The sequence below is a fragment of the Balaenoptera physalus genome, assembly GCF_965194825.1.
Source record: "Balaenoptera physalus genome assembly, chromosome: 2".
NCBI classification, from domain to species: Eukaryota; Metazoa; Chordata; class Mammalia; order Artiodactyla; family Balaenopteridae; genus Balaenoptera; species Balaenoptera physalus.
In genome coordinates this window covers 19,583,541-19,727,719 of record NC_138883.1, presented here as the reverse complement: position 1 = coordinate 19,727,719, position 144,179 = coordinate 19,583,541, and the positions used below count along the sequence as shown (strand labels likewise).

At 36.3% G+C, this 144,179-nt stretch overlaps 1 long non-coding RNA gene and 1 pseudogene across 2 annotated transcripts; both read right to left on the bottom strand.

Moving 5' to 3' along the window:
- Positions 1 to 33,575: 33,575 nt before the first annotated feature.
- On the bottom strand, positions 33,576 to 70,906 carry LOC309655805. The gene is made up of 2 exons (XR_014261010.1): positions 36,135 to 70,906; positions 33,576 to 35,000 (listed from the first exon to the last, which is right to left on the bottom strand). It is a non-coding gene; the product is annotated as an uncharacterized lncRNA (long non-coding RNA).
- Positions 70,907 to 112,137: 41,231 nt separating this feature from the next.
- Positions 112,138 to 113,569, bottom strand: LOC309655759 (acireductone dioxygenase pseudogene; annotated as a pseudogene). Its single transcript has one exon. The product of its transcript is annotated as an acireductone dioxygenase pseudogene (transcript).
- Positions 113,570 to 144,179: the final 30,610 nt, after the last annotated feature.

The following is a 144,179-nucleotide window of genomic DNA, read 5'->3' as shown; positions in this document are numbered from 1 at the left end:
TTAAGCCTTTGCTCAAATCAGACTAAAGTATAAAATATTCTTGCTATGCTTTCTTCTTATAGTATTCTCACTTCACCTGTTAAAATAAAATTCAGGGTCCTCCTCCAGAAATAAGATTTTTCTTACACTCCAAAAAAATGGCACCACATAATCCCAATTTCCAGCTTCTAGGCCCTTATGTTTACCACTGATATACAAAAGATTTATGCCTAGAAACTTGTGGACTGTGGACAAATCTCTTCCTCACTCTCTGAGTCAACCTGCACTAAACCCAAATTTGACCCTGATTGTTTGTAAGTGTTTCAATGGTGGAAACGTTGTATAATATCAATATGCCCTAAAGTCAGTGGTCACATAGTGGTCACATAGATATTTCATATTTGCCTTTTCCTTGCTCATCTAAAGATACTGGCTTAAAGTTTTAAAATATGTAGAAACAGATTTCTTTTTATTACTCAATTTCCTTTGTATTAATTCCATTTGTGCCTTGAGGAAGAAACTTGTATTAGTTAGCTATTGTCATAATCATCGTGTGCATATCCATTGTGCATTGGCTGCATCTGCTTTGCTCCAAGCTGCAGGGCTGCAGGTTGGTGTGTGGCTCTGCTTTATGGGTCTTTGGACCCAGACTGGTGCTGTAGTTCCTGTGTGGGTTATGTTCTTCTCATAATAGGCACAGAAGCACAAGAGGGCAATTCAACTACTTCCCATCACGTCCTAACATCCCATTGAACAAAGCATGTCATGAGGCTACAGCCAAAATCGAGTATATAGAACATACACAGAATGAAGGATATAGAGAAGAATAATTTGTCTACCATGAGGCCACGGAAATTGTATGGATGTATCATTCTATAATAGGGAGTGAAAAATTGAGACCAATAATTTAATCTACTGCAGAGCTCATTTCCTGCTTACATTGTGCTGCTAAAAGAAAATATTGGTTCTGCTGAGCATGTGGATTTTTAGATTATCTCTTATAGAAAAGAGACACATTGTGAGCCAACATATTTCCTCGGTTAAGACAGAAAGCTTTTCTTCATTGCCAGAAAACTGGATGTACATTCAGAATCCAAGTACAGTGGTATAATCTTTTCATCTCAGAAAACTGGGAGTTCCTAAATCTGCTTTTTTTTTTTTTTAATAGAGGAGCTCTATTTTATTCCTACTTGTCTGGTTCTGAATAGTACTTTAAATTACAAGCTCTTTAAAGTCCTCTTGGAGGTAGGCAAGCCTTTTGAAACAAATTCTTGTGTGTGAGTGAAATAAATTATTGAGTACTTTAAGATATAGGAAAGTGGCAAACCAAATATATATATCAGCTTCCAACAGTTCTTACAGGCAAATATTAGAGTGAGACAGTGACATACATGTGAATCTTCATGGAGAACTAGAAAAATATGTATTTTTATCTTAATGTAATGCAATATATTCCTTCACATACTCCTGAATGTGTCATCCAGAGTTCCCTTAGATTTTGTGAAGATGGGAGGAGAAAGAGATAGGTTGCTTGATTCTCTATTCACCCTTCCTAGAGATGGTTTGGCTTTCCAGGGCTGAGGAGCCAGTTTGAACCTATTAATATTATTAAGAAGAGACTACTGTTATACTGTCCCTAGTAAGTGTTGGATTGGCCAAAAAGTTCGTTCGGGTTTTCCCATAAGATCGCATGGGAAAACCCGAACAAACTTTTTGGCCAACTCAAATAGAAATAATAAGAGTGACCCTGAATCATAGCTACACCGTAACAAAGCAGTCTGGTGTAAATTCTAGTGGCTTTCCAAAATTAAATAATAATGATGAATTGTTTTCCTTCTCTCTCAATGTAAAATTCATCAGGGAGAAGTAAAAAGGATAATATATTCAGATATACAGGTTAACTTTTTAGCAAATTCTCCTCTTGATGGGATACCTGAAGTTGAGTACTAGAATTTTTAATAGATTTATTCATTTGTCAGACATGTATTGAGAGCCTGTTACATGTCAGACACTGTTTTGGGAGCTGACATAAGGAATTAAACAAAACATATAAAGCCCCTACTCTCATTGGTTGAGGCATACAAATATATAATTTCCTAAGTGATAAGAAAACTCTGCAGGAATCAGTGTCTGGTTAGGAAAACCTGAAATATAACGGAGGAATCGCTAGAGACTCACTGTGGACAGTTTGAGAGTTAAAAACTCTAAGGGGATTCTGTCATAGGGGGACTGCCATGCTTTCGTAATTTTTACCTCTAGGAGGTTAACCATGTTCTCACAGTAAATAAAGAAGAAAAATCCCTGGGGATTCTGGCAGTGGAAGTTAAAGGAATCATTTTGAAACACAGTCATCCCTCAGTATCCACTAGGGATTGGTGCCAGGACCCCCACAGATACCCAAAAATCTTAGGATGCTCAAGTCCCTTATGGTGTAGTATTTGCAGATAACTTATACACATCCTCCCATGTACTTTAAGTCATTTTTAGTTTACTTATAAAATCTAATACATTGTAAATGCTATATAAATAGTTGCCAATCCACAGCAAATACAAGTTTTGCATTTTGGAAGTTTCTGGAATTAAAAGAAAACTATTTTTGATCTGCAGTTGGTTGAATATGCCCATGTGGAAACCTCAGATATGGAAGGCTGACTGTATACAGAGGAACTTTGTCCTTAACAAGTCTGACCGCGGGAGAAACTATGTAAATAGAGCCTAAACTGTAGGGATTTTATCAGAGCTAACTGAACTGGGGGGAGGGAATTACCCAACTTCAGCCCACTCTAGCCATCCTGTCCCACCTAAGTGGGGAGAAAAAAAACTAAAAACACTTGTGAAGTTCACAGCCCAGAGGTACAGATTCACTAAAAAGAATGACTCCTTATTATAGGACTATATGATGACTCCCTTCCCTCAACACCTCACCACCACATTATTAAAATCCTATTTACAGCACTTTCTTGAATCTGGTACATCATGTCTAGATATCAAGTAAAAATTAAAAGGCACACCCAAATGCAAAAAACACAGTTTGAAGAGACAGAGCAAGAATCAGAACCAGACTTGGCAGTGCTGTTGGAATGATCAGACTGGGGATTTAAAGCAATTATGATTAATATGCTAAGGGCTTTAATGGCTAAAGTAGATAGTATGTAAGAACAGATGGATAATATAAGCAGAAAGATAGAAGAACTAGAGATAAACACTGTAACAGAAATAAAGTATGCCTTTGATGGGCTTATTAGTAGACTGGACATAGCTGAAGAAAGAATCTCTGAGCTTGAGAGTATGTCAATAAAACCTTCAAAACTGAAAAGCAAAGAAAACAAAGACTGAAGAAAAAAAAAAGAAAGACTATCCAAGAACTGTGGGACAATTACCAAAAACATAGCTTACACATAATAGGAATACCAGCAGGAGAAGAAAAAGAAACAGAAGAAATATTTGAAATAATAATGACTAAGAATGTCCCCAAATTAACATCAGACTTAACCACAATCCAGGAAACTCAGAGAACGCCAAGCAGAATGAATGTTAAAAACACCATGCTTAGGCATATTATTTTCAAACTACAGAAAATTAAAGAGAAAGAAAAAAGCTTGAAAGAAACCAAAGGAAAAGAAAAACCTTACCTATAGATGGGGAAACATAAGAATTACATCTGACTTCTCCTCAGAAACCATACAAAGAAGAAGAGAGTGGAGTGAAATATTTAGAGTGCTGAGACAAAAAAGCCACCAACTGTATTCTGTACCCTATGACACCAGCTTGCAAAGGGTAAGAAGAAATAAAGACTTCCACAAACAAAGAAAAACTGAGGAAATGTGTCACCAGTAGACCTGGCTTTCAAGAAATGTTAAAAGAAGTTCATAGAGAGATGGAAATGGTATGGTCAGAAATTCAGTTCTTGATATAGAGAAAGGAAAAGCATAGAGGAAGGAATTAATAAGGGTAATTTTTTTTAACTTATTCTTAATAGATCTAACAGATAATGGCTTGTTCAAAATAATAATAACAATAATGTATGTGATTATATATATGTAAGTGAAATGAACTATAGCAATGATATAAGGGGTAAGAGGGAAAAAATAGGATTATTTTGTTATTATAAGGTATTCACACTACCTGTGAAACAGAATAATGTTATTTGAAAATGAACTTGGATTAGCTGGAAATGTTTATTGCCCTAGAGTTCAGTGCAGCAACTAAAAAACTTAAAAAAAAAAAGTATCTGCTATGATAAGAAAGGAAAGGAAATGTAATCATACACAATGCTCAATTAAAACCACAGAAGGTAGTCTCTACCAAAATAACTATTAGAACTGATAAATGAATTCAGTAAAGTTGCAGATACTAGATTAACATACAGAAATCTGTTGCTTTTCTATACACTAATAATGAACTATCAGAAAGAGACAGTAAAAGTAAACAATCCTGTTTAAAATTTCATCAAAAAGAATAAAATACCTAGGAATAAACTTAACCAAGGAGACGAAAGACCTATACTTTGAAACCTATAAAACATTGATGAAGGAAATTGAAGATAATCCAAAGAAATAGAAAGATATCCCATGCTCTTGGAATGGAAGCGTTAATCATGTTAAAATGGCCATACTACTCAAAGCAATCTACAGATTCAATACAAACTTCATCAAAATTCCAATGACATTTTTCACATTACTAGAACAAATAATCCTAAAATTTATATGGAACCACAAGACCCAGAATTGCCAAAGCAATCTTGAGAGAAAAGAACAAAGCTGGAGGTATCACCCTCTCACTTCAGACTATACTACAAAATCACAGTAATCAAAACAGCATGGTACTGGCACAAAAACAAACACATAGATCAATGGAACAGAATAGAGAGCCCAGAAATAAACCCACACACCTATGGTCAATTAATCTATAACAAAGGAGGCAAGAATATATAACGGAGAAAAGACAGTCTCTTCAATAAGTGGTGCTGGGAAAACTGGGCAGCTATATATGAACGAATGAGATTAGAATATGTCCTCACACCATATAGAAAGACAAACTCAAAATGGACTAAAGACCTAAATGTAAGGCCTGAAACTATAAAACTCCTAGAAGAGAAAATAGGCAGAATACTCTTTGAGACAAACTGTAGCAATTTTCTCTTTTGGATCAGTTTCCTAAGACAAAATAAATAAAAACAAAAATAAACAAATGTAACTTAATTAAACAAGGGAAACCATCAACAAATCAAAAAGACAACATATGGAATGGGAGAAAATATTTACAAATTATATGACTGACAAGAGGTTATACCCAGAATATATAAATGGCTCACACAACCTAGTATCAACAAAAAATGGAATCTAATCAAAAAACGAGGAGAAGACCTGAATAGACATTTTTCTAAAGAAGATATAGAAATGGCTAACAGGCACATGAAAAAACACTTAACAATGCTAATTGTCAGAGAAATGCAAATCAAAACCACAATGAGATATCACCTCACATCTGTCAAAACGGCTGTCATCAAAAAAGTCTATAAATAACAAATGTTGGCAAAAACGTGGAGAAAAGGGAACTCTTGTACACTGTTGGCAGAAATGTAAATTGGTGCTGCCACTATGGAAAACAGTATGGAAGTTCCTCAAAAAAATAAAAATAGAACTACCATATGATCCAGCAATTCCACTCCTGGGTATATATTTGGAAAAAACAAAACATTAATATGAAAAGATACATGCACCCCATTGTTCATAGCAGCATTATTCACAATAGCCAAGACATGGAAGCAGCCTAAGTGTCTATCAACAGATGAACAGATAAAGAAGATGTGGTAGATAGATAGATAGATAGATAGATAGATAGATAGATAGATATAGGATGGAATGCTAGTCATAAAAAAGAATGAAATTCTGCAATTTACAGCAACGTGGATGGACCTTACACATTAGTGAAAGAAAATACTACACTTAGTGAAATAAGGCAGACAAAAACAAATATTGTTTGATATTACTTATATGTGGAATCTAAAACAAACAAACAAATGTACATAGTAAAAACTCACAAATATAGAAAACAAACTAGTGTTTGCCAGTGGGGAGAAGGAAAGGGGGAGGACCAGGGTAAGGGTATGGAATTAAGAGATACAAACTACTATATATAAAATAGATAAGCAACAAGGACATATTGTACAGCACAGAGAATTATAGCCATTATCTTAGAATAACTTTTAATAAAGTATAATCTATAAAAGTACTGAATCACTATGCTGTACACCTGAAATTAATATTGTAAATCAACTATACTTCAATTTAAAAAAGATTAAAAATGCAGAAAGCAGAAAAAGAGTGAAAGACATAATTAGGAACAAAGAACAGGGGTTACAATTAGAAACGAGTAACAGACATGGTAGATATTAATCTAATTATATCAATAATTGCTTTGAATGTCAATAATCTAAATGCATCAATTAAAAGATAAAGATTGACAGAATGGGTCAAAAAATGTGACCCAACTATATGTTGCCTACAAGAAACCCACTGTAAATATAAGAAGATAAAGGAATGGAGAACGATATACCATGCTAATTCTAATAAAAGAAAATTGGAATGACTATATTAATTTCACAGAGAGCAGACTTCAAAGCAAGGAATGTTATCAGGAATAAAAAGGAGCATTATATAATGATAAAGGGTTCAATTATGCAATAAGACATAACAATCCTTAATGTGTATGTGCCTAATAAGAAAGTATCAAAATATGTGAGGCAAAAACTAAAAGAATTGCAAAGAGAAATAGATGAATCCACTATTATAATTGGAGGCTTCAACACTCCTCTATTAGAAATGGACAGATCCATCAGGCAGAAAATCAGTAAGGCCATAATTGAAATCAACAACACTGTCAATCAACTGGCTATAATTGACATCTATAGTCTAATTAATCCAACAGCAGGAGAATATACATTCATCTCAAGCTCACATGAAAGTTCATAAAGATACACCACATTCTGGGTCAAAAAAAATACCTTGACAAATTTAAAAGAATACAGTGTCTGCTTTCAGACCTATGAGATTAAACAAGAAATGAATAACAGAAAGATAACTGGAAAAATCCCCATATGCAAGTATATTAAACAGCGCAGTTTTAAATAACACATAGGTCAAAGGAAAAATCAAGAGAAATTTTAAAATATTTTTAAGTAAATGAAAATAAAGATACAGCTTACCAAAATTTGTGGAATGAAGCAAAAACATGACTAGAGGAAATTTTAAAGTATTGAAAGCATATATTAGAAAAGAAGAAAAATTAAAAATCAATCATCTAAGCTTTCACCTTAGGATTCTAGAAGAAGAACAAATTAAGTCCAAAGTAAGCAGATGAAAAAAAAATTATAAGAATTTGAGTAGAAATCAATGAAATTGTGAACAGGAAATCAATTTAAAAATTACCTGAAGCAAAAGTTGGTTCTTAGTAAAGATCAGTAAAATTGATAAGCCATTAGCCAAACTAAGTAGGGGGAAATATGGACACACATTACTAATACCAGAAATATAAGATGAGACATCACTATAGATTTCATGGACATTAAAAGGATAACAGGGGCAGAGTCAAGATGGCGTACTAGGAGGACGCAGAATTCGTGTCTTCTCACAACTAGGACACCTAACAGGCTCCGGTTGGGACCACAGACACCTAAGGGGACGGGAGGAAACCCCAGTGACTGAGTAGGATGTGGGACGTGGGGGGAGTGAAGGGGGAGGAGAAGTGGAAGCGGGATGGGACTGGCACCCCTCAGGGGCAGCTGGGGGAGGGGAAGGGATCCCACGCCCAAAGTGGGAAATTGGGGAACCATTGGGAGGGCAGAGGATCAAAAGGGAGCGTGGCCAGGTTTCTCCTGCCCAGTTGGACCCCCAGGAACCTGTTGAGATCCCAGTCCTGATCCTCTGCCCACCTAGGCCTCCTCCAGCCGTGTGGGTCCTGAGGGAGCTGGGGGGAGGGAAGGGGGAGCAAAAGTAAAGGCCGGACCTCTGGGACAGCACCCCTGAGGGGTGGTTGGGGGAGGGAAGTAGTTTCTACACACAGTAGGACCCACCCATGGTTAGGGGTCCAGCAGTGACAGGAGAGACACTGGGGGAGATGTTGGGGGAAGGGCGTGAAGGAACGGAAGGGAACAGGGACAGTGCTTTCTCTCTCCACTTAAGCGTCGGGAAGTCTGTTAGGCTCCTGGGCCTAATCCTCTGCCCTCGGAGCCTCCCTCCTGCCCCACAGAACCCAAGCCCCACCCCTACACCCCCATCCAGGGCCCAACCTCTCCACTCGGCACTCGGAGACCCCCTCCAATGAGCTGGGCCTAAACCCCACCCACACACCCTCACTCAGGGCCCTACCTCCAAACTCCGGAACTTCACACTCCGGAAGCCCTCCTTTCCACATGCTGCCTCTACCCTTCTTTGCAGGTCCTAAGCAGAGGTCCCACCCCATGCTTGAATGGCACCCCGCCTAGGCCCCGCCCCATGCTCAAACGTCACCCCCCCCACGTGCATAGGTCCCGCCTCACCCTAAACCTCACCCATGTCTAAGTTCCACCCAATACCTAAACCCTGCTCCATAGCCAAGGTTTTGTTTTGTTTTCTTTTCTTTTTTCCTCTTTTAGATTGGGGTTCTGTTTTAACTTGTTGATTCATTGTTGTTATTTCTTTTATAATTTTATTTTTCTTAATAAATCTTTTATTTTTCTAATTTTATTTTATTCTTTATACTTTGTTAGTGATCGCTCCTTTTAGTTTGTTGCCTCCCCGCCCCATTTCTTTGGTTTCTTTTTTTCTATTTTCAGCTGTGGTTTTATTTTACCTTCTTGCAATTGTTTCAGTTATAGTTTTATTTTTCCTAATATATTTTTTATCTTTCTAATTTTATTTTGTTTTTTATTTTTTGATATTGTAGTGTTCCTTTGTTTTTCTTTCTACCATGCCACGAAGCTTGCAGGATCTTTGTTCCCAGGCTGGAGGTCGGGCCCGAGCTCCTGTGGTGGAAGCTCCAAATCCAAACTGCTGGACTAAGAGAGAACCTCAGAACCCAGGGTCTATCAATCAGACTGAGGCCTCCCGGAGGTCCTCTTCTCAGCACAAAGACCCAGCTCTATTTAACTGCCTGTAAAATCCTGTGCTGGACGTCTCAGGTCAAACAACCAGTAAGACAGGAATACAGCACCACCCATCAGAAAAAAAAAAAAATTAAACGAAAATATATATGTTACAGAAGAAGGAGCAAGGTTAAAACCTACCAGACCAAATAAATGAAGATGAAATAGACAACATACCTGAAAAAGAATTCAGAGTAATGACAGTAAAGATGATCCACAATGTGGGAAACAGAATGGAGAAAATATAAGAAACATTTAACAAGGATCTAGAAGAACCAAAGAGCAAACAAACAGTGATGAACAACACAATTACTGAAATTAAAAATACTCTAGAAGAAATCAATAACAGAATAACTGAGGCAGAAGAACGGATAAGTGAGCTGGAAGATAAAATGTTGGAAATAACTGCCAAGGAGCAGAATATAGAAAAAAGAATGAAAAGAATTGAGGACAGTATCAGAGACCTCTGGGACAACATTAAACGTACCAACATTCAAATTATAGGGGTCCCAGAAGAAGACAAAAAGAAAGGGTCTGAGAAAATATTTGAAGAGATTATATTTGTAAACTTCCCTAATATGGGGAAGGGATTAGTCAATCAAGTCCAGGAAGCACAGAGAGTCCCATACAGGATAAACCCAAAGAGAAACATGCCGAGACACATATTACTCAAACTATCAAAAATTAAATACAAAGAAAAAATATTAAAAACAGCAAGGGAAAAGCAACAAATAACATACAATGGAATCCCCACATGGTTAACAGCTGATTTTTCAGCAGAAACTCTGCAAGCCAGAAGGGAGTGGCAGGACATTTTAAGTGATGGAAGGGAAAACTCTACAACCAAGATTACTCTACCCAGCAAGGATCTCATTCAGATTCGATGGAGAAATTAAAAACTTTACTGAGAAGCAAAAGTTAAGAGAATCTAGCACCAGCAAACCAGCTTTACAACAAATGCTAAAGGAACTTCTCTAGGCAGGAAACACAAGAGAAGGAAAACACCTACAATAACAAACCTAAAACAATTGAGAAAATGGTAATAGGAACATACATATCAATAATTACCTTACATGTAAATGGATTAAATGCTCCAACCAAAAGACATAGACTGGCTGAACAGATACAAAAACAAGACCCATATATATGCTGTCTACAAGAGACCCACTCCAGACCTATGGACACATACAGACTGAAACTGAGGGGACGGAAAAAGTTAGTCCATGCAAATGGAAATCAAAAGAAAGCTGGAGTAACAATTCTCATATCACACAAAATAGATTTGAAAATAAAGACTTTTACAAGAGACAAGCAAGAACACAACATAATGATCAAGGGATCAATCCAAGAAAAAGATATAACAATTGTAAATATTTATGCACCCAACATAGGAGCACCTCAGTACATAAGGCAAATGTTAACAGCCATAAAAGGGGAAATCAACAGTAACGCAATAATAGTAGGGAACTTTAACACCCCACTTTCACCAATGGAGAGATCATGCAAAATAAAATAAATAAGGATATACAAGCTTTAAATGACACATTAGATAAGATGGAGTTAATTGATATTTATAGGACATTCCACCCAAAAACAGCAGAATACACCTTCTTCTCAAGTATTCATGGAACATTCTCCAGGATAGATCATATCTTGAGTCATGAAAATATATGTGGCACATATATACAATGGAATATTACTCAGCCATAAAAAGAAACGAAATTGCGTTATTTGTAGTGAGGTGGATGGACCTAGAGTCTGTCGTACAGAGTGAAGTAAGTCAGAAAGAGAAAAACAAATACTGTATGCTAATACATATATATGGAATCTAAAAAAAAAATGGTTCTGATGAACCTAGGAGCAGGACAGGAATAAAGACACATACAAAGAGAATGGACTTGAAGACACGAGGAGGAGGAAGGGTAAGCTGGGACGAAGTGAGAGAGTAGCACTGACATATATACGCTACCAAATGTAAAATAGATAGTGGGAAGCAGCTGCATGGCACAGGGAGATCAGCTCAGTGCTTTGTGACCACCTAGAGAGGTGGGATAAGGAGGGTGGGAGAGAGATGCAAGAGGAAAGGGATATGGGGATATATGTATGCCTATAGCTGATTCACTTTGTTATACAGCAGAAACTAACACAACTTTTTAAAGCAATTATGCTCCAATAAAGATGTTAAAAAAAAAAGGATAACAAAGAAAAACTGTGAACAACTCTATGCCTACAAATTTGATAACCTTGATGAAACCGACCAATTCTTTGAAAGACATAATCTCCCAAACTCACACATAGGAAATAGACAATCTGAATAGGCTTATATATATATTAAAGAAATTTAATCAATAATTAATAACCTTCCAAAAAAAGAAAGAAAGCACCAATCTCAGATTGGTGAACTCTATCAAACATTTAAGGAAAAATTATACCACCTTTGTACAACCTCCTTCCAAAGATAGCATCAGAAATAATCCTTCCCAGCTCATTCTGTGAAGCCAACATCACCCTTATAGCAACACTGGAGAAAGACATTACAAGAAAAGAAAATTCTGGACCAAACTCTCTCATAAAGATAGGTGTAAAAATTCTCAACAAAACATTAGCAAACCAGATCCTCCAACAATGTGTAAAAAGAATTATCCATCACAACCAAGTAGTATTTATCCTAAGTATGCAAAGCTGGTTCAACATTTGAAAAGCAATTGATGTAATCCATTGCATCAACAGTCTAAATATCATATTAATAGATGCAGAAAAATTACTTGACAAAAACCAACACCCATTCATGATAAAATCTCTCAGAAAACTAGGACTAGAAGGGAACTTCCTCAAGTTGATACAGAATAGCTACAAAAAGTCTACAGCCAACATCATTCTTAATGGTGAGAAACTAGAAGCTTTCCCACTACGATCAGGAACAAAGCAAGATGTCTCCTCTCACCACTGCTTTTTAACACCGTTCTGGGAGTTCTAGTTAATGCAATAAGACCAGAAAAGGAAATAAAATGTATGCAGATTGAGAAGGAAGACGTACAACTGTCTTTGTTTGTAGATGACATGATTGACTATGTAGAAAGTCTGACAGAATCAACAAAAAACTCCTGGAACTAATAATTGATTATAGCAAGTTTGTGAGATACAAGGTTAATACATGAAAGTCAATAGATTTTTGTATATTACAGCAATGACTATGTGGTATTGGAAATTGAAAACAATGCCATTTACATTATTACCCACAAAATGAAATATCTAGGTAAAAATCGAACAAGATCTATATGAGAAAAAATACAAAACTCTAATGAACAAAATCAAAGAAGAACCAAATCAATGGAGAGATATTCTTGTTCATTTATAGGAACACTGTGTAATGTTAAGATATCAGTTCTTCCCAACCTGACCTATAGATTAAAGAGAATAACATAGTTGGAGACTTATAATACCTGACCTCAAGACTTACTCTAAAGCTACAGTAATTAAGACAGTGTTGTATTGGTGAAAAAATAGATGAAAAGTTTAATGTAAAAGAATGGAGAGCCCAAAAAATAGACTAAAAATAGAGTGAACCATTATTTGACAAAAGAGCAAAGGCAGCACAATGGAGTAAGATAGTCTTTACAACAAATGGTGCTAGAACAACAGACAACGACATGCAAATAAATAAATAAATAAATCTGGACACAGATCTTACATTCTTCACAATTATTAAGTCAAAATGGATCACAGATCTAAGTGTAAAATGTAAAACTATAAAAACTCCTAGAAGATAATGTAGGAGAAAATCTAGATGACCTTGAGTTTGATGATAACTTCTTAGATACAACAGCAAAGGCACAACCCATGAAAAACAGAATTGATAGGCTGGACTTGATTAAATTTTTAAATTTCTATTCTGCAAAAGACAATTGCAAGAGAATGAGGAGAAAAGCCAGAGACTAGTAAAACATATTTGCAAAAGTCACATCTGATGAAGAACTGTTATACAACTATACAAAGAACTCTTAAAGCTCAACAATAAGGAAACAAACAACCTGATTATACATTGTGCCGAAGACCTTAACAGACACTTCATCAAGGAGATACACAAATGACAAACATATGAAAAGATGCTCCACATAATATGTCGGGGAAATGCAAATTAAAATGACGACAAGATATTACTACACACTTATTAGAATGACCAAAATCCAGAATACTGTTGACAACATCAAATACTAGCAAGGATGAAGAGCAACAGGAACTCTCATTCGTTGCTGGCAAGAATGCAAAATTGTAGAGCTCACTTTGGAAGATAGTTCAGTGGCTTCTTAAAAAACTTAACACACTCTTACCATATGACCCAGCAATTGTGCTTTTTGGTATTTAACCAAAGGAGTTGAAAACTTATATTCATACAAAAACTTGCACATGGATGTTTATAGCAGCTCATAATTGTCAAAACCTGGAGGCAATTAACAAGTCCTTCAGTTGGTGAGTGAATAAACAGTGGTACATCTAGGCAATGGAATATTATTCAGCACTAAAAAGAAATGAGTTATCAAGAAATGAAAAGACATGAAAGAACGTCAAATGCATATTACTCAATAAAAAAACCCAATCAGAAAAGGCTACATAATATATGATTCCAACTATGTGACATTTTTGAAAAGACAAAAGTACAGAGATAATAAAAAGATCAGTGGTTTCGAGGCGTCATGGGTGATTAATTGATGAATAGGCAGAGTATAGAGAATTTTTAGGGCAGTGAAAATGTTCTATGATACCGTAATGATAGATTCATGTCATTATACATTTGTCCAAAACCATACAACTTACAACACGAAGAGTGAATCATAATGTAAACTATGGATTTTGGGTGGTTATGATGTTTCAATGTAGTTTCATCAATTGTGACAAATGTGCTACTCTGGTAGGGGATGTTGATAACGGCGGAGGCTATGTATGTATGGGGGCAGGAGGTAAATTGGGAATCTCTGTGTCTTCCTCTCAATTTTGCTCTGAACCTAAAACTGCTCTAAATAAATAAAGTCTTTTCTAAAAAGTAAATATTCTGAAGCAAAAATTTATACATTTCATACTAAATAATGCAGATAAGCATTAAGGGAGGGAACTGATCTAAAGAGTAGTATTATCTTAGGTTGAATATAGAGATTATATTCTCACTGTATTGTCCTCTTTAATTTATTCCTAATGCTACAGAACCTTCTCTTACTCAGCTAAGGGTATACACTAAATATATTGTAAATATCAAAATTAATATTTTTATTCATAAAATCCATTCTAGATATTCATAATAGTGTCTAATCTAGTGCAATAATTATCAATTTTCCTGAAAGTTATTACTACTTATTTCTTTTCATGAGAGTTCAAAGTATACTTTGGTGAATCAGGTTATTGTTGATCAAAGCTTGGCTGAATACTAGCAATATGTTATCGTTAAGAGTTGCTAGATTATAGTTTACCCTTCCCAAGGAGATAAAGAAAAAACTAATTTTCAAGTTAATCCTATCTCTGTTGCAGTTAAACTATAAAGCAAATGGATTTTCTTGTACGTGGACATATAAAACGAGAGGCAGGATCTTGCTGTAAGAGGTCATTGGTCAGCTACTTTTGAGCCCATTTGTGCTGGATCCATTTCTCTGCCTCTCCTTATGCTGTTTTGTCTTGTAGAAAAACTAAATTCTGCAGGCCTGCTCTGTTCCCACTGTGCTCCTGTGTCAGCTTGTTTAAGTCTGGGTTTGACAGGTCCTGGTGAAGGTTGGAATATAGGAGAAAGGGAGAAATCTGGTATTTCCTTCCCTTCCTTCAAGGTTTTCCAGGAACACTGGCAACACTTCCATGGCTCCAGCTCCTTCCAGGTGACCCAAGGCCCTGGACTCCATCAGCATGGGCTCCTTTCTTTGTTTCTCCAACACGCTCTTGCTGATTTGTAGGTTGTCTGCTGTGGGGAGTTGGTTCTATTTATTTTTCCTGCTATAAATACACAGAATCATTGCTGTTTGCCTGTTTGGACCCTGACAGATATATCAATACTTTAGTTTGTTTGGCTTGCTTCTCTCTCTCTGTCTCTTTCTTCTCCACTGTCTCTCCACTCCCATCGCCCCCTGTAATGTCAGGGATGCTGTATGTTCACAATGTAACATACAGTTACATTTTGCACCATCTCATTAGGGAATATGTGAAAGATATAAATATTAATCCGGTGCCATGTAAAATAAGGTTGTACTTCCTCTGATTGTGTTGCCATCTTACTGGGAAGAATAGAAATGTCTGATATAGTTTAAATTTATGCCTGGATTTTTTCAAATATATAACCAAAAAGATGCAAAGCTTATCAGATCATAGAAAATAGAATTTTCATCTTTCCCTAAAATGATGACTACTCATGGTAGGAACTCAACTTAAATTGATGTTGGATGAATCTAGTTTTGCAAATTTCATACATAGTACCTTAACTCTTTAGCCCGTTCATTCATTTACCTCAGATTTCTTCAGCCCATACTAGAGGCTGAGGACATAATGGTGATTAAAAGCAGATGATCTTCATTTCCTGAGGCCTGCAGTCTAGTTAAGAGATCAATCAATAATATAACTGCCTGATAAATGTACACTGACAATTCATCAAAGTGCTAGAAAGAAGAGTGTATGACAACATGCCAGTATAAGAGGGAAATTCAACTTTTTGAGGGTTCAATTGAACAAAATCTCTTTCCTGAGGTTCTAACCCTGAGCTGTGATTTGAAGAATGGACAAAGGCTAAGCATACGAAGAGGTCAAGAGAATATTCCAATCAGAACAAACAAACATATTTGTGGCTAAGAGAAGAATGTCAGAAGGAAAACTGGAGTGACTCTGGTAGAGAGAGTGAGGCTAAGTGAGGCTGTAGGGGCTGATTGTTCTAATCGTAGGTCACTGTGTTAGTTTTCTCTTGCAACTAACAAACCGACACAAATGTGGGAACTTTCAACAACAACCATTTATGAACTCACAGTTTCGTAGGTCAGGAGCCTGGTGGGCTCAGCTGGATACTCTGCTCAGAGTCTCACTAAGGAGAAATCAATGTGGGATAGCCTGCCTTCCTTACTGGGGCCCTGGAAGAGAATCTGCTTCTAAGATCATTCACATCATTAGCAGAATTCAGCTCCTTGCAGCTGTAGGATGGAGGTCCTGTTTCCTTGTTGGCCGTCAGGTGGATGCTGGTCTTTGCTCCTGGAGACCACCTGCATCTCTTCTCATTTTTCTCAAATACCATTTTCCAGGAACCATGGGTCAAGGCTCTGTCATGCTTTGCAACTTTCTCACTTACCCTGCAGCTGCATCTCTCTGACTGACCCTTCTGCTTTCCTCTTCAACTTTTAAGGGCGCCTGTGATTGCATTGGGCCCACCTGGATAATCCATGCCAATATCCCTATTTTAAAGTCAGCTGATGCGTAACATTAATTACATCGGCAAAGTCCTTTTACAGCAGTACTTAGTTAGTGTTTAATTGAAGAACCAGAACAGTCATTAAGGAATGTTTACTTATTTCTAAGATGTTTGTTATGCCACTGAAGGATTTTAAAAGTAATGGTGGAGGTAGTGGTGATGATGTAAGCCTTAGTAGTATGTCACTGAAATATTTTCAGCTACTAGTAAAAGAATAAAGTAAAATAGCATTTCTATCAGGAACTGTGGAAGAGAAACAATGTGTGTGAACAATCAAGAAATGTTTGAGAAATTCAAGCAGTGGATCCAGCCTGGGCCTTAAATCCAAATAGAAAACATTTAAAAGGAAACAAGTATTCTCACCCCAGGGAAATTAGTTATTATCAGAGAAACTTGAATAAGCAAGCAAAATAAAATAGAGAGGGTAAGTTGAACCAATATATATTGCCAAAACTATTTACTAAGGAGATGAAAGATATTCTGGGAATGAAAGTGATCAAAGAATTAGAAAGTTAAGGTGTGGGGACCATGAAATTCACGTCTCTTTCTAAATATATATTACAGTAGATTTGTTTTAAATTAAGATTGTTTTTAATGTAGGGAGTTGTGGAATTAGCATCCTACTAGGCGCTGAACCTATCTGTAACTCCTGAAAGCAGGTCAAAAATCAAGTACAGGGAAATGTATTATGTAACAGCTCTGCAGGAGACACATTGTAGATGGCTATCCCAAAGAGACATAGTGTCTGGAAATCTACCTGTTAAACTCACATCATGACAGTATGTGATGCAGAGGAGGGGTTGACATCCTTCTACTTTCTGTGCATGGATTGATAGCAAAGGTAATCAATGAGAATTTCCTCTGACTTTTTTGTGTGTGTGTGTATGAGGAAATAAATAGAACTCCAGTAAGAGCTGAGATTAGAAATCAGTACTCATAATAAATACTCACATAATACATTTTACTTTTCTATAAATGCTAGATACTTGGAATAACTGTCCCTGGTCTTGACCAGTTTTCTTGTAGAATAAGACAAACACAAGTTCAAGGAAGATTCACAAGAAAATGTGGGAGTATATGTAAGCTGGGAGTACATTTTTAATTCTGGAAAGCCCTATTTGGTCGTTATTAGATTAATAATGATACATTTTATTTCTAATTGTGGTCAAACCATTTTTAAGCCTTTCCAAACCAAAGACAGTTTTATCAGGAACATCCAGATTAATCTCTAATACAAGATCACAGTATAATTCAAACGTACTCTCCCACCCACACCAAGGTACAGAAATTTCCAGCTCCCAAGAGGTTTCCGTCTTGCTCTTTCCTAGTCAATATCCCTGCCTAAGAATTGATCACTGTTCTTAGTCCTACACTAGAATAATTTGCCTGCTCTTAAACTTCATATGAAAAGTAATCATACAATATATACATTTTGTATCTGACTCATTTCATTGTATCAGTATGACAGTATCTCAAATAGCTACTGATTCTTTGTCTATAGACTATTTTTATAATAGCTTTATTAACATGATAGTATAGAGTTTCTGTATAATCCCATACCTTGTTTTCCTCCCTATTAATATGTTACATTAGCATGTTATTACTAATTTGTTACAATTTATAAACCAATACTGATACAGTATTTTAAACTAATGTCAATAGTGTATTCAGATTCCCTCAGTCTATACCTAATGTCCTTTTCTGTTCCAGTATCCATGATACTACATTACATTAGTTGTCAGGTCTCCTTAGGATCGTCTTGGTTATAAAAGTTTCTCACACTTGCCTTATTTGTGATGATCCTGATAGTTTTGAGGAGTGTTGATCAGTTGTATTGCAGTTGTATCAGGTATATTCTCTGTTGGAAATTTTATGTTTTTCCCATGATTAGACTGGTGCTTTGGGTTTGGGGGTGGAAGATCACAGAAGTAACATGTAATTTTCATGAAATCTTATCAAAGGTACATAATAACAACATGATTTATGACTTGGTGTTGCCCTTGCTCCCCTGGCTAATGTAATTTTTGTCATATTTCTCAATAATAGAGTACTTCCCTGCCCCTTTCATACTGTATAGTCTTTGGAAGGAAGTCACTACGCATAGGCCAGACTTAAAAGGTAAAAAATTATTTTCTCCCTCTTTTAATTTGTTTGTAACTCTTTTGCATGGGAGATATGTCTCTTCTCCCTCACATATTAATCTATTCAATCCTTTATTTACATGATATGGAATCATGATATATATTTTATACTTGGGGTTTTAATCTGATACTAATTTATGTTTTTGTTTTTGTTTTTTTTGCTCAAATTGCTCCAGTTTTGGTCATAGAAACCTCTTTTTTTTTTTTTTTTGAAAGTTCATAATAATGCAATTGACAAGGAAATTTAGTTATTTCTGAAATATACATTTTAAAGTAATAACTAGAATTATGACTTATAACATTATACCAGAACATATAAGATTTTTAGAAATTTCGTGTAATGTCTGAAACATTTATATTAACATATTTCCGTGCAAATAACCCAAAGTAGAAAGCTCTTTTAATTGGCTCCTGTACTCATGTGACATAGCCTCATTTATGTGTATGTTTGTGTATGTTTATTTGTGTATGTGTATATGTATGTTTTGAGCACTGCCTTGCTTTCTGGCACTGGGTCATTTTGCGTATTTCATACATAGTCCTATGACCAACCATTTCTTGAATGGAGTAAAAACAATAGGTAAATATATTAATAGTTTAATAGCTCCTCTCAAAACTATAAATATATGGTTCCTTTTATTGGAAAATGGATTGAAGAACTGGGTGCTGGCCATAATTGTTATTACTGGGATGTCATTTCTATTAGGTCCCCTTAGCTGATAGAATAAAGAAATATATGTGTGCATACTGACCTATGTATATACCTATATCTATAAATATTTCTATCCGTAAGCATTTATGTTTATATTAAGTTAAACATGAATTGTTACTGATGTCTCCAACGCTAATCCATTAGCATATGGCTCATTCAGCCCCCTCTCCTTGCTGATCTCTAAATTTCATCCCCAACAGTTAGAAACCTGGCTTTCACTTCCTACCATCCATTTACTTAATTGCTCCATTCCAGTATACATATGTATCTATGTCAGAATTGTTAACCTGTATCCCCATAGGGAACAAGTTTATTGACCTTACTATAGTACTTACGTGCAGTTCCTTTTGCCTTTAGACTTACACGATCAATTCATTTCCAAAGTTACTTATGTCAGCAGCTTTCCTGTCACCCCCTTCAATGAGGCTCTTTGGCGCACTTTTAATACCTATAGTTTCTCTTATCACAATCTCTCTTGTCACATTCTTTCTGTGAAGCCGCTGGCTTCCTAAATAATTAAAAAATTTTTACACATTAAGGTTGACTGTGTTATAAAGTTCCATAAGTTTTGACAAATGTGTAAAGTCATGTGTCCACATCACAGTAACATAGAGTTGTTTCACCATCCTAAAAATCTCTGCGATTCACTTATTCATTGCTTCCTCTCAGCTATTAATCCCTGCTAACTACTCCATTTTACTTGCTGTAGAGTCTGCCTTTTCTAGAAATGTTATAAAACTAGATTCATACTATATCACCTTTTCAGACTGACTTCTTTCACTTAGCAATATGCATTGAAGACTCCTCCATGTCTTTTCTTAGCTTGATAACTCATTTCTTTTTATGGATGAATAATATAGCATTACATCATATTAATTATCAAAGTTTGTTCATTCATTAACTTATTGAAGGCCAACATGTTTGCTACTGCTTCTTCTCCTTCTCCTTCTTCTTTTGCCATAAATATTCATGTGCAGATCTCTATGTGGACATAAGTTTGCAGCTCAAATGGTTAAATATCTGACAGCATGATTACTGGATCGAATGACAAGACTTTAAAAAAAAAATCTTTGTAAGAAAATACCAAAGTTTCTACTGTACCATTTGCATTCTCATCAGAAATGAATGAGAGTTCGTGCTACTCCACATCCTTGCCAGCATTTGGTATTGTCAGTATTTTGATTTCAGGCAATTTAATAGATATGTAATGGTATATATTTGATTTTTTAAAAAAAATTTTATTTGAAATTTCCTAATTATGTGAATCTTTTCATATCTCTATATCACATATATATATAGCGAGAGAAAGAGATGATATAGATGTATTTATCTATCATCTTTGGTCGGGTGTCTGTTTAGATCTTTTGTCCATTTTCTAATTGAGTTTTTTTATCTTCTTATTTTTGAGTTTTAAAAGTTATTTGTATACAGAGAACAAACTGGTAGTTACCAGACAGGAGGAGTTAGGGAGAGGGACAAGATAGGTAAAGGAGATTAAGAGTACAAACTACTAGGTATAAAATAAATAAATTGCAAGGATGTAATGTGCAGCACAGGGAATATATAGTCAGTATCTTATAATAACTTTGTATGGAGGGTAATCTATAAAAATTTCAAATTACTATGTAGTACACCTGAAACTATTATAATAATGTAAGTCAACTCTACTTCAATTTTAGAAAAATTCCAAGAAAAAACTTATTTGTATATTTTGGATACAAGTCCTTTATCAGACATAAGTTTAGCACATATTTTCTCCCATTCTTTAGCTTGTCTTTTCATTCTCTTAACAGTATCTTTCACAGAGTAAAAGTCTTCAATTTTAGTACAGCCAAACAGCCATTTTTCTATCATTGATCATGTGTTTTGTGCTGTATCCAAATACTCATAACCATAGATTTTCTTCTATGTTATCTTAAAAGAGTTTTATGGTTTTGCATTTTACCTTTAGGTACAGGATTTGTTTTGAGTTAATTTTTGTGAAAGGTAAAAAAATCTGTGCCTAGATTCTTTTCTTTTTTTTTTTTTGTTTAATATATGGACATCTAATTGCTCAGCATCATTCGTTGGAAAAACCTATCCTTTCCTTATTGACTTTCCTTTGCTCTTCTGAAAAAGATATTTTTGCTTTATTTGTATTGACATATTTCTGGGCTCTATATTCTGTTCAACTAATGAATTTGTATGTTCTTTCATCAAGATCACATTGTCTTGATCACTGTAGCTTTATAATAAGTCTTGAAGACAGGTTAGTGTCAATCCTCCAACTTTGTTCTTCTCATTCAGTATCTTTTGGCTATCCTGGGTTTTTTGCCTTTCCATGTAAATTTTACAATCAATTTGTCAATATCTTTAAAATGGCTTGCTGGTTTTAATTAGAATTGTAATGAATCTATAGATCATTTGGGAAAAATTCACATTTTAACAGTTTGAGTCTTCCAATTCATGAACATGGCATATCTTTGCATTTGTGTTGATCTTCTCTCATCAGAGTTTTGTTTTTCATATAGATTCTATATGTATTTTGTTAAACTTAGACCTAAGTATTTCATTTTTATACTAATGTAAATGGAATTGTGTTTACATTTCAAATTCCAGCTGTTCATTGCTAGTATACTAAAAACAGCAGTTCACTTTTGTATATTAATCTTGTATCCTCTGACCTTGCTATAATCACTATTGAGTTTAAGTAATTTTCTTTCAATTCTTCGAGATTGAAAATTTTGTCAATTCTTTGTCTCTACATACAATCATTTCTTCTATCAGCAAAGATAGTTTTATCACCCCAACATACATATGGTCTATTTCTTTTAAAAAAAAAATCTTATTGCAGCTATATTTCTCTCTGCAGTTTGTCTATTTCTCCTTGCAGTTCTACCAGTTTTTGTTCCATGTATATAACTTGGTTGTTAGGTAGATACACATTAAAAATTATTATGTCTTCTTAAATAATTGAACGTTTTATTTATATAAACTAGGTTTTCAGAGACACCATATAATTTCACCTTGGTTTTTTTTTTTAAATTTATTTATTTATTTATGGCTGTGTTGGGTCTTCGTTTCTGTGCGAGGGCTTTCTCTAGTTGCGGCAAGCGGGGGCCACTCTTCATCGCGGTGCGCGGGCCTCTCACTATCGCGGCCTCTCTTGTTGCGGAGCACAGGCTCCAGACACGCAGGCTCAGTAGTTGTGGCTCATGAGCTTAGTTGCTCCGCAGCATGTGGGATCTTCCCAGACCAGGGCTCTAACCCGTGTCCCCTGCGTTGGCAGGCAGATTCTCAACCACTGTGCCACCAGGGAAGCCCCCTCACCTTGTTTTTTACCACACTGAGAGTCTGTCTTTTAATTGGTTTATTGAGACCACAGACATATAAAGTGACTATATGGAAAAATGTAATGATTGACAGCCCTTTTTTAAAGGACAAAAGGGAGAAACTGGAAATACTTCATTATAAGATTTTTGCTGTGAAGTGGTCTGGTATTATTTGAAGGTGGACTTCAATTACTTGTAAATGTATGTTGCAAATTCTACAGCAACCGTTTATATTTTCTTAAAAAGAAGTGCAATTGATATGCTAATTAAGGAGAGAAAATGGAATCCTAAAGGCTCAGTTAAATTCAGAGAAGGCAAAAATGAGGGACAAATTAAAAAGACACAAAAGACAAATGAAATAAATATGAAACAATTGCAAACATGGTGGATATTAATCCAACTATATCAATAATCATTTCCAATTCCATTGGGTCCTCTTCTGTAAATCCCATGCTGCTTTGACCAAGCTGTATGTGCCAAGGGTGTTTTCTTCTTTGTGAAAGCCTTTGCCTTTACTTACACATTTGCTTTAAGTAGCTTTGTTTGTATTTTGTTTGTTTGTTTTTTTCCTTTCTTCTAATATGCTTTGCAAGAAGTTGGCTGTAGCTGTGTGATGCTGAGTCTCTCAATCTTTTTAACATGAATACTCAGTCTGCGTTTTCTCTTTAACACTGCATTTTCCTTTGGAACTGAGATTTTCTGCTATGGAGAATTTCACCCTTGATCTATCATTTTTTTACTGAAGGGAGTTCCATATTGTGTTCTCTGACTCTTTCTCTTAACCACAAAAGATCTGTTTTTTTCTCCCTTAGTTTTCTGCACCGTTCCAGGTCATATTAAAAGCAAGAAAATGTTTGGAACCCTATAGTAGACACGATTGTGTAAAACCAGACAATGGGGTAATGTTTATTATCTACTCCCAGTGAGCAGTCACAAAAGAGGGAAAAAGCCAGAGTTATGCTCTCTTGTTCCAGCCTGTGTAATTATGCAAAGTCTGACTTTCTTGAAGATGGAGTCTGGATTAAAGTCAAGATTATACTTCCCTCTCCCCAAAATGACAGGATGAATAATGTATGATTATCCGCTCCCATGGTACACTCGAGATTTCCCTCTGAGGATTAGGCTTTTTTGAAAAGGAACAAAGGCTTGGATCAAACTAATGGATGCACCTAGGTCAGTACTGACAGAGTATTCACTCTCTCTTTCATTTTCTAAGACAAGAAATGAGATTACCGGTAACATTTTTTCAGCGATTGCCCAAATGTCACAAATGTCCTCATATTTCTAGCCATCTTTTTAGCATCTAGAAGCAGAGATAGGTCATATGAAAGGAGAAAAGTTTATTCTCTCTAAATTCAGCCTTATCTGTGAGCTGAAGTCATGGAAGTGCCAACTTTATGCCGGTGTGAGGTATCTTCTCTACAGCATTGCTTAAAACGGTTGACCCACATTTTCAGAAGATCAAAGTAAGAAAACTGTTGTCTGTATTAGCAACTGTCTTGTCTCAACTCATCCCTGCAAAATGAAGCTACATTTATTTAAGTTCTTTTTTCCTAACTGTAAATGTATCTGTTCTTCATATTATAATAGGCTGAATTTCTAGAGTTACTGGTTGAATGAAAATATATTGTTTTGATTAGTGATGTTTTGTATTTGGGCTAAAAACCCAAAGGCTTTTCTTCCCCACCCCTAGCTCTCTGAGCATCTACATGTATTTGCCTTCCTTTTCTACACTGTAAACTTATGCTGGTCCAGGGTAGGCAGCAAACCACACCTCTTGCAATATTACTCTTTCTTTAAGTGACATTGTTCCTGAAATTCTACCAATGGAGATGAAAGCCTTTTGTTTGAAGTACCAAAGTCTAATCAATCTTATATAAATTAAACCTCTGTCTAGAAGCAGAAGTTGATGAAACTCATACCATTTATATTTTGTTATGATATGTTATGAAATACATGAAAACATTCATATAATATGAAAAGTATATTATTGTGAAATAATACATATTATTTATTCTTTATGAAATGTTATAAAATTAACTATAAACATGGGACTAAAGAGAAGAGAACTCATGAAAGCTAATAAAACTATAGAAACCCCTTGTGAGAGGGAAGAGGTCAGCTATCTAAATCATGGTATTACCAGGGTTAAAGCCACATGAGTCTGAGCTGGTGGGTGGGCTTAATGTGATAGCTTGTATCCAAAGATGAGCCTCAGAATCAGGTATATGGTTTCTATTGTTCTTCATATGAGAACATATTTCAACACAATTCATATTCATATTTCACCAAATCTAAACAACTAACTAAAACTCCTACAGTTAAATGGGGCTGGAAAGAGCAGAAACCCTTCCTCAAGTAAACGGTGCTTTTTGGTAAAGTTATTATGACCGCAGACAACTAAACTAGAATTTAAAATAAAGCTTCATTCTTAAGGAAAAAAAAAGATTATAATTCATAGGAACAAAGGAGAAAACCAGGAACATGGGTATAGAAGAGGGAGTAGGGGAAGGAAGGAATGAAAAGTGTGTGAGGTCTCACGTCCCAATTTAGACAACACACATGCAGGCTTAGGTTACTCAGATTCATTTCAGATATACCCCCGACCTATCATAACCCCCAAATCAAGACTAGAGTACCTAGTACAACACTGGTTTATGCAGAATAGGTTGGGAGCTGGCTGGCACTGAGTCTGCCACTGAGCACCGGGACCGATGGCTGAGTGAGGCTGGGAAAGGCAGAGGCTGTGACTCCTGAGACCCAGGTCTCAGGGCACAAAGCAAATGGGGACAAGAAGGGAAGGCCATGGTTTGGGGAAAACCAAGCCTGGGGAGCCAAACCTGAGGAAAACCAGGGAGAGGGAGAGGAAAAGAAAACAAAAAATAGAAAGCCTCCTGTACCTTCCCCTTTCCCTAGCTCCCTGACCCAAATAAAGCAGAAGATATATTTCTCAGTTTTGCTAAAAGTTGGTACTGCTTATAATACAGAATATAAAATTTTGTAGTTTGTCTTGACCACCGAAAATTAGACATCATTTGATCTAACACGTGCATCAGTGAATGAGAAAATGCAAACTCAGAGAGATCAAGTGACACGCAGCATTTCATAAAGTGTGGATGAACTGCCTTCACTTGTCCCCTGGTTTCCCCTCTTCTGCCACAGGTTGGGTCCCGAGCCAGGCAGACTCAGACAGAGTGCACAGGGAGTTTATTAGGGAGGACCCTTGAGAAAAACAGCTAGGAAGTGAAGGGAAGAAAGCAAGGGTAAGCAAAGGGAGAAGTTGACTGCAATGCTATCTCAGCGGAAGCCTCAGCAAACTCTAGAGGGGATTCAGAAGATGAAATGATCCTTGATAGCTGTCCCAAGTGAGAGAGCCAGGCCTTAATACTCCTGCATTGATCAGTCCTTGAATGCCATGGCTCTGTAAAGGTGGAGTGACCGTGGGCAAGGGGTACTATTCAGCTGAGGCATCCCTGAACAGGTATAAATGATAGGGGCAGTCTGCCCATAGAGATTTATGTTTCTGGGGTAATAAGTTCTTCATTCCTGATGGGGTAGGTATCTGGGTAGCACATCACAGCTTGCACCACATAGGCCTTCTTTTATTTTATGACTCAGGAAGAATGAGATTGTCACAGAGGCAGAGAAAGACATTTGGCTGGACCCACAGAATCAAAAGAGACAATAGCTGGAGAACCATTTCAAAATGGTTCTGATTCCAAGGGAAAAGAATGTGTTGCTGTGCAGTGGACACCTCTATACTTGGAAGGCAGCAGCTTTCATGTTGTGTGAACATCACTGCCGCAGGCTCCTGGGTCACCATTGACTGAGACCCACTTTTCTCTAGCTGGGCTCTTAGAAAGAGCACTGATCTTGGAGTCTGGAGACCAGAGTTCTCCCCTGTCTCTGGTATGACCTGATTGAATCGGTATCTCAGCCTGCAGTCCATTTCCTCATCTACAATAGAGCATTCAAATCTCTGTCTCAGACCCCCAACAAAGCTATGAGAATAAAATAAATATTTATGTAAAAATGCTTCATAACCTGAAGGTTACATTGATGTTTCCATGAAAATCTGGGGATAATGTAGGTTGGATTGGTCTCACGCTGAGACCTTATTTAGGATTTCTACTTTACTGCTTTGTACGCATTCACTAGATAGATTTTCAGTCATCAATAATCGAAGTATTAATTGTTGGTAGAATTCACTGACTTTTTAAAACATATGCAATTATTTGTAGCAATACAAATATCTTTCTTATCCATTGCGTCTGGAAAAACTAAAAGTAACTAAAATGCAATGTTTTGTTTTGTCTATCTCTCTTCTACAGAACAGTTTCTCTTTGCTCTTACAAAAGGAGAATATAGTTTCTACTTTATTAGATCATTAATTCTAAGCCTGAGAGAAGTTATTGTGCCCTGATAAAACCTTCTATTGTCATAAATACCAGAAAAATAGAACTTGGCTTCATGTATCTAACTTTTAATTTTATAACCTCCAAAGAACTTTAGGCCTCTTTTGTACCTCAATTTGACTCTTTCTAAAATAGGAATTAAAAAAAATTATCATGTTAAGATTCATAGGTGAAGTATAATTAGTGATAAAAATGATGAATAATAGAAATGTCTTTTCATTAATTTTAACCATAATGATAATAGTACAGTACTTGTAGAAATGTCTTTCACAGAAATCAAAAGACAAATTTCCTTGCTGTAGTCAAGGGACAAATGAGGCTTCATTTCTGGATATGATTTTTCAAACTTTTCAAATATTCCCTAACCTGATGTTTTCAAATCCTGTTAAACAACATCTTTTAATGGTGGCTTAAGTTCCCACTATTATTTCTTTGACTTAGGGTTTTCCAGGTCACTTACAAAGCAAAATACCTATCTGAAGAAATTATCTCTATGAAAATTTCAAGATTTATTCAATGATGTAGTTGGCTAGTGATTTACTTCCCAAAAGAATAAAGAATAAGACAATGGCTTTTATTGCAAGAAACTGGGAAGGTCAGACTTGGGACCATCACCTTGAGCAGATTTGAGGCCATTATTTTGAGACAGAAAAGGGATTAAAAAACTTCAAAAGAATACTGAAGACTTAAGCAATTCAAAATTTTGTTTAGAATCGTTACTCTATTTTGAATATATGGACATTTAAAATGATTGTTTTCCAAAAATTTGGCTGGATTAGACAAGCAAGCCGGTGATCAAATTAGGAAATCTGCATATCTCTGACATCTTCATATGCTCTTGTTATACTTTTAAAATCAGCAATAAGCCAGGAAGGCTATAAAAAGAGACTGTATAATTGTTGTGAGTTAGACTGACCTTTTATCTGAGCTATGAGCTGCTTTGCATAATCAACCAGGACCGCTATCTACCCAGCTTCAAATGGTCTATTGCTCTGCAGCCATGCTGACAAATGTATTAGAACTGAGAACTTGGTTCCATAAAGAGCAAAATGACAAGTTGCTAAAGTGACCAGAGATTCCGATTGGACTCATCTATTGATAATATTAATACATTTCTCACTCATTAACCTGAGAGTTCCTTTAGGGCAAGAGATGTGTCTTTAAATTCTAGCAGTGTTAATTAGCCTCTGTCAGGGGCAAGTCTTAAAATCATCCAGTTTCCTTTAGTCAATGGAGGGTATATTATCAGAATAGATGGAGAAGTGAAAAGATTAGGAAGAAATGTGTCCTGAACTCAAGGAAAACTTCCCTGGACTTCATCTCAGTATACAAAGGAGTTCTGGGAGACAAACGTGCATCTCACCTCCCCACTCCTTCCCTGCTTCTTTTTCTACCTGTGTTTCCTTTCTATTCACAATTAACTATCATTCGTATCATTTCCTTTTTTTTTTTTTTCTTTTTTTCACCCTCATGGTTTCTGTTTTTTTTCTTGGCTTCATTACTTTTTTACTTACCTCCATCCCATCCCATGTTGGCTTACCACCTTCTCTTTTTATAGCTCCACATGTAGGGTCCCTCTCTTTTCTGTATCTGTGTTCAGCCTTTTCAACAGTGAGGATCTGATTGATCATCAGCCTCATTCAAAAACAGAGCATCTCTTTTTGGAAGAGCACTCACTTCAGGCTAACCACAGGCTCCCTAGCAGGCACATAGGTTATTGTTGTGGGACCAAGTGTCTTACTTTTGCTTCTATCAATCACCCATTGCCAGCATGGTCAGGTCACATGTCTCAAAGCATGTTTGCCTCCTTCAGAAAGTCATTGAGGGGCGTCAAAGAAAAACAAAGTCAGACATTTGCTAAAGGGGTGAAAACAGATTTTATTCAGGAACTACTGACAGAAGGGGAAAGAGCTGAGCTCCATTCCGTTTTGCATAGCTGTGACCTGGCATTTTAAAGGAAGAAGGATGGAGTAGAGAGAGGGAGGGAGTGAGGGCTGAATCAGAGTCAGGGAAGTAAACAATTAAAAAGGGTTGGTCAGTGCAAATAGTGATTTGGCCAGCTGTGTCTGCTCGCTGGCCACTGTCTGACTTAGGATTCTTTCCTCCCACAGAGACTGGGAGACAGAAGCTCTATCACTTCTGATGATCACATTTCAAAGGAATGGTTTTCAGGTCCTTGAGACAGATACTCCTGAGTTGTAGAAGATATAGAACATCTCAAAGGGACAGAGGAAGAATCCACAATTGTAAGCCCTTTTTAGTCAATACCGAGAAAGGGCGGTTAAGGGTTTATCATCAGGTGTTGACTAGAACAAACACTAAGTTCTTTTGATACTGTGTTTTTTCAGATAGGAACTCAAAAAGGTGCTAGGTTGTCCAAGGGACTCGGTCTTGGGCTGCTAGAAGCCATGCTAAAGTTTGGTCAAATCTCTTAGTGCAGGGTTTGGGCAGAGTTGTTATGTGCTGAGAGTTCTGGTTTAGTTCTCAGGTGCACAGCCTTTCAGAAGAGTGAGAGTCACATACATTTAATCCAGCATGTACGACAGTACTTGGAGCACCAGTACGTACCGAAGGGCTGTGTGCAGATATGAATGCACACATTAATTAGTATGATCTGGAATAGTTACGTTCTTGTTTTTAAAAAATTGAACAAGGTGCTTAGAAAAAATTTAGTTACCATATCAATGACCATTGTGAATGTGAAAAATGTTTTCCTAAGTGAAGTTACAGAAACTGTTGTACCACATTGGATGAGAATCAGGAAACTTGGGTTCTCATTTTTCTTCTGCCCAGGAACACACACGTAGCTTGTAGGCTGTGTCCCAGATGAGGAGACAAAGTGAAGCCCTACGCTGGGACGTGTGGCTTGGTGAGTGGAGAGTACACTGGATTCAGCTCCACACATCCTTTTGTCTGTCACTCCCCAGATAAAGATGTTTTATTCCTAGTTTGTCCAAAGGTGACATATTAGCTGGCACTGGGCCTGGTTCTGCTGATACATACCTTTGTAAACTTATGAAACTCATCTGACTCTTGGAAGCTTAAAATTCTCATCTATAAATAATGGAATTTGGTTCCAAGAAACATGAAAACAAGTCCATTACAATTCTGAGACTTTGCAACTATACTGGGAAATACGTAAACATAAGTAATTTCATCATGGCAACTTTTGTTTGTATATCTCTATATAAACAAATCTAAAGCAAATCTAATCTAAAAATAAAGTAATAAAAATAACTTTTATGATGTAAGTGATTCTAGAAGCTAAATCTAAAATGTACATGAAGTTTACTTACCCCATTGTATATTTCTAGTTTATTTGTTGTCCCAGATAAACTCAGTTTCACCTTTACTCTCACCCTCAGAACATTTCTGGCACCAGATGGGTGGGTTTTCCACACCAAGCCATTCTGACTTTAACTGCCTGGAGTTAGCCTCAGATCCCATAAATTAAGGGCTCAGCCCACAAGACAGACACCGATCACAACCCCCTAGGTTGTCCACAATACTTCTCACTGACTGGCTATAATCAGGTCTCACAAACCCTCCTTGGGTTTAATAATTTGCTAGAAGTGCTCAGAGAACTCAGGGAAACACATTTACCAGTTTATTAGAAAGGATATTAAAGAATACAGATGAACAACCAGATAAAGAGATATGTAGGACATGGTACAGGGGAAGGACGTGGGGGTTCCTGCATGCTCCCTCTGGATGTGTGACCCTCCCAGGATTTCCCTGTGTTCAGCTACCTGGAAACTCTCCCAACCCCATACTTGGGGGATTTTTATGGAAGTTTCACTGTATAGGCATGATCAATCATTATCTCAGTCTTTGGACCCTCTTCCCTTCCTGGATGATGGGCTGGGGCTGAATGTTCCAATCTCCTAACCATGGCTTGCTCTTTCTGGTGGCCAGTCCCCATCCTGAAGCTATCCAGGAGCTCACCAATGGTCACTTCATTAGAGCAAAAGACACTCCTATCACCTTGGAAATTCCAAGGGATTTAGGAGTCCTGTGTCAGGAAACATGTTCAAATACCAAATTTTAGAACAAAAGAAGATCCCAGTGCTCTTATCACCTAGGAATTTACAAGGGTTTTAGGAGCTCTGTGACAGGAACAGGGAGCAGAGACCAATAAATGTATTTTCTATTATTTCACATTTGTGTTTAACACAGGACACTGCTAGAAACACTCCTAGATTAGCATAATGGAAATTTATTTGTAATATGTACTTTCATTATTGTAAACAAAAGTGTCACTTTTAAAGAAGCCTACATGGCTTCATAATAATTCATATACTATCATTTTCATAAGATTTCATTACATGTTCCTCTTTAGCTTCCAGATTATGACTTGCATGGCCAAGACCTCAGCCTTCTTAGGTCCCAAATGTTCTCTCTTATCCTGCCTCTCTAACCTTCCAAGGCTGACCCCAGCTTCCTCTGTCTCTCAAAGCTTTCTCTGAGATCCCTCGATATCCTACGCATCTTCTCATCTAGGGGATTTTACACATGCCATTTCCCCTGTCTGTACTGCTCTTCCCCCAGTTAATTACAACTTGTAATTTTACATGTTTTTCAGTTAAAAATTTATTATCATTTCTCTCAATTAGACTGTAAGTATGAGAGGAATTCTCTGTCTGTTGCTTTAGGTGTGTTCAAAAATAATTGTTGAATAAATGAATGGAAAGGTGAATAAGCTAATACATTCTACCTTTTATGTATAAAAAATAGCAGTTTTGAAGTTCTGTGAGTTTTCTCTCCATACAACAATTTGTTTCTCCACGGAAATGTAAAGTCTTTGTTTTGATTTTAGAAAGAATATAGAATAAGATGGCACAGTTATTTGACTATACAACTGTACAACACTACTAAAAGCAAACATATTTGGGAAACATGGAAGAATTGAGATGACTTAACAGTGAATTAAATGTGATTATGAAGTATAAATGTGAATAGCATATTGTCATGGGTTTAATTGTGTCCCCTACTCCTAGTCCAGATGTATTGAAATCCTAACCTCTGTACCTGTGACTGTGACCTTATTTGGAAGTACTGTCTCTGCAGATACAATCAAGTTAAGATACTACCACTATGAAGATACCAAACTAGGGTGGGTCTTAATCCAATGACTAGTGTCTCTGTAAGAAGAGGAAAATTTAGACACACAGACACATGGGAAAAGTGCCATGTGATAATAGAGGCAGACATTGGAGTGATGCAGCTACAAGCCTAGGAATGCCAAGGATTGCTGGTAACCACCAGAAAAAAGAAAGAGGCAAGGAAGCGTTTTCCCCTAGAGCTTTCAGAGAGAGCATGGTCCTGCTGAAAACTTCATCTTGTATTAGTAGCCTCCAATACCGTGAAACAATGCATTTCTGTTATTTTAAGCCACATAGTTTGTGGTAGTTTGTCATGGAAGCTCTAAAATACAAATACACCTACCAATGTCTGCTAGTTGTCAATGATACTTCTGGAATCTGTAATGATCTTTGAAAGATCCAACTGCCTTTTTAAATCAGAGAATCCTATTACCGTTTATTTCTTCCAACATTCTGAATGACCATCGGTCAACAATAGAGAGACATTTCCAGAAATGCCCACACGTACAGTTCAAAAGCTGAAGAAGATGATTCATCAAACTTTCAAAAGTGACCTGGAGTTTGGAAAAAAAAAGGTTATTTGTTTTCAGTAACAAAATCCTGAGAAAACAGAAGGTTTAAATAGAGATCATTTTTAACTCGATGGTATTTTTTTTTTCCTCTCTTTAATTACTTCTCAATGAAAGGAAACTGAAGGAGGATGGCTATAACTGCTGAAAAGCCTCAATAATTAAAATGTCACCTGCAAACTTTAGGAAGCCCTGGCACGAAGCTTAGTATTTTGTTTGAAAATAAGGATTTCACTATCTCGTTTTCACAGTTTGGATTTTCCAGCAGGATGACACAGCTGTGTCTACATGTAGCCAAAGCACCATGAAGGAGAGTTACATTCAGCCCAACACTGACAGAGTCCTAGGTAGCCAGATGTGGAGTTCTGGATAAGCTTTCAGATGACTCACTAAATGCACCATTTTAATCTTTGTGTTGTTATTGCACTGACAATGGTTAAGTTAATTTGGAAATTTTTGTGAGACTTTAAATAAACAGTTCAGAAATAAGTACTGGTGGAGATAGCTTCTCATCTTTTTTGTTTTATTATTTTATTAATGTATTTTATTTACTGAAAATTCTTACCTATCCTGCCTTCATTTTATCACTCATTCACTCATTTGTTAAATATTAATTATACAGCTATTATGTGCCAGACCCTTCAGTTGCTGGATCCTTCAGGATTTTCTTATCTGCAGAGAGCTGCTTCATCCAATGTCACACCCTTCCCTGAGACAGTCCACATTTAATAGCTGGTGGAATTGAAATCAAACCCTTGCCCTTAATTCTAATGAAGGACAACTTTGGTAGGACATATTTGTTTTAGAGCTCACCATGGGGCTGGCTAAGGCTGATGTAGGTCAGAGAGATCCTGGAATCTTTGGTGGTGGCCCGGTGGCTGGGCAGATTATAGGAAGGGTCCATTACAGTACTGGCCACATTATGGCAATCGGGATGATAGGATTGGAAACAGTAAAGAGCAGGTAGTGGTGCTTCACCCCCAGAAGGCAGGAGGCTGCAATTTTTATAATGAATGACAAGGTTAGAGTAGCAGTCAAGAGGCCTGAGGCACGTAGAGGTATGGACCAGGTTAACAGAACACAGAATCCCTAGGGATTCACAATCAACAAAGGCACTGCCACGCTCTGACAACTCTGGAAGTCAGAAAGACCTATGATTTTTGTCCTAGCTCAGTCACTTACAATCCATGTGGCATCAACCAACTGACTTAACTTCTCTGAATTTTTATTTTTCTAAATATGAGATAATAAGACCTGCTTTCCTGGATTATTGCTAGATTTAAATCAATTATATACCAAAATATATAAGACAGATTTTGGCTCATGGTAGGACCTCAATAAGGGGTAAGGGGTAGCAATTATTACGATTTTATCCATGATACTGATTAGCAGAAAATTAATAAACCCTTCTTTAGAATTTTAACACTGTAAGCAATAGATTAGGAAAGGTTTGGGAAGAAAAACCACTAGATATCCACAATGACTAGTCATAGAATAATAATAGATGTTATGGATATATCTAAATTCTCTCTAAGATAAAATAATGGGAATGAGGAAGGGCCCTTTTGGAAAAAAGAACACTCAACAATAAGGTAAAAAGAAAAATTTAAGACCCAGTTTCTACTTTATATTATAAAAGTTAGACTTTTAAATAAATACATTGGAAAAAAATTATAGCTTTGAGGAAAAACTCAAGAGGAGAGCAAAAATACCTTTTCAAAGACTGGGAGATGTAGAAAGATAATTTAAATAATGTGATTTCTATTTTTATAGTTAAAAGACAATTTTATAGTATGCATCTTGAGGTTTGCCTAGTAAAAAGATGACATTTCTTTAAATCTAAATGTAAATGCATGGCAAAAAAGAGAAGACAGAAACAGCTTGTCAACATGTGACAGTCAACTGCCAAATTGTAAGTGAACAATGATAGTAAATGAAGACATATGACTTGAAATCTGTCCTTTGACTTGAGAAGGATTAAGTTTGGCAATATTACACATTTTTCATGGAAATAAAAAATTAAAAGTGAAGCTAAGTGTATCTGAGAAGGTAAGGTCTATTTTCTGAAATTAAAACTCTCCCTCCCCAACGCCTAGGCACACTTAACTTTCTAAACCTTACCTCTAAATTTTATATTTTATCTCTAGAATGTAGCTGTTCTAATTGTCAGAAATGTGACAACTTTTTAAAGTCCTTTTGACCAATTTCATTTTCCCTAAACCTTTCTAGCTTGTTCTTTTTCCCTCTCAGATCATTTCCTTCTAGAGGAAACATGAATTTTGCAAATGTGACTTTGGGGTGATAAGTCATTTAATAAGCAAATAGTTCATATAAAATGGACCGGTTGAAAGTTGTAGAATTAAATCTTAAAAATATTTGAATTCAGTTCCAGTTCTACTACATACTAGCTGTGCAATTTGGGGTGGGTTAGGTTTCACTATCTATAAGTTGGAAATTAATAATATCATCCCTTTTTGGATAAGTAGTTTACTTTTGTCTATTCATTTGATTGGATGTTTAATAATGAAATGATATTACATACCCTAAATTAGTTTTACGTGTTAAAAGATTTGTGCGTCATGTATTTTTATTATCTTCATGAACTGATTGTTGACTGAACAGTTAAATTCAATGTAAAACTATTTTTAATGTCAATCCAAACTTTGGATGACATTGGAGAAATAGCCAAATAACCTGACATATTGTTGGCCAGCAGGTCATTGTGGCCTTGACACCTTACAGGTTTTCTGGAAGGGAAGTTTTATATCCCCTCTCACCATTGATATTTTCCCTCTGCCACAATCCTTAAAAAAAAGGATTTTTTCCCCCACCTCGAAAAAAAATGTGAAGAAAGGAAGAACAAGAATAAATCAAATTTAATCATTTTTATAGAGGTATAATTTATGTAAAATAAAATACACAGATTTATAGTGTTCGGTTTAATTAATTAGACACATCTATATATGCTACTGCTACTCCAATCAAGTTATACAACATTCCCTTTATTCCAGAAAGTTCCCTCTTCCCCCAACCCAGTTAATCCCCCCATTTATCCAAGGCAACCATTGTTCTTAATTCTATCCGCATATCTTACTGTGTCTGTTCTAGCATTCTATACAAATGGAACCATACACTACATATTTATTTGTGTCTGTCCTCATTTATTTAAGAAAACGTATTTGAGCTTCACCCATGTTGATGTCTATATCAATAATACATTTTTTTATTGATGATAACTGTTCCATTTTACGAATACCACACAATTTTAATTAATCATTCTCTTGTTGATGGGCATTTGAGTTGTTTCTAATATCTGTGATTATGACTAAATCTGCTATAAACATTCTTATATGACCATATTTGGACACAAATTTTTATTATTCTAAATAAATATATAGAAGTGATATTCCTTAGGGTTCCTACATTTTTACTTTATTTTTTAAAAGTGCTGAATTACTTTTTGAAGTGATTACACGTTTACACTTCCACCAACAGTGCAAGAGAATCCCAATTTTTCCTCATACTCCCAATACTTAGTATTTTCACCCTTTTCTTTTGATTTTTAATTTTAACTGAGTGATAGCTTATTGTGGTTTTAATTTCTCTAGTGATCAATGATGTGGGGCATTTTCCATGTTCCTAATAGAATTTACATCTTTTCTAAAGAATTTTTTCAAGTAGTTTGACAATTTATATTGGACTATTTTCTTTTTTTTTTATTATATATGTGTTTAATTATTTATAATCCTGTATACAAACTCTTTTCCACATACGTCTATTGTATATGTTTCTTCAAGTCATTGGATTGTGATTCACTTTCTTCATGGTGACTTTCAAGAGCCAAATTTATTACTTTTTATAAAGTCCAACTTATCCTTTTTTTTTTAATGTTATGGGCTGAATTATGTTCCCCCAATATTCATATGATAAAGTTATAAACCCAAGTACTTCAGAATGTACCTGGATTTGGAGATAAGGCGTTTAAATATGTTATTAAGGTAAAATGAGGTAATATGCATGGGTCCAAATCCAAAATGGCTGCTCAACATACAGAAGATAATGCACACAGAGGAAAAACCATGTGAGGACACAGAAAGAATGCAGCCACCTACAAGGCAAGGAATAAGGATTCAGAAGAAGCCAAAATGACAAATATCTTGGCTTCGGACTTCTGACCTTCAGAACAGTGAGAAAATAAGTTTCTGTTGTTTAAGCTACCCAGTCTATGGCTGCCATAGTGTCCCAGTTAATATAATGACTATTAAAAAAAAAATTTATTTCTAAGACATCTTTGCTTACTCCAAGCCTGTAAAGCTATTCTCTTTATCCATTCATCTGCCAATGAATACTTAGGTTGCTTCCATGTCTTGGCTATTGTAAATAATGTCACAATAAACATGGGAGTGCAGATACCACTTCAAGATAGTGCTTCGCTTCCATTGGATGTATGCCTAGAAGTGGGACTGTTGGATCATATGGTAATTTGATTTTTTAATTTTTATTTTTTGAGGAACCCTCATACTGTTTTCCATAGTGGTTGTACCATTTACACTCCCACCAATAAAGTACAAGGATTCCCTTTCTCAACATCGTAGATAGCATTTGTTATCTCCTTTTCTTTTTCAATAGCCATTCTAACAGGTGGGGTTTTGATTGGCATTTCCCTAATGATTAGTGATGTTGAGCACTGTTTCATATACTTGCTGGCCATTTATATGTCTTCTTTGGGAATACGTCTATTCAAGTCCTCTGCTTGTCCTCTGGATGCTTCTACAGATCTGCAAGTGTATAATCAGCTTTGCTAAAATAATGTTGTACAATAAAATATCTCCAAACTCAGTGGCTTATAACAGCAATAAAATGTGTCTTACTCATAATTTTTCAGACCAGCTGGGGCACTACTGACCTTAGCATGTATCCACGTTTCAGGTTGGATTGAATCTAGCTTTAAATTTCTCCTCAGTCCGGAATCAACAGCTAACTAGGCATGTTCTTCTGAGTAGAAGGCAGAATCACAAGAGAGTAAGTGGTAACATGTATTGCAAGATAGTTTAGAAACGGTAAAGTGTTATTTGCTCATATTCTTTTGGTCAGAACAAATCACGTGGTCAAATCCAAAATCACTAAAGTACATGCTCTGCCTATTCTACTGGGAAATACAACAAAGTTACATAATAAAGGGTAAGGCTGTTACTTCTAGAAGGGACTAGTGAATAATTGAGAATGAACTTCCTACCTTTGTTTGAATGCTTAGTGTTACTTCTTTTAAATATGTTCCAGCCACTTTTTCTTTGATAAATCCTCTCCCCTCTGTCCAAAACCCAACAGTAGATAGAGGTTCATTCTAAGTGTGTTCCTCTTATCCTATGCTTTAACCTATAATAACACACTTCGCAATATATATTATCACTGATTTTATTTCCACTTATTCAATGACTGTAGTGGAAATCTTCTTAAGTCATACTGTGTTTTTTACCTTGTATCTTCAGCATTTTGCATCTCACCAAGAACAGGATTAGCATTTGGAAATGTTAAATAAATAACTGACTGGATGAATGAATGCCTTATCTGCACTTATTCCTATCTACCCTTAGTTAGTTTTACTTCAAATTTAACTTTGAGAGAAGATGCACAAGTTGTTAAGAAAGTCAAATGTACCCAAATAGCTTTCTAGACTGAGTACAAATATTCACAGGGGGAAGAAAGAAAGAAAGAAAGAAAGAAAGAAAGAAAGAAAGAAAGAAAGAAAGAAAGAAAGAGAGAGAGAGAGAGAGAGGGAGGGAGGGAGGGAGGGAGGGAGGAAGGAAGAAAGAAAGAAAGAAAAAAGAAAGAAAGAAAGAGAGAAAGAAAGAAAGAAAGAGAAAAAGAAAGGACGGAGGGAGGAAGGAAGGAGGGAGGGAGGGAAGAAAGGAAATAAGAAAGAAGGAAGGAGGGAGGAAGAAAAAGAAAGAGAGGGAAGAGGAAGGAAGGGAGGGAAGAAAAGAGAGAGAGTGAGAGAGATCAAGAGAGAGAAAAAGACTTTAAAAAAAGGAAACATTAGTCATAATTTTAAGATCTGAAAAGGGAATAAGATATCAAATATATATTGAGGCAGTGTATTAAATGAAAAATATGGCTACATATAGTGAATTTAAAACACATTAATATACTGTATTTAAATAAAATCAATTTGCTATAACTCATTCTTCCCTTGATTTGCATAGAACCTACTTTTGTTTAAGCATTTTTTAAAGATTTTTTTTCCTACTTGTGGCAGGATGGTTAGGATACAAGATTAGAACGATGCTGTACAAAATTTTGGGTAACCACATTATGATTTTGTACACATAATTAAGAATTACATTTTTGGGGTAATTGTTTTGTTTATCCTACAAATGTTAAATTTAAAACAACCTTGGAAGGGAGGTGTGTTTCTATTGTTAATTTATAGGTGGTGATATAAATTTTAGGTGGTTAACTATATTTCCCAGTGACATTCAACTATTAATGACAGACCTCGCATTAAAACACAGGTCATTATCAAAAATAATATAAATATATTTAATTTCACAAGTAGTGTGTGTACATAAAAAAATCAAGGAATTCTAAATAAAAATAAATGATCAGTTGAAGCCCTAAGGAAAAGTGTATAAAAATCTTATAGTGTCTAGAACTATTATCTTCCTCTTAACTTTTTCTAAAATTCATGAATATTTTTCTAACTCCATTGCTAATAGGTAAAGTAAAGAGATAAAGTGAGACTTTTTCTTATTTAATTCTTAAGAAGATAACCACTTCCGTCCTTTTTCTCATCTTTAGCCTTTGAAACTGGGACTCAGCATGAGCATATTTTTGGCAATTACTGTCATCTGGAATAACTTTTTATCTTTCTCTTCCAATTGGCTTTTACCTGGTCCTCATTACTCACCACCAAACAAGATGTCTTCCTCTTGTTAACACTTCTTACCTCCATTCCCTTTCAACTGTGAATTATTATCAGCAAAAGCTATGTATCTTGGCAAAACAATTCCTTTGATTTGTCCAATCAAATCAAGTCATGCTGCATGATGGGGAGACTTCTAAAGAGGCAGCCCTGCATTTCTGGGGATAGCTTCTGAAACCTAAGGCACCCACAATATCCATTAATTAACACATATTTAATGAGAGTCCTCTTTGTCGAAAGCATGGCAGTGCTCTTTGCAGTGGAACTCTATGAAGATTAGACCCAATTACTGACCTTAAAAAGTATCCAGTCCATTTGAGGAGACTGGAATATACTTGTAAAAAGATTATATATTATTATTTTAACAAAATGTGGAGCATGTCCTACATTACACATTACAGGTTCTGTACTGGATACTGAGGTTATGGTAATATACAAAAGAGACGAAACAATCCTCACTCTAGTGTACCTTATATTTAAATAGGGAACACAAACAATAAAGAATAAATATGATAAATAATTAATAACATACTTAGGAAGTTATAAGTGCTATGGAAATACACACAGGCTAAGGTAGATGGAAAGTGCTGGGGGTTGTATGGGGTTTCAATTTTAGATGCATGGCCAAGATAGGGTGTAATGAGAAAGCAGCATGTGGTTACCTTGCTGATTAGTGTCCCTGGAAGATGGAGCAAACAAGGCACAGACTTTGAGATGGGAGCGCCTGGCATATTTGTAATCAAGAAATTGGGAGTAGAACAGTATGTTGTAGCAAACTGTGCAATGTGGTACTGATAGGAAGTAAGGTCAGTCATTTCATTTGTTGACAATTTTTGTAGGGTCTTTTAGGTCATTGTAGGTTCTCTGGGTTTTGTTTTGGAAGAATTGAAAAGGCATTTTCAGAAAATATTATCTAACTTTTTGTGGACAAAGGCATTTGCCAAAAACTCAATTGAAGAACACAGCAAAAACCCATGATAGTGAAGAGGGAGGCTTGGACCAGGGTAGCAGGGGTGGATGTGGTGAGAAGTTGGTCTCCCTAGAGGTAGTGAGAAATTCAGGATACATTTTGAAGGAACAGCCAACGGCATTTTATAATAGATTGGATATGGTGTTTGAGAAAATGAGAGATGACTTCAAGATTTTTGAACCAAAACAAACTAAGATAGAAACTTCTAAAATAAAACTATGGATTTCTGGAATTGAGGTAATTAGATACAACCATAATAATACTTTCTCCATTGGTGAAGTCACTCAGAAAATAACTAAAATCTTATAGATGCAGCAGGTTTAAAACTGAGTCTTCAGGGATGTGTAGGATTTAGCGAGAAAAGAGCAGAGGTATGTATGAGGTAAATGCCACAAGCAGGAGAAATAAGATACACACACACACACACACATATATTTATGTGTGTGTGTGTGTGTGTGTGTGTGTGTAGTTAAGTTGTATAAAGCTAGCAAACTTGGTCTGAACCAAGAATCAAGGGAGCTAGGTAAAACAATTAGGAATCAGTTAGGAATTAAATTGAGGAGACAGTTAGGGGTTAGATCAAACTGAGTAAAATTAGTGAATAGAAAATATACATAATAGTTTCAAAAATTATCTGGAGATAATAAGGGAATACAATGATTCTCTTTAATCGAATTAAAAGCTATTTTCATTCTAAGTGACAATACAAAATTTCCTACCTGTGCTAAGATATTCAATCCATTATAGTATGTTTTATCCATTTAGAAGCCAACCTTTAGATTACTGGCAGTTTCAAGTGCAATGCAAAATAGGTACAACAATAACTAGCCCAATTTGGGCAGCATTTCAAAAATGCAACCATGATCAAATACTTAATCCATTAAGTATGTTTTGTTCCCTCTAGTTGAGAGCAGTACTGTTGTTTTTGATTTTTATAATAAGCAAATGATCAGGTGTCACCCAGAGAGATATTGGTGACCACAAAGTGACTGAACAATGCACCAAAAGGACTCTTTACTGTTTGTTTTTTACTACTCAGTAATTTAATGGAAGGTTCCCTAAAGACAGTCTTTAACATACTATCTTCTCAGTAAATGTAGCATTACACATGGACTTTGTTGAGTCAGATGCCTGTCTTTTTGTTTATTTCCTAACAGAAAACCTCTAATTATGCATATGTGTATTCTCTAAGGGAGCCAAGTTATAGAGTCTATTTATGGCTCATTGACAGGAAAATTGAGGGATGACAGGGAAGCACAGTGCTGTATAAAATATTGTATTACTTCTAGAAGAAAAATACTAAAAGAAGTATAATGCAATTTACATGTATATGAAAAAGGTAATGTCAGTTTATATAAGTAATTATGTACAGTATACAATGCAAGTGCATTGATGTACATGCACTTTAAATGGATGTCTTTCTGCAATATGAAATATTTTCAAGGACAGCAGCTAGAGTCCCACAGCTGCAATAATTTGTAGGAGAAGTTTTCTAAAAGGGACTTTCTAAAATTCACTTTCACACTAGCACCTTTAAAATAAACTAAATGACCAAAAACGGTTTAATCTAATCACTGATTCAGATTTACTACAGATCTCTTACAAATAGACGGAGGTACTTATCCTTGGCATGAATCTCATTACTGTCTGCTGACTTCTGTGTACCATGTAATGAACGTTGGAGAGCTCTGTCAGCCTATCACCAAACTCCTATGGCCCCAGAGTGTGAGAAATTGTGCATTTATTCACTCACAGTAGCTGCCTCCAGACCACAAGCAATTTACCTAGAGAATGAATCAGCTTATCAGTTCTCTCCCTCCTATCACTCTTCTCTAACCACATTATCCTGAAACTGCATTTCCCAAGCTTCATTTATCCAGGTATCATCCATGTGTTTCACCACTTGCAGTATTATTTAATTTTTTTCATTAAATTGACAAATTTTAAACAAATAGATGGGCTGATAATACTAGTTTCACAGTAATATAACCTCTTAAACATTAAAACACAGAATGTTTCTATATTTGTACCATTGAAAGCCTTTTTTAATATTGTTTATCATGTCTTGAAATACACTGACTTCCAAATTTTGATTGAGTGTAAGGTAGAATTCTTCCTAAATCCATGTTGAGGTTGGGCTCAACTGTTTTCATCTATTGTAAAATTGTGAAAAGTACTTAAGAGATTCATTCAAGAGAAATGATGTTCAACTCATGATCGTAAGGGAGTATTTTCCTACATCAGAGAATCATATGAGAACATGGCTTGGTATCCATTTTCAAAGAGCTTATAAGATATCAGGGACACAAATTACCATGTTGCAAGAAACTAAGAGAGTTTAGATAAAGCTATAAAGGAATTTAGAAGAAAGAAACATACTTCTCATTGGGGGATAAGAATTCAGGAATAGGCAGAGTTTGTACTGGCCTTTAAATGGCACATTAAACATTTTGTCTATGAATATTAATGAGGGGTTGCGGGAAGATGTTGCTAAAGATTTCTGGTGGCTGGAATAACATTAACAAAGATACTGAAAAGTGTTGGGCAGGATGAGGAGACTACACATGGCTCTTAGAGTACAGGGTACAGGAATTTCACTTAGTAGAGAAGAAGGCTGGAAGTGGATTCAGGTAGTGGATTGTGCAATACTTTATATGCCAGCATATGGGATTTGGAATTCTGCAGTCAGGTTTCTGTAATTATTTTTCTTTCTCCTACATGTATACATATTTACTTGCTACATTGTATAATGCATCATTATTATGAAATATTTATCATCATCATTATTACTACTGTTATGATAGTATATATATTACATTGGTATTATTATTAATGTGATATATTACATGACTAATATATATAGTATTTCATATGTATGTCTATATGCATATTTATGTGTATACACACACATGCATAAGGCATTGCTGCTCTGAACATAATGCATTATTTAAAGCGAAAAGAAAAAAGCACACTCTTAGGTAGACTTTGTTATCCATGTTTTACAAATCTGAACACTGGCAATCAGAAACACTGTCATCGTTTAAAGTCACAGAACTATGGTTCATACCCCAGTCTGTAATGACTCAGTCTATGCTTCTATGAAGTAAAACCTCCATGATAGACATTGACTAGGGTAAATGAGTTTCCCTTATTCAGATTCTTCTGTTGGCTGATAACTCTTTTCGTGAGTTATAAATCGAGTCTCTCTGTTTCAGAACAAACACATAGTCTCTCTAACAACAGATTTGCAAAATTGCCACAATAACCAGAGTTTAATAACCATTATACTGAGACTTTCTAGCAGGATCAGATGTGGGTCCACAACATCCAGCTGGCGGATGCTTTATTGAAGTCACAACTTTTCTAAACATCAGTGTCTTCATTTGGAATACAAGGATCTCTGAATTCAGTTATCCTGGAAATCCTTGCCAAAAATATGAAGATACAAGAACATACTTATCACCAGCAAGGAAAGTAGGTCTCAATCATTTTCATCAAGTTCTTGATTTCCGTAATCAGTATGGTCAATTTTAGGAAAAGTAAAATAATTGAGGTTGTTTTGAACTGTGATTAATTTTGAAGACTGTACAAATGGAGAGATGATCTTTATTGTGTTTCAACTGTGGTATCATCAAAAGAAAAAAAAAATCCATGGGTTCAAACCATGGATCAGTCATTTCCTGCCTATGTGATCATGAATAATGTATCTATAGACTCAATTTCAGCTTCTGCATCTAAAAATGCAGGGTGTTAAGGATTAGAGAGGCTAGCCATACATCTTGCCCTCAATAGAGATAATATAGTACATTTTTTACAGCACAGGTTTTGGCATCAACTGGCCCTGGGTGATGAGTTGTATAATCTTGAAGGTACATGACTGAACCTCTCGAGGACTTTAAAACACAGACTGTAATAATACCTCCTTCATAGTGTGGTTGTGAAAAATAGAGGAAATATTACATAAAAACTGCTTGTCAGAGTGCAGTCAATCAATCAATATATACATATATTTTTTCATTAGTTTTAATAACTAGTAACAGTCACAAATACTAATAAGCGATAAAAAAAGATAATTGCTATGGCTATTATTGTTCCCATTAGAAGGAGTTATGATCATGTCATTTTGACTATTTGAAATGTATAATTTAAAATACCAATTTACAATTTTGAAAACAATATGCATATTTGAAGTGACATAACATACAGAATACTTATTCCGGTAAGGCTTTAACACTGGCCACTGAAAATTAGGTGCCAAGAACAGAATTTCCTTAAGTGGTGAGAGTCATTTTGAAAATTCTTTCATTTTCTTTTTAAGATGTGAATAACAGATTAAAGTTGCCGAACCAGGTTATTACCAAGAAAATTTTCTAGTATGATATAATTAAACAGTATGAGAGAGGGCAATCAAATTTCTTAGTTTTATTTCTAAAAGTTCTAGGAAAAACAATATCCCAAATCCACATTTTGGTCATTGCTTATGAAAGTTAAGAAAAGAGATCTATTTTCTCTTCTAATTTTAAATGCAAGAACACATATTCTGTTACATAAGGTTTCAATGTCTAAACACAAAACTATTAAAATATGTATTGGAATCAATTTATAATGATTAGGAGTTTGAATAGGAAGCAATGTCTTTCTGGTGTCATTTTTCATAAAATACCAGTCTATTTTATTATTTAATTATAACCACAAGTTGTTTCCTTTTCAGGGTAAAATAGCCAGTATTATTTTACTCCTTATGTGAGTGTTCTCCAAGTTTATTTATTCTTGTCCTAACTTTTGCCCTAATGAATGCATTATCTGTTCTTTCCTAATCCTGCTACACAGGAATTGTAAGGGAAATCCGGCATGAGTGCCTTTTGACCTTAATCTTAAGTGCATTGCAGCATTCCTGAAAGTCAAACCAGCGTGCCTTTTCACTTCTCCATTCCTGAAATCTCATACTTGGAGTGTGTTGTGTTTGTCTGCCTTATTTGCCTCAGGACAGAAATCCTGACCTTCTGAGCCATTCACTCTACCATGCACCTTTGTGGTTCTTGAAAGCTAGTTTATCTTGGGGAAAATAAAATAGAGCAAGAAAAACAAGGACTCAGATTATTTTATAAATGAAGGAAAGGCAGATGATAAGATCAATCATTTAGACTATCTTTGAATTCTTTCATGTAAATATAAATCTATATGTATATGTTTTTAAACCATTAATATATATTTATATTTATACATTATATATATATTGCATATGTATTTTTTTCTTATGTAAGTTTCTATTAACTCCTATATTAAGACAGGGAGTTGGTGCTATGACCAGGTCATGTGCTTAAAAAGTGAAATCTCTGTCTATCATAATAGATGAATATCATAAGCAAAAAACTGAGCCAAAGGAGTCAAACCCAAAAGAGGACATTAGTTATGATTCCATTTTGTACCAATCAATGTTCTTGGAGATCATGCTAGTAGTTAGCCTTAGCAAGGCAGTAATGACTAGACAAGAGTATGAGGAGTGCTTCTAGATGTGGATCCTTGGATATGTGTGTGATCACTATGAAAATTCATCGTTATACTATTATGACATAGTCCTTTATGTATATTTCAATTTGATAAAGTGTTATAAAAGGTACTTCATGTAGAGAATCAAACTTACAATTCTTATTTACAGAGGTGCAGGCTTCTTTTATTTTATCGATCTTGAAAGGCACAGAAAATTGCATTTTATGAAAAGACTGTTCCAAAAAGAAATAAGAAAAGGAACTATGATTTAGCATAAAATTACCAAAAATTTCTAATTATTCTTCAAATATTTTTTAGCACTTTCTCCTTAAATGATAATACCCTGACAAGCTTTGGTCACACAGAAGTGATTAAAAGGGAGTCCTGATATATACACTACCAAATGTAAAATAGATAGCTAGTGGGAAGCAGCCGTATAGCACAGGGAGATCAGCTCTGTGCTTTGTGACCACCTAGAGGGGTGGGATAGGGAGGGTGGGAGGGAGGGAGACGCAAGAGGGAAGAGATATGGGAACATATGTATATGTATAACTGATTCATTTTGTTATAAAGCAGAAACTAACACACACACACACACACAAAAAGGGAGTCCTGACTGCAAGGAGCTTACAGTCTAGTGGGAAAGAGAAGAACAAAAGCCAAGGGAAATTAATATAATACTTTTAATAGGGTAATTACTCTAATAAAGGTGTATTGCCTATGGTAATATTGCAGCTCTGAGGGAGAACATAAGGAAATATGCATTTGTACATCACCTACACACATCCTTCCCTATACTTTTTTTTTAAAGTCTTTATTGAATTTGTTACAATATTGCTTCTATTTTATGTTTTGGTTCTTTGGTCACGAGGCATGTGGGATCTTAACTCCCCGACCAGGGATTGAACCTGCACCCCCCGCACTGGAAGGCAAAGTCTTAACCACTGGAAAGCCAGAGAAGTCCCTTCCCCTATACTTTAAATCCTTTCTAGATTACTTATAATACCTAATACAATGTAAATGCTACAGAAGTAGTTGTCAATGCATGGCAAATTCAAATTTTGCTTTTTGGAAATCTCTGGATTTTTTTTTTCCTGAATATTTTTGGTCCAAGTTTAGTTATCTTTGTGGATGTGGAAACTGCAGATTTAGAAAGCCAAGTCTGCTCTCAACATTTTCTCAGTTGAACTCCAGATGAGATACTAATGAGCCTTCCTGAAGATAAGGCCAAAAAAAGAAAATGTATGTGGCTTCTGAGTGTCCCAAATGATGATGAACCAGAAGAAGGACATAGGCGTGAAAGGAGGATAAACTGAACAGCCCACAAAAAGTATTTGAAGGGTAATTAATTTCTACCCTAATACAAACATACACGCGGGATGGAGTATCAAAGAATGGGAGGAGGAGGATGGACAGAGAGCTCCTCCTCAAGAAGCTTTTCTTCTCCTATTTGCAGTCCAATCATCAGGTTTCCAGCATTTGGATCAACACAATCACCAGTATATATGTATCTTGATTCACCATCCACATGTACATGGCCAGAACCTAAAACAAGCTCAGAAGCTCGAAGTCATTTAGACAACTGGAATCCTAAAGTATGGTACTTGAAGCTAAGAATCTTAGCTTCTAAGCTTTGGCTGTTGGCTAATTTAGGATTCGTGTGGTTTATCAGCAGAGTTTCAGAAGTAATGAATTTATTTACAGAACAGAAACAAACTCACAGACTTTGAGGACTAACTTATGGTTACCAGGGGGTAAGGGTTTGGGGGAAGGGATGGATTGGGAGTTTGGGATTGACACGTACACACAGCTATATTTAAAATAGATAATCAACAAGGACCTACTGTATAACACAGGGAACGCTGCTCCAAATTTCCCATTTAATAACCTAAATGGGAGAAGAATTTGAAAAAGAATAGATACATGTATATGTATAACTGAATCACTTTGCTGTACACCTGAAATTAACACAACATTGTTAATCAACTATACTCCAATATAAAATAAAAATTTAAAAAAAAGAAAAATGTTTCTTCTTGTCTAGGCATAACACAAAGAAAACAGACGTGAACACTTGTGGTGAGGGGGAAAAATGTAAAGCAAACAAACAACAACAAAACCTTTCTAGAAGAAAAGCATTTCAAAAATATTTAGTATCCTGGAAGGGCTTGAACCAATGAATACACATGTTTAAATCAACTCCCTAAAAAATTATCATTGGAAGTATGAGTTTCCTTCAGAGTCCAGTGGGCTAAACATTTATTTGAATGAATAGAAAAGCAGCTCTAATGAAAGTGTTAAGTTAAACTTAAATGTTATCATACTGCAAATATACCAGCTCCCTCATAAAGGGTTCCATTAGCCTACATAACAAAGTCAAAACTCCTTATTACAGCACACAAAGCTCTTCATCATCTGGATCCTGACCATCTTTCCAGCCTCTATTTTCTTTATCCTCCCACACTCACACAATGTATTTCCACTGGGGTGACTTCCTTAAAATTCCCAAATCAGTTGTGCTTTGTCATACTTCCACATCTTTAAATATGTCCTTTGCTTTACCAAGAATGACCATTGCATCAGAGATAATACATCCCAATACCTTCACAATGCTTAACATAATGAAGGATTTTCATAAAGATTTGTGGAATGTAAAACATGAAAGAGCATTAGATTGTATTTGTGAACTTAAAGACATTATTCAAGGTTATTGAAAGATGCTAAATTTAAATAATCCCTGAACTTGCAATGATGATTACCTCCTTCACTGTCCTGAATCTTCATCAGACACAGCTCATTTACTCTCACTGGGTACCTAATAAGAGAATGGTTCAGGAGACAGGGCCTGAGGTGAAATGCAGTTGTTCTTGATAAGTTTTGAGACCGAGAGTTTACATCTGGAGTGAAGTGAAAGTATGTTGTTTTTCCTACCTTGGAGCTTGAAAATGCCAATTCACATTCTCTCTTCCAATTATCTATGCTCATTGTCTATTCCGATATCACTGCTGATTTGTAAAATTCTCTTGAATGTAACAATACTAAGGTTGCAATTATTAGAGGTTTACAGTATGCCAGGCACTGGCATATACTGACTACCTCATTTAATACTTTAAAAAAAATGCCATCAATTAGATTCCAATAGATGCACACATTATAAGTGAGGAATTTAAGGCAAGAGATTTTAGATAGACTGCCAAAGCGTACACAGCTGATAAGAGATGGAGCCAGGATTTTAAAACACGAAGAGCCCAGAGTCCTTGTCTTTAATTTCTATACTATCATGTTTCCATGTTTCTCCTGTATTAACACATATTTCCCACTATGTTCTAGGCTCAGAACTCAGTAATTTGTATTAACATTATCTCATTTGAAATTTACTAGAATTTTGTTTTCTTTATAGATGTCAAAAACATAACTCGGATAGGTGAAGACCCTTGCCGTAAGTTGTGAAATTAATTAGTTAATTGTCAAAACTAAGTTCCAAATCCATGTACTCTAATTTAGAGAAAATAAATAATGAAATGATTATGCTTTAGAAGAAAAAGCAGGTTATTTCATAAATGCTTTCCAATGACAGTAGTATGGGAACACAAAAATAATAACAAGAAAAATGTAAAGAAGTATGGGATGAAAGGGGTAATTCTAAGAAGTTGTGATGACAGGCAGAGACCCTGATGATTTCTATGTAGTTCTCTCTAGTTAGGTTAAAAGGATTAGGGCTTTACCAAAATGTTAGGCACAAAGACAACTATGGACCTAGAATGCTTTCAGCCACCTATAATGCAATTTTAGAAGAAAGCTCACGCATTGTCCTCTCCTTCAATGAGTCCTTGAACTTTACACACAAAACCTGTCTGCTGTCTTCTTCCTCACCCCTGTTTATCCTCTTATCATAGACCACATTTATTTAAGTATTTGCTAATACAGAATTATGGCTCAAAACAACATTCAGTTAGTGCTATTGCCAGTTTAAAGACCCGGATTGTCTAATGCATTCCTTTGATTGAATGCCAGTGTATGCAGTTTCGTTTTTCTCATTTTATTCTCAGTACCCAGGGCAAAACCACAAAAGAGTTCACAGTCAAATAGAAGAAAGGAAACTGGAAATAGTTACATTATACAAAATAAGCTTAATAATGTGGATATGAAGCACTTTATGAGCCCATAAGAGTAAATTCATAATTTAGCCCAAGGAAGTCCAGAAAGACTTAGTAGGGCAGGAATTGTCACCCGTGTCCTCCCGGAGGTTTGGGGTAGGATGATGGATACTTAGCTCTGAAGAGACAATTTTCATTGCAATTGCTTCTTTCATTTTAAACCTAATGCAGCTTTACTATCATTCATAATTTATGTGTTTCATTTGGGATAGTAAAATATCTAAATCCTTGAGTAAAATGAAAAGACCAGGGAGAAGCCCCTTGCCATAAATGAAGTCCAGTTTAAGAATCAGAGCTTAAGTAGAAGACTTCACCCGGGTGAGTGGAGGTCTGGGTGTGGAAGGAGGCCCAGTGGATGTGGCTCAGGGGTGTGTAAAGACATCCAGTTCTAGAAAGCTAAGAGGGCTGCATGTTCCATGAAAGTCAGGAGATCAGAAAGGCTGGAGGACAGGGCAAGCAGACAGTGAATTTTACTACCAGTGTAGGTGTCATTGGCTTTGGGGGGATTGGATAAAATAATAAGAATTTAAAATTGCTATCTGGAGATGTTATCACACATTTTTAACTCTGGTTGTTTCCCTAGATAGCTGTCACAGCAGGCTGTCCTCTTGTGTTTGGGGTACTTTTTTAATTGGGAAAAGAAAGGGAAAGCTATGCTTTAAGTTCTTGCACTAATGTCATCTTCAGTTTCCACTCTCTTCATTCATCAGGCCATAGAAAAGCAGAAAGCAATGCCTGAAATTCTGTTTGTGAAATACTACTCTCTAAACACTGTGGGAATATGAAACATGAAGTTTTCTGTAAGAGAAACTTTAGTATTAATATTACACTTGTTTTAAAAATTTTAATTATACTTTTTCATTTATTATTAGAGGATTTTTTAAAAAGAAAGCTCATTCTACATTCCCCACTTGAAACCAGTTTTTATTTTCTCTTGGTTCTTTATAATGTTCTTTGTCATTGAAAAGTCAAAGTGTTGCACATAGAAAAATGCTACCCTTTTGTTTTATGTGTTAAGTTAAACTCCTGCTTTCACTCTTCCCTGAGAAGCAAATGCCACCATCTCACACAGATGTACACTTAAAGTCTTCAGCTTATTCTGTTCATTTAAAGTCATTGCTCTTAGGTACTGCAAGGTGTAACTGCTTATAGCAATATAATGCCATACCTCACTAACATAATCATAATGCAGTTACTAAATATTTTTTACATGGTAGTATCTGTCTTTAGATAACTATTATGTTGGGTATTATCATACTTCTCTTTGTACCATTGTGGTTTGAAGATGTATAGAATAGAGCTGGCTTCTATCTGCTGAGCAATTAAATGAAATATTATAAACAGGACAGTCTATCTGTAAAGCTTGAATGTTTACTTGCTGAATTAGTGTTTAGCAGAGAAGCAGTTGCAGCCCAGAGTCCTCTAGGAAGGAACACATTTTATCTAAAATAATGGCAGCTTGCTTCCTTTATGAGGTCTGTATTCAGCCCCTCTGTTATTAGAAGGTGATAACAAGGCAGGCAATCTAGCAAGTTTTTACTGCATAAGAAGACAAGGAAGGAGATGGAAGCATCCCCTCTTCAGCTCACATTCAGAAATTCTGCTGACCGAATAGGATAATAAAAACTGGCATTTAGATTATGACTTTCATCCCAAGATCTCAGCCTATGCAGAAATCATTTCTCCCTTTCTATAATATGATCATCATCACTGGGGTACCTTTAAAAAAATTACCTTTAAAGAGCCCAGTCACCTATCCAAATGCCCTTATATCCTCATCCATACAACAATACATAGGAGTTATAGTCAACAAATCGGGATTTTTATAAGATCTGAGGTTGCTTTCCAGTCTTCTTTTTATAATACTTGTGCTGATGAAATGATTATGAGACCTATTTTCACATCCTAAAGAATTATGGGGCTTCCCTGGTGGCACAGTGGTTGAGAATCTGCCTGCTAATGCAGGGGACACGGGTTCGAGCCCTGGTCTGGGAAGATCCCACACGCCACGGAGCAACTGGGCCCGTGAGCCACGATTACTGAGCCTGCGCGTCTGGAGCCTGTGCTCTGCAACAAGAGAGGCCACGACAGTGAGAGGCCCGCGCACCGCGATGAAGAGTGGTCCCCGCTTGCTGCAACTAGAGAAAGCCCTCTCACAGAAATGAAGACCCAACACAGCCAAAAATAAAATAAAATAAAGAAATAAAGAAATAAAGAAAGAATTATGACACAGTATTGGTCATTAGGGTCATAGACACAAAAAATTTTATGTGAAAAGATGTTAGCAAGTTTCTATACTACATTTCCTTGAGATGAGCTGACGTATCTGTCTTGATAGCCCGATCCAAATAAATTTCTCTCCCTCTGAGTTGTTATAGCATTTACATCAAAGATTTTCTTGCTTCTTTACGCATTGTCATGAGCTTTATTTATTTTAATCTCCCATTTAAAATAAAACTCTTTGAGAATAAAATTGAGATATAAGATTGCATCCCCTTCACTTTGCAATTACCAGAGTATAGAGTTTAGTAGGTTTTCAATAGACAATCAACAATTAATAAATTACATGCTCTAAGGAAGAGTCTATACCAGATGGCTTTCCTATTCCTTTGAAATATATTCTTCTATTTATGCATCTCAAGGCACAGTAAACCTGGATTATTTTTTTAAAAATGTGGGTTTGTGGAAATGACAGACTTCTGATTAAATCATGTCTGTGGGCTCCTTGAACTTAGGACGTCTGGATAATCATGGTTTTTCCATACTGTAGTGGCTTTATGACTGGGTAGGCAAGCTTTAATTCAAAGGACCTCTAGACCAAATTCATTCATTTTAGGAATGGAGCCAACTGTACTTGTAAAGTCAAGAGTATTAAAACTAGATACATTTGTTAAATAGAGAGTTATCTACAGCAATAGAATATAATTTTTCTGTCAGTCACTTTACTGTCATGGAATTGAACCTAATCTTTGTCACACAGGTAGGATCCCGACTTTCACATCCAGACTGTTGTTAATGGCAGACGGAGGAAAGGGAGAGAGGGTGACATTAGTAGCATTTGTTAAATTTGAAGCAAACTAATCCTGCCACCTTAGGTCGAAAAATAAACAAGGTTTTGAAAGAAGAGTACGTGCTTCCTAAATTATTTAAATCTGTACTATAATTAATATACAGCATCATTGATTTAATTAAACTAAGTTGCCTTCGTACTAGGGAAGGCCCAAAGTTAATTAGCACCATAGCCTTAAGCATTTCAAATACACTGAGAAAGTAATTTGGTGGTAAAATGCATGTTTATCTATTGTAATTTCAAAGACCTTAGCAATTTCTTATTAGTAGTAGTTTTATCCCCCCAGTGTATTCCTCTCTTATACAGCTATATAAAGTTAGGTATTATAGATACATTATCTGTAGTGAGAATGGTGCCAATTCTACAAATATGTCTGTTTAATACAAACTTAGAGCTCCATGGAGAATTGACAGAACCTTTTGGGTTCAACATCCCTGGGGATTTAAAAAAAAAAACAAGATTCTTCTGTCCACTCTCTTCTTTTTTATCTTCAAAATTTAGTGAGCCCTTACTAAGTAAAAGGTAGCCCTGAGAATACAAAAGGTAACCTAAGTGTGAGATCTGGGAGTTATCTGCCATTTTTCTTCATTCTCCTACATCCAAGAAATAGCCACTAATTGCTAATTCTGCCTCTTCAAGGCCAAGATTACAGGCACAAGCAAAGAAAATGTTTTCAGAAGAGACTTTTAAAAAACCATAGTCTTTCCCTACCTCTGATGCTCCTTTCATTTGAACTGCTTCTCTTGTGTTCTAACCAACCTCTCTTTAGACCCTGAGGGTAATTCTTCACACAGTTTTCGGGGGGATTTTTTTTAAACACCAATCTGTCCATGTGAGCCCCTCTACCCCTTACCCCCAGCTTAATCCCTCCAATGACTTCCTGCTGTATATCAAATACAGTCCAAACTTCTTAACATGAAAACCAAAACTCCTGCTTAGAAAATGAATCTGTAGCACAAACAGGCTTGCAGATTAGATCATTCCAACAGCTAATGATTTGCATCTCTTGCACTTTTCTCACTGTGTTCTCTCAGCCTAGGTGGCCCTCTTTGATCCTCACCCACTTCACCACCCTGAATCGTTTTATTCAGCGTTCACCAACCTCACCTCGCAGCCTACTCTGAATCTCTTGGGCTGAATCACACGTACTGTTTGAAAATCCATAATATATTGATACCCCTCACCTTACTTTGTGACACAACTGTAGATACTTGCGTATGGTGTGCCTGCCTCATTAGATGATGAACCCTTTCAGAAGAAGGGATGTGCTTAATTTATCTTTATATCTGTAGTGTCTACTACATAGACTGGCTCATCGTATAGTTTCAGAAATGCATTGTTTACATATTTAAGAGGAAATAATCTATTTGAGTTATATAATAATAATAACCTGTTATGGTATACTGTCTAAATGCTAGGCACTTTGCATGTATTATCTCATATAATTTTCCAAGTCATCATGGATTATTTATGTTACATGAAACCTAGAAAATTAAAACTCAGAGGGTTTTGGGGACTTAATCATGTGCTTTATTTTATTTTATTTTGGCCATGTGGGATCTTAGTTCCCCAACCAGGGATCAAACCAATGTCTCCTGCATTGGAAGCATGGAGTCTTAACCACTGGACCACCAGGGAAGTCCACTAAACATGTGCTTTAGAGTAGAAGTTTGATGACTTAAGGGAGTCAGTGGTTCAAGAGTCAATGCTCTTAATGACTATCCTGTAGAAATCAATTGCCTGGACCATATAACTTAAAAGTCTGGGCTGTTATTAGCATACTCCACATAAATACAGTTAATATGCTAAGGATCAAAGCAACACTACAACCTGGAGGCCCAGGTGAAATTTCATGAGAGAGTTTAGGCTTGAGTCTGATTTTCCCTTCCGGGTTTAGATTTTCTCTTACTTCTCCCAACTGACTCCTTCTATCCCTCCCCCTGCAGTGTTAACTTACACATTTATAGCTCCATTGTGGGTATTCTCATAAGCAGCAAACATCTGAGTGTTTTCTTTTTAATCTCTGAGGACTGGAATGACTTGATCTTCAAAGATGCTGAAAATTTTGGTGACCTTGACCTCACTCTGAGAGTATGCATTATCTTTTGGAGAAACTTAACCAGATAAACATATGTTCTCATAAAATCAATAGTTGACATATCACATCTTATAGTGACCTGTCAAAAGGAAGAGCTACTATAAATCCAAGCATCTGTAAAATGTAAATTTAGAGGGCATAAAAAGCCTGTACCATAATACAAAGCAGTATCTAGTCAGAAGAATATAGGGAAGATAGAAAAAATTTATGCACTAACTATAAACTTGAATACACTAAAAGTAAAGCACCTGATTAAAGTACCTTTTCCTCTCACCTTTGTCTATTGTCTGGTACATTTTCTAAAGAAAAGCAAAAGACAATGAACTATGATTGCTTAAAGATTGAAGAGGTCCTTCACATCTTGTCTACAATTGGAGAATGAAAGGAAAAAAATGTACTTTTTCGTCCCTTAGAATCCAAGATCCAGAAAAATATCAACTCCTCTCTTCTCCCTGCCAAGACTCAATGTCATTCCTCCCCATTAGAATCTACTGAAGAAAAAATTACAATTATCTATATTTTGTTGTTAATAGTTAAGTATTTTATCAGTAGATGGGCATTTGCACTTCTAGGCTACTTGCTCAGCTAAGTATGAAATGTGTCCCCAGAGTCCAGCTTCTCCATATATATCATTCTAAAAAACCTGCTTTCAGAAATAAAAAATGACACAAAGAGATGAAGAGATATACCATGTTGTTGGATTAGAAGAATCAATATTGTGAAAATGACTATACTACACAAAGCAGTGTACAGATTCAATGCAATCCCTATCAAATTACCAAGGGTATTTTTCACAGAATTAGAACAGAAAAATTTACATTTTGTATGGAAACACAAGAGACTCTGAATAGCGAAAGCAATCTTGAGGAAGAAGAATGGAGCTGGAGAAATCAGGCTCCCTGACTTCAGACTACACTAAAAAGCTGCAGTAATCAAAACAGTATGGTACTGGCACAGAAACAGAAATATAGATCAATGGAACAGGATAGAAAGACCAGAGATAATCCAGACACCTAATCTACAACAAAGAAGGCAAGAATATACAATGGAGAAAAGACAGCTTCTTCAATAAGTGGTGCTGGGAAAACTGGACAGCTACATACAAAATAATGAAATTAGAACATTTCCTCACACGATATACAAAAATAAACTCAAAATGGATTAAAGACCTAAATGTAAGGCCGGATAATATAAAACTCTTAGAGGAAAATATAGGCAGAACACTCTATGACATAAATCACAGCAAGATCTTTTTTGATCCACCCCCTGGAGTAATGAAAATAAAAACAAAAATAAACAAATGGGACCTAATGAAACTTAAAAACTTCTGCACAGCAAATGAAACTATAAACAAAATGAACAGACAACCCTTGGAATGGGAGAAAATATTTGCAAATGAAACAACTGACAAGGGATTAATCTCCAAAATATATAAACAGCTCATGCAGCTCAATATCAAAAAAACAAACAACCCAATCAAAAAATGGGCAGAAGACCTAAATAGACATTTCACCAAAGAAGACATTCAGATGGCCAACAAACACATGAAAATATGCTCAACATAACTAATTATTAGAGAAAAGCAAATCAATGAAGTATCACCTCACACTGGTAGAATGGCCATCATCAAAAAATCTATAAACAATAAATACTGGAGAGGGTGTAAGGAAAGAGAACCCTCCTACTTTGCTGGTGGGAATGTAAATTGGTACAGCCACTATGGAGAACAGTAGGGAGTTCCTAAAAAAACTAAAAATAGAGCTACCATATGACACAGCAATCCCACTCCTAGGCATGTATCTGGAGAAAACCACGATTCAAAAGGATGCATGCACCCTGATGTTCATAGCAGCACTATTTACTATTAGCCAGGACATGGAAGCAACCTAAATGTTCATCAACAGAGGAATGGATAAAGAAGATGTGGTACATGTATACAATGGAATATTACTCAGCCATAAAAAGGAACGAAATAGTGCCATTTGCAGAGATTTTGGTGGACGTAGAGATGGTCATACAGAGTGAAGTAAGTCAGAAAGAAAAAAACAAATATCATATAATGTTTATATGTGGAATCTAGAAAAAATGGTACAATGAACTTATTTGCAAAGCAGAAATAGAGTCACAGATGTAGAGAAAAAACTTATGGCTTCCAAGGGGGGAAGTGGGTGTGGGATGTATTGGGAGATAGGGATTGACATATATACACTAATATGTATAAAATAGATAACTAATGGGAACCTACTGTATAACACAGGAAACTCTACTCAGTGCTCTGTGGTGACCTATATGGGAAGGAAATCTAAAAAAGAGTGGATATATGTATACGTATAACTGATTCACTCTTCTGTACAGCAGAAACTAACACAACATTGCAAAGCAACTATACTCCAATAAAAATTAAGAAAAAAAATAAGAGAACTGCTTTCAAATTCAGTGATGCCTTATTGTCAAATCCAATAGCCAGTTATTTATTTTCTTACTGAAATTCTACAGTCACATATTGTTGACCAATTTAATTTTCCCTAGTATTCCTGATTTTTTTTTTTTATAATTTCCTTTCTGATTTCTTCCTATGATTCTCTTCCTCAGCTTGCTCCTAAATGTCAGGATTCCTCCGGCTTCTTTTCTGTTTAATCATTCTATACATTTCCTTTGGATTATGTCACCCAAGTGTATGCCTTCTATCACCATCTGTGTCATCATCTGTGCTAGTGTTTATGACCCTAAAGTCTAACTTCCCATCCCTAACTCTTCTCTTGAACTGCAGATACACATGCCTCCTGGTCATTGTTAGTCAAATGCTCTGTAGATGTTTCCAACTCAGTATCACCAGAGTCTAACACTTGCTTCCCCTCTCCGAATTCCCTCTCACCCTCCTATATTCTTTGACCCAGGAGGTGACTCATCCCTCTCCAGCCTTTCAAAGAAAGCTGTTTTGGAACTTATATGTTACAAACGTTATGTTAAGGTTCCCCAACATTTGGCGCTCTCTCAAAAAAGCAGAGCCAAGCTGTGTTCTGGGTCAACATTGTAGACACACGGAGAGAACAAAGTTCTCTGATAATACTCCTAACTGCCCAAAACTTGCAGCACTTTGGCCTTTAATGTGGAGGCTGCCAAAATCAACTTGGCAGGTCCCTCTGCCAAAATGACCTCAAGTGATGTACAAAGAAGTCACCTAACAATCAAAATGCTTGTAGAGCCAAGAGATGTTTATTTTTCAAGGCAAATGAGAGGATATCCTTAGGGTTCAAAGTTGCATTTCATTATAGCATGTAGGTGCATTTAACTGGAAGTCTTCAGCAACCTGAACACCATAGAGACAGAAAGATTAACAAGGAAGGGAAGGAAGAATTGAGCTAGAACCATGGGGATTTCTGGTGTACATTTTTGAATCTCTTCCAAGGCTTCGAAATGGGATTTCTTCAATCTAAAATGCCTAAAAACCATGTTGTCAGAGTTTAGCAGCCTCCTCTGTGAGAAGGTAAGGTAAAGGGAGCTAGCTCCTCTGAACTTGATAGCTCATTTCAAATTAGCTCCCTTTATCATGGCCTTGCCCTTTCTGAAACCTCGGCCCTGACCGCTCCGTGGTCCCTAACACTCAGAAGAAATGCTGGGAGTTTACAATGTGCCTTCTTTCTGTATAGCTCTGGGGATTGGAAGGAAAGCAGCAGGGAAATGGGATCAATAGAATTTTCTAGGATCCCAGGCTCACTTGCTTGTTTTCAAATTTAGAAAGAGGTTATAGAAAATGGTTCTTTCCCTACATTACAGAAGTTCCCAAACTCCTGCCTGGTCATCTGTGGATCATTTAATGTTCTGTACTGAGCCCACAGTTGTATTAAATACCATACCTAAACAGAACTAACAGTTTTTATTCCTGTTAATTAAAACACATATTTATAAATTATTTAGTGATCAACAATGATATTTACAGAGTTTAATGAGAGATTTTGATCTTTAAACAGTAGTCTCCCATGAAGTTGATTCATTATCTAACATTTAAAGGATTCCACTGTCATTTGGCTTATCACCAGACTGTATCACCCTTCATCACCTCCAAAATAAGAGCTAAGATCGAGACCATTTAAAAAGCATTTTAATCATGGTTTAATATAGAAACTAGCAGAGTGCTTCAGCTATGTTACTAACTATTTAAAGCCTTGGCCACGGTGGGGACTTCCAGAGAATTTTTAAGTATGGAAGTCTAGTCTATCTAGTTAGGAGGACACATTTTGTCTGGTCCAGTTATTTCATGCATTCCAGAATGTCACTTAATTTTCTATTTTGATGAAAGTATGGTTCTTTTATCATTTGTTTTCTACCACTGTGCTCAGACTGTTTGAGTTTGGGGGTTAAATTCCACTGTTTTCTCTTTTCAGAAGTTGTTTTATTAGAGACTTTTCTCCTATTACCACTTCTAAACACTTGTCCGTACTTATTTTATCCATGCATTCAGCTATACTCCTCTTACTGGGTTGGGGAAGAAAAAAACCCAAAATGTGATACTTAATTAGTTCTGCATTCTCTCCAGTGTTATTCCTAACTTAAAATACCATAAAAAGTAATTTCTCGTCAGAATGCATTTTTATTGAATTTCCTCCTGTGTTTGACTTCAGTGGCAATGTCTAGTTTCAGAGTCCTGCATCAATGTCTATTCACTGGCACAAATTATTTGTATCGCATTTCAGGAAACCATCAGTGGAGCTCCCTTGCTTCCTTCGATTAGAGAATCAAATCTGTGAGCCAGATCTTAAGTTCTAGGGCTGTACAAATAGATGTGTGCATTCCTGGTAAGTGAAACATACATTTCTTGTATCAGATGCTGTCCTCCATTTCATTCCTTCACTTAGTTTTAAAGAAGTGCAGGAAATTGTGTTTCTGGAGGATAACCTTTGTGGGGCTTTGATGCTATGTTACTTTGAAATAAAGACCTCTATAGACTGTTCATAAACATCTGAATCTCTGTAATTACTACCAGAGAAGGGAAAACAAGATCTTGTTTATATAGTAGATAAAATACATATTAAGTGCTTCTGAGACTGATATCAAGTTGTTTACAATTCATCAACCAGAACATTCACATCTTATGTCAATAGATCAATACTGCTATTAAATAACACATCAAATCACACTTAAATCCCTGCATTTTGTAAATATTTCAAAATAATCTTCTAAAACTAGATTAGGAATAATACCACTCACTAATTGAAACCTAATAGGTCTCTACAGTCTGTTTTTAGCCTATAGGGGAGTCTGTTTTTCTGAGACTGACTTAGGTCTGAATTGTATCAATCAACCTGTCTCTGTTTTTAAGACATAGTTAGCTGTGAATATAAAAAGCAAAGCAACTATATAGGTTGTCAAAGATTACAGATAATCCCTTTGGTTTTGATTTCTTGAGAATATAATATGTAGTATAGAGAAGCAAGTGTTTTAGTTATTTAATATTATCAATGTTTAATTTAATTAATGGACTATTTCAATAAACTTTTGCTTTTGTGATTCAGGAGTCTGAGAAAGTTCAGAGACGCTAAGATAGTGTCAGTGTAAAACACAATTACGAAAGCAAGAAAAACAGGAATATGTACCTGATTAGGCTAAGCAAATATGACAAGTATATGCTATGAACCATGAGGAATCTGAAGGAACTAAAGAACAGTGTCTTTTCTGCTCTATAGAAATCAAAATGATTGTAAAAATAAAAACCTTACAAAAAGGAAAGTATGAAGGAGCCATCTAGCATAATGTAAAATCACATGGGGAGATATGGTAGGTACCACACTTCAGGAAAGAAAGAGAGCTGTATGCAGTCATTCAGGGAAGTCTTCTCTGACAGTGGCTGTCAAGGATGGCAGGATTTAGGCAGGCAGAGAGGAAAGGGAAAATCATTCCTTATTGGAGGGATTTATAAGCAAGTACCACGCCTTGTACTTGGATGGCAAGAAGGTGACTGGGGTGGAGAATTGGGAGGCAAGACTGCGGGTTCTGCACTCTATGACAAGATTATGGAAGAGCTTTAACATTACATCACTATCATACATAAAACACAAATATCAAATTCAGTAAACATATATTTTACACTCAGAACCATTACATTATATAATTTAAAAAAACCAGAAGACAAAACAAAACAAAAAAACACTTTACCACAATACACTAGCTGCAGACACTTGAATTGAAAACTGCAGAAACGTGTATTTTAAATATTCACGTCCCTCTCTACTCCACTGATGAACCCCCCTTTTACTCTCAGTTCTTTCCTGGTCTGCCTGTCCTAACTGTGTAGGAAATTGCATCACTGATGCAGCATTTTAAAGGATTTCAATGGTTTTCTTAGGCACCTAGGGCCACTGTTGCCCTAAATTAGTTTGTGGACTTCAAACAGCAAAGTGCAAGGCCCTCAGAGTTTTTTTGATCACTTGCTTCAGCTTCACTTGGTAGAATGTAGATTTGGAGTTATGTCTCCAGAGATTCTGATTCAGTGAATCCAGTATGAAACCCAGAAACTGCTTAAAATCAAGATGAGACAGAGTCCACTTTCTTAACCATAGCCTCCTCTGTTTTGTCATCGTTGTGCCCTAGAGCTGATTTACTAAAATGCCAGTGTGTTATCATGGCTGAGTTGGAAATGACTTGAAGCATCTCTTAGAAAAAGGAGAAAAGTCAGAAAGAGCATGGTAATAAGTTTTCAGTTTATTTAACATGTGGTAGCAATATCTTGCTTACTCACACAATGACTGGCACAAGAGCAACTGGTAGATATATAATAAAAAACATCAAGTTAATGATTGCATCAATTAATTTATATTTTTCCACATTAATGTTCAAGGCACTAAAAAATAAGGAAAGATATTTGGTATCTCCATGCACCAAAACTCTTTCTTTTCTAGATGAAACAGCAGTCCAACTGGCATCTTTCCAGAATAAAGTTTAATTCTTAGATAATCAGAGTGTTTTACAGATCGATAATCCTTATCATCCTATCAGGCATAGTGAGATTATTGCTCTAGATTCACTTTTAAAAGAAGATAGAATAATACTATGAAATGAAGCTAATATATCGTGGCTCTCATGATGTTCAATGAGAAAGTCATTTCACAATGAAGACTTTTCTACATCCATTGCATTCATGGGGTTTGTCTGTAGTATGAATTCTCTCATTTTGGAAACGCTGCTTCTTTTGATTGAGGGCTTAGCAATTTTCACTGCATGTGTAGCATTTATCTCCAAATGAACCTTCTGATGTTGCAAGGGATAGATTCTTGGTGAGGGATTTCCCACATTCATTATTTCCATGGAACTTTGCCTGCATAAGTGCTCTGATGTTTCGTTTGACATGAAGTGTGTTTAATATGCTTTTCCATATGTCTCACATATGTGGGACTTTTTTCTTTTAGCAACTGTCTGCTTTGTAATAGGAATTGATCTGACTCTCAAACTGGTCTCATGTTCCCAAGATTTCTTTCTTCTGGGGAATTGCAGTTTGCTTTACTTGTATGAGCAAGAAGCACATGCCCAGAATTCTCCTAATCTGGAGAACTCCCCTAAATTTCTTCTAAAGATCATTTCCCAGAAATGCCCTGCTTTGATAATGATGTCTCAGTTTCAGAAAATTTCTCATTATGAAATGGAATGATTGCATCTAAATTTCAACAGAAATCTGAGAATGTAATAGGTGTGAATACCAAATTTATGTACCAGGACAAAATATATTCAAAGCAAATGGCATACTAATGCTCCTCAACCACCTGAAAAATATATAAAAATGTCTCAGAGATAATTTTGTTAATAGAAAACTCTTCCAGAGCCTCTTTCCCTCCAAAAGAAGGAGAGTGTGGAGTATCTACTATCCTAACTTAAGCCTGGTAAGGAGAACCTTCAATGTAAGTATTAGGAAAATCAATATATAACTCTTGCACTTGAAAAGATATAGGGTGTTTTAATTATTGCATGGAATTAGGCATTCTAATAGAGACTTTAATTGCAATTGAAAGTCCACTTAAGACTTTATCAGGGAAGGAGCAGGACAAGTGTGAGCCTTTGTAGTTTTCACCCAGGAAATAGAACACTCCTAACTGAGAGAAAATTCCAAAGAAATAGTAAGAGAGAAAATAAAGTTGTATATTGATCATCTGTCTTACATTTTTCATGATAAATATAGGTTCTGTGAATTTTGGATACGTCTCTTTTCATCATCGGTAACAATCCCTTGTCCTGATTTGAGGATCAAACCTATCATCAGGGAAATGTACAAAGTCTATTGAGCTGACTTCACTTGGCTCTTTTTCCTGGGTGAATTCCACAGGCAGATTTTAATGATACAGAGTTTCAGAACTTGCCAACGTGTTTCTCTTTTCTGTTTTAAGTAAGTCTTAAGGTTTTGGTTTTAGAGAAGGAAATCCTAAGACATCTAAGAGAAAAAAAACAGCCCAAAGTGTGTTGCTGCCCTTTTATCTTTGAGAATACAATGGTATGCTTATGGATTCTAACTTCTGCCTGAAAATTGTTCTTAATTCATTCTGTGAAGACTGTGGCCCTTGATCTCAGTGCTGACTCATTCTTTCAATTTTTGAGGAGAGTGTGCAAAATGGGTGCCCATATCTGCCTATATGCAGCCAGTCTCCACCAGGTCAAGTGGTAACATCCACCTACATGTTATTTCATTCTGGACTTGGGGAACAATTTTTTTCTATTATACCATTGAAACATAGCACATAAGCCATACAATTTTCTAACCAAAGAGAAACTTCAACAGGACATGTTTTCCTCAGTTTCTACAAATATACAAATTCTTTTCTCAGAAAAGACGCACAGAACCTTGGAGTGCATTATTGAACAAGAATAAGAGATAGTCACAGTCTGTTAATTCCTTCTATTTACAATGAGCAAGGAAGAAATGAGTACATGTTGCTACCAGAGGATTTTCAGGTTTAGTGATCATTTTCTTTTTCTCTGTTCATCATAAGGAAACTTGGCTTCTTGAAAGGATCTCCATCTTCAGATATTGTGGTGGAAAGTCATGCTTATGATATCTATGCCCTCATTGTTCTCTAGATGTTTTGACTTTATCTAAGCCTGGACATCCCTGGTCTGATGGCCAAAATCTACGGTATAATATGAATTTGAGAAATAGCCTAAAGTTATAGGAATAGACATATGATGTAGTGTTCCAAATTGCACCATGTCTATTTGTTGAAATTAAGTTTGTGAAAACTAATCTCAGTGTCCGCTCTACTGAATGAATATCAGTGGAATTATTGAGAACAAAACCACTGAGGTCAGTTCACATTTTCAAAGGCTAGACAATTCCAAAGATTGAAAAGTTGCCTAAGTATATTAAAATAGTATTATGCACCAAAACTCTATTTGAGGAGGATTTCTGGCTCTCTGGGTCATAGCCCTACAAATCATTTGATCAAACCATCTTCTTACCTAAACTTGGATCTGAGGAGACAGAGCCATGTCCAAGGCCAGGTCCTAAAAACGAGAAATTTCTGCTGGACATGGAAACATGATCTCCATCAGGAAGCCAATTATCTTTAAATTAAATTAGAAGATGACTTTGTGTACACCTATCAATAGTGTAATGAAATTCCGTTTCATAAATTCACTATATTAGTCAGGGTTCTCCAGAGAAACAAAACCAATAAGATGCTGTGACGACTAATTTTATGTGTCAACTTGACTGGATAACAGGATGCCTAGATGTCTTGTTAACATTATTTCTAAGTGTGTCTGAAATCAGTTTACCTGAATCAGTAAACTGAGTAAAGTGAATTGTCCTCCCCAATGTGGATGCGCATCATTTAGTCTGCTGAGGGCCTGAATAGGACAGAAAGGTGGAGGAAGGGAGGGTTCTCTTTATCTCTGCCTATCTACTTGAGCTGGAATATCAGTCTTCTCTCACCCCCAGTGATCCTGGTTCTCAAGCCTTCAGACCCAAACTGGAATCTATACCATCATCTCTCGAGCTCTCAGACCTTCAAACTACACCACTGGCTTTCTTGGGTCTCAGGCTTACAGAGGGCAGATTGTAGGACTTCTCAGCCTCCATAGTCACATGAGCCAAAACCTTATAATAAATCTCTTTATATATATATAAAATGTGTTATGTTTCTCTGGAATCCCTAAGTATGGTCTGATAAGCTAAAGACCAAGTATAGCTAATGTTTCAATTCTAGTCCAAAGGCTGGAAGGCTGGAAAATTCCCTCTTGCTCTAGAAATTCTGTCTTTTTGTTCTATTCAGGCCTTCAACTGATTGGATGTGCCCCACCCTCATTACAGAGGGCAATCTGCTTTTCTCAAAGTTCACTGATTTAAAGGTTTGTCTCATCCAAAAAACCCTTTAAGTTGACACATAAAATTAGCCATTACACTTACAGAGACAGAGGATTATCATTAGAAAGAATATAAGAGAGCAGAATGCATGGACAAATTCAAGAGGGAAAAACCAAAAGTGCATGCATAGGATCTGTGGCTGTTGTTATTAATTTCGTTTGTACTTTAAAGAGAAGTTTGAATTGAATGAGTAGTAAAATCTCTTTCAGCTCTAAAATTCTGAATGGCAGTGAGCTAGGTGGCTATAAATAATATAAAAATAGGAAGAAATACAGAAGATAATTTTTATTTGGTCAACACTGTATTAGTTAGGAACTAATGATTCAATTTGCAAATTATCCAAAATTCTTTCTTTCTCTTTTCATCCACATTATACCTTTCAGATAAGGTAGACCTTTCCAAAATTGACCTTGACCTTGCTGTCAGTCTCTTCTTATAAATGAGGAATTGTCTGAGAGACAAAATTATAATCAATCAATTCTGCTATTAATTAATTTTTTATGTTATCTAAGGATTTCAATTACACACTCATGAGTTCCCTTTTGTCATAGTTAATTGGTGGTTTATACCTACAGGGAGTACAGAAAATGTTGAATTTCAGAAATAATTTGAAAATCAAAAAAAACGTTATCTAGTAATTCAAATATGTTACATAACAAATTTGATTTTTATAAAGCTAGGATGATTGGCAAAGAAAAGAAAAAAACTCTTGCACTTTTTATTTCCAGCAATATTCATTTATTTTCAGTATAAAGTGTTTTTATGAACCATGTTAGTATTGCAATAAAATATTAGCTAGCCTAAAGGAGACAATTTTGATTTACACCTGAGTACTCACTAAGACCAATGTGTCCTTTTGGAACATTTGAGTAAATTTTGAAAATAATAGATACTAATGCAGAAAGAGTCCATAAACCAACATTTTTTTCTTATTTTCTTGGAAGTTTCTCTGTGCTGAATAAATCTCAAAAGTGATGGAATTTTTAACTTTCTGTCTCTTAACTGATGTCATTTCCAGCTTGTACCCATTAACTGTTATTTTAAAATTTAATTATTATTTTTCAAATTACATGAAATGTATTTTCATAGTACAGAGATAGTTATTGATTTCATTAATACATCAAGATAAAACTACAACAATAACAACAACTGATGTGTCATTTCCTGATCAATAAAACAGCTAAAACCTAAAAGTAAATTATACATGATTCTTTTTAAAATATATTTGGTTATTTTTGCTCGTTTGTAGGTAATACACAACAAATTAGATACGACTTTTGGGATCTGGAGTATGATTTATTAATATCACAAAATAAAAATAAAACTGGTAAACATTTAGAAATTCATGCACAAAAGAACACATTTCAAAATCTTCTAAAAATATTTTCAAATGTTAATCAACTAAATAGACAAATTCCAATTATAATTGAAGATTTTAACAAACCCTCTCTCAGTAACTTATATAACACGTAGACCCCCCCAAAAAAATCAGTAAGGTTGTAAGTTATGTGAACAACAAACACATTGACCTATTTAACATTTTAGAACATTACATCCAACCACTGAAGAATACACATCTTTCCAAGTGTACATGGAACATTCTCTAAGATAGACCATATGCTGGGCCACAAAATAAGTCTAAAAATTAATTTAGATATCAATGACATTGAGATGTTGAAAGGAGACAAGGGTATTTGGAAATTTAAAAACATATTACTAGGTAACTGATGACACAGTGATATCATAAGGAAACTTTTGAATTGAAGGATAATGTAGATATGACATACACAATTTTGAGGTGCAGGTAAAGGAGTGCTTAAAGGGAAAATTATAACTCAAAGTGTCCATATTGGAAAATAATAAGCATTAAAATAAATTATTTAAACTAAAAAAAAAACAATTAAAGCTAAAGTAAGTATAAGAAATCAAATAATCAAATAAAAGCAGAAATCAATGAAATTGATAATAAATAATACAGAAAATTAACAAAATTCACAATTCATTCTTTCAAAAAATTTAACAAATTAGTAAACCTTAGCAGATTGACTAAACAAAGGAAAAGAAGGAAGGAGGAAAGAAGGAAGAAATGAAGGGAAAGAGGAAGGAAAAAAGGAAGGACAGAAGAAAGGAAGGGAAAGAAAGCAAAAAAATGTTACCAATATCAACAGTGAAAAAGGAAATATCATTATAGCATCTACAGAAGTGAAAGAAGAATATGTGAATATTATGAGCAACTTTGTTCAAATTAACTCAACAATTCTGATGAAATGGGCATATTCTAAAAGCATGAGTTGCCAAAACTAACTCAAGACAAAATAAATAATCTGAGTACCTCCTATATAATGAAGAAATGATTTGTAATAAATAACCTTCGGATAAAAAATTCCAGGTCCACATGGTTTTATTTGTAAATTCTGCCAAACATTTAAGGGCAAAATAATACCTATGAAAATAAAGAGAAAAGAGAACCCTTCACAATTTGTTTCTGTAGCTAGCATAGCTACAACACCAAAACCTGACAGACATATAAGCACAGATCGGTAAACCTGAATGCACAAACCTTTAAAACAATTAAACTACAATAAACTTCTGTTCTTTTGAAATAATACTGCAAAGTGAGCTGTCTTTCTTTGATGAAGGTCCATCAAGGTCTTGCTCTGTATCCGATTAACAGTGAATCTCAATAAGTAATTAGCAGCCGTCCAAATCATAATGGATTAACATGCAGTTAATCTGTACTGATTCAATCATTTCATCTGATGGTACCTCTCTGAATGTATTGCTTTTATTTCCTTGCTTGCTCAACATTTCAACTTTCTATACTAAAATGACACGACAAAAATCGGTTGGACCTTCCCAGCTTTCAAGATCCCAGAGAGATAGGAAATGCTATTAATTTTAACCAGACATGATTCTGATACATCACACAGCTCTTATTTTCCAGTTGAAGTCATAATTATCCTTTTTGTTTCTCTGTCTAGAATTTAGGTTTATCTCCATGGGTTTAAACCAATGTTCAGGCTGACTAAGGAATGAAGGTGATTCATATCTAAATGATCTTCTATAAGTGATGGTTATTAAGGAAGCCAAGTTGACATACCTTGAAACTCACATTTCTTCTAGGAATGGAACAAATTAATGAGAATGAGATATTTTATTTTGTTATGTATTATTTCTCTTCGGGTCAAGTAAGCAGAGATCTTTGCTTAGGAAACAAATATTTATAAAATTATTTTCAATTTTGACAAGAGTTAACAATTGCTATCTCTTTTGTGGAGTTAGAAACTCTCAGAGGATTTGGAGAACGCTCTGATACTCCCTTCACACAAGGCACATATGTACACAGATGAAACAAAATGCAAATAATTTCAGAAATCCTCAAGTCCATCCACAGATGGGCTCAGAACTTCAAAATGAGATTTACTAATCTAGGGCTTCCTTTCCACATTTTGAAACACTAATTAATATTGGGTTTTTAAGAGGCATAAACTGTAAGGGTAAGGATTGCATTTTCAATGTAATTGAATGGCTCAGTAACTTAAAGCCAATTTCTCAGTTTAATTAGGAAATATTTAGAACAAAAAACCTAAAGATAACATTTTGACAGTAGATCTAGTTCAACCACAAGTTTGCTGTGTGACCTTGGACAAGGTGTTCAAGCTGAGCAAGACTGTTGCTGCATTGTTAGTTCAGAAAAGAAAATGACCACTTTAATGCAAGGTTATTATAATAAATGAATGAAGAAATTTTCCTGAAGCATCCCTACATGTGACTGGCATATTGACTGTTTCCATAAATATTCATCAAACTCACATAAAGCAGATTACAGGGCCCAAGTCGTAATCGTCAACAATTCTCCAGAAGAGCTGCCTTGAAGTTCACGACTTGATTTTCAGAGAAGTCCCTCAAGGAACTTCTCTCAGAGGTGCTGACACATTGTATCACTGAAACAACAAGTGCAAAAGTATAAACAAAGTCAGGGCCCTTGGAACTTAAAAAGCCCAATAGATTTATTTAACCGGTTTCAAATCCTACCCACACCCAAAGTACCAAATTCATTGGTTACTTAATGAAAACATGAACAGAGCCTAAAGGTTACAATTGTAGAATAGAGCTGGGGTAAATGTGCACCTATGAAAGAGATGCCCACCCCCCAGCAGACAGTCAATGATTTGGAGCCAAGACACGACCGAGTTTTCCACCATAGCATCTTGAAGGCCCTACAGTTGCCAGATGCTTCTTTTTCAAATACCAGGAGCTGAAATTCAGGAGGTGAGACTGCTTACGTCCACCTCCAGCAACATGGGCTCAGTCAGCGGTTGCTTTCTAGATCCTTGACTTCATTTTCCTGCAGCTGCCCACATCTCTGTGCTCATTTTACCTATTCTAGTTAGGAAAGCAAAAGTGAGATGATCTAGAAATAACAGGGCTTTTCTTTTATTTCTATAACGTCATGTATGCCATCTCAATTCTTTGCTACTGCCTGTTACAATTTTTTCCATTTTCCTGGTGATTCTGGCATGGGCATGTTGTCAATGCCAACCTATTGTAAGCCCCTTATCCTTACTCCCACCTCTACACACACAAAGTGCCCACTTCACTATTACTCTCCTGTCTGATTCCCTTTAGAGGGCACTAGGCATTATTCTAAGCGTTTTACAAACATTATCCCATTTATTTTTTTCAGGCATTATTGATGTTTTACTAATGAAGAAATCAAGTCTTAGTTTCCTCCTCAGTATCATACCCTATAAAGTGACAGAGTCATAATACTTTTCTGACATCAAAGCCCAGGTCTTTTAATCACTAAGTTATACACTTCTCCATATGCCTAGAGAACCTATGTGTGGGTATACACAGGTGTTTTTCAAATCTGAAACCTTGTACAATTCAAGAACACGTGAGTTTGTATAAATAGCTTGAATGAAACCAGCATTAAATTAACCAAAAGGAACAATGTTCTCTGTTTTCTCAAAAGTTTGATGCAACTCTCAGTCGGGTCACAGTGATGTAAGAGAGGAGGCCTGCTAGAGGATAGAGCTACATTGTCAGCCCTTCATATCCCTGGGCTCTGCATCCACAGATTCCACCAACCATGGATCAAAATACTGAAAAAAATTCAGCAATTTCCAAAAAACAAAACTTGAATTTGTCTCGTGCTGGCAACTATTTACACAGCATTTACATTGTATTAAGGGTTATAAGTAATCTAGCGAGGATTTAAAGTATATGGGAGGAAGTGCATAGGCTATATGCAAATACGTCACCATTTTATGTAAGGTACTTGAGCATCCATGGATTTTGGTATCTGCTGTGGGTCCTGGAACCAATCCCTTGTGGATACCGAGGGAAAACTTTTTAATGATGTTACGGTCAAGGGTCAAGAATTGTCCAAATTCTTTCCTGTCCAGCCAACCATCCCCTCACCTCTCCTAAAGTTCTAAGAAATCTAAATGCAAAGATCAATGACAAAATGGAAATCCAAAAGCTACTTAATTACTAGCTGTAGAGCTCTGACACCAAGGCTTCTTAACACTAAGACTGACACTTAGCCTAAGTGGGGTCTCATACTTAGCTTTTACCCCAGTCCCAGTACTTAGCTTTTCCCTCAGGCGCAGTCAAAATACTTGTCAAACCTTAGAACAAGTGCAGTTCACAAGGTCAGTGCTGAAGTCCACTCACCTTCATAATCACATGAAATCAACAGAGAAAAAGAAGAGGATCTAAAGAGCCTCTAATTTATCTAACCTACTGGTGCAAGAAATGTAAGAGGAAGTGAGAAGGCGTGGAGCCCACCCTCCTAACAATAATTGTTCTTCTTTAACCTGTCAAGGTCTGGCCAATCACAGCACCAAGAATTCCTCTCTGGTATGGGCCCTGGGTGTGTGAGGAATTATCTAGCAGAGGTGGTACAACCTCCTTAGCAAAGGGAGAAAAGGCTGAAAATGCCTCCTCAGCCCCCCACACAGAAATACTCTGAAGTTTAATCAATCATTCATTCATTCTAAAACTATTTATGCAACAGACACTGTTTACGGTCCCAGAGAGATTTCAACAAACAGGACAAGTACGTCATGCCATCATCAGGATTATATCGCAATGATATCTTAGTGGGGATGTGGGAACAACAGACATTATTATGTAAAAAAGTAATTTTAGAGAGTGATAATTACTATTAAAATGAAAATGAAACAGTGCATATGACAACAATGCCACCCCATAAGGGAGCAACGCAGGTTTGGAAGTCAAAAAGCCTGACTTCTTCAGATATATATTATGGCTTAATGTGCTGTTGCATACTTAATGTAATCTCCCTTTTATTCTCACCTGTAAAATGGATAGATCAAAATTTTGTGAAGGCAAAATACTCATGAGAAGCAAATATAAGTTACAGCTAATATCAGTTGAGCTCTTGTTTTGTCCAGTCACTGCTCTAAGAATACATCTCATATTAATTTTAATCATTATAACAATCTTAGGAGGTAAATGCTACCGCTATGCCTGTCTTACAAATGATACACTAATGTAGAGAGATGTTAGATAAGGTTCCAAGAGGATGCACCTAGAAGTGGAAGTATCACAAATTGAGCCAAGGTTATCTTCTGTTAAATTTGAGCATACTGGTGTATTACAGTTTCTTTTACTAAAAAGAATATTATATATATATATATATATATATATATATATATATATATATATATATATATATATATATATAAATTGCTGTTGACTGATTTTTTGTGGCAATTAATATTTTTCCCTGGACAGGAGACATCCAAGTGGAGATCCACGAGGTCTTGGGGTTGAGTTATGACTCCTCGTTTCTCTTAGCCAGGATTCTCTTATCTAGTAGAGGTGAGAGTTGGTCCTTAAATATGTAGATGTATTTTTCTTAAGACCTAAATCTTACTGATATGGTAATATGATAAGTAACATCATTACATTTCAAAGTTTTGTTGCTGTTGTTGTAGTTTTTTATTTTTAAATTTTCCCCCAGTTAAAATATATTTTTAATAATATGGAATTCCAAGTCATTGCATCTTCTGGAGAAGTGAGATATAGACATGGAGGGATATTAGGAGACAGAAAAAAAAAAAAATTCAACACTTGGCACAAATAGCCTAAGTTTTGCTCAGTTCCCAGTAGAAACAGTAGTGAGGAACGCGGAAGTCGGATAAGGTGTTCACTTATTTTTGAGGAGATTCAATCTTGTTGCAAAACCAAGCAGGGATATAAAACCAGTAGTTCTTATATAAGTAGAAAATATTATGGGATTAAATTCACAAAGAGTGAAAAAAAATTCTAGAATTTAGAAGAGAGAGAGAACCGTGTTGAAGTTAGCAGCTCTCCATGCTTCCATATGTCTTTTTCTTTAGACCTCCCTGACGCACCATCCAGGTTAACATCCTGAAGGGGAGTGTGGAGGATATACATCCCTGGCAGGAACACCAGGGTACACCGTGAACGTCATATTAGAAATAATCTTTGGGGCCATTTAACCAAACTCACACTAACGGCAAGAACATTAAATAGGAGCAGCATGAGATGTAGAGGCAAGAATGAGAAAGAATGAGGGGAAGGAAACAATGATAAAGTCACATGGAATGGAGGAGGCTTGGTGTGAATAGCACAATGTGAAGCAGAACAGATTGTGAAGGGCTTTAAATTCCAAAGTAGTTTGAACCCTAGTCTCATTATCTAGTGCCATTTCCTTGGCCAGAAATGATTATCTTCCAAAAGAGGTGAGCTGAGCATCTGAGCTTAGTAGCACTGCATTGCTTTTCCTTGCCTTAGACGCTGTCCCTGCCTTGGACGGAGCCAAGTCAAGGGACTTAACAGCCGTGGTTTTATACAGTACCGTCGTTAAGAGACAAAGTGCCACAGAGATTTGAAACGAAGAGATTACACATGCCTGTCACTCAGCCCGGCTGTGTATAGTGGCTAATGAGGTTGGCTCTGCTCTATTTGAGCCTCGTCTCTTGGGAACAATTTTAAAAGTGTGACTTAAATGGAATCACTTTAAATGAGTCTGTACAGGGCAGGCTCTGAATATATCATGTGGGAATCAGGCTGTTTGTGTCAGAGAAGAGATGACAGCCTGAGAGGTGGAGGGAGTGTTGCATTTTAAAAGGAGGGCGTTCGGTCTTGAAAATGTTTAACACTATTCTTCACATTACTACAGAAGTGAAACTAGTTTCGCTAGTTTATTAAATATATGTTCTAATGTCCAACATTTAGTATGTATCTCATTTTAGAAATAACAAAGGAAACTTACAAAAGCATGTGGGTGAGGTAAATCTTCTAGACTTGTGTTCTCGAGTTATCTTTACATATGATGTCTGCGCAAAGTAAGGAACTTTTAAAAAGTGTACTCCCCAGGATATCTATATATGTAAATGTGCTCTCATATCTTAAACAGCAATTATGTTCAAAAATAGTTCATAATTTAGAATCAGTCCAGAATTCTAATATTAGGGTTATCAGGGGCTAACTATATAACCTTCAACAAAACATTTCACTGAAACCAACCTCAGTGTATTATCAAATAGTCATAATAATATAGACATAATGTTATTGAGAGGAATATATAAAATAGCAAGTAAAGCTAAAGTTGATGCATAATAGGTACACATCAAATAACTCTTAGTACACCTACATATTCCAATGTGTTGTTATTGCTTTAACCTCCTTTTAAAATTTTCTTAATCTAGGTCTTTCTCAAAGAGAGGACCACAGTATAATGAATAATTAAATGAATGATTTACAGACTTGTTTGCTAAACAGTAATCTTCTTTTAATCTGTAATCAGATTATGTGTTTGAAAAAAGAAATTTACCATTAGTTTACTCAACAAGTCAATTAAAAATGTCAACACATCTTTCCTGATCCCTTCTTCTAGAAAGGTGAATGTTCTTGGAACAGATTGCTTATTTTATTACACAGCCCTTACTCCTAATGATTTTTCACCACTTCCCAAATTCAGATATCAGACACAAGTCACAGGCAGGCAAATTGTGAAATCTGCCACCCCTTTTATCGCCAGGCTTGACTCAGCTGATCTGCCCACTGAGTGGAAATTACCTCTCCACATCACAGCTCAACAGGCATCCCTCCCTAAGGTGCTGGATCAAAAATGATGATCTTTATGATCTGTTCAGAAAGAGGAGGTCATATCTTCCCCTCGATAGTTTGCAGCAAGTAGCTGACCTCTGCCTGAGTCTCCAAATACTTATGAAGGACTATTTCTAGGAGAAATGAAGCTTAACTTTAAAGCAGAGATCAGACACGATGACAGGTATCCATATAAGTACTCCCCAAGAATCTAAGGGAAATAAACATAATCCCAGAAATATTTCAGGCAGTGACAACATCTATTCCTGGGGAAATGCTTAGCCTCACATATGATTTTGGGAGATCATTTTTATCTGAGTCGCTCATTTTTGAATCCCAAACTTCTAGTACCTGCCTGGTCCACAGCAGGGGCCACTGTAGTGAATCAATAACTATTTAAGTGAAATAATTTAGATATGTAACTTTAAAATAAAATAGTGTCATTTCTTTGAAACCGTAGATCTCCTAGGATTCTTTTGAAACATGACATGTTTTACAAAGGTTACTGCATAGAGTCTGTTTCCAAAGTCTCTGACAGGAACACATTATAACCAAAAGTTGTTTACAGTCTAACTTCAACCATCTGATTGTTAGATGCAGCAATAATACTGCCATACATTTTAAAAAACATTCACTATTTTCATATCTGTGATAGAATGCCAGACTTCACTTGTTGTTGCTTAATCCAATATGTAGTCCAGAACTTCAGATTTTTTTTTTACATTTTAGGAAAACCAAATATATTTCATTACTAAAATGTTTTGAATTATGAGACTCCCTTCAGCATTGTTTCTAAACATCTAGTTCAAAATAAAGTAAATTTTACTCTCACTATTATAAGGACAGCTATGAAAACACTCAGTCTCATCACCATTGAGCATGGATGTTGCGTAAGTGGGACCAAAGCCAAATGGAAAGAAAACAGGCTCAGTGTCAGCAATTGTGATCCCACCTGTACCCTTGATTAGCTGAGGACTTTGTCAAGAAGTCCTTTTTTTTTGTATAAAAATAGAGACAAAGATTTATACCTCTTGGGATTATTGCAATAATTACATGATACAAAGTAAATAACTACATATTAAAGGTCTTGGTACATAGCAGGTGCTCAAATCAAAGTGTAATCACAGGGGGATTGATAAGAGTGGCTCTCAGATTATAAAGCATGGTTATTTCGAGGGATGGGCTACTTAAGGAATTTTAAAGGGTCTTAGAAATGAACTAAAGCCGAATTCCATGTGCATTATCGAAGTCTATATATAGAATATTAATATCAGATGAAATAGCTGGACATCTATATAAACAGGAATTTTAAGGCAAGGTAGTTATTTCAAGATGATGTACTTTGATTTGGTACCTGGTAGTTAACCTGTGTGCAGATGTCTTGATTCACAATGTTCTTATTTAAAAAAAATGTTCACTGAATGTGACCATGTAGTATTTTGACTCCAGTTAGCAACTTCTTAATTTGAGTGCTCCCCAGTCAATATTATCATTGTATTTTAAGGGAATTCCTGGGGAAGGAGAAAGAGCCACAAAAATCTTAGCTAAAGTCAAGAATTTCAATAAAGTTAAAGTTTTCTCCCTGATATGACAATACAAGAAATCTGTTAAATTTTTTTTTTTTTTTTTGAAGATCATAAAATGTCAGGAACTCTGAAAATGAAGTGTTGCTTCTCAGCGAGGTTCTTGAAGATAGATGCCAAGCTTTCCCTATCTGACAAGGGGTTCTCATTATCAAGCACACAACAGAAGACAAGGTTGATGCCAAGGCCTGCTTGACTTGGCTAGTAAAGATACACCAAGCCACTTTTAGATTCAGTTTATTACGTACATCAAAAGGAAGAATAGACGAAGGTGCCATCCTCCCGGTCCTCGCCATGTGTACGATACAGGACAACGATGGATGACTGCAATGTGAGATGTGGGATATATCTCACTTCTGAGGAGCCAAAGCTAGGCTGCAGCTAAGTGGTTATATATACTGCGTCTCCATTCCGAGGGAGGCGGAGCAGAGACCCTCATACTCATCAGAACCTGGGAGGTAATGAGAAAGTATTTCATGGCAGCCTCCCAGGGGAGGTAGGGAGGTGTGTGGGAGATGAACCCCTAGAAGCCCCTCAAGGCCTACAGTGCTCTCAAGTTCTGGAAGGACCACAGGAATTCCTCCGAGTTTCAGATAAGCTGTCATGCTAGCCTTTGCCTTGGTGGCCTATGTGAATGTGTGCGAGGTCACCAGGGCACAATGACGGAGACATTCTTTGCATTCACACTCATGGTACTCTTTCATGGTAAGGGAAATACATTATTTTTTACATTATTTGGGAGGAAATACATTATTTCCACCCAAAATATGGGAAATAAATAGTATCACGATAAAGGCTAAAGTCATAGAATTTTCACAAATAGTTTCTAAACCATAATTTGACTATCATGGTCTAAGAATGAAAGTTCAAAATTGCTTAGATAACCAAAATATACTTTGTGTAGCATTTTAAAAATATATTAAAATAGTTTTTGTTTTGTCACTGAAAAACCTTATAGAACACCTCTGATATTTCTTATCTTTGTGATAGCAGACAAATTAATAGAGACCCCTCTGCCTCTGCTTCCTTATCTGCCAAACTACTGTGATGAATTTTGTGAAATATTATTGACTAACATTCCCCTTGGGGAGAGCACTAAATCTGTTAGAAAAAAAAAAAAAAAAAAAAAAATATATATATATATATATATATATATATATATATTGGTAAGGGAAATAAACTCTAAAGGAATACACACAAAAAGCAATAAAAATGTAGATGGCCATTAAATCTGTTCGCATGATTAAGAAGAATGTATTCTGCTTCAGAGAGATGGGAGGATCAAATCAATAAAGAGACGAATTAGGAAAAGGGGAGAAAAGAAAAAAGTCAGATGACACTGTACTTTCTACAATATGACCCTCTTTATGACACCCGAATATTCATTGAAATCTTTTAAGCCCAGAAAGTGTTTACAATGAAAAATTTCTTTTTTAACTCAAGTGAGGGATATGCTATGGTTAGATATCAATATGGTTCTTTTAATGAGAAATCTTTCATGCTGAATATACCTTACCAAAACCCGGGAGGCAGGGAGATAGTATCCATATCCTCATCCATATCCTTTCTACACTTCTACAAGCTGACATTTGAGAACACTTATGAAACAACCTCTGCCAGAGGGATTTTTTACTGGATTCAGGAACCCTGTTCTACCAATGTATATAGCAGACTGGAAGTATTGGAGAGGCAATGTCCTTGGAAGTAGCCCCATCTAATTGTTGGCTGGGATGACAGCTCTTAAGGCATTTGCTACAATGTCTGTAAGTGTTCTTCTGCAGAACTGAGCTCCAGTTACCCACAGAGGTAATTGGCTTGATTACACAACCTTACTGGCTGTTTCCTTTCCTGCCTTATTTTTTCACTCCTCTACCAGAATTCTCTTGGATAACCCCACACACAAATTATTGGCACTTAAATTCTCGTCTCATCATCTGCTTCTGGGAAAACCTAAACCAAGATATGAGTTCATAAGGTGAAACTCACAAAAGAGTGTACACACAATAGGGGTCCGGGAATCAAATGCTGCCATAGGAGAATACGTTGCTTGGAATTTTCTAAAAATTAAGAAGACAGGCTTGGCATTTACACAAGACGTGCAATTACAGTAAGTCCCCTACATACAAACCTTCAAGTTGCTAACTTTCAAAGATGCTAACGTGCGTTCACATGTCCCATCAAGTAAGTTAGTTCGTGTGTCTGGCATACATTGTCACATGCATGCATCCTCTACAAGTGGTTGTGCTTTAGTGTACTTTACTGTACAGTTTGTTTACAATTTTTGTGGATTGAGAAGGTGGATGAGGAGTCCAAAGATGTCTTCAGCAACTTAGTGACCCTCCGTGAGAAGCTGGAGCTAGATCTGCAAGAGGACGACTTCATTGAACTCCTTGCTCTGCAACATGGAGCTTACTAATGAAGACCTGATGGAATTAGAGGCCCAGAGAAAGCATGAAGAGAGACAAGAGGAAGAAGAAGTAACTGAAGAACTGAAAAGATTCACGATGCAGGAAATGGCAAAGGGATTTTCTTTATTTCAGGAGGCACTGTTAGTTTTTGAGGCACAGGACCCGAACATAGAACAAATGGTACACAAAGGTTGAAGCAGCCATTCAGAATACAAGCCAGTGCTGCCCTGTCATCTATGATGAGAAAAAAAAGAGCTACTACCCAGACATTACTGGATCATTTTTTTAAAAGGGTAGATGATATTGAATCCAGCAAGGAGCCAGAACGTGTGCCATCAATGTCAGGCGTGAGTAAAATGGCAGCTTGCCCTCCGTCTCCTATTGCTGACAATCCTTCAGATCTACCATCTCCCACCTCCTCTCCCTCCTCCAGTCAGTAAGTCATCTTGCCTGTTCACTCGATGCCAGCCCCTGTATGCCAGCTGTTGCATTGTACTACTGTACTTTTCAATGTACTGTAAGATTAAAAATGCTTTCTTTATTATTTGTGTTTGCTTGTTTTTTTATGTATTATTTGTGTGAGAAGTATTATAAGCCTATTACTGTACAGTATTATATAGCTGATTATGTTAGTTGGGTACCTAGGCTAACTTTGTTCAACTTAACGAACAAACTGGACTTACGAATGTGCTCTAGGAATGGAACTTGTTCATATGTAGGGGACTTACTATAATGGCTTCTTAGCAAGTTAAAACTAGGTCTATGAGAGGAGTATCTATCATCTGACTTATGTTAGTATAATAAGCCTTACCACATTAGATGGTTGTGAGGTCTAAAATAAAAAGGATAATACATATTTAAGTGTATTGTAAACTGTTAGGGTCACGAGAAATGTACATCATTTCTCAACCTTGTGATTTTGATATATCGGTGACATTAATGTGATCAGGTATATTTTATACCTTTGACCTACTTTGTCAAGTTCACTTAGCTTTACCACAGGTCTGTAACAGAACACTCATGGTTACCCCTACTCCTCTTTGTTCCCAGTCTCCAGTCTGTCCTTTCTCTTATTATCACATGAGATCTGCAGCTACAGCAGTTTTTGTGTGAAATCCCTGTGCTAAAATAGTCAGCTTGGGGGTAGGTCACATAGGTGATTCTTTGCACAGTGGAAGTGAAATGTTATCAGAATTTAACAGAAGATTGATTCCTTGCCTCAGTAGTTATGAAAAAGCAAAGCTTGACATTGTCATGAACATTTTGTGTGTTAGGGTTTTGCTCTCTGAACCAATCATGGCACAGTCAGTAAACAAGTCTTAATACTGTTCTTGTTTACTTTTGTTATCTGATCTATGTTTCTTAATTGATAACTGCTATCCTTTGGAGTTCAAGCCTTATAGCACTGATATACTAAGTTCTGAATAGTAATGTTGCTTTTTGACATCGGGATTCTTGAAACAGTATCATATTGAAAACAGAGGTTTGTCACACAAACAAACTGCAAAGGTGTTCACAGAGTATGAATGACAGATTTGAGACATATATATTGTGGCATTTTTTTGGTTGTTGGAAGTAGTATGGGCCTCTCACTGTAGATGTCCGAAGTAATTTCAGGTCAGGATGTAATAGAAGGTATTTGTTTCTCCCAGGATTCACTTTTCTCACTCCCTAGCTCACCGCAGCTTTATTACTTGGTGATTAGCAGCATTGTCCAAAGCATTTTTATGGACTTTAAAAAGAAATCATAGCTAAAAAGAATATCCAGTGGGTAAATGCCTGAGTTACCAGACTGAAGCCAGGCCACCATGGAGACTGTGACCCAGTGTGCTCACACAGAGGTCAGCAAAAGATTTGTCCCTTGACTCATTTCAATTCCCAAAAAGGAAAGATGAGAATTGGGATCTTGGCCTTTCAATATTTTGTTGTGTAAAATCATTACCGCACATGGACTTCTATAAGGAAGCACATGTGTAGGTCAGCCTTGGAAGAACACACGCTGGGATATCCTCCCGGGAGCCCAGGGGGAGTGGAAGGCTGGCACCAGACTGAACTCTCCCACTCCGCGTCTCATGTGGTTTAACAGCTGCCAAAGCTGAAGGTCCAAGTGTTGCTAACTGACCATAAAATTAAAATCATGATCCCCTACATGCTACGCTAACCCACAGACCCACCTGGGTTACATGTGTACAGAAATTTTAAAAAAAAGAGAAAAAGAAAGAAAGAAAATAAAAGAACAATTTAGAAGAATTAGATTGCTACAGCAAAGTTCCTGACACTAGACTAATGCTACTTGTGTGAAGTGGTCAGAGTGAGAGAATATGCATCTAGGATTAGGAGAGCATTTGAGTCCCCACTAAGTGAAACCTTGAGTTTCCTCATCTGTAAAGCAGGAATGTCTATCTATCTACCTACAATTCATCTACTTATTTATTTTTTTTTACATAAAACACCAAAGGAGGAAAGTTGTAATAATTAAAATCTATGTTTGCAAAATGTTTAGCACAATATCCAGGAAAAAGGAGATCCTGGATCAATGCTGAATATCAATATGATTGTTCAATGTTTTTCAATGAAAGGAATCTGAATGGATCTATAAATTAAAATCATTTGCTTACCTATTCATAAAGTCCCCCTTAAATTCTACCACTGTTACTGTAGAATTAAAAGTGTAAATAATCTAAAACGGCAGATAAACCAGAAGTCATATGTATTTGGAAAAAGCTGTGTACAGTGCTGATTTTGATGTTAGTCTGCACTTATAAACCTGAATTCCAAAGAATATGGCAGAAAATGAAGAAATGTAAAGGAATTGGGGTTGTATCCCTAATATTTTGGTCTAGATGAAAATAATGTCACCAACACCTCAATTGCACTATAGCCCTCTTATAATATACTGAATAACTTTGACTATTCCAATATATGACCTTGCACAAAGACATTCACGTAGCAGATGTTGACCTTAATTTCTTCATATACTAAATGAAGAGATTGGATATGATATTTTGTATAAATCAAATCTAAACTTGTGTGGTTATAGAAAATTCAATAATTTTGTGAACTAAAAAATGAATTTAAATGATTTTCCTGAGTCATAAACCAACACTTTTTTTCCAAAGAATTGCATAGAGTTAGATATTTTTCTCAAAGTTAAATTTTAGAACACTTTTTATATTGAGAAATTTAATATCACTACTGTGAGGTTCTAGCATAGGTCGTCACTACCATGACGCTCTCTCTGTATTTGTTTCTAAATCTCTGCCCTGAGATCAGGGCATGATACTGGATTTAGGGGTGTGGGGAAGGAGAGAAGTGGAAGTGCCTATCCTGCTGAACATTGGAAATTTAAATTTGTCACAGATTACCCACAAAATAGATATTCCATAGGTCAATTATTGTAAAGAAAGATACAGAAAATATATAGATATATATCATGCCCTAAGGATACTCTACCAGAATTTCCTTCCCCTGACTATTCTGAAGAGTGAAATAAAAATTATAGAATACAGTTAAATTTTGCATTCCGTGAGACTTTATGATACTTACAGAAATTGAAATGGAAATCAGGCCAGCCAATAGAAGTATCAACACACAAGATGCTTTAATGGAGTGCACGCGCAGGCAGCTTGGAGCCCATTTAATTTTATGTATTCGATGGAAATAATATTCTTTAGGCCTAACGCCTTTACCCAGGCTACAATAAAACAAGCTGCATCCCACGAGTCTTCTCTCGTGTACTCCTTGTAGCCTCTCAATTCGTCTAAGGATTGAAATCCATATGTATAAAAGTCTGTTCCTTTTACTGTATAAGCAGGCTATGTGGTGTGTGTGTAGTAGTTTGGGGTTTTTTGGAAAAAGTGGGTGGTTTCAAATGCTCACATTGCAAAACAACCATCACTGTTCCTCAGAGAACGAAGCTCACGAAATATTTGCTGCTGGCAAATGGATATGCTCTGAAGCCATCCCAGGAGTTTGCTTTGACAGATGTCAGCTGATGGACATTTGCACAAAAGTCTATGAACTGCCATATTTTACACCCTGTGTCAGTTGGCACATTACTTTCTTGTACCTTCTGTGTTTCCATTAAATTAGGTTGGAAACAGAGCCTCCTATTTACTGAGCAAATTCTTTGCTATGTGAAACGGTGAACAATTAACCATTACCCTGTCAACCATTTCTATCAGTTCAATTAAAAACGCCTAAAGGAAAGCGGGGGCGTGGGTGGTGGTGGTGGGATGAATTGGGAGATTGGGAGTGACATATATACATTAATATGTATAAAATAGATAACTAATAAGAAAAAAAAAGACCTAAAAAAAAAAAAACGCCTACGCACTGCATTCTGAATCATCGTCACTCTGAGTGAAGCCTGACTCTGGTGTTCAAGACTGGTGAAAAGTCTCTGATCACATTGGGGTGATGGTAGAAGGTTCTTTCACTTGTAGCCTTCATAAGGATTCTGAGAGTATTAACCATGTTCTGTGAACTGTCGGCACAGTGTTATGTCCCCATTCAAGGGAACAACTTTCCATGACTTACCAAAAAGCCATTATGACTGTCAAAGAGATGCAATGAAAGCATATTTTAAGGAATTAAGTAGAAATAAAGGCAAAATATACACAGTGGGAGATTGTACTTTTTAACCAAGAGTTGAATACCCATGTATTCAAGATATTGTCAAATTCAAAAACATGGGAAAAATAGAAGAAAAAATTGAGTAATTTTAAAACTCCAAAATATTGTCATATTCTCCGTGTTCCTGTTGGTACTCTTATAATTACCACATGCCAAACATTATATCAATTTGATCATATTTTATATAATTGCAGGAAATATATCTGAATTCATACCTCACCTACCATTATAGAAAAGTTTTAGTCATAAAAAATTTAAGTATAATAACTCATTTATTATCTATTTGTCCTATAAGTCATTCATTAAATAATATTTTGCTGGGTGACTATAAAGTCCATAACACTTTGCTGGATCATGAAAGAAATTTAGTTGATAACAACTCTAGCCATCTGGATATTATGCCTGTTGGTGGTGAGCAAAGTATTCAAGAAACAGTATATATTAATTCAAATTAACACATCATTACAAGCTCAAGTGAGCATGTCAGAGGATGCCTTAACTGGTTTCAGGAGGCATAAAGAGAGGGAGAGAGAGACTTTGGGAATGCATAATTAATACACACATTCTAAGATTTAACATTAACTTAATTATCATGATTGTTTCAATCCATAGTTGACCAAAGGGGGTTGAGAAAAACACTTGATATTTTAGAAGAAAATGTTTTCAGATTCAATTACAATTTAATCAATGTCCATTTTGTTGACATTTAAGTTTTTGCTAACAACCAAAAACGTTTCAGGTGAAAAACATATTGAGGGTCAAAATAAAGTGTTATTGTTTCCTGCACTGGAAAACAAAAAACTATTAATACAGACCGATTCCGTGCTACATCTAATACCATAAATTCTATTTTCCTGTAACATTTTCTGATATGTTGGATGTAGAACTAGATCCCAATAAACTCCAGGCTTGCCATTCAGAGCATATTTTTAGGCGGAAATTAACAAAAGAGTTTGAACTGTTCTCTGAATAACTGAGTTCCATAATTCATTGATATTGACTCTTTATTTCTTTGAAATTCTCTTCCTTACCTGCCTTTATATTATAATGTACATTTGCAAGTTTTCTGTTAGAAGTGTTCCTGAATTTGTTTTCAAATAACATTTTGAATTAAAAATATAAACTGAATTTGACCAAATGATTCCTTGTTTTCTCATCAGGATTCTTCTGTTTGACCAGGAGGACTGGCCCACTTCCCAAAAGAGAAACAATATCAGGATTTATTTCTGTAGGTTTACAAATCTGATTTTTTTTTTTTTTAAATGGCTGCATTGGGTCTTCGTTGCTGCACACGGGCTTTCTCAGTTGCGGCGAGAGGAACTACTCTTCGTTGCACTGCGCGGGCTTCTCATTGCGGTGGCTTCTCTTGTTGTGGAGCACCGGATCTAGGCACGTGGGCTCTAGAGCACAGGCTCAGTAGTTGTGACGCACAGGCTTAGCCGCTCTGCAGCATGTGGGATCTTCCCGGACCAGGGATCGAATCCATGTACCTTGCACTGGCAGGCAGACTCTTAACCACTGCGCCACCAGGGAAGTCCCTGATTTTTTTTAAGTTTTTCCGATTTCATATATTCAGTTATCTTCAGGTAACAAATATCCAATCTACTTATAGGTGGAATACACATAGGAAGTAACAAAATGACAGAACTAAGGTTATGGGAACTTAAAGTGAGCAATGGTCAGAAAAGAATAGAGGTAATCGGGAAATTTTTATGAAAGAGAAAAATTGGAAAAATTGAAATTCTCATTTATCAAGAAAAAGAAACAGATGGAGGCTTATGGATTCTGAGTCAGAGATTATGGTTTCTGATGCAGATTCTGCCACATACTAGTTATGAATTTGGAAAAATCATGTAGCCCCATTTGTATACCAGGAAAGAGAGACTTACATGCTTCAAGAAAGAGTGAAGCTCAATTTTAATAATGTGCTGAAAACACTTGTAAACTATAATAGGATATGAAGAATAATTATAATTATTGCCAAGGTCCCAGGATGAGAATTTCTTTTTGCCTGCCTGTCTTAAGAAATTGAGTATGCTATAAGAGCTCAAGGAGAAAGAGAAATAGGGCACATTAGAATTTCAAGCTATCTTTAAGAAAGACTATAGCATTGAACTGTCCAACAGCAGTCATGAGTCATATGTAGCCATTTAAACTAACATTTAAATTAGCAAAATTAAATATAATTAATAATTATAATGAAATGTAATTAATAATTATACATTTCAAAGGCTTACTAGCCACATATGGCTAATGGCTACCATATTGGACCACAAAGATACAGATCACTTCCATCATCACAGAAAGGTTTTTTTGTTTGTTTGTTTTGTGTGTTTTTTTGATAGGTTCTGCTCTAGAGCTGTGGTTCTCAACTGAGGGCAATTTTGTTCTCCAGGGGATATTAGCAGTGTCTGGAGACAATTCTAGTTGTCACAACTGGAGTTGTGTAGAGCCCAAGGACGCTGTTAACTACCATACGATGCACGGAAGGGCCTTTCACAGCTGAGAATTATCAGGTTCAAAATTTCAGGACTATCAGGTGAGAACCCCTGCTCTAGGGCAAGCAGGGCCAAGTTTCAACTGTGAATTCCCCAGACACTTGCAGCTTGGGGAAAACATTCAGTGAGATAAAAAGTCACCTCTGCTTGTAAAACTGATCAGCTTTTTGAAAGATGCTCCAGTATGATATCGATCTGTCACTGGACATGCCCCATGAAGGAACTTACTGCATGTTCCTCAGAGCAGAGAGCCCTGGAAAATAGCTATAGACAACATATTAAGGATATCAAACAAAAGTCAACACTCCCAGGAGCTAGGACCATGCTTAGGGACCATGTCATTAAGATCCAAAAATAAGTATCAATGTTGCTGTCTTTAGATTATGACAGGTGCAGGAAATACAAGAAATGAAAGAGGAACATGATGCCAAAGCAACCACCTGGAAAGCCCAGGAGGCGATGTGAAGAAGGAGTTAATATATCCAACATTTACAAACCTGTATTTTTTGTCTGTAATGAGTAATAATAAAACCTGTGTCCACTGGTGTATTAGAGATGATATTCTTCAAATACTAAGCTATTTTTTTTTCACCTTGAGAAGGAAAATAAACCATAGTAAGTGTTGCAGACACTGCTCTTATTGCTTTGGATTTATCTTATCAATTCTGCCCCCCATCCTTATGTAGTCGATGGCTGACTCTGAGACAAGAAAGCCCAACTCCCTTGTCTCAGATGCAGAGCAAACTCTGAGTGGAGTTTATGCTCCAGAACTCCCTGAAGGGTCAGGTTGAGGTTAGAATTTTGCCTGAAATTACATCTTTGTTTGGCTTCTTGCCCTTCTCTGTCCTGCTCCCAGCTCCATGGGATTCTCTTCATTAAGCTTGTATATTCCCTTAATTCATCACTTTCATGATGCTTCAGGATTGGCTTCTGGAAAATCTGTTCTAAGATAATAATATTCAGAGGTCATTCATTCTCTCTATTGTTTTTGTTTTCAAATTCTTTTATTTCTGCTCTGTGATTATTTTCTTCCTCCTCACTGATCTGAATTTATACTTTTTTTTTTTTTAATTTCTTCAGTGGGAAGTTTAGATCATTGATTTGAGATCTTTTTCCTTTTTCTAATATATGCATTTATTACTGTATATTCTAAGCAGTGCTTTAGCTCTATTCCACAAATTATATGTTACGTTTTGATTTGCATTCAATTCCATGTATTTTCTAATTTAGTTTGTGACTATCTTTTAGACTACCCTCTTGTCCAGCTTAATTTACACATTTAGGGATTTTCCAGATATCTTCATGTTACTATTTTCTAGTTTAATTCTGTTGTAGGGTAAAAAAACATTGTATGATTTAAATTTGTTTAAATGCATGCACATTTATTTTATAATGTATTTTGACAAAAGTTCCAAGTATACTTGAAAATATTTGTATTCTAATTGTTTCTGGAGTGTCCCATTAATGTCAAACAGTTCAAGTTGGTTGATAGTGTTATTCAGATCTTAGGTATCTTTTACTGATTTTTCTGGTTACTTTTTTTTTCATCAATCACTGAAAGAAAAACTTTGAACTATAATTGTGGATTTGTCTATTTTTCCTTTATTTTCGAATAGTTTTTGTTCCATGTATTTTAAAGCTTAGTTTTAGGTCCATTTATATTTAGTATTGTTATACCTTCTGGGAAAATTTACTCCTTTTTCATTATGTACTCTCCCTCTTTATTGTAGGTAATAGTTCTCATTTTGAAATATATTCTTCTGACATTAACATAACAATTTTAAGTTTTGTTTGAGTGAGTTTGCATGGCAGATCCTTTCCCATTCTTTTATTTTATCTTAGGTATGTCTGTATATATAAAATGAGTATCTTGTATTCAGCAGATATAAATGGTAGATTTCCTCTACCAGAAATTTCCTCTTCATATTATTTATTATCAAGTAATAGAAGTAAGACAGGGTGGGATTATCATGAGCATAAACTAATAGGTCAATGGCACAAAAAGAATTTTTAAAAAAATAAAAATTTTACTTGAGACATATATGACATATATTTTACATATATATAGTTTACATACATATAGTTTTAATATGTATAATGTATATTCTACATATTTCCAAATACATTATTGGCCCAACATGTATAAAGTAGAACTGTAAACTCTTAGGAGAAAGAATGGGAAAACATCTTTACATCTTCGTGTTGATAGCAATGGGAAAAGATGTTTTAAACCAAAAAGCAAAACTAAGACGAATGATAAATGCTACTCATTTAAAATTAGCAATGTCTGTTTCTCACTTCACACCACAAATAAAGTAAAACGACCAAACACAAACTGGAAAGAAATATTTATAGCATATATAGTGAATGAAAGATTGCTATACAACATGCATAAAGGAACCATTATAAAACATAAGGAAACAAATAGAAAAATTTTAAAAAAGTATTTGACAAAGGAGGGAAGATTAATGACCAAAAAACATGAAAAGTCTTTCACTTTATTAGCAAACAATGAAATGCAAATTAAAATAATGGTCTCATTTTTACTCAATTATTAAGGCATCCAAGGGAATGAGAAACAAAATTTGGAAAATTTGATTTCCCATTAGAGTGAGGGAGAGAAATGTGATGCATTTAGCACATAGGTTATTCTATGTCCTAATCAGGATGGCAGGCAGAGATATATTTTTTTATTATTATTTTATAACAACCAATTGTATATATTTATATGTATTTGCACATTGCATATACTTATATATTTATATGTATTCATTATTTCATAATTTTAATAAAAGAGAAATAATTTTTCAACAAACTCATTGGCTAGAAAGGAAAAATGTTATTAAGTTTGTTATGGAAGAGATTAAGGAAAGTTTTCTATTTTATACACATTACCACCATACATTTCTATTTTGTATGTCATCCCCATGCATCAGTCACCCAGAAAGTCTCACATTTTTCTTTCTCCCATATCTTCTCCCTGTAGTAGTCAGGGTCTAGTCAGGACAAAAGGAAACTGAACATCTCAAATAGAAGTGATGTGGTACCATGACTGATTACCAGATATCTCAAATAGAAATAATGTAGTACAAAGATTGATTACATAGTTGGGCAAAACTTTAAGAGAAAATAAGAGAAAAGGAGGTAAACCAACAATTATCAACCCCAAGAAGAATGGGGAGTGTAAAGAAGGAAGGGGACTTCTGAACCAGGACTTGGGAGCAGAATAAGCTCCCAGCTTCAAGGACTGCCATCGCTTCCAGCCCTGAGATCTGGGAGGAAGAGCCACCGCCTCCAAGGCTGGGATTAAAGAAGCAGTGCGCCACTTCTGAGATTCTATGAAAGAAAGGAAAAGAGAAAGAGTAAATGGAAGAAATGCCACTTTCTAATCTGCCCCCAGTCCCTCTTGCTAATAGAATTTAACAATAAACAAACTATCAAAAGAAAATGGGAAATGTAGTTTGCAGACTCCTAATTCTCCATCTTAGTCCCTCAACATTTGCATAGACATATCAAGTTTTCATACAACCCCCCCCGTATGAAACTCTGCATGAAATGTGCACAAATGAAACAAGATCTTGTTCTAAGGACAAGTTGCTGAAAGTGGAAGAGTGTGGCATGTTATAAGTGAAGGAGGCTAGTGAGTCTGCATACAGGAGATGGAGCTGCTCTGATGCTTTGTGATCAATAGCACGCTAAGAGTGCTCCCATAAGACAAATCCAAACAACAAAAGATGGGACCCAACAAAAGCCAACTCCTGCTGCTGGATGTGCCATGAAATCCAGATCCATGGCCAGCACCCTCCATCCTGATCTCATCCTCAGAGGGTGAGGAACATGCAGCTTAGGGCAAAGTACCATTTGCTTTTCCTACCCTTTTCTTTTTCCCTTTAATTTAATAATTTAAAAAAAATAAGTGTTTCCTTTAACCTAGTAACTGGTGTTCATGAGCGGCCGTTTAGAAGTCCCTACACTATTTTATTTTATTATTATTATTTTTTAATTTGATTTAAATTATGAATTTATTTTTATACAGCAGGTTCTTATTAGTTATCTATTTTATACATATTAGTGTATATATGTCAATCCCAATCTCCCAATTCATCCCACCATCACCACCTTCCCAGTTTCCCCCCTTGGTGTCCTTGTGTTTGTTCTCTACATCTGTGTCTCTATTTCTGCCTTGCAAACTGGTTCATCTGTACCATTTTTCTAGATTCCACACATATGCATTAATATATGATATTTGTTTTTCTCTTTCTGACTTACTTCACTCTGTATGACAGTCTCTAGGTCCTACACTATTTATTTTAATCCATCATATTGCTATATCCCATGCTATGATATTAATTAATTCTCATTATGCTACTCCCTCTTCAAAAGCCACCTTTCTCATTTACTCTTTTCTTTTTTTTTTTAACATCTTTATTGGAGTATAACTGCTTTACAATGGTGTGTTAGTTTCTTCTGTATGACAAAGTGAATCAACTATACATATACATATATCCCCATATCTCCTCCCTCTTTCTTCTCCCTCCCACCCTCCCTATCCCACCCCTCTAGGTGGTCACAAAGCACCAAGCTGATCTCCCTGTGCTATGCGGCTGATTCCCACTAGCTATCTATTTTACATTTGGTAACGTATATATGTCCATGCCACTCTCTCACTTTGTCCCATCTTACCCTTCCCCCTCCCCATGTCCTCAAGTCCATTCTCTATGTCTGCGTCTTTATTCCTGTCCTGCCCCTAGGTTCTTCAGAACCATATATATATATATATATATTTTTTTAGATTCCATATATATATGTTAGCATACGGTATTTGTTTTTCTCTTTCTGACTTACTTCACTCTGTATGACAGACTCTAGGTCCATCCACCTCACTACAAGTAACTCAATTTCATTTCTTTTTATGGCTGAGTAATATTCCATTGTATATATGTGCCTCATCTTTATCCATTCATCTGTCGATGGACACTTAGGTTGCTTCCATGCCCTGGCTATTATAAATAGAGTTGCAATGAACACGTGGTACATGACTCTTTTTGAATTATGGTTTTCTCAAGGTATATGCCCAGTAGTGGGATTGCTGGGTCGTATGGTAGTTCTATTTTTAGTTTTTTAAGGAACCTCCATACTGTTCTCCATAGTGGCTGTATCAATTTACATTCCCACCAACAGTGCAAGAGGGTTCCCTTTTCTCCACACCCTCTCCAGCATTTATTGTTTGTAGATTTTTTGATGATGGCCATTCTGACTGGTGTGAGGTGATACCTCATTGTAGTTTTGATTTGCATTTCTCTAATGATTAGTGATGTTGAGCATTCTTCCCTGTGTTTTTTGGCAATCTGTATATCTTTTTTGGAGAAATGTTTATTTAGGTCTTCTGCCCATTTTTTGATTGAGTTGTTTGATTTTTTGATATTGAGCTGCTTGTATATTTTGGAGATTAATCCTTTGTCAGTTGCTTCATTTACAAATATTTTCTCCCATTCTGAGGGTTGTCTTTTCATCTTGTTTATGGTTTCCTTTGCTGTGCAAAAGCTTTTAAGTTTCATTAGATCCCATTTGTTTATTTTTGTTTTTAATTTCCATTTCTCTAGGAGGTGGGTCAAAAAGGATCTTGCTGTGATTTATGTCATAGAGTGTTCTGCCTATGTTTTCCTCTAAGACTTTGATGGTGTCTGGCCTTACATTTAGGTCTTTAATCCATTTTGAGTTTATTTTTGTGTACGGTGTTAGGGAGTGTTCTAATTTCATTCTTTTACATGTAGCTGTCCAGTTTTCCCAGCACCACTATTGAAGAGGTTGTCTTTTCTCCATTATACATTCTCGCCTCCATTGTCAAAGATAAGGTGACCATATGTGCGTGGGTTTATCTCTGGGCTTTCTATCCTGTTCCATTGATCTATATTTCTGTTTTTGTGCCAGTACCATATTCTCTTGATTACTGTAGCTTTGTAGTATAGTCTGAAGTCCCTTTAAAGGACATATGCTGGGCAAATATTACAGCCAGTACACCAGCACTAAGAGCAAAATAAAGTCAGAACACTTCCCCTCTACACTTCGGCAAGTGGATGTGCTCAAAGTTGACTCAATTTGTTGCATGTAATTGATTTCTCTAGTCTCTCTTGACTGCTGCCTTCATTTTGTTTCTTTGATGGAAGCTTGAGAATTCCTTAGACCTTGATACCAAGGCTGCAATGCTAACAACAATAAAAGGAGATAAGGGTTGGAATAGGTTGAAGGAGATTTGAAAAATCAGGCCAGGGTGCAATTCAAATAACCTGCTAAAGAACTGTTAGAAAATTGCACATTTTTATTTTCTGGAGAAAAGACTGGAACATTGGGAATATAAGAAAATATCTCTTTGGGATGTAAGAATACAGACATAAGCCTCTGGGTTTAGCAGAATCATTAGTGTGAAATAACGAACCTGACTCCAAAAATATGTCAAAAAGCAATATGGAATATAAGCCAATTCCCAGCACTTTAAATTTATTATTTATGATGCCAGTTAAACAAGGCTAACGTGCTTTGCAAAAGTGGTTATGGCTGCTGTGCAGTATTAGTAGAAATTAGTCAGACGTTAGCAGCTCAATACAAAGTAAATTTGCAAAGGTTTCTGCAAATGACAGTTTGGCTGAGTTAACATGACAGTTGAGAACATCTCTGGTGTTTCAGTCTTGGCAAGTGGATTTAGAACCAAAGAAGTCAGCATTTATCAGTGTAGGAAACAAATTAAACCAAAGTGGGGGAGGAGCAATAATGAGCTCCAGCATTTTACCCATTGTGCAGAAAGAGTCCATCACATCATCCTCCTCTCTAATTTGTCTCTTATGAGTTTTGGGGGAAAAAAGCTATTAAGGATCACCTTCTTCATGTTGTTGGGATACTTCTCTATCCAGCTTCTTCCCATAAAATTGCGTGCTCTAGGAATAACCTCTAGCAGTGAGTTCTACCCTACAGGACTGCAATTATGTCAGCTTGCTGTTTCTCAAGGAAATGGTACAGGGGGATGTTGTTTTACAATGTTGGGTTGACTAGTAATTGTGCTAATCAAAATACATGTAACCATAAGACTATTTTTAGTTTATTAACACTTTATCACAAATATATTGATGACATCCTTTGATAAAACGCTTGAGGCAATAAAATATTGGCTCCTTTTGAAAGCTTATACAACACATCAAGCAACAGAGAATATACATATGTTCAAAAATTTCATCTGCATTTCTCAATCTGAGCAAGGAAATGTTAGTCTGTCCATTAGAGACTTCTTTTTTTTTTTTTAAACATCTTTATTGGAGTATAACTGCTTTACAATGGTGTGTTAGTTTCTGCTTTATAACAAACTGAATCAGTTATACATATACATATATCTGCATATCTCTTCCCTCGTCCATTTCCCTCCCTCCCACCCTCCCTATCCCACCCCTCTAGGTGGTCAGAAAGCACTGAGCTGATCTCCCTGTGCTATGCGGTTGCTTCCCACTAGCTATCTATTTTACATTTGGTAGTGTATATATATCCATATCACTATTTAACTTTGTCCCATCTTACCCTTCCCCCTCCCTGTATCCTCAAGTCCATTCTCTAGTAGGTCTGTGTCTTTATTCCCCTCTTGCCCCTAGGTTCTTTATGACCATTTTTTTTGTTTGTTTCTTAGATTCCATATATATGTGTTAGCATATGGTATTTGTTTTTCTCTTTCTGACTTACTTCACTCTGTATGACAGTCTCTAGGTCCATCCACCTCACTACAAATAACTCAATTTCGTTTCTTATTATGGCTGAGTGATATTCCATTGTATATATGGGCCATATCTTCTTTATCCATTCATCTGTTGATGGACACTTAGGTTGATCCATGTCCTGGCTATTGTAAATAGAGCTGCAATGAACATTTTGGTACATGACTGTTTTTGAATTATGGTTTTCTCAGGGTATATGCCCAGTAGTGGGATTGCTGGGTCATATGGTAGTTCTTTTTTTAGTTTTATAAGGAACCTGCATACTGTTCTCCATAGTGGCTGTAACAATTTACATTCCCACCAACAGTGCAAGAGGGTTCCCTTTTCTCCACACCCTCTCTTGAATTTATTGTTTGTGGATTTTTTGATGAAGGCCATTCTGAACAGTGTGAGATGATATCTCATTGTAGTTTTGATTTGCATTTCTCTAATGACTAATGATGTTGAGCATTCTTTCCTGTGTTTGTTGGCAATCTGTATATCTATTTTGGAGAAATGTCTATTTAGATCTTCTGCTCATTTTTGGATTGGTTGTTTGTATTTTTGATATTGAGCTGCATGAGCTGCTTCTATATTTCAGAGATTAATCCTTTGTCAGTTGCTTCATTTGCAAATATTTTCTCTCATTCTGAGGGTTGTCTTTTTGTCTTATTTATGGTTTCCTTTGCTGTGCAAATGCTTTTAAGTTTCATTAGATCCCACTGGTTTATTTTTGTTTTTATTTCCATTTCTCTAGGAGATGGGTCAAAAAGGATCTTGCTGTGATTTATGTCATAGAGTGTTCTGCCTATGTTTTCCTCTAAGAGTTTGATAGTGTCTGGCTTTACATTTAGGTCTTTAATCCATTTTGAGTTTATTTTTGTGTATGGTGTTAGGGAGTGTTCTAATTTCATTTTTTTACATGTAGCTGTCCAGTTTTCCCAGCACCACTTATTGAAGAGGTTGTCTTCTCTCCATTGTATATTCTTGCCTGCTTTATCAAAGATAAGGTGACCATATGTGCGTGGGTTTATCTCTGGGCTTTCTATACTGTTCCATTGATCTATATTTTTGTTTTTGTGCCAGTACCATACTGTCTTGATTACTGTAGTTTTGTAGTATAGTCTGAAGTCTGGGAGCCTGATTCCTCCACCTCAGTTTTTCTTTCTCAAGATTGCTTTGGCTATTCGGGGTCTTTTGTGTTTCCATACAAATTGTGAAATTTTTTGTTCTAGCTCTGTGAAAAATGCCAGTGGTGGTTTGATAAGGATTACATTGAATCTGTAGATTGCTTTGGGTAGTAGAGTCATTTTTACAATGTTGATTCTTCTAATCCAAGAACATGGTATATCTCTCCATCTATTTGTATCATCTTTAATTTATTTCATCAGTGTCTTATAATTTTTTGCATACAGGTCTTTTGTCTCCTTAGGTAGGTTTATTCCTAGATATTTTATACTTTTTGTTGCAATGGTAAATGGGAGTGTTTTCTTAATTTCACTTTCAGATTTTTCGTCATTAGTGTATAGGAATGCAAGAGATTACTGTGCATTAATTTTGTATCCTGCTACATTACCAAATTCATTGATTAGCTCTAGTAGTTTTCTGGTAGCATCTGTAGGATTCTCTATGTATAGTATCATGTCATCTGCAAACAGTGACAGCTTTACTTCTTCTTTTCCGATTTGGATTCCTTTTATTTCTTTTTCTTCTCTGATTACTGTGGTTAAAACTTTCAAAAGTATGTTGAATAATAGTGGTGAGAGTGGGCAACCTTGTCTTGTTCCTGATCTTAGAGGAAATGGTTTCAGATTTTCACCATTGAGAATGATGTTGGCTGTGTGTTTGTCATATATGGCCCTTATTATGTTGAGGTAAGTTCCCTCTATGCCTACTTTCTGCAGGGTTTTTATCATAAATTGGTGTTGAATTTTGTCGAAAGCTTTCTCTACATCTATTGAGATGATCATATGGTTTTTGTCCTTCAGTTTGTTAATATGGTTTATCACATTGATTGATTTGCGTCTATTGAAGAATCCTTGCATTCCTGGGATAAACCCCACTTGATCATGGTGTCTGATCCTTTTAATGTGCTGTTGGATTCTGTTTGCTAGTATTTTGTTGAGGATTTTTGTATCTATGTTCATCAGTGATATAGGCCTGTAGTGTTCTTTCTTTGTGACATCTTTGGTTTTGGTATCAGGGTGATGGTGGCCTCATAGAATGAGTTTGGGAGTGTTCCTCCCTCTGCTATATTTTGGAAAAGTTTGAGAAGGATAGGTGTTAGCTCTTCTCTAAATGTTTGATAGAATTCGCCTATGAAGCCATCTGGTCCTGGGCTTTTGTTTGCTGGAAGATTTTTAATCACAGTTTCAATTTCAGTGCTTGTGACTGGTCTGTTCATATTTTCTATGTCTTCCTGGTTCAGGCTCGGAATGTTGTGCATTTCTAAGAACTTGTCCATTTCTTCCAGGTTGTCCATTTTATTGGCATAGAGTTGCTTGTAGTAATCTCTCATGATCTTTTGAATTTCTGCAGTGCCAGTTCTTACTTCTCCTTTTTCATTTCTAATTCTATTGATTTGAGTCTTCTCCCTTTTTTTCTTGATGAGCCTGGCTAATGGTTTATCAATTTTGTTTAGTTTCTCAAAGAACCAGCTTTTAGTTTTATTGATCTTTGCTATCGTTTCCTTCATTTCTTTTTCATTCATTTCTGTTCTGATCTTTGTCAATACTTTTCTTCTGCTAACTTTGGGGTTTTTTTGTTGTTCTTTCTCTAATTGGTTTAGGTGTAAGGTTAGGTTGTTTATTTCAGATGTTTGTTGTTTCTTAAGGTAGGATTGTATTGCTATAAACTTCCCTCTTAGAACTGCTTTTGCTGCATCCCATAAGTTTTGGGTTGTTGTGTTTTCATTCTCATTTATTTCTAAGTATATTTTGGTTTCCTCTTTGATTTCTTCAGTGATCTCGTGGTTATTAAGTAGTGTATTGTTTAGCCTCCATGTGTTTGTATTTTTTATAGATTTTTTCCTGTAATTGATATCTAGTCTCATAGCGTTGTGGTTGGAAAAGATACTTGATACAATTTCAATTTTCTTAAATTTACCGAGCCTTGATTTGTGACCCAAGATATGATCTATCCTGGAAAATGTTCCATGAGCAGTTGAGAAGAAAGTGTATTCTGTTGTTTTTGGATGGAATGTCCTATAAATATCAATTAAGTCCATCTTGTTTAATGTATCATTTAAAGCTTGTGTTTCCTTATTTATTTTCATTTTGGATGATCTGTCCATTGGTGAAAGTGGGTTGTTAAAGTCCCCTACTATGATTGTGTTACTGACAATTTCCCGTTCTATGCCTGTTAGTATTTGCTTTATGTATTGAGGTTCTTCTATGTTGGGTGCATAAATATTTACAATTGTTATATCTTCTTGGATTGATCCCTTGATCATTATATAGTGTCCTTCTTTGTCTCTTGTAATAGTCTTTGTTTTAAAGTCTATTTTGTCTGATATGAGAATTGCTACTCCAGCTTTCTTTTGATTTCCATTTGCATGGAATATCTTTTTCCATCCCCTCACTTTCAGTCTGTTATGTGTCCCTAGGTCTGAAGTGGGTCTCTTGTAGACAGCATATATACAGGTCTTGTTTTTATATCCATTCAGCCAGTCTATGTCTTTTGGTTGGATCATTTAATCCATTTACATTTAAGGTAATTATCGATATGTATGTTCCTATTACCATTTTCTCAACTGTTTTGGGTTTGTTATTGTAGGTCTTTTCCTTCTCTTGTGTTTCCTGCCTGGAGAAGTTCCTTTAGCATTTTTTGTAAAGCTGGCTTGATGGTCTTGAATTCTCTTAGCTTTTGCTTGTCCGTAAAGATTTTAATTTCTCTGTCAAATCTGAATGAGATCCTTGATGGGTGGAGTAATCTTGGTTGTAGTTTTTCCCCTTCATCACTTTAAATATGTCCTGCCACTGCCTTCTGGCTTGCAGAGTTTCTGCTGAAAGATCAGCTGTTAACCTTATGGGGATTCCCTTGTATGTTATTTGTTGTTTTTCCCTTGCTGCTTTTAATATTTGTTTTTGTATTTAATTTTTAATAGTTTGATTAATATGTGTCTTGGCTTGTTTCTCCTTGGATTTATCCTGTATGGGCCTCTCTGTGTTTCCTGGACTTGATTAACTATTTCCTTTCCCATGTTTGGTAAGTTTTCAAGTATAATCTCTTCAAATATTTTCTCAGTCCTTTTCTTTTTCTCTTCTTCTTCTGGGACCCTTATAATTCGAATGGTAGTATGTTTAATGTTGTCCCAGAGGTCTCTGAGACTGTCCTCAATTCTTTTCATTCTTTTTTTCTTTATCCTGCTCTGCAGTAGTTATTTCCACTATTTTATCTTCCAGCTCACTTATCCATTCTTCTGCTCAGTTATTCTGCTATTGATCCCTTCTAGAGGATTTTTAATTTCATTTATTGTGCTGTTCATCACTGTTTTTTTGCTCTTTAGTTCTTCTAGGTCCTTGTTAAACATTTCTTGTATTTTCTCCATTCTGTTTCCAAGATTTTGGATCATCTTTACTATCATTTGTCTGAATTCTTTTTCAGGTAGACTGCCTTTTTCCTCTTCATTTGTTAGGTCTGGTGGGTTCTTACCTTGCTCCTTCATCTGCTCCGTGTTTCTCTGTCTTCTCATTTTGCTTAACTTACTGTGTTTGGGGTCTCCTTTTTGCCAGCTGTAGGTTTGTTGTTCCTTTGGTTTTTGGTGTCTGCCCCCAGTGGCTAAGGCTGGTCCAGTGGGTTGTGTAGGCTTCCTGGTCGAGGGGACTGGTGACTGTGTTCTGGTGGATGAGGCTGGATCTTTTCTTTCTGGTGGGCAGCTCCATGTCTGGTGGTGTGTTTTGGGCAGTCTGTGGCCTTATTATGATTTTAGGCAGTCTCCGTGCTAATGGATGGGGTTGTGTTCCTGTCTTGTTAGTTGTTTGGCATAGGGTGTCCTGCTCTGTAGCTTGCTGGTCATTGAGTGGAGCTGGGTCTTGGCGTTGAGACGGAGATCTCTGGGAGATTTTCGCCATTTGATATTACGTGGAGCTGGGAGGTCTCTTGTGCACCAGTGTCCTGAACTTGGCTCTCCCATGTCAGAGGCACAGCTCTGATGCCTGGCTGGAGCACCAAGAGCCTGTTATCCACACAGCTCAGAATAAAAGGGAGAAAAAAAAAAAAAAGAAAGAAAGAAGATAAAATAAAATTAAATTAAAAAGTTGTTAAAGTAAAAAATAATTATTAGAAAAAGATTTTTTAAAAAGTAATAAAGAAAAGCAAGAAACAAAGAAAGAAAGAAGAGAGCAAACAAACCAAAAAAGAAATCCACCAATGATAATGAGAGCTAAAAGGTATACTAAAAAAAAAGACGGACAGACCAAAACCTAGGAGAAATGGTAAAAGCAAAGCTATACAGACAAAAATCACACACAGAAGCATACACATACATGCTCACAAAAAGAGAAAAAGGGAAATATATATATATATATATATATATATATATATATATATATATATATATTGTTGCTCCCAAAGTCCACCTCCTCAATTTGGGATGATTCGTTGTCTATTCAGGTATTCCACAGATGCAGGTACATCAAGTTGACTGTGGAGCTTTAATCCGCTGCTCCTGAGACTGCTGCGAGAGATTTCCCTTTCTCTTCTTTGTTCACACAGCTCCCGGGGTTCAGCTTTGAATTTGGCCCCGCCTCTGTGTGTAGGTCGCCTGAGGCCTTCTGTTCTTCGCTCAGCCAGGACTGGGTTAAAGGAGCAGCTGATCTGGGGGCTCCAGCTCACTCACGGTGGGGGGGAGAGAGGGGTACAGAGAGAGGGGCGAGCCTGCGGTGGCAGAGGCCGGCGTGACGTTGCTCCAGCCTGAGCCGCGCTGTGTGTTCTCCCGGGGAAGTTGTCCCTGGATCACAGGACCCTGGCCGTGGCGGGCTGCACAGGCTCCCGGGAGGAGAGGTGTGGAGAGTGACCTGTGCTCGCACACAGGCTTCTTGGTGGCGGCAGCAGCAGCCTTAGCGTCTCACGCCCGTCTCTGGGGCCCACGCTGATAGCCGCAGCTCGCGCCCGTCTCTGGAGCTCCTTTAAGCGGCACTTTTAATCCCTTCTCCTCGCGCACCAGGAAACAGAGAGGCAAGAAAAAGTCTCTTGTCTCTTCGGCAGCTGCAGACTTTTTCCCGGACTCCCTCCCGGCTAGCTGTGGCGCACTAACCCCTTCAGGCTGTGTTCACACCGCCAACCCCAGTCCTCTCCCTGCGATCCGACCGAAGCCCGAGCCTCAGCTCCCAGCCCCGCCCGCCCCGGCGGCTGAGCAGACAAGCCTCTCGGGCTGGTGAGTGCTGCTCGGCGCCGATCCTCTGTGTGGGAGTCTCTCCACTTTGCCCTCCGCACCCCTGTGGCTGTGCTCTCCTCCGTGGCTCCGAAGCTCCCCCCCTCTGCCACCCGCAGTCTCCGCCCACGAAGGGGCTTCCTAGTGTGTGGACACCTTTCCTCCTTCACAGCTCCCTCCCACTGGTGCAGGTCCCGTCCCTATTCTTTTGTCTCTGTTTTCTCTTTTTTCTTTTACCCTACCCAGGTATGTGGGGAGTTTCTTGCCTTTTGGGAGGCCTGAGGTCTTCTGCCAGCATTCAGTAGGTGTTCTGTAGGAGTTGTCCCACATGTAGATGTATTTCTGATGTATTTGTGGGGAGGAAGGTGATCTCTACGTCTTACTCTTCTGCCATCTTGAAGATCCTCCTGAAACTTCTTGTTGGAGAGAATGCAGAGCTGATTTTTAGGGGACTTCCTGAAAAATTCTTGAGGATTGAGGAAGAAAGCAATGCCCATTTAGTGGAAATGTGAGCCTGAGGAAATTCATCTTCAGATTGGGTTTAAATAATTCCTGCTCTGCCTTCCCTTCTCTTCTTTCCTTTAATGGGCATGTACTGCACTCTTATTAAATATGAATTCCCCCTCCTTGGGGTAGAAAAGAGACAATGCTCCATTCCCCATGGAGCTTGCCTCCGATCATTAGACAGGTGAACTGTAAAAACTTTAACAATACTTTGTGCATTTTGGTGAGTATAAAGATAACTGGTGTATTTCTCATGATTAATTTTATCATTGGAATATGGGAGTCTAGACACTGTGTGCAAATATGTGCAAATTAATTGAAGGTGCAGATTCAAATCAAGAACCAGGCTCTTAAAGCAAACATAAGGTTATCCAAGTTACGTTCATGATAGCTAACTTTCTTCTCTCCATTAATATTTCAAAGTTTGTCACTAATATTCTTAAATAACAGTATTCATTATTCTATTCTAGTTACCATTTCTCTATCTGGACTATTGCTCTGGCCTCTGAACTATTCCTAGTGACATTCTGAACATTATTTGTAGTTTAATAAGGTCTCTAGATTACAGAAACAAATAATTCAGAATTTCAGATACTTAGGTAGTAAGATGATAATCTTGAACACCATTAAATTTTACTCATAAAAACACCTACTTGTGACACTTGCCTCAAGCAGTGTATATACAGTAGCATAAACATGCAGCTATTTCTATGGTCATTTTCTTATCTGAGCTTTGATAGTATCTTCAGAAATAGATGAAGCATGTATAATTACTCTATATTATATTTAAGTAAACAAAGGTCCAGAGGCAAGAAATGGCATGTTTCAGGTTGTCTATGAAATAACTGACAGTTACTTGTATTAGTTTGCTTGGGCAGCTGTAACAAAGTACCACAAACTGGATGGCTTAGACAACAGAAATTTATCATCTTACAGTTCTTGAGTTCAAAAGTCTGGAATCAGGGTATCGATGGGTTGGTTCCTTCCAAGGACTGTAAAGGAAGGATTTGTTTCATGCCTTTCTTCTTGGTTTGTGTTTGGCTGTCTTCATGTTCAAATGGCATTCTGTTTGTATGCCAAATTTCCCCTTTTGTAAGAACATCAGTCCTATTGGATTAGGGGTCACACTGATAAGCTCACTTTAAGTTGATCACCTCTGTAGAGACCTTGTTTCCAAATAAAGTCACATTCTGAGGTAGTGGAGGTTAGGACTTCAACATATGAATTTGGGAGGGGACACAATTCAACCCAAAACATTATAAAGCACACATCTCTAGATTTTACTACTCAATGTCTTCATTGTCATGCCTGGCTGCTGAGGAAAGATGGGAAAGTGTTAGCAGAGATGAATCAAAAGAGAGCTGCATGGTTGGGAAAATAGGGACAAGGTAGGCAGTCATGGGGAAAGTTAAAAAAAAAAAAAATGTCAAGTACCACAGCTTGAAAACAGATCACAAAATTACCCCTAGATGGTTTTAAATTTGATAATACATGCATTTCCTTTTATACTTTGATAGGATTAACTACATCAAAAGAAAAGTTTAGTAGCAAGTAAGGAAGCACTTGCCTATTCTATTTAGTTTATGGTAATAAATTCCAATTATTTTGAATTGACATTGTTCTGCACAGCCTAGAGTTAACTTCAAGAACTTCCTTCTCCTCTCTAAGTACCAAAGACAAATGGCTATGTCAAATTCTTTGGCATGGCTCCATTTATTTAAAGCTCAGCTATGCTTTTCTTTCTCTCTCTGCGGGGGCGGGGGGGGCGGGGGGTGGGTGGGCAGGGAGGGGAGAAAATACACATGGACCAAATCCTGAGCCTGTAGTCGATGCTGTGATTTCAGAAGAGAGGTGATCGAAGCCTGAGGTTCAGCTCCTCTGTTTAGCAGCATCTGTAGAGAAATTATCTTAATAGGAATGGATAACAATCTATTGTGTAAATCTGGGAGGGTCACTGTCTCACCTTCCCACCCCCCAATCTTCCTGCTCCTCCAACCCCATAAAATACTGAAGCTATTAATTCAAAGGACACATTCAGAGGTCCTGTTTGGTTCTGTCCCTAATCTTGGTCTCATAAATATTTGAAAATTACAGCTAAAGCCAAACTGTGCTTCTCATATAATGGAACTGCAGGCTAGTCTAACCAGTGCAATGCTTTAAAGTTCCTGGAGGAAGGAAGTGAGAGATGATGAGATTTGGGGACAGTTTATGTGAACAATTTGTTATGCATGCAGGAGGGATGGCGACTTGATGACAGATTCACTTTTTGGTCCTGAACCTTCATTAACAAGGCCCTCTGAGAAACACACAGAGAAACAATAGGAAAATTCTTCTGAGCATTTCACAGATAATTCACTTATAATCTTTGGGGATTTCTTTTATTATTTTTCTCTCTTTGTGAGCTGCAGTTTTGTTGCCTTGACATCCACACTCAAGAGTTATTGGTATCCAACCAAGCTATATAAAAAGCTATCAAGCACTTCTCAGATTTTCCACAGTTCAAAGCAGTGTTGGCAGACGGCCAGCCGTGAAAGGTGAGCTGAGCCCCAAAGTGGTGAGTGTGGCTGCATGTGCAAAAAAGGAGCCTGGGGGTGAGGGAGGAGGGGCTGGAAGCTTCCTCCTGGACCCGAGGGTCACATTCTCCCCCTGCAGGGAGCAAGCGGAACTTGTAATGTCCTTCACTAAATACAACCACAGTAGAGATAGCACACTCTTGGAGAAGGAAGTTATCTTTTAAGGAAAGAGGAGATCTAGTTATATCAACCAGAAAAAAATATTAAGGAGGGTTTCATTTATGTTGGCCTCAGATAGAACGAAGACCTTGATTCAGGAATCTGCCGAGACCAAAACACCAATAGTTATGGTGATAGTAGTCTCTTAACACAGTCAGAGAATATGAATTTCCAAAATTTTAAGAAAATTTGTGACATTCTGTTAATCCTGATTCTGTTCCAGGCACAAGTTTCAAATTTATTTTAACTTCTTGGTCTGTATTTTCCAACCACGGAGGTGGAAACACGAGGCTAATCTTAGTTCCTTATCATCTTTCTGAAACATGATTATCTTTGGTGTCATTTTAAGGAAAGATTGTAGGCAGACAGTGCTGTTGATATTTCATAGATGAGGACATTAAGACCCAGAGATGTTCAATGTTTGTCAAAGCCTAAATAGCTCCAAGCAGCAGAATTGGAACTCAAGGTTAGATTTCTACCCTCCCATCTAATCCTCTTAATCCAGGAATAACTTCCCCTACTTAAGAACATACTCAGTTATAAATGCAGGTATCCTACAAGGCTAATGGGGAGGTTCTGTTGGTGTCCCAGGCCTCTTCCCTGCCAGTCATCTGTGGACATTTTGTGGACACATTGGAAGTGGACGTTAACACTCTGGAAGTAACCCTCAACCAGTGAGGGATAGAAATTAGTGTACAGAGCACAGCTTCCTCATCTCTCAGTGGTGCAATTCCAATTAGTATTCAACACAGATGGGCTGAATGTGTTAAAGGGTCCACTTTGGATTGAGCCTCAGCTGTCCACAGCAATAGTCTCTGCTCAGTGATGCAGCCTTTTGTGGACTGTCTTTCCATGTCTCATGTCCCGTCTCCTTTGCTTCCAACTAAACTACTGGCACCAAAATCAAGCTAAATTTACACTGTTAACTTGAGTATTTCTTGTATAGTACACCAATCAACTGACCTTGAATCCAAAGATCCCACATCAATCAGAAAAACCTAGCTGAACCTAAGGCTTCTGCTCCAAATATATCTCCAAGTAGTGACTTGCATTGCTACTTTCTTTTTAAAGCATTTTAGTATCATAATATTTTAAGAATAAAGCAAGTTCATTGAAGGATCTGTTTAAATAAAGGCAAGAAGAAAAAAATTACCCCCAAATTCTACTAACTAGAAATAGCCATACATGTTGGTAAATATATATACAAAATTAAACAATTTTATTTACTGTTTTTTTTTATATATATATTTTTGTATGGTTTTGGTTTTTTCTTTTTTTTTTTAATTAATTAATTAATTAATTTATTTATGGCTGTGTTGGGTCTTCGTTTCTGTGCGAGGGCTTTCTCTAGTTGTGGCAAGCGGGGGCCACTCTTCATCGCGGTGTGCGGGCCTCTCACTATCGCGGCCTCTCTTGTTGCGGAGCGCAGGCTCCAGACACGCAGGTTCAGTAATTGTGGCTCACGGGCCTAGTTGCTGCGTGGCATGTGGGATCCTCCCAGACCAGGGTTCGAACCCGTGTCCCCTGCATTGGCAGGCAGATTCTCAACCACGGCGCCACCAGGGAAGCCCTATTTACTGTTTTATAATCATTTTACTTAATATATCATGAACATGCTTTAGTCTTCAAATATTATTTCGTAAAATTGCTTTTATAACTGTAGACAGTTTAACCTGCTCTATGTACAGAATTTGTCAGTAATATAGAACATTTTTTTTTCCATTTTTTACTAATACAAGCATCCTTAAACTTTCGAAATGTTCTTTTTTATATCCCAACTAGCAGTTAATAAAAACATCAGCGGCTTCTTCACAATTCAACATTATATCCTTAAAATATTTGCTAATTTACTAGTGACAATTGGATTTTATCACTTTCAAACACGATTTTTTCTTTACCCAGTGATCTCCCCTTTTTATGGTTATCAAAAGTGTAGCAGTCTCCTTCTTTGAGAATGGGAAAAAGTTTGCTGTGAACTTTTCAACTTACGTATCTTTGTGGTTGAAAACTATCCCCAACAGCTGTCTGAGAGTTTTAGTCATTTCCACCCTAAGCAGCTGCTGGTTTTTGGTGGCTATTGGGGTAGTAAGAATGTGCCAAGGGATTGAAGCAGGAAAGAGACAGGACTTTCTGAGGTATTGGGAATTAAGCTTCAACAAGATATTTTATTGTGGGTTTTTTAATGTGTGGGAGAAAGACTTTTAACATGTGACCTTCCCATAATATTTAAATCAACAGTATCCTGTCTGTCTCCAGGTTTAAAAGCAAAGCTCCTTAAAAGAACGCAATAGAGCTGTACGTGAATCTGACTTTATTTAATCTCTGATTTCCCCTATCAGGAACATTGCACTATGATTCTCAAAGTTCTTAGAGGTTTATGAGCTTAGTATCTGCCAGGAAAACTTTAGCGATTTCAAGGGTTTTCATCTTTCTTACTGCATCAGTTCCACTCAGAAATTTAGGGGAAGCAATCTGTCTTCTGAGCATCTGTGCAGTTTGGAATCAGATTCCCAAAAGTTTAGGCAGCTAACCACAATGTCAGAAGAAAATTGTTTTAGTGAAAAGGAAGGAAAGTAAGGAGGAGCAGAGAGAGCACATAGAGAGGGAGGGAAGAAGGGGAGAGAGAGACAGAGAGAGAGGAGAAAGAGAGAGGGAGGGAGGGCAGAGGAGGAAGGAAGCCAGCAGCACTCACATTGTCCATGAACACACGTTCGCCTTAGGAAAGCATTCCCACCTAACATACCTATTCAAGGTTTACCAAATAGCTTCAGTTAGCACCTGTATGAAACCGAGGCTAAGTCGATGAATCGTGCAGCCTTTCAGTAATGAGTTTTTATCACCAACTTTTTACTCCCCAAGTGAAGTTGAATTGTCAGCCAACTGAAGGATATGAGATGGAAGGAAGTGTTAAGTGATATAGATCTTTCCTCTAACCTTAAAGTGACCCCCAAGCCAGTGTTTATTGTATCAACAAGTGCAGTAAAGCCTATAATGAAGTATGAGTAGCCCCAGGGCTCATCAATTGGTAAAAACACAGAATCAAAGCAATGCTAAAAATACCTATAATTTAGGGAATGTCTATGTTGTGCCAGTATTTGAAATACATGACATTATTTTATTATTATTATTTATTTATTTATTTATTTTTGGTCGTGTTGGATCTTCGCTGCTGCATGCGGGCTTTCTCTAGTTGTTGCGAGTGGGGGCTACTCTTCATTGCGGTGTGCGGGCTTCTTATTGCGGTGGCTTCTCTTGTTGTGGAGCAGGGGCTCTAGGCGCGCGGGCTTCAGTAGTTGCAGCACGTGAGCTCAGTAGTGGTGGCTCGTGGGATCAGTAATTGTGGCTCGCAGGCTCTAGACCACAGGATCAGTAGATGTGGCGCCCGGGCTTAGTTGATCCGTGGCATGTGGGGTCTTCCTGGACCAGGGCTCGAACCCGTGTCCCCTACATTGGCAGGCAGATTCTTAACCACTGCACCACCAAGGAAGTCTGACATTATTTTGTTTATTTCACAGATATTTATTACAAAACTACCATGTGTCACGCAGTTTCAGCATGCTTGAAATATAACTATAAAACCACCCCTAAATTAGAAAAAAATACTATTATTTTACCCATTTTACAGATTACTAAATTGAGGATCAGAAACTTAGGTTATTTGCCTCATGTCAATTAGTTGATAAATATCAGTAGAAGAACGAAAGTAATCTAACTGATTCTTTAGTATGTGTCTTGATATGTCTACACTCAGAGTCAAAGAAAAAGTTCCTACACATATTTTAAAGTCCGCTCATATCAAATTTGAGACATGGAAAGAATTTATGCCACACCTCTCTTCCTTTCCCTTTTCTTCTCTTCCTCTTCCTTCCCATCCTTTCCTACCATAATATTCTTTTTTTCAATCTTCCATATATTTTCCTTACAGTGATAGAGGCAATATTATCTATTTTCCTTACAGAAAATGAAAAAGGGAGAATTAGGGTTCAGGGAATCCTTGTATTTTCTCCTAGTCTTTATGTCAAGTCTTCTTTTTTAAAGTGCCTTTATTTTCAGTAAAAATATAAAGTGACATGAGTTGAAAAGTGTAGGAAAGAGTATTATGAGAATAAAAGAGTATCATTCTATTTTGCAAAATTGCAAATCATTACAAGTAAATTAGGTAGAGATGCATGATGTATAAACTGGTCTTGTTGGGTAGGGGATTAGGGAGATTTCATTATTCTGCAGAGAAATAAGAAGTATTTTGATTTTGCTGAAGTGTTAATATTTTAACCAAAGTAGAGATTTGTTTTTTTAAGAGGATATGACAAAACACTCCAGTATTCCAAGTGACTGAGACAAATATCCTGTACATCTCATAAATCAAGAAAGATGTTTATATTCTCTGAGACATTCTGTTACAGTTTCCTTCTTGAATGATAAGCGTCTAGAAGAGTGTTAGATTTGGACTACAAAACCAGGAATGCTCTTTGTTTTGGTTAGAGAGTCACCATCTTTAAAATAGAATGTGACTTCTATTCTAGGAATTGTTTTTAAGTGATTTCTTAGAAAATGTAATAAATGGTTCCACTCAAGATGTAGAAATGTACTTCAGAAGGACCAGGCTGGAGGAGAAAAATATGCAGAAAATAAAAAGCGGAGCTTCAATTTCATGACTTCAAAATGTGAAGATGAGGATGTCACAGATAAGGAGGTTATTGTTTGCTTTTTTAAAAAAATTCAGATGTGGGGTCTTTAAACTTTGTTTTGTAAATTCTGTCCTCGTGCTTTTGGTGTAGTTGTTGTTTTTAAGATCAATGAACAAAAACAACTTACACACCTTTGCTTCACATGACTATTTAATAAAAGTAGATAACATAAGTGCACACACAAACACACACACACAAATTTATCACCTGGGTTAGTCAAGAAACTAAGCTGTAAGTCTGCGTTATGTCAACATTGGCTCTGCTGTAGATATGATGTAGAACAGTGATGCACTCAGCATGTCTGCTCACTTATTAGATATGCATAAGGCATGTGATGGACCACAGGGTACCTTTCACTTGAAATTACAGGAAAGTGACATGAATGCAAAGAGTTTTTTTGTTTTTCTTCACCTAATATAATCATGCTGGACTATACCTTGAAGGGTTGTTGCTGTGTGATGTGCTTGCTTTCAACTTCTTTTAAAAATTGTGTTTAGTTATCTGAAGATATGAGGTACAGTAGTTAAAGGGACACGTTTTGAAATCAGTTATACATGTTTACACATTCTGAAATGTTCTCTTATAATTGGTATCTGTATGTCCTGGTCAGCTTCCTCAATTACTAATTTAAGCCTTCTCATTTCTAAAAAGGAAATACTACTTAAATTACAAAGTTACTAATGAATTCAAAGTTACTAATGAGTTCAAAGTTACTAGTGAATTCAACAAATATCAAGCATCGATAACACAATATCATCTGGAAACTCTCTTCACTTTTGAGATTTCAGTTAACTTGGTTCAAGCTCACAAGTTCGTTAATTGTGAGAATGCAGAAGTCATTGTGTAATTCCAGATCACCTCTAATAGCTTACTTCTTCATGGTTCTGACTTTCTCAGCTGCTTTATCCCTACATGCTCTCTAAGATTTCTTCTTTGTCAAATGGGTACCAAGCTCATTTACTTCTACACACACACTTCTACTCACAAAATTCTCAGTGAATTTAGTAACAAATTGCATATCTTACAGCATTTTGCCAACTTCTGTTTCTGCAACCATACTCTTTTACATTTTGGCAATAGCAGACTGAACATCATTTTTCTTGACTCAGGCAATATGATTTTACTCACAGACAGGCTCCTCAGACTTTCAGTTTCAGCTCCAAGTTCTTTTAATCAGGAATTTTCTTAGAATTTTTTATAGGAAAATATCTATCCAAGAAGAGTTCATTTTACTACACAAAATGTGCTGTATACTTACTATACATAGTTTAATATTTGTTGAGGTGAGAGAAATGGTTCCTGCTCATTACTGATAATAATTAAATGTGGGAATAATAAACTTGATGTGCTTGGTTATGTGTCCTTGCTCTTGAGTTCTGGTGGCCCATAGAGAATTTTTATCCTGCTCTCCTTACTCAGTACTCCATGAGTACCTACTGTGTTCCTGGTACTATTTCAGACACTACAGAGAGAGCTTGTCAAGGGATACCCAGTATTGGGAAGATAAGCTGCCTACTTCTGGGGTTCAAGTTTAGGAAATCCATTTTTATCAGACAAAAAAGTTGATATGTTGACATCTGTCTGTCTTACTCCTTGTCTATTTTTATTTAGTTCAGAAATTGGGCGGGATATACTGATTTAATTTAGAGGGCAAACCCCAGCATTATTATTGTTGTTAATATTTGACAACATGTTGTCGTTCATTTCTCAAGCTTAGTGACTTTTGACTCCAAGATACATTTGTTTTTCATTTGGGATATGTTATAAACAGTCATTAGCTCAGAAAGAGCCAGTATATATTTCCATCTCTGCTTAGTGAGTTTTTGCACAAATCTAAAGAGTGATGCTGCCTTCCTTCAATATAAAATGAAGGCCAGCTACACATCACTCTCAGCTGGCCTCAGCTGTAATATTTCCAGGTCACCTATGTCAAATTTTTATAAGTGGTTATTTTTAATAGAATTTTGAAGTGTGAATTTATGCTAGCAGAAAACACTTTTTATTACACTCACACACCTTCACGTGTGGGCACAGGCACCTACACCACCGCCCTGCCAAATGTTGCTGATACTTAATTGAGGTGCCCCTTTGGATTTTCACCCATGATCTTCTATGTCTATTGGTATGATTAATTGTTTAGCATATTTTGGAGGGTTGATACAAGTTTACTTATGATGGAAACATTAGTGTAACAGCCTAAGATAAAATAGAGAAAATAACTGTATAGAATGGCAATTATGGCAACAAAAAGGGAAAAGAGGCTGAATGCGAAAGCCACGTGTCAGCTGCTCGAGATCTGGGTTTTAGTCCGATTATAGGAGGGCTGCAGCCCCTCAGAGTGAGCACAGGGAACTAGCCAGAGTCAGGCAGCAGATCAGGGTCCCAGCTAAGTAAGCTGAGCTGCAAGGCATTGTACCCATCCTTGTGGAGTAATGTTATGCTGACCATAATTCACAGAATCAGAAGTTGAGTCACACAATGAGTTAATCTGGTCCAAAGATTAGTTTAGGCATATACGATACAGGGCTCAGAGCTATATTTTAGGCACAAATAGTAGTGGGTTCATTGCCATAATTTCCAACTCTACTGGCTGGTAGCTGTAAGCCTGCTGATACAGGCACCTGCCTCGACAGAGTTGTCCTCAGGGTCCTCAAACTGAAAATTTTGCATTAGGGCTTATACCTAAGAAGGGAAACAGACTTTACTATTTTATAAGGACTGGATGACAGTGTCCTTACAAAAATCATGAATTACTGAGAAACTATTTGTAATTTAATTAAATAACACTTTTATACTATCAGCTACATTTAATTCGATAGACAAAGTAATTATGTGTAATAAAACTGCAACAATGTAGGAAAGGGTGGAAATGAAAGAACTTCTAAACTTAAAAGCAATGGAAGCAAATCACAATTATAAAAATGGCTTTATAAAGATTTAAGAGTAATCATTCCTCAAAGCATCATAAAATTAAAAGGTAAGTGATGCCTGCATAAAAAAACATTCTGACAAATAATACACCCAGGATTAGTATTAATAACCTGTACTAAAATCTTAGTGGGGACTTCCCTGGTGGCACAGTGGTTAAGAATCCGCCTTCCAGTGAAGGGGACATGGGTTCGAGACCCAGTCTGGGAAGATCCCACATGCCGTGGAGCAACTAAGCCCGTGCACCACAACTACTGAGCCCACATGCCACAACTACTGAAGCCAGCGCACCTAGAGCCCGTGCTCCGCAACAAGAGAAGCCACCGCAATGAGAAGGCCGTGCACCACAACAAAGAGTAGCCCCCACTCACTGCAACTAGAGAAAGCCCGCGTGCAGCAACGGAGACCCAACGCAGCCAGAAAGAAAGGAAGGAAGGAAGGAAGGAAGAAACCATTTAAAAAATAAATAAATAAACATAATATTCTAAAAAAAAAGTAAATAAATAAAATCTTAGTGGATGATAGTTAAGGGAATGATTAGACAATAGTTTATATATGCCAATCCCAATCTCCCAATTCATCCCACACCCCCTCCCTTTCCCCCTTGGTATCCATATGTTTGTTCTCTACATCTGTGTCTCTATTTCTGCTTTGCAAATAGGATTGTCTATACCATTTTTCTAGATGCGTTAATATATAATATATGCATTAATATACAATATTTGTTTTTCTCTTTCTGACTTATTTCACTCTGTATGAGTCTCTAGGTACATCCACATCTCTACAAATGATCCAGTTTTGTTCCTTTTTATGGCTGAGTAATATTCATTGTATATATGTACCACATGTTCTTTATCCATTCCTCTGTTGATGGACATTTTGGTTGCTTCCATGACCTGGCTATTATAAATAGTGCTGCAATGAACACTGGGGTGCATGTGTCTTTTTGTTTTTTGTTTTTTTTTTAACATAAAGATTTTTAATCCAGTTTAAAAAAAATATTTGAAGCAAACTGCCCTGCAAATATGAGGCTAATTTAGGGTTTTTCTATGATTATAACAAATTAGGTATAATTGTATCTCAGAATTGTTAACTAAAAAAAAAAGGTACAAGTTTTTCTGTTAAAATTCAAAGGCTTGATTGTAAAAGAGATTTACTGTACGGAGTTTAACCTAGAAATCTCACCTGGAACAAGTAATAACCCAGATAAAATAAAAATTAATTATACACACATGCAATCCCACAAAGGATCTAAATGGGATGATTTTAAGGAACCATATGTACCAGAATATAAGGTAACTCCAAGCCACAAGCCTAACATTAGGGCAGCTACTTTATCTTGAACAAGAACGTGGCATAAGCGAGGGTCCCCCCTAACACGCCAGCTCGTCCCCCACAGCACCCCCTACCCAGCCTCCCCCGTCTTTTGGGAGAAAAGCATCTTCTCTCTGCCCACTCCTGTCATCCACTGTCACTCCTCCGCACAGGGCAGGCGTGGCCTCGCCTGATATCTGCTTAAAGTCCAAGAATCGGGTCCAGATGGGGCAGCTAAGTGGCTGCGTTTGGGGCGCTGAAACTCACTGGGTCACAGCTGAAGGCACGAGCTGACACAGGGCCGCTGACCACTGATCCTGAATCAGAGAAAATGAGCGGATTTGCCCAGATCTCCACAGGTGCTTCCACGTACAAACCGGTTCTACAGCTGCTCCCATTAAAACGTATTCTGATCCAACAATCTTGCAGAGGAAATCTCACCTACCCTCAAGTCTACAACACAAAAGCAAAGAGAATACAACTGATTTTCTGCTGCCATCAGGTCTGGGACCTTCACAAGGGCGGCCGGGGTGCGCCAGGCCCCAGGGCACCGCTAGGCCGTCTGTGCCAGAAACTCTAGGTACTGCCCGCGGGCCTCGAAGTGGTCAGCCGGCCAGTTGGACGCCATCCACACTGGGTCTCCCACAAACAGCCGCATGGCCTTCACGTAGTTCTTCTCGTCCAGCGTGAAGCGGTGGTATATCCCGGCGGGGAGAGTGATCATGTCTCCCTTCTCCATGAAGATCCGGATCCACCTGTCCTCTTTATCCCTTACGTCGAAGTACCCACTGCCGTCCAGGATGTAGCGAATCTCATCATCCAGGTGTAAATGCTCCTCATAAAACATCTTAATCTTTTCTTCGTAAGTTGGTAGTTTGTCTTTGCATATGGTTATTACGTCCATCCAGGAGTAGTTTCTCTCTTTTCGGATCTTTTCTAATTCTGGATCATTCTTATATTTGTCAGCATCCAACTTCCAGTAAAGGACCCCGAGCCCACGCAGCTGCTCCAGGCCGACCGGGCGCGCGGGCTCCCCGCGGTGGGGCCGCCACGGGTCGTCGGCCGACTTGTCCATGTACCAGGCCTGCACCATGGCCGGGCCCAGGGGCGGCGCTGCCACCTGACCTCGGACGTGCTCGGGCCGGTCTCTGTCTTTTTGAATTATGGTTTTCTCAGAGTATATGCTCAGTAGTGGGATTGCTGTGTCATATTGCATTGGCTATTCTGAGGCACATAATTCAGTGTCCCAGCAGCATTAAACCTTGGTTGTCCATGGCAGTGAACCAGCTCAGTAATGCATTTTTAGATTGGCGTCCCTCTGTCCTTGTTTCATTCTTCCAGATCCCTAAACCCTGTATCTTGAAAGGATCCCAAAACAAACTACCTCTTGCAAACACCTGCTTTCCTAGGGAGATTCTGAGCTGAGAGATATTGTGACGGATACAGTAATCTATACTATATATATAATGTATACATACACACACATGCACATACATATATAATTTTCACTTAATACCAAAATGTTTGTTGCGTACAATTACTAAAGAAATTATAATTGAGAATTTTCCAATGTGCTGCTCTTCATTTACTGGAGTAATTTCTAACATGTCCCCCATCCTCGACTCCGCGCCCCCCAACCTCCATCCCTATCACCTTCACATGAATGGGAACAAATCTACCTTGGTGCACATTGGGTAATCCATCAGTAAAATTTTCCAGTATGCTTCCTGACAAGTCTCAAAAAGGTTCATAATAGCATTTCCCTGAGGGCAACCACACTATTAGTCCGAAGTAATAAAACCTTTTAGTGAAAGGGAAATAGGAAAAAAAACCCTTCATATTCTCTGTACCTTTTCAAAATTGAGTAAATTTAAACTTCAGTGTCTAGACTTATAGAATAAATTCCTAGCTTACTTTCCATAGCAAAGCCATAGGCAAACAGGTGCTGGAAAGAATTCTAATCCCTCTGTTTCATAACCTGGTCTCCAGGAGCCCTGGCCTGTTAGTATCATGTGCAGTGAGGCTGGGCTGGCGGCTTCATCCGCGGAGCAGCTGGGGGTTTCCTCTGACTCAGCCTGACTTCACAACACAGGAGTTTGAATCATTTCTTCCTGGAGAAATGACTGAGCAAGCGCACCAGCCTAAACCTCACCGTCCCGATTAGAAGAGCACAAGCTCCGTGAACATACTCAAGTGTAAACTCTCAAAAAGATGAAACAGTGGGTAACATATCAGCATGAAAGATATTTTTGCACTGAATAACATCTGTAATTTTTATTTTTCTCTCTTTATAAGTTAGTCTCCATGGATTTTGGTTTTACAGATAGGAAGTGGAGAAGTAGAAGTATTGGAACAGCAAGGGGAATCTTCCCAGGCCATTTCCGAGCAAGCCCTGAAATGGGAACTCCCAGAGAGGAGACAAGAAAGCCTGCTCTCTTGAGAGATTTCCAAAGAAGCTTTGCCTCTGAAAGAGGTCTGGATTTGCAGAAGATGCCCATTAATAGTGCTGCTTTGGTACACTAATGTAAACCTCACATCCCTTGAGGTTTGCCCTTCTCTCTTCAAAAAGGTATCTTGTACTACACATGAGTATAAACACTGAAGGTCATATTCTCCCTCCCTTTTCAATTCTGATTTACATTTACAGGAAAGTCAAGCAGAAACCCATGAGCTGGGAAAGGCTGCTCATTTGCAAAGAGGCATTCTTTTCCAGGCCTGTGGGCTGAATCATGCGGTTCAAAGTCCCAGGTGCCAACCTCCCTGACACACCATCCCTGCTCACAACACACACAGAGCTTCAGCCTAGAGCCATTTTATGGATCTATCTGACTTTCTAAAAGAAGTTGATTGAGTGGTGCACTCACGGACCAGATGTGAGACCTGTGTATGAGACCCTGAAGGTCGCCAGGACAATAGTCACATCTGTCCACAAAGTAGCTCAAAAACTATCTACATGGTATCCTCCTTGGTCACAGATTTTATGTGCTGGCTTGGGAAGTCTGTTTCAATTGGCAAAGCCCTTAATCTAACTCATCCTTCCTCACATTTGTTTACTTTTTTTAAATCTCTCTGACCACAAAATTCCCTAAGACATAAAATATAGCCTGAATTCCGGGTTCTACTTGATAGTCCATTTTACCCATTTATTTTTCTCAGTGTGCACTGGTTATATTATCCCCCTGTCCAAGTAGGGGATTTTTATGCACTAACAACATGGGCATTTAAAATACAACATAAGAGACACATTTAACATCATAAATTCTCCTTTGAAATTCCTGTTACTTCTTGTTAAAATATCACTGTACATTTGATATGTTGTTTTTTCCATTTCCAAATTGTCTTATAGTCAACAACTTAGCACTACCAGTTATAAATGGTATTGAAAAGTTGCAAAAGAATACTTATTAGAGTCTCCAGTTTTTCATCAGTTGTAACTTTATGAATAAAGTATGGTGTTGTTTTTTCCTGGCAAAAATGTTTTTCTGACCCAAAGTCATTTGGAGTAGGGAAATGGGAACATGTCAACAGAGATAAATGGATGTGTTCAATTGTTTAGTTCCCAAATTAAGGAAACAGAGACATTTTCCCCGCTTTTAAAACACAAACCTCATTGCTCATTATATCTATGATGTTGAGTAGAATTATTTTCCTCAATTAGAGAATAATATAGAACAATAGTTTTGATGCCACAATATTTTATGGAGGAAAGTTTAATATTTGGAAGTAGCATAAGATGGGGATTTTATAGTTTTGGTTTTTATTGTTTTTCTTTTTTAAACCTATAGCTGCAATTTACAGGTTGAGGTGTCTAAACCATAATCTGTTCCATTATTAGCATGCTTCATTACTTCACAGCTCTGTTATTTAGGCCATAACAATAAACAAACTAAGATCACACATGTTGTAGTCTATGCCTTAATCAAGCTGACTAGCTATATTGGAAATTAGTTAATTTTCTTTCCAACATACATCCTCTTGTTTCCTAAGCAGTGCACAAGTTTCTGTCCAGCATCTACCCACAACTCCCCACCCCATTCTCAAACTCACTTTGGTGATACTATGGCTATTTCCTTATCCAAGGCTGGAGAATGTAATTTAAGTTAGAATGGTCCAGCCCCCTGGCCACAGGGGCTGGTTCAAGGACCTGAGACAAGCAGAGAAGGTCAATAAGACCCATTCAGGGACCTTTCTTTGAGTCACATAGTGGCAGTCAAGTCCTTTTCACTACACATGGTTTTGTATTCATATGAGCCTGAAGGTTTCAGGAACATGAGGTTGAATCTGAAAACAAAGCCCACGTTTTTTTAAAAATGTAGGTAAAATACAAACCCCTTATTACAAGTGGAAGAACAACTCAAATGGGTGAGATGGAGGGGGGGTGGGAGGGAGGTCCAAGAGGGAGGGGATATATGTATATATAGGGCTGGATCATTTCGTAGTACGGTGGAAACTAACACAACATTGTAAAGCAACTATATCCCATTAAAAAAAAAAGACTCCACAACATCTCTTTCACATTTTAACTTTAAATTATAGGTATATATTATCTTTTGTGAAAACACAGAAGCAATTCCATGGAATTAGAACAAATTCTAACTTATCTACACCACTCTAGTGACGCCTGTAGGGATCCTAAGACAAATCTGCAGATTTCCTACTGAGAGAAAATTTTAGCTGAATAGCTTTACCTAATCTTTCAGTACTATTTTGTTTTATGTTATATAAATATTATATATATTATATTTTTATATAATGTAATATATATGTATATATATAATGTAATATGTATGTATATTATATATATATATATAATACACACACATACACACACACAGTGTACACAATTAAATCTCCTCTTCTTAGTTTTCTATTAGTAACAGATCTGCTGTGCTCCAGCTGTAAGAAAATCCTCTAAATTCTCCAATTAAAATGAAAACTAAAATAAAGCTAAGTGTTCTGGAACAGGATCAAGGGATGCACCAAAGCTTTCAAAGATCATTAAGTTGAATTGAATTGAATTATATAAATAATATTTTCCAAAAAAATCAATATACTTTTTTCTAATATGCATTTTAATACTCACTCAAATGTCTACCATATCATAACAGTTGGCCAATAAGAATAAGCAAGCCCTACATGAAGTAGATTAGTAAATTTTTCTCCACAGTGTGATTTTCTGAGTGACAAATGATCACTCCATTCCAAACCAAATTTCCTTTGGACTTTTTAGCATTCTGCAGTTTAAGGTACGGGAGGCTACAGATTAAATGCAGCTACCAGTTGAAAGGATACTGTACTGACTATTACAAAATCACTAATGAGCAGCATGTATTTAGAATCATTTCGTTAGTTTGTATTTTTGTTAGAACAGTTAAAAAGGCAATGATGTTATGCACATTAGGAGAGATATATTTTTATTAGAGAAGAGAAGATCGAGGTGTAGAAGCTGAAGAATTGTGAAGCACTTTCCCAACTGGCCTGCTTGGCTAATAAATTTCACAAGGATATTGAACAAGCAGTGAACAGAATGAGCACTGGGGGCAGAGGTAGGACGCAAGTATGTTTCGGAGAGAAAAAAGCACTGAAAAGAAACTTAGTGTGCTTTTGCATATCTCTCATGGTTGAAGTCCTTGAAAACTTATTTATAAGAATGTGACACTAGCTTAAAGAAACCAGCTTTTTCACCTTATAAAGCAATTTCTAAAATATAATGTGATCTACCACATCTTATGGCCCGAATCCCCAGAGGCTAAAGCTTAGGCTTTTACAGTAAGAAAATTCATTTTACAATTGAAAGAATTAGAACACAGAGACTGAAGCTTAAAGACTTAATCATGACTATACGGAACACCAAAACCTGAGTCAGGATTCTGACTTAAGGGTCTATGCTTTTCCTTGTCACACAAGCCCTGGAAGATGATGGAGCCGCAAGATGAAAGGAATCTGGGTTCTGAATCACCACTTAGAGAATAAATGATTGACCTGAATCATTCTAGTGGATTGTTATTTGAGTAAGGAAAAAAAAAAACTTCTGTTACGTTTGAGCCACAAAAGTATAGCCTACTATAACTAATCTATAGGAAAATAAGTATTTGTTGCTAAAATTTTCCTTGAGTTTCCAAAAAACTTACAGCAATCTTTCAAGATTTAGCTCAGATGACAACATCCCATAATCCTCCAGAGTTAATTACATCTTTCTTTACACTCAGTGTTTTGTATATGCCTCTATCGTGCATAACTGGTAAACAAATAATTACCATATAGTTTCACAACTACTGACTAGATCCTGAGCTCCTCAAGAGGCAAGACATTTCCTCATTCAACTACATCTTTTCCTGTACCTCTAGTGATGTGCAACAAATGATTTTTAAAAGAATGGATGGTTATGTAGCTCATAAAATATGATTCCTTGCACACAGTTTGGGTAACTTACTTTCTTATTTAGAACACTTTCTCTTTAATAGTCAGTATTAAATTCCAAAGCTTTGATTCAATTTTCTTTCATGTAAATCTATAAGTTGACTGCAACCCAGACTGATACAAATAGAAGATCTAAGTACTTTTAATTCTTTATTTCCTTAAGAATGTTTTAGCTTTTGAAGTCACCTGGTATGTAAAAGTTTTAGTTTGTGTATGTATGTATTTTTTTCATAGTTGAGAATTAGAAGGAGGCATTTAAGTCCCAATAAAATATTTGAGACATCAGCTGATGGATTTAAATTACAATCTGTTTTCTAGTCATGCTCATATCCTCTTTGGGGAGGATGGAGGGAATAGAATCTGCTTACTTCTGTTTATTACATTAGCATCTTAAAACCTCATTCCATCTAACCCTATATTCAAGCTGACACCAAGGCTCAGAATTAATCTCAGAGCTCTAAGAAAGAGCCCCTCAGAGGTTATTCTTAAAAGTGTCATGAGAAGAGTACACATTTCAAGTAGAATCATTAGAGAGTGAATGAGAAGCTTCTTTGCCTATAGATGAAGTTCTTACAGAAACATCTGCAATAAAAAAGACCAATCACAGACAGCCACTGAGACTCAGGGAGGTGGAGAATTCTCTTCCTGGGTAAACGTCAATAAAGTTAAACTTTCTATTTATTCAGTTTATTAGATGATGATGATGGTGATGGTGGTGGTGGTGGTGATGATCATTGGTAGTGGAGAAGAGAATGGTCAGTTTTAAGACCCCAGAATTATGTAACATTCTCTCATCCTTCATCTGACTTCCTTGTTTCAGAGTGCTTCTCCACCACCTCCATCATTAGCAGGTGGGACCTCTTCTAAATCATGACCAAAAGAAAGAAGCTGTAGTTTGAATTAACTTCTAAGGTGATATTTGTAAATGTAATATAGACTATTTGACCTGACACTTCTGCAGTTGTGAGTGACCGCAGAACTACTCATGGTGTCACGTGGAGAATCAGATAGGTTAGGATTGCAGTGGATTCTCTTCCCTTGTTGAGACCCTAGCCTTCTGAATTTTAGCTGTGAGGTATTATGTAAAAATGGTTCCAAATCAATTATAATTAACTAATGTAGCTGTGATTCACAGTCATACCTCGTGCCTTATTTTGTTCATGAAAAATTTCACTCTTTGCTTCCCATAATATTTCCAGAGCACATTTAACAAACTAGGCTTTGTGTGGTCTATAGAAATATGTTTTACTTCCGTGTTTTGTTTTATTTTAGTTTAGTTTGCTTTCTATGCATGTGGGTATGTGTGTGCGTGCATGTATGTGCGCCCTTCCCCCTCACGTGTGGCACTTTTCTTCCCCCGTTTAAGAGCATTTGTTCTCTCTGGCCACTGGATGGCGATTAAGTGTTTTCTCCCTGAGCAGGTAGATCATTAAGGAGCTGGTAGCCAGTGCAGATTGCTTTTGATCCATGGAATTTCAAGAGACTTTATTGACAAGAAAATAGAGGAACATTTTACCTTGTCTTCATCAATTAAGTGATTTATTAACAAAGCTTGCAACTATGCGTGATTACTAACAAAGGCAATAAGGCAATAATTTACACAATATTTTGAGTTCAGACAGAAATGCTTACACTTCTGTTATGAAGTGTCCGGTTGCATCTATGAAGTAACATTGTAACTTTTTCTCCTGAAAACCCCTACATTCAATATTCCTCTTAGGATCTGCTCCCTTTCTGCGGAGTCTCAACCTAAAGGAAACATTTTGGGAAATACACTGAGAAATGTTCATAATCTCTCAGGACACTGCATTGTAATTGCTTAGTTAGGTGTAAAATCTATTAGTTTTGTTCCTCACTGAATCTCGAGTACTACACAGTCTGGTAGTTAGCAAACACTAGTTGAGTGAACGGAAACAACAGATGTCTTCTCCTGTATCCTGGTTATCCTTACCCATCTGGGAGATAAGATAGAGCACAATTCCACAAAATGGAACTGTTCTGCCAATAAAGTGATCTAGGCATTTGAGGAGAGGAGAGGAGAAGTGTATCCCATATTTTCTTTTCATAGCTAATTAACTGTTCTATATATTCTTCCCCTACTTGAAGAGTGAGTCTTCTATTAAGTGAAGAGTTGAACTGAGTTGCCCTAAGCTGAGTTTACAGAAAAGCTTGCTTCCTCCCTGTTCTAACCATCCTTAGCTGTACTACTAGTCTTTAGCACATAAGACCAATACTCTGAAAACTTCAAACTTGCGTACCAAGACATGTATATGGATTTGAAAATCCTAATGTTTAAGAGATTGTCCCCACATTTGACTGAGATGATTTTTTCCATTTCTTAAAAACTCTGGACATTTACTTGAGACTATTACAGCTTATTTATCAATTGAAAAAAAGTATCAATACACACATTTTCCAGAGACCACATGCTCCTCTTTTTCTCTATAACCAAGCTATAAATTTTACCTGGATGACTGACCTTAACTGAAGTGTAGGACAACAAGGGGAGAAAAGCAACAGCAACAGGTAAGGTGTTGCTGGAAGCAGAATGAGGTGAGAGTATAAGGATACTTACAGCTCCTGGGAGGATTCTTGCAGTGAGCCACGGGAGCCACTAAAAGAAACTAGGAAACATCCAAGGTCATTTTGCCCAACAATATAAAGAGCATCCATGGAACACATTCAATTAAAATATGTCTCTTAAAAGCAAATACTTTTTTGTCCTGCTCCCAACATCAGCTTCCTCTGCTATGAATTCCTGGCCCCAAAGCCTATGCTGGTCTCCTGAGTGCAGACCATTTTTTTATGAATTGAATTGTTCCTTTTTTTTTTTTCTTTTTTCTTCTGGCTGGGAGAATGAAAACGGTATCATTGTATGGTCATCTGTATTAATTTTTAGGGCTGTCTAAGACAAACTGCGAGGCTGACACAGCAGGAATTTATTTTCTTACAGTTATGGAGGCTAGAAGTCTGAGGTCAAGGCAAGGGCTGGGTTCATACCTTGTGAGAGCTGTGAGGGAAGGATGATCTGTCCCAGGCCCCTCTCGTTGGCTTGTAGATGGCCATCTTCTCCCTGTGTTTTCACATTGTCTTTCCTTTATGTATGTGTCTTTCTTTTCACATGGTCTTATTCTCTTTATAAGTTCACCGGTAATTGGATTAGGGTCCACTCTAATAACCTCATTTTTAATTTTACTAATTAAGCTGCAATGGTTCTATTTCCAAATCACGTCATGTTTTGAGGTAGTGAGTGTTAGGACTTTCAACATACGAACTGAAGGCTGAGGGAGAGGTAGGTACTAGGGATTAAGACTTTCAACAAAGGAATTTGGGGGAGGTCATAATACGATCTATTTCCTCTATTTCATACTGCCTCTCCTTCCCTATTTTTCCACTACTACAAGGTAACATTAGTTAGGATCTACACAAGGAAGTAAATGTCTGAGGCACTGAACTCACCAGTTCTGGAAGCATACCATCTGGATTGCATCCTTGTGTTGTCCCTTCCTAGCTCTGTGTCCTGGATTTGCTCATCTGTAAAATGGGGATAATAACATTATCATGTTAAGTGCTGAACTATTTTACAAATATTATACTCATACATATTTATTATAAAACATTATTGAAGAAGTAAACTGCCTTCCAAGTACAGGTGGTAGTCCATACACATAACAGTGTCCTTTATTATACTGTGGTGAAGCCCAATCAACTATTGAATGGTTTTGAAAATGAGATTGTCTCAGCTTAACTTTCAGTCCTAGATTCTTTTAATCCAAAACAGTCTCAATTCAGAGATGTATATATGACTATAAACCCAGTGGATTAACAGATTTTTCATCCATTTCAAATACAGTGTAAAATTTATTAAAAAGTACAAAGACAGCTTATGTAAACAAGTCTTAGATGTCTATTCACATATATTCCAAACATGTCAATGACCAACTGCAGTGCACAAAGCATAAATCCAAGCCCTCAGGTTCTGGCATCATTTGCTTTAAAACTACAAGCTCAAATGACACAGGGCTTTTAGTAAGTTCTCAAATTGGATCCTTAAATTAGATCTTTAAAATCTAGTCATATATTATGTTTACAGAAAGGCTCACCAATTCTGAATCTTTATAATTTTTGAATAACATATCTTAATTTAATTTCTATAATATCATATATCTGAATTCAAGTTTTCTTTTTCTTCATTGTGATATTTAAACAATTTTTCTTGTGTGTATGTGAAAAATGTTTATTTTTAATTAAAAAAAATTTTTATTTTACATTGGATTATAGTTGATTTACAAAGTTGTGCTAGTTTCAGGTGTATAGCAAAGTAATTCAGTTATACATATACATAGATCTATTTTTTTCAGGTTCTTTTCCCATTTAGATTATCACAGAATATTGAGTAGAGTTCCCTGTGCTATACCTCCTGGGCATGTATCTGGAGAAAACCATAAATTGCAAAGATACAAGCACCCCAATGTTCATTGTAGTACTATTTACAATAGCCAAGACATGGAAGCAACCTAAATGTCCATCAACAGATGAATGAATAAAGATGTGGTACACATATTCAATGGAATATTCTTCTTTTTTTATTACCATAAAAAAAGAATAAAATCATGCCATTTGTAGCAACAGGGATGGACTTAGAGATTATCATACTAAGTGAAGTGAGTCAGAGAAAGGCAAATATCATATGATATCACTTATATGTGGAACCCAAAAAAATGATACAAATGAACTTATTTACAAAGCAGAAACAGACTCACAGACTTTTAGAAAACAAACTTATGGTTACCAAAGGGGAAAGGTAGTGGGGAGGGATAAATCAGGAGTTTGAGATTAACATATACACACTACTATATATAAAATAATCAACAAAGACCTACTGAATTCAAGTTTTCTTAAAGTAGGACTTAAATTTAAATGCAGTCAGAAAGATCAATTGGATTCAAATAAACAAATATATGTTGAGGAACTACTATGTGCCAGGTGTTGAAGATGTAGATAGATGGATAGATATAAACATAGATATAGAAAGATAGATTTTTCTGTCCATTCATCTATATTCATACATTTGGCATTGCACTTTGGGCAAATGTGATGATCTTCCAATTATATAACAGAAGATTAGCATTGTGAGAAGAACAGTCTTTAAGCCTGTGATAACATGGGGCATAGAACCGAAAACTCCTGGGCAAGTTGAAAGCAAAGTGAAAAGATTTTAATAGAAAATAGAAGGTAATTCTGGCGTCACTTTCCCCAAAACTTTGTATTATGTTGCTGTTTACTTTTTTTTCCTAGTAAGATTGTACCTCAAGCTAAAATTATAATCATTAGTTCTTAAATAAGAGCAAATAGTAGATTGAAAACACACGTAGAATGTGATTTCCCTATCATTTTGTCTTTTGTTTTTTTTATAGTTTTCACTTCCTAAGCTATGAATACATATTTATAATTAAGAATCTCAATCTTCAGAGTTTAATCAACACATTTGACATATTTTATGTCTGAATTGTTTTCTCTGTCTGACTTAGATTGTATGCCTTTAGGGTAGGCACTGTGTCTACGATGATTTATATAGTGTTGCCTACTTGGTGTTCAATAAATAATAAACAATAAAGAAAGATTTCCTAGCAAAGTTACAGCGCTCATGCTAACGACAAATTGGATAAATGACTTAGAATTACTTTTCTTTTATATTGGAAAGCAATGACTTAACATATCTTCTTTGAATGGAGTAATGTTCTACATTTTAATATCTCAAATTAATCTATTTGTGTGTACTCTCGCACTCATTTGAAGCTTTAAATATAGCTTTATACTCATTTTTTAAATGTTATTATTTTATTGAACATGCACTTTTAAGTAAGATTTAATAAGAACATCAGTGAATTGGCAAATGACATACTCTAGTTCATCTGCTGAGTGCAGTATATGCAACAACATTTGGAGTGATTCCAAATTAAACTTATGTAATGCAGGTGAAAATACTTCATTTATATTTAACCTTTATTTCTGGCTTTCATACACCATTGCCTTTCAGATCATGAACTGTTCAGTCTTTTGCATTGTTCTCAGTGTTCAATTCTTTGGCATTTTATACATCAAGGGTCCCTCCCAGATGTCAAATTGGAGAAGAACATCCTTATGTTTCTTGCTTCATTGTGACATCCATCTAGGCTCAAGTTTGGTGGGAGAAGAAAATCATGAAGCCGTCAACTGTCTTGTTCAATCCCACCTCAGGGGCTCTGACAATTGTTTTCTGCATGGAGCCCTCTTTCCATTTCTTCCCCTTATATCACTTTCTTATCTTCTCTATCAAGTTATTACTTATCATTAACTTTTCAGAAGAAATGATTCTTCTTCAGAAGAGTCCTCTTCCCTATCTCTCCCTTGCATTTGATTAAGTTGGTACCTCTATCAATCAATACCCCTAGTTCCTGGACTTCCCCAACATTATATTCATTAGATTTGTCATTACTTATTTGACATGCATATTTTTGACCAGATAATAAATTCCGGAAACGGATGAATTCCTGAATTAATCACTGATGTATCCAGAACACCAATCTTAGTGCCTGGCACATAGGGATCATTCAACAGAAATTTGCCTAATGATTGAAAAAACATTGTTTGGACTTTCAAGACCACTTCACAAGAAAATTGCATACTTTTGTGGCAAAGTAGTTAAGGTTTCCTTTTGAATTTGGCTTGTGAATCATGGAAAGCATGTTACTCTCACAAATAGCTTTGAAACAATCAGTATTTGATACAAATCATATGCTTCCCTTGAGCAAAGCTAATATCCTAATGCAAAGTGTCATATACATTTTCCTACAGGCTGAATATTTTTACATTTATAACTTGCTATTAGTTGATCTGGTAAAGATAACTTTGATTTTTCCATAAAAATGATATGAGGTTATAATATATTCACATCCTCTGCAGGAAAAATAAGTTCATTAACTATCTCCATTTAAACTTAGCACAGTCTGAGAGCAATCCATCACAACGGTTTATTTTTATTCTTTTCTGAGACCCCTAGAATAGGCTGTGCGGGATGAGAGGAAAGAATGTGAGGATAAGAGGAAATGGCTACAGAAGTTTAGGGAGAGAGAGTAGAACCTAAAGTCAGGAGCTGGTGAAACTCAAGAGGAAAGAGCTATTTTATCTGAAGGAAGAATCCGAGCTACAGTATTGAAACACACAGGCTCATGCTCACTAATACATCAGAAAACAGACTCACTACCAAGAGGGACCCAGAATGCCAATCAATGAAAACACGTATGTGTAACTGGCAGAATCATGTGTAAATTGTGGTGTGCTTTTGTTTGTTTGCTTGTTTTTTTTGTGTGGTGAATCAATATATTTCTGTATTACAAGGCCACAGGAAGTTCCTAAATGGTTCTAAATACGTATATATTTTAAGAGGGAGAGAAGAAAGTTGCAATACTAATTAATATTCCAGGATGAAGCTCGATCAAAATTCTTTCACTTCCCATCTAGTTCTGAACATTTTCAGGAATTTAATCTCATTTGTTTATTTAAAATTATTTTCTGGGACCCAAAATTTAATATGACAGATCAAATAAGCACATTATCCCAGACGATATGAGAAACTGTCTATACATATTGAAAAATCCTATATCTACCTATAAGAAATCTAATTTACTTACCTTAAAAGAACATTAAATTATTGCAGGGCTTTCTGTAATTTGAAGCACCTGTTTAAAAAAATGTTAAACACAGCTTTAACAAGAAAAAGCTTTCACTAACATGAGTATATGAATAATCTAAAAATTTAAGCTACTTGAAAATAATGCATGTCTTACACTTAGCTTGATTTTAGCCCACCAAACAATTATTTTAGAAGAAGAATTTATGTTTGATTTATGGACCATCATGATTCAGTAATTAAATCAAATTTGAAAGTATTAAAAAATGGAAAGCAACTGGCTGGTCCAAGTATTAGCATGATTTCTCTTTTTTTTCCCCATCCTAAAGTGTTAATCTTGATTGAAATCAGTGGAGGACTTTCTCCCATTCCTCTCTTCATTTTATTCACCCACTCACAAATTTCATCTGACAATATTTCCACTAAACTGGTGTAGGGTTAACCCTTTTAGATATATATTTGAATGGGAATAATAACTTAGACATTCATTTTGCTTTCATAATCATTGATTATTCTGAGAAAAACTCAAGGAGTAAGATCTTTAATTATCTTTAGACAGTCCCTGCTCTGTTGATTTTATATCATTAAATGTGAAACCTTTATGATAACTGTTCTAATGTATGTGTTTTGAGGACTTTATGAATATAGAGTATTTGAAGTTCTAACAGGTGAGAATACACATTTTCAAAATATGAAATGTAGCCTTGAATTTAACTTTATTGTGCATTCTTAATCTTTGTACCATTTCATATCACTTTACAATATTTAATATTGTATGTTTGCAAAACAAAGTTACTTCTGAATAACCCTATAATTCCAGTTTCAAAGTAAGATGCAGTTGGAAGAAAAGCTAAACCTTATACTAATTACTTTGAGCTATAGCAGTAGTTTAGATTTTCCCAGGAAATTAGTTATACTCCTGAGGAGTAACAGCTTCCAGAAACCTGAATGCAAGGTTAACCAAGCATAAAGCCTTTTATTTTTGCTTTTCTGTACACTTCAGAAATGGAACCGGTTGCTTCATAGCCAAGTCCTTTTTTTCAACAAATCAATTCTGAAGGATATTGAGACACTCAAATGCTATAGACGGAATCTATGAAGGATGTTTGAACTCAGGAACACCAAAATTCTTAGTGTGAAATCCATTATTCTACCATGATTAAAACAGTTCATCACCAATTAGGGAGCGTGTTCTTAGGTGATCAATGGAGGTTAAAGAGTTTTGTTTTTCCCTTCTAGAATTGGCTTCCTAATTAGCAAAAGTGAATTTTAAAATGGCTTTCTGAGGAACAGCTGTGTTATCCATTGTTTATGGAATAGCCTTGCAGACATCCTTGTTTTTTGGCATTGAAATAGAAATGAGAGTGATTTGCATAAATGGAATATTAGTTGCTCTGTTGATTCTTTTTCTCCATTTCTCCTTTTCTGCATATTGTTTATTTCTATTATTTTAATGATAAGTAACTTTCAGGTGGAAAACAGCTATCTGCTATTTTTTGACCTCACGGAACAGGCTAAAAATATGTTCATATTAAGATAGTATTAGACTCGACTTTGCTTTAAATTAACCACAATATGTTCTTCGAAGAAGAGTCATATTCAGCAACCCCCCCAAAGTTTAAGATATACAAATAATATACAGCATTAACATATAAAGAGTTACATCTTCATTTGAAAATAGACTTCACTGAGTAGTTTTTAATAGCAAAATATGATTTTTGAGGGACTTAGTGCCATAAACTATCTTAAAATCTAGAAGTTTTAAATAGTATTAGTTTAAAATTTCAAATGGATATTTCATTCAGACAATGCCTCTTAAATATAATGAATATATTTTCTTTAAAATAAACAAAAATCCCTATCTAAATTTCACTACTATACTGTTCATTTTTTTCTCATAGCAATTGTTATGAGTTAAATTGTTTACCCCAAAATTCATATGTTGAAGTCTTAAACCCCTTTACCTCAAAATGTGACCTTATCTGGAGACAGGGCCTCTCTGGAGATAATTAACTTGAAGTGAGATCATTAGGTTGGATCCCAATCCTATATGACTGGTGTCTTTATAAAAAGGGGAATTAAGACACAGAGAGATACACATAGAGGAGAGACAATGTGAAAACACAGGGAGAAGATAGCCATTTAATAGCCAAAGAGAGATGCCTGGAACAGACCCTTCCCTCAAGGCCTTAAGAAGGAACCAACCCTGCTAACACCTTGACCTCAGATTTCCAGCCTCTAGGACTGTGAGTAAATAATGTTCTGTTGTTTAAGCCTCCCAGCTTGTGGTACTTCATTACAGCAGCCTTAGCAAACTAATAAAGAAACATATTTACTGCCATGTTTTCTATTTTCAATCAAAATGTTTTAGAACTGTCTCTTAATTGTCTATTAATTATGCTGTTCAGAATGCTTTTTAGATGTGGAGTCCTAGCACTAAGAGTAACGGGCTTAAATACCCAACACACGTATCCTCTAACTATGAGATGCTGGACAATTTGTTCAACTTCCCTGTGCCTCAATTTCATCATGAATAAAAAGGAAATAATAGCAGTTCCTAACTCACGAGTGTGGTTCTGAGGATTAAAATAGATAAAATATATAAAGTGCTGATATAAGTGCAATCTATAAACTTTAGTGACCATAAAGGGGACAACTTATCTGTACAAATTATTACTGAAGTTGTAGCCATTGTGAAACATAACCAGGGATCTACAGTATTTCTGAAAATTAAGACTTGCAAGTCTACTATTGTTACATCCCATGGCATAGACCTTACCAATACTTGGCACCATGTTATGACTTCAACCAAAACTCCCTTAAAACTTTCTTCATTGAGCAATGTGTGTGAACCACGCACCATCCTGCAAGCTCTCAAGGAGAAAACATGCCTCAGTTAGCCATTCTGATGATGAGATACTGAGGTCTTGTTAGGGAGATAACACATGGATACACATGACTCTAATACAAAGGAATAATTCCTACTACAAGAGAACTGTAGCTGAAGGTGAATCCCACACCCAGATGCACAATTACTTCTTACCTGTGCCAGCATCCTCACTTCCCCACTCTTATCTGTGCTTCTCAGAGAAATCTTCTCTAAATCATTTTACCCCATGCTTAGATCCTTTAGCAAGTCATCCTTTTCTGAATTAATATATGCATTCACCACATCTTTATTTACAGCTTCATGTATGTCAGGTTTTGTCCTAGGCTCACCATTTAGGCGTGTGGGATGAAAGGGCAAGGGAGGGGGCTGTACTTAGTATACTCTCCTTACTTAGTTTTTGTATACTTCCTCTGTTTAATAACTCTGTAAATATTGGGACATAGAAAAGTGCTTCTGAGGTGCCCCAAACAGATTCAGTCTCACTTGTTTATGTTTACAGAGAAGCTGTGCTGACTTTAGTCATTGCACTTAATCATCTTATATTATGGCTAATTCACAAAGAATCTGTCTACTCTGCCACATTCTCTAACATGCAAATTCTTACAGGCATCATGTTTTCTTCTTTATATGCTCAGAATCTAGCACAGTGGCCATCATCAATCAGGTGCAATGCAAATAAAAGATGAATTAATTATTCTAAAATAGGCAAGGTGGGGAGTAGGTAAACAATCATGAAGAACTCAGTATTCCTGCAGAGTGTTGCATAAGGGGAGTGTATAGACAAGAAAATATAGTGGGAGAAGAAAATTCCAGGCAGATGGAAAATCAGGAGCTAAATCACACACGTGGGGAAAGGAATGTGTGCTGAAATTGCAAACAAGTCAGTTTGTCTAGGGCCTTGTGTATATGAACATGAATAACATAGAATATAAAAAGGCAAATCCCACTTACATCGTGGAGGCTCGTAAATGCAAGGCCAGGGAATTTCAACCTTAATTGCTACAGCTCTGAAAACAATACTCTATGATTCTCCATTTCCTCTGGCATAATCTGTTAACAGTTTGTAATTTGGAAAAGGCACAGGAGAGAATTTTGTTGTCCAGATATACTAACTCGTATTACTCTATGTTTAATTCAACCTGGATATACTTTAATCCACTAATAGAATTGTTTTCTTTGTTACTTTGATATATTTTGAACATAGCATTTAGTTGAATATCTTAAATATCATATCTTAGATTCTTTACTCTTGAATGGACAGTAAATTTACCTGCCGTGTCCTATAAAATGCTGATTGACTTTGATTCACTTATGCATATTAGGATCTCCTGGAAAATGTGAGACTTATGAAATATAACTACATAACAAGTAACAATGTAGGATCATGTCATTCATAAAATCAAGGATATTAATTATTTACCTAAATAGTCATCTAATTCTCTATACAGCTTGAAATAAAATGGAATCAGAAAGCAAAGCTTGAGCTAAATCTACCTAGTGCCCAGACAATATCGAAAAAAGTAATACAGAAACCCAGTTTACAGTTTAAATTAATGGTGGGCAGTTGATTGAAAGATAAACCCCCAATATGCTAGAAAGAAGAAAAATATCTGAAACAACAAAAATCCACATGATTCAGACAACTGAAAATACATATATTATGTATGCTTGTATAGAATAGATTTTTGAGTGTTGTTGTAGGAAAATACTCATAATACCCTATCGATTTGTGTCAATATGGATGCATTTCAAAATCATAATGTTGCATGAAGAAAAAGTTGAAAATTGTTCTTAAACTTGGATGTCATCTAAAGTGTCATCTAAATTTTAATATGTCCAAAGCAAAATGTATATTATTTATTGATACAGATATATGTGCTAAAATTATTCAGTTCTCCTTGGAAATGATCTACTCCAACCTCAGGATCATAAACTTCTATGAGAAAGATGGGAGAAGTATTACACAGCTTTCTGGGGTTCTAGGTGTAGTGGCATATACTGTTCTTAAGACAAATATCTGTATTTGTTATTTAAAAACAATAAAATATTTGAAGCAAATGCAAGTCACTTGGAGAGGCACCTTTGCCAAGCCAAAAGACTCACTCTTAGCACTATTGCCCCCTGGAATAGTAGGTGCCCAGTTGCCTTAAATGAAGAAATATCCCAAGAAGCTTTTTCCAGAGGCAAACATTTCTAGATTACATGATGTTTTTGCCTCCAGAAGAAGCTAGACACTTTTATATCAACAAGACAGGAAGGTAGAAAGGAAAGAATAAAGACAAGAAAGTTAGTTCTGCCTCTGCAGACAATTAATAGTTTTTAATATGTTAGAAATTACCTCTGAGGGTTAGTATTATAACACATTTTAACATGATTGCCATCCTTTTCTATAATATCTAATATCTCTAAAATGAGTGCATATAACTTTTATACTCAAAAAATTTTAAAAATCATTTAAAAATTTATAAGAAGATTAAATGTTAAAATAAGCAAAACAATTTTTTTTAATTTATCATTTTTAAAAATCATGGAACCTACAAATACTCTTAAAACAATAAGAAAACAAACAACCCCATTGAAAAATAGTGAAAAACCTTGAACAGATACCTCACCAAAGAGACACAGATGGCAAATAAGCAAAGCAAATAAGAAAAGATGCTTAACATTATTTGTCATTAGGGAATTGCAAATTAAAACAACAGTGAGATACTACTACATACCTATTAGAATGGCCAAAATCCACAACACTGACAACACCAAATGCTGGTGAGGATATAGAAATCTCATTCACTGCTAATAGGAATGCAAAATAGTACAGCCACTTTGGAGGACAGTTTGACAGATTCTTACAAAACTAAACCAGAAATCCAGAAATTACATACAATCCATACAATTGTATGAAATTTTTTACCATACAATCCAGAAATTACACTCATTGGTATTTACCCAAAGGAGTTGAAAACTATGTCCACACAAAAACCTCACACGAATGTTTATAACCACTTTATTCATAACTGACAAAACCTGGAGGCAACCAACATATCCTTCAGTAGGTGAATGGTTAAATAAACTGTGGTATTTCCAAACAATAGAATATTATTAAGCACTGAAAAGAATTAAGCTGTCAAGCCGTGAAAAGAAATAGAAGAAACTTGCATATTACTAAGTGAAAAAAGCCAATCTGAAGGGGCTGAATATGATATGATTCCAAATATTTGACATTATGGAAAAGGCAAAACAATGGAGTCAGTAAAAATATCAGTGGTTTCCAGGGTAAAAAGAAAGGAAGGTATAAATAGGCAGAACACAGAGGATTTTTAGGGCAGTGAAACTATTCTGCAGGATACTATAATAATGGACACATGTCATTATACATTTGTTAAAGTTCATAGAATAGACAACAAGAGTGAACCCTAGTGGATTTTGAGTGATAATGATGTGTCAAAGTAGGTTCATTGTTTATAACACATGTACCACTCTGGTGATGGATGTTGATATTGGGGGAGGTTGTCCATATGTGGGGGCAGATAGTACATGGAAAATCTTTGTACTTTATGTTTAATTTTTCTGTGACCCTAAAATATGCTAAAAATAAAGTTTATAAATAAAGTCTATAAATAAGTAAATAAATAAATATTTTAAAAATCATGGAGTCTATAAACATTACTACATTGTGAGATATTTTAAATTAGCTCAAATCAAAAATTAAAATGCTTATTCAATATTATATACATTTTATTGGACTTGATTCCTATCATTTTGAAGCTGAAGCATATTCTCTAATCATTTGATTCAATTTCACAAATTTTAAAGAACCGTTAATACATAAACTATGATATAATAGTAAACAGGACAGAGTCATTTCCCTGAACAAGCTCATAATATAGTAAGGAAAGCTAAAATGTATACAAATAAATCACAATGTAATAGCGTTTATACAGTAAAAAATGCTTTACCCTGAATGAAGGCCACCTAAACGGGTCAGTGGGAGTGAATAAAGGCTTCAGATCAATTTAAAATATGAATGAGGCAATGTCAGAGAGTTCCCTCCTAACAGAACCTCTTACACATTGAACATCTCTCACATTCCACAAGATAGGCTGGGGAGTACTGAAGGCTCATATTTCCTTCTGTTTATTTTAATTTTTATTTATTTATTTGTTTGTTTATGTATTGGTGGAAGGACATCTTAAACAAGAAAATATTTCTTTTTCTCATGTGAAATTCTAGGTAGCCAAGTTTGATTCAAAGGATCCACAGTTTCTCCAGTGCCACAGTTTTCTTCTCTTTCCATTTCATCACCCTTTACATGTGGCTCCCATGTTCAGGATCAGTTCATGATTGCTAGATGGTTTCTATAACTCCAGCCATCATATCCTCTTTCTGGGAAGAAAGAAAAAATATAGGACAACAGACTTGCATTCTTTTTATTTATTTATTTATTTTTATATCTGTTTTTTGTTTTATTGTTTGTTTATTTTGTTATGGAAGTATAGCTGAGTTACAATATTATATTAGTTTCAGGTGTACAGCACAGTGATTCTATATTTTAATAGGCTATGCTCCATTTAAAGTTATTAAAAAATAATAGCTATATTTCCCGGTACTGTACAATATATCCTTGTTGTTTATTTATTTTATACATAGTGGTTTGTGTCTCTTAATCCCTTTCCCCTATCTCGCCCCTATTTCCTTTCTTCTCCCCTCTGGTTACCTCTAGTTTGTTCTCTGTATCTGTGAGTCCATTTCTGCTTTGTTAAATACATTTGTTTTATTTTTTGGATTGCATGTATTCATGATAACATGAAGTATTTTTCTTCTCTGTCAGACTTATTTCACTTAGCATAATATTCTCTATGTCCATCCATGTTGCTGCAAATGCAGAATTTCGTTCTTTTTATGGCTGAGTAATATTCCATTGTATGTACCACATCTTCTTTATCTGTTCCTCTGGTTTTGGTCACTTAGCTTGTTTCCATAGCTTGGCTATTATAAATAATACTGCTATGAACATTGGGGTGCATGTATCTTTTTGAATTATTATTTTAATTTTCTTTGGATATATAACCAGCAGTGAGATTGCTGGGTCATATGGCAGTTCTAGTTTTAGTTTTTTGAGGACCCTCTATACAGTCTTCCATAGTGGCTACATGAATTTACATTCCCACCAATGGTGTAGTAGGGTTCACTTTCTCCACATCCTCACCAACATTTGTTATCTGTAGACTTTTTGATGATAGACATTTTGACAGGTTTAAGATGATATCTCATTGTCATTTTGACTTGCACTTCTGTGATGATTAGTGGTGTTGAGCATTTTTTCATTTACCTGTTGTCCATCTCTATGTCTTCTTTGGAAAAATGTCTATTCAGGTCTTCCGCCCATTTTTTGAATGGATTGTCTGTTTTTCTGATATTGAGTTGTATGAGCTGTTTATATATTTTGGATATTAACCCTTTATTGACCACATCATTTACAAATATTTTCTCCCATTCCCTGGGTTGTCTTTTCATTTTGTTGATGGTTTCTCTTGCTGGGCAAAAGCTTTTAACTTTAATTAGTCCCTATTTGTTTATTTTTTGCCTTTTTTTCTTTTGCCACAGGAGACATATCCAAAAAAATATTGCAACAATTTATGTCAAAGAGTGTTCTGCCTATGTTCTCTTCTATTTTTATGGTTTCCAGCCTTATGTTTATATATTTAATCAATTTTAAGTTTATTTTTGTATGGTGTGAGGAAATGTTCTAATCTCATTCTTTTACATGAAGCTGCCCAGTTTTCTTAGCACCACTTATTGAAGAGATTGTCTTTTCTCCATTGTATATTCTTGCCTCCTTTGTTGTAGATTAATTGATCCTAAGTGTGTGGGTTTATTTTTGGCTATCTATTCTGTTCCATTGATCAATGTGTCTGTTTTTGTGCCAGTATCATCCTGTTTTGATTACTGTAACTTTGTAGTATATACTGAAGTCAGGGAGTGTGATTCTTCCAGATTTTTTCTTTATTCTCAATGTTGTTTTGGCAATTAGGGGCCATTTTGGTTTCATATAAATTTTAAGCTTAGTTGTTCTAGTTCTGTAAGAAATGTCATGGGTATGTTGATAGGAATTGGATTAAATCTGTAGATTGCTTTGGGGAGTATGGATATTTTCACAGTATTAATTCTTCCAATCCAAGAACATGGGGAATCTTTCCATTTCTTTGTATAATTTTCAAATTCCTTTGTCAATGTTTTATAGTTTTCAGAGTATAGGTCTGTAACCTCCTTGGTTAAGTTTATTCCTAGGTATTTTATTCTTTTTGATGCAATTATAAGTGGAATTGTTTCCTTGATATTTCTTTCTTATAGTTCATTATTAGTGTGTAGAAAAGCACCAGATTTCTGTATATTAACCTTGTATCCTGCAACTTTACTGAATTCATTTATTAGTTCTAATAGTTTTTTGGTGGAGACTTCAAAAATCTTTCTTTTAAAATATTTATTGAAGCATATCATACATGTACAAAGAGTACACAAATCAAAGTATACCACATCAATTAATATTCCAAAGTGACAGTATCTATATAATCAGCCCTTAGATCAAGAAATAGAACATTATCAGCACCCAGAAGACCCTCATTCCCTTTTGAGTAACTACCTCTAAAAGGAAATCACTAAACTGATTTTTTACTTATAAATTTATTTTAGCTGGCTTTAAAATTTAAATAAGTATTACAGTATATGCTCATTTGTGTCTCTTTTCTGCAAAATTATGATAATGTGATTCAGTCATTCAGTCATGTTACTGAGGAGGGCATTTATTTTTGGAATGTTTTATAATATTCCATTGCATGCAGCAAAATTTTTATCATTTTACTGTAAGTATGTATTTGGGTAGTTTTCAATTTTAGTCTGTGAGCGTTTTTGTCCATGTCTTGTAGTGAACCTGTATACTTATTTCTGCTTGATATATGCCCACATGTGGAATTCCTGAGCCATAGGAATATGTCAGTTTTCTCAAGAAATTGTATCAATTTGTTCTCCCATCCGCAATAGAGTTCCAGTTGCTTCACATCCTCACCAGCACCTTGTATTACCTATTTTTTCATTTTAGCTTTCTGGTGGAGATGTGATAGCATCACAGTATGATTTTAAATGATTTTTAAAATCATTTAAAAATTTTAAATGATTATTTTCCTAATGATTTACATAATGATTAATAAAAATTTTCCTAATGATTAATAAAAATTGAGCCCCTATTTTATGTTTAATGGTCATTTTTACACTCTTTTGTAAAGTGATACCGTATGTTGTCTATTTTCTGTTAGACTTTTTGATTTTTCTTGTTGATTTTCTAGGTGCTTTTAAAAATATTTTGCATATGAATCTTCATCAGATATATATGTTACAAATGTTTCTCCCACACTGTGGGTTACTTTTTCACCCTCTTAATAATATTATGTCCTCAGAAAAATTACCAGTTTTCTAAAATAAACAATACACACTAAATAAAAATAAATATATTGGAAACAAGTTAATTATTATTGGACAATCTAATACTATTAATATGCATTTATATATTTTCTACAATTTAAGACAGAGCAAACATCTAAAGCATTTAAATGGGATAGCTGAGGAGTCACAGGCTGGCTGAAAGTGGAAACAAAGTTATCAACACTTTTAGAGTCATGTGAGTTTCCATCCATTTTTCTCTGTAATTGTTATACAAATCTAGAGAAGGCAACAATTAGGAGATGTGAGAATCTGATTAAAGTTATACACTCTCTTTTCATAAAAATTATATGTATATGTACACACACACATTTTGGTATATGATTTTAGAGACTTTGCCTCCTGAAACCTGAAGATGCCATGGGCACCAGAGTTAAGCCTGTGAATCTAGTACGTCTGAGTTCAAGCCATTTTCCTACCTCTAGAAAAAAATGTACCTTTGCAATCCTACACAGATGGTTTCTCCTTGATTATGATTCTGTCCATCTGTGTTGTTTACTAGATAACATGAAGCAAATTATCTCAAGCCTATGGCAAAACACACACTTATAAAACCATTTCACGGTGAATCAGTGAAAAGGAACATAATTCCAAGAAATCTGAAAAAAATTTTTCCCATTTTTTATTCATGTCATTTATTTTCTCTCGTTCACTGCTCATTCACATTCTAGCTCCCCCTACACAATTATTGAAAGAAGGGAGAAAATGTCTTTCCTAGATACTGTGTTTTTGAATAACTATCCTCTTCAATTCCCTCCCTGTCTGTAAACTGTACATCCAAAGCTATGAAATATTCAACAAACACAATTTTGATGCCCCCCATCTAGAGACCTCTATTTTACAAAACAGATTGTTTACAACTGTGCTCCCCTTCTGCCTAATGGGTACCCTGGGGGGAATGTTGTTGGTCTTGTGATTGAACCACATATTTTCAACAAATAACAGTGTTGAAGCCAATGCAATCTGATAGTAGCAAGCATTATTCAGTGATCTCTGAATAGAAGAGGTTCATATTTCTCTTCACTTTGGTGTATGAAGGAAAAAGACACAGTGGATGTGTGAGCTGCAGCCACATATAAGCAAATGATTTCAAAAAGTAGTGGAGTGTTTCATGTTTTTGGAGTCAAATGGGAGTCCTAAAATGTCATGCTTAGCTGCAGTAGAAATGGATTCTCTTTGGGGGCCAAGACGCACATTCATTTCCTTCCCACTTGGTTTGCTGATACAGCAACCATACCCTGGCAGGTTGCTGCCTGGAACTGCCAGAGGGATGAAAGCAGACAAACCACATTGCTCTATTGGGTTCTTAGACCAATAGCAAGAATTTATGTTGTTCCATGAAGACCAAAGTGCTTCCTAGGAACCTGGGCAAACCAATACTGCACTGATGGTGCCAGCTAGTGTTCTGTATGAAAACAAAACTTAGTGAGTAGCAAGATGAGAAGAGGTGAGGAAGAAAACTTCTAATAAGGAACCAGAAGTGTCTTGAATACTTAGATTAACAATTTTAACAATGCCGATTTCACTACAGTAGGATAGGTGTACATTCATCTCAATGCCATTTGTTAAACTTAGCATCTATTTATTGTGCACCTACCATGGGTCACACATTAGGAATACCACACAAAACACAGTTTCTGACATCTAAAACTTGGAGTTTATATTTGAAAAGGAAGAGTAAATAGTTTCCAGATGATGTATTTGATGATAGGTTAGGCAAATGATGTTGTGAGACCAAGAAGAGGGGCACCTCTCTCAAGCTCAAGAAAGTTCATAGAAGTGACCCTGGAGAGGTGACTGCTAAGTCAAGTTCTAATGGATGATCAGGGAAAGGCCAGGTAAAGTGGTAGGGAGAAATGGGGTGGCAATGATGATGATTTAAGAGCTATTATGATGGTAGAGTTGAAAGCTATTATGAAATGATTGGATGTAAGTGGGAAAAAGAAAAAAAAAATGGAGAATGCAGTAATGACCTAGCTGTGAGATAAGGTCTAAAATTAAGGCCCCAAGAGGGGTCTTCAATGTCCTAACCACAAGCTCAACTCACATTGTGCTTTCATTGATAAGGACCTATAGCCAAACAACCTTCTTTATTCTGGAGATCAAGCACAGTGCCTGCTTGTCTCTGAGTAAAAGGCTTCAATTCCCTACCAGCCCACAGAATTATTCAAACAAGCCAATCATATATTCCCACAGGAATTAGGGTTCACCCTACCCTCTTTTTATGACAAAACCTAGGTCCCACAGCCTCTGCTGATTCACTCATTTCCAAGGTGCATCCCCCTTGTGGCCCTGTGTGGCATGGCGTCCTCATCCCCCACACTGAATTTATGTGATTAGTAAACTGCTGTTGATCTCATCTGTCCAGTGTTGGTTTTGTGTCTTCAGCCATCCTAATAATCCTGAAACAGGCATTCCTCCTTCACTAATAGGGTGGAGAGGAGATGAATAAAACACTAGCTTGGACAATGTTTTGGTCCTTTTGGAATATAACAGAATACCATAGACTAGGTGTGTTAAACAACAAATATTTATTTTTTACAATTCTGGAGGCTGGGAAGTCCAAGATCAAGGCATTGGCAGATTCATTGTTTAATGAGGACCAGCTTTCTGATTTATAGATGGCTATCTTCTTACTGTGTTCTCATATGGAGGAAGGGAAAGGGCTAGAGGACTTCCTGGGATCTTTTTTATGAGGACACTAATCCCACTTATGAGGGCTCCACCCTCATGACCTAATCACTTCCCACAGGCCCACCTCCTAATACCATCACCTTGTAGTTTAAGATTGTAACATATGAATTTGGGGGGGACATAAACATTCAGTCTATAATATTCTGCCCCTGGTTCCCCAAAACTCCTGTTCTTCTCTCAAGCAAAATTCATTTATTCCATCCTGACAAAAGTCATAACTCATTCCATTATCAACTCTAAAGTCTAAGTCTAAAGCTTCATCTAAATATCATCTAAATCAGATATGGGTGAGAATCGAGGTACCAGGTAATAGTTTTTCTAATTATTGAGTAAGGAAATGCTCAAGGAAGAATAAGCTTTTTGTTTGTTTGTTTGTTTGTTTGCTTGGTGAGGGTGAAAGTAGAGGTAGATGAGGAATGTAGTAAATTCAGTTTTGGAGAAAATGGAAAAAAAAAAAAAAGGAAGCAATCTGTTATGTGAGAGGAGGAGGGGGAAAGAGAAGGGAACATGCACATATATATAAAAACATTTGCATGTTGCTTGGCAGGAAATTGAGCAAGTTTCTACTTAACTACTTCCCTTTCCTACTTGAGGTGGGAAAAACAAAGTCCCTGGGAATGATGGAGGATGTGGTTAGGTAAGAGATTTGGAGAGAACGAAGCAAGTTGGAAATAGCTGAATAACTCTGGTGAAGAATCAAAAGGTGCATCCCTCAGGGCAGTTGAGTTATCACTGCCAAAATCTTTCATTCTTCTTGTTTTAAAATTAACACTGATTATGCACTTTATGTATAAAATAACAATCCCACGTTCAGAATCTTTGTAGGATAAATCAGCAAGATGCAATGGCAGATGAAATTTGCCCATGCCAAGAATTTTGAAATTGTATAGTTTATGCATATGTGTCTATACATCTATGTTTATTTTTCTCTGTTGCATAGTAGTTTATTTGTTCATTCATAAGAGATTCTCTATTGGCTTGGCAGAAATGCTAAATTGCATTTCGATGAAGGCAAAATCTTGGAAAACTGCTTGGAGGTAAGAATTGAGTAATGGAGGAAAGAGGGAAATGTGTGATCTCTCAAATTGTAGGAAACATCTGTAAAGATAAACAAGATGAGGAATTGTAAAGCCTATGATGGTAGAAAGCTTCAAGATGAAGAAAGGAACAGTGAAATGTGATATAAAGCAAAGAGATATGCTTCATGATTTTAGATGTTTTCTCTGAATTTATCACTTTTAAAAGTTCCTTGTTCCATGACTATTATCCTTATAAGATGAAGGAAATTTGGACAAAGAACACACAGAGAGAAAGCCATGTGACTACAAAGGCAGAGACTGAAGTGATGTTTCTACACACCAAAGAACACCAAGGATTTCTGGCACCCACCAGAACTATGGAGAGGCTCCTAGAGCCTTCAGATAGCATGGCCCTGAGACACTTGATTTCAGACTTCTAGCTTTGAGAACGGTAAGAGAATAAATTTCTGTTGTGTTAAGCCACAGTCTTAGGAAACTAATGCATCAGGTGAAATGTTCAAAAATATTTTCAGAAAGCCCAACAGTGGCAGAAAAGTCCCTTTTCTGAGAGGCCTATTTGTTAAGCCAGATGCCCTTGTTTTCTGACTCAATTCATTTTTTTACTGAAGTTTTCGTCACCAAGGGCCTCACCATTCCTTTTTATTTAGAAATACATCACTACCAAATTCTATAATCAGAGCATTCCAGGATTAGGCCAGCACACAAATCATCTCTACAGACTCAGAAATTTATGTGTCTAGACTCCAATGGGCTCTTACAAAGAATGGATCTGAGCTCCATGGAAAACTTTTCCCCCCAAAAAATCTACTCAGCTACAATTCAACACATTTGACTTCATATTTTGTGCACTTTTTTCCATTGTGCTGCATACTTACACAGGTCTACACAGGAAAAAGGAAAAAATGGATAGAAAGAAAGAGGGAGAGAAAGAACAGCAAGAAGGTGGGAGAGAGGTAGAGAAGGGGAGAAGTTTCCTTTAAAATAATGAACAACTTTGGCTGAAATGAAATACATCCTTTTCCTAAACTTTAACCATTAAGACCACAATATCTGCTATTTTTTAGAACTGAAAGATTCTGGAGAATAAAGGTGGAGCAGGAGAAGAGAACACAGTAACTCCTAATGGACCAAAACACATCTTTAAAAAAAAAAAGTTTTTGTTGTTGTCAATAAGATTCTAAAAACTAAAATGAGAGAGGTGCTTTCAACGTTGTGTTCTTTCAAATTCCCAACAGCAATTTAACCAACATATCACAAACCTGAAGTAGTTCCTTGGACTCCAAAATAACCAGTTCAAATATTCTAAAATACCTCACTCTGGTTTTTTTCCCCATAAAGTACCAACTATATATTTCTCATAAGTTCAATTACTTCAGCCAAAATCTGGAAATGGCTTAATAAATGAACAATATAGTAATAAAAAATTTCTAGGTCTTTCAAAAGAAGAATGCTACAAAATGCAATATTCATTGAATATCTATTACATCCTGAGTGGTTAGGAATGTGGGTCCTATGCGAGAGTGCAAGATAGATGTGAAAGAGATTTTGAAAACTCTTCATCTTATTTGGGGATATCCTCTTACTATGTGTATTCTTATTCATTTTTCCTCTTTTCGTTCCCTCAGTCAAGCTATTCTAGTCATCATCTTTAGGTAAAATCAACCTATTTCAATAACATGAGAATTTTTTAAATGACTTATATTGAACACCTAAGGATGCAACATTTCTCCAAGAATGCAGATGCAGTGTTTTGCTTTTACTTGAATTTTGAAGTGTTTCTAGGTGATCCATACAACATTGACCATAATTGTAGGCTAAATTGTTGATACAAAGTTAAAATTTCTTAGAAAGATTAGATGGAATTTAATTCAGTTTTTCCTACTCAGCTCCTTGACCCCTACTGGGAGATGTGTTTGCCTTTTAAAATGAGCCTAAATTTATGAATCACACACTTGACACTTAATCATGTAAATTAATGATACTTGATAAGTATGCCTTTTGCAATTGCAATGATGACTAAACTGTGTGTTTTGTTAACTGTACCATTTATAGCTCCCTGATTTTGGAATGGGAAGAAGACAAGTTCATTTGTTCTATAAGTGTTTACAATGCCATTGCTCTTTGAGTTTAAAATAACGTTGACTATTTATTCAAAGGCCTCTTTATTGAACATTTAAAAATTCCTCATCAAGTATCAACTCTTATCTACTTTTAATATAATTCATATGTATTGCTTACGGCAGACACAGCCAGACACAGTTCAGGAAGACCGTCAGCTACATCTAGTCTCTGATTCTTGGCCACTACTTCAATTTCTCTCCTTACGCAATAAACAAAAAAAACACAATAGCTGAAACACCACTCTAATATCTGGTGGACCCTTTGTCTACTCTCTTAGAGAAAAAGTTCCCAGTTATCCACGGACTTTGGCTCTAGGATGGCACTCTTTCATTCCATCCCACTTCTGTCATTATCTTACTTGAATTTCTCATCCGAAACAGCAACACGCACAGCTGCCCAGCTCCGCCTATTTCTAAGGAGTCAAACCCCAGTAGCCTTCCCCCCTAATCTTTTGCAACATCTTTTCTTATAGCCACTACTGGCTGCTCCAACCGGCACATTAAATTTTCTTTGATATTGATATTTCTGGTACTTTTATTTTACACCATTTTTATTTGTAACCATTCTTGTTCTCAGTGGGTCAGTACCATCCTGCCAGTATTTTAACCTTAGTTAGGCTGGCCCAATGTTTAGTTATGTGAATCTTTTACAAACTTCACCAAATTTAGAGTTCCATTGATTCTTTGTCTTAAAATCTCTGAACTTCAATAGATCTTAAAATGTAACTGCTCTCTCTCTCTCTTTTGTATACTGGGAACTAGTAGGGGGAAAAGTACAATTTTTGTATAGACTGGCATCATAGAAAATGTGTCATTTCTAATTCCAGCTGGATCTTCATTGTCATCTGGCAACGTTCTTACATATTCCTGGTTAATTCTCCCATTCTTCTCGGAAGATAGATTTTTGTCATGTTCTTCAAATCTCCCATTCTAAAACTTGGTACATTATAGATATTTATTTGAGAGAGATGATGAAGACACCAGGATATGATAAACTCATCTTCCTGTCCTTACCTACAAACTCATTTTCATCTACACTTATCTTAACATCTTTCTTCCCCAAGAACTTGACAGAATCATCACCCTCTCTCCTCCCTCTATGACCCTCTTCTATATGACTCTTCACTCCTTCTTTCTGAACACAAAAGCGAGTTCATAGCCTTTGAATAAAAGAATGAAAAGCTTCCTTTTAAAACCATGTATCCTTATGTGTACTGTTATTTTTCTCACCTCTGAAATCAAGATTCTTAATAGTTTAAGCCAATCTTGGTTTCATTATTTTTTTGACTTAACCTCCCAAGCCCTGTTGGAATCTGATTTTTTAATTCCTATTGCTCCCAAGAAAACAATGATATGTCACTAGATATTTTAATATTCCCTGCACTGACAGATGTCTACATGTCACTTCCGCATCCTTTGACATAACTGACATTTCATTTCTCTTCAAAGTTCTCTTTGATCTTCAACAGCAGGCCTTTTTGGGTTTACATCTATATTAATGACTATTACTT